Genomic DNA, 144,179 nt, shown 5'->3' with positions numbered 1-144,179 from the left:
CATGAAGTTTTGGAAACAAATACGCACAATTACATGAAATTACACAAAATACAAATTTGCCATTTAGTGCCATCTTTTTGTATTGAATACTTCATCCCATCATCAATTTAGATGCAAACTACAAGTAGTGCCCTAGCTGAAATGTGTACAGGAATGAGAACATCATTATACTGGGTGGATTCACTGAGCCCTCCAACACCAGGAAGCAATTTCCCTGTTATTACTCTTGATTACAGGACAGATGTCCCCACACCCCCTCACACTTCCATATACGTTGACATTTTTCAACCTACTCATGCCAACACCCCTCCTGTTGATTTGGTGCCAGGGCCAACAAATTCTCCCTCACCATCATAAAACTGCTAGAGTTGAGGTTGAGATGGTGATTGTCAGACTGGATGTCAACAAATAACTCATGGAGCGTGAAATAAGAGAGAGAGAATGATGCTCCTCTGTCGAGGACCTACACAGTTGTGTTTTTCGTTTTTTTTGCAAATATATATATCCTGCAGTGTAAATTCCTCATGTCTTTTAATTAAAATCCATTCCACCCTTACGATACTGATTGCTATTTGCTAATGTCCATTCATCAGGATGAAATTGCCAAAGTGGATGATGAGTGACATGTTGTGCAAGTCTTCGTTGAATACAAGTACGTCAAAATTGATAAGTTGTTATTAATGCATGACACTTTTGTAGACTCAGACATCCAATGAGTATAAAACGCACAGTGCAGTTTCTAGCAGTACAAAGTCAGACAACGAGGAGTCCAAACCTTGAGGTGCAAAAACTGTTTGTTGAAAATATTTGGTGAAGCAGGCAATAATAAGTATTGTGACTAGTGTATTGATGGGGAACATCCTTTAGAACGCAACTTTTACCACGCAGTGCCTTAACGACGCAACTTTTACAACGCAAACCATTACAATGCATTGCGCTGGGGGGGCGCTCTAGGATAGGGAATAGGTTTAATTTACTATCCAACACCTTCCCTACTATCCACGGGGACTGGAGTTGGAATAGTAAATTAAACTATTCACTATCCAGCGCCCCAAAGCACTATGTGTTGTAAAGGCATGCGTTGTAAAAACCACGTTGTAAAGGAATGCGTAGTGAAAGCATGCGTTGTAACGTCATACATCCGTATTGATAGCTCAGAATGTTTGAAAATGGTGTAACATGATGAGATGAGTGAAGTGAGAATATAAAGTGGAAGTTTGAGCTACAGTATGTTATAAGTTGGCTGTCAGCCACAGCACCTGCATGGCTAACTTTTACTCCTCTCTATCTCTCCCATGCAAGTCTTATGCATTGCCAGGGGGCAGGATATCTTTGTCAACTAAAGACAACAGAGGATGTGCAGATGCTGTTCACAGCAAATTCTCTGGATGTTGCACGGGGCAAACTGTACCCTGCAAGTGTGGTGTTGCCGCCTGATAGTGAAGGCACTCAGCAATAGATCCAGATGGTACATTATCCTCCACAACATGCCCACAATCACTTGCACTGTGTGACTCTAGTGCATGGACACTTTAGACTTTGTCACTCACTGACTTTGCTGCTGGAAAAAAAACCTTCTTTCCTGTATGTCACTCTGCCCCTTGCTGTGTCCCAAGTGCAAATTAAGGGGTGTTAATAGTGCATTAGCTATAAACAGCAAAGTTGAAGGTGCAAGTAGATAATTCATGATCTATGTCTGTCTAGGGAAATCATACTGAGTTGAGGTAAACCGAACAGCTGAGTGGTCCCTGTGAGGAGGATGTAGATTTAGTTAAAGTCAACATCTCGAAGGTGAGGATGAACTCATCAAGTTTGTCCCGGGTTGCAGGGCCCATGAACCAACAAGTGGTTCCTGATTTCTGTAGATTGTAGATATTGTATAATAATGCCAAAGGCTATAGAGGGCCTATGCTGTAAGACATCAATGTATAATTGTGTCAAGTGGACATTATCACTGTGCTCTAAGGCCCGGGGAAGCTTACAGAGGATCCTCCTTCACCTGCTGCTAATGTTTTTATCTTATGGAGTATAATGGTTAGAGTGTGCTCCAGAGGTTGCTAAGGTAAAGTTAGAAGTAAAGAGTGATACAGACATTCGAAATTAACATTCGAAAAACACAGGACTGGCATGATGACATAGAGTCAATTGCGAAGAGAGGATATGGGAAAAGGAGAATCAAGTGCAGAGGAGCAGGAGAAATAATATCATTGTTAATTTTCATTAACCTGGACATTTTACATAGTAAACAGAACATTTAGACTTGGCAGCAACATGATGCTTTCTGTTGGCTGGAGTGGGTGGTCAACAATTTGCATCACAGGTTCTGTTAAGGTGATTACCAAAGTGACAGCACTATCGGAAAATATTGATTTTTACATGAAGTATGATGAAAACAGTGTTGACTGGTTAATAAAGGACATATGGTGATAGGAGACATGCTTAGGTATCCTGTTCTCAGTGTTTATTGGGGATTTCAGTGTTTTTTATCATTATTTTCTATACCATCAATGTTTATTCAGCTTCCTAACTCCCCCACCCCACCAAAATGTGTTTTCAGTACCAATAGCAAATGTCACGCTTTTAGTCAGCTTTGCCTTTTAACAGCCATCCCATTATATTCTGGGAATTGAGATGTTGCTGCTAACATGGTGTTTATGGGCTCAAAAAACCCAGTAGTAATGCAGTTGGGTAAAAAGCCAGCATTAGCTGCAGGGTATCATACATAACAGTGGGATACCTTGCATCTATGAAATTTATTGGTATGTCAATAGTCTTAGGTCATGTTTTCACCACTGTGCCATGTGCTTGGTGAGAGGATTCCTCACAGGAATCTGTCACTACACCGTGGATTGAAGGTTTAAAGCCTGGGCTTTTTGGTAGTTGATCTGATATCCATACTGGCTTGCTAGAAAAGGGTCTGATGTATCAAAGAGTTTTACCCATTATGTATCTGTGGGTAAAAGTGGTGGTACATAATGTCCACGTTTTCCTATGAGCTTGCCATTTCACCAATCAATGAAATAATTATGCACGGCCAAAATATCAAAGATGCTTTTAATATTCCTAGATGCTCTACTCTATACCAAATAATTAGCCCAGACCCTTGTAAATGTAAATGTATTTGAGCTTATATAGCTCACAGCTACCCACAAAGGGTTTCCCGGCGCTTGCTTAGGGAACCCGTCCTGGTATTCCCCTGTGAGATAACCCCGGCAGGGTATCCACAAGGTGAAAGCCAGGCATCCCGCCGCGAGGGGCCGTTGTGGAGATTAAGCAAGCTATTGCCCAGAGTCGCAGAGTGTGAACCCGTGAGTCGAGAAGGCACCGGAGCGAGAATTATCGAGTCTGTGGAATTTTTAAGCCCAAGACCCGCCGAGGCGGGGAATTGAACCCTGGTCCAGGGCCGATCTCAGCTTCCGGGTCTGCCACCTCTAACCCCTGAGCCACACTACTCCCTTCTAAACCCTGTACCCTTCATTCATGCCCGAAAACAACTGAAGGAAACAAAAGGACGATAACAAAATGTTTTAGTTGCATCTCTAAACAAAACAACACTCTAGCAGAATGATCTTAGATCAGTCTTTCTTGATGCAACCTTATACAATAAATGTACATTGAATTGGAACCTTTTGGAAGAGATAAAAATTACTTTCTTACTTTTCATTCCTCAAGTGGTATTTTAATTTGTGTGTACGCAGGTATTTACTAGTGTTTGACATGTCATTTATCAGTGTTTACATGTTTAAACTGATGAGGGATGGTTCCCTTTCACTGGGGTTTTACTAGATATTATATGTTTTAAACACAAAGCAAGATAGCCTACACATGTTCAACAGTGCCGAGATGGGCTACATGAAGAAAGAGGAAATGTTTTTCGCAATTTACCTTGGGCAATCCATGCAGAATTCTCATAGTTCCCCAACTGGCAGTCGTGGTCAGCAGTGAGTCTGTTGCTCCACTTGAGTTACATGGACAAAATGGGAGTCAGTGGAATTGTGCAAAACAGTATGGACATGCCATGTGGCGTAAGCAGAAGAGTAAAACTATATTGGCACATTTAATTTACTTGTAACTCCCTAGTAAAGGGCTACTATGCGTACCCAGGGCCTGTACATTAAATGATAACTAGTGGGCCTACAGCTACCCTGTTAAGTAGTCCTGCAAAACATGTTTCAGGCTTGAGATTGCAGCCAGTGTGTGCAGTTTTAAACTGACATTTCAACCTTGCGAAATAACCCTTTTACAACATCTAACGCCCCTTTTTAATATATGTAAATAACTCTCAGGGTCCACCTGAAACAACACATTGGACAGGTTGAGGTGGGTTCACTGACAGATTATTGATTTAAGAAGTATTGATGGAAAAATATAGAATGCAAAAATATAGCGACTCCCTATACCTAAACAGGTAAGTACAAAAATATTGAAAACAAAAATATCGATGTTAAAAATATAGTTGTGCAAAATATAGATGTTACATATATGTTATAAGAAAAAAAGCTTTTCATTGCAATGTATTGTTATGCTTTTAATAATGATCATATTATTTATTGTTTTAGATATTAATTGGGGCAATGATACGAAAATATCGTTTTGTTTTTTCCCCAAAACATTTCTTCTGCAAGTTATTGTATTTATACAGACATTATCCACATTGCAAACATTACAATAGGGAAGTCGACTATGATTAAGTCTGTTTTCTATGCCAATAGCTATGACTCATGGTCACGTGATATTTGGTAAAAAGTGCTTTGATTGGTAGTTCACAATTTAAATGTTATGCACTTACAAACACTTTCTACTGGTGAGCAAGGCGACAGGATCGCCGAAACGCGTCAGATCGCGGCACCCTTGGCACACTGATAATGAAATAAATAAAAAAACTCTGCTGCATCCATTACCGGATTTGGTGTCCGTTCTTCTCCTGGGGAATGCTGGCTTGTGCGGTGCGCTGTGGGAGCGTCATCTATATTCCAGAGGAGCAGGACTTGGCTTCTCTCACAACGGACCCCTTTTCGGATTGAGGCTGCTTGTTTCAACAAGTCAACAGGAGGTAGGCTCGAGGATAGTCACTATGAATCAGCCCCCTGCTACACCAATGAAGGAGGAGCTCGCAGCAGGCGCTGAACAGACCGGTGAGTCGGCTGACTCGTGCCGGTTGGCGTGAAACGTCTGCACATAGTCGAGACTCGAGAGGCTTCGGTATTGGTAACAGGTGAAAAGGTGGCAATTGGCAGCAGTGGACTTGGAAAACCGCTACAGATTAGCGTGTTTCATACATAGACAAGTGAAACTCAGGTCGGGGGTGCCGCAAAATTGAGGAAGCGTTTGCTTTGCGGGAGAGAACAGCAGAAGATTTGTTTTCGAATTTACCGTCAGTTACTAACCCTTCCACACGCACTGAAACAACAACAGCAACATCTGGGGATGTTAAAAGCTTGGCAAAAATTCTGGAGAAACACCACAGAAGCGAGATGAAAAAGTGGTGGGAAATTACATCTTTAGAAATATATCGCGAAGCTGGGCGGGTATTGAGAGGCTTGTGCATAATGCTAGCGCCCAGTTTCGACAATCCCAATCCACAACTCCTAAAAGAATGGGCGGAAAGTAATCTGGACGCTTCTATGCGCCTTGTCTGCCTGTTAATCAAATATGCCAAAGTGGATCGTGAGGTTGACCTTAAAGAAATCGCCAGGTTAACGGAAGAGCTTGAAGCATTAAGTACCCCGGAGAATAAAAGTACAGTGGATAAACTGTTGAAAGATATCATGGAAAGAAAAAACAAAACAGAAGATACTGTCAAAACCAGGAAGGTCTGGAAGTTTGCCCGTGATAAGAATGATTATGAGTGAGGGCAGGTGTTCACATTTGCACGTAAATATGACTCTGTAAAAAAACATAGAGCTCTCATGCGACCTAATCCACTGGCTACACGCACAAATGAGACGGACCAATCTGCAACTATAAGCGGGCAAGAATTAGGGTCCAATACCAGTTTAACAGCAAGTGGCCATGATTCAGATACGGGAAGTGTTTCCGGGTTGTCTAGTTCTTCTTTGACATCACTGGGGCCCATGACATATGCGGATGAACTGGATTTAATAAGGGAACAAAGACTGCAGTCCCTTCGGTCAAGAGGCACGCAACCTCAACCAGGCAAGCCAGGAACAGACGGTGGAAATGCTCAAAACACAACCGGAAGAGGACCCCAGAAAAATAATTGGCGCAGGTGAATACAGGTAATACCAACAAAACCATTGTGAACCTCACTGATTTTGAACTTAACTCTGCTGAGCAACAATTGTTAACACTAGGCCTTAGTTTCTGCCAAGAAAATAATTTTGGTTTTGTCCGTACGCGGGTGGATGTTTACAAATTTATACGTAAACTGAAACTGCGAAAGTTTTTTATGATCAAAAATCAGGGCAGCAACACAAGTAAAGACACTACCTTGACATCCAGAGCACTGACAGGCTTGTCAGCAGGTACGATCCCCACGTTAGTAACATTGCACACGTTAATGGATGATCGCACTGAAATTCTGGGATCACAAATGGTCACACAAAATGAAGGGATAAATATTTCCCTACCAGGGAATAGCCCATTTAAGCCACCATCTACTTTTGTGCCTATCATGCCGAGGGATGCCCTAGATATCTTTCACGAAAGGATTACCAACGAACTTAAAACTCTATATAGAAACGTTTGCAGATCTAGACCTAAAAACAGTGGCAAGACGAAAGAATATTTCCAACTTATGAAAAAATTGAAGGATAATAAAAAGGTTGTTATCAGCAATGCAGATAAGGGGGGTAATATTGTCCTGTGGGACAAAGATCTCTACAGGGCAGAAGCTTTCAGACAATTAAAAGATGCAGAGTGTCATGAACGCAGTGATGGAATTTCAGTATGAAAAAATAATAATGACTATAAAAATTATTTATCCAAGTGGCTGAGGGAAGGTTTAATTACCAAGGAGGAATACAAATTTCTGTATAATGAGTATCCAGTTTTACCCTAGTTTTACCTTATCCCCAAGATACACAAAGGACTGAACCCACTGCAAGGCAGACCTAATCTGTTACAGCTTTACCTACATATCTACAAGATTCCAGAGACTTTCTGAACTAGTTAAACACTGTGCAATGGACTAATGATATGGTGTTTTTGAGGTTAGACATAACGGCATTATACACATGCATCAGGCATGAAGACGAATTGAGAGCAGTTTAATACTATCTCGATCAGAGAGAGATAGGAATGAACCAACACAACAAAATGCTTATAGAAATGATCCGCAAATGCTTGATGAGTAATGTATTTTTATTTGATGCCAAAATATACAGACAAAAGAATGGTGTGGCTATGGGGGCATGCTTCTCCCCCAGCTATGCATGTTTACATGTAGGCTGGTGGGAGGAGCATGTCCTCAGAAGACACCATAGGGCAATCTTTGATGCACATATTGCACACATGTGGAGGTATATAGACAATGTCTTTATCGTCTGGAAAGGCGATATAGATCAGGCGAATGATTTCATTGTATCAACAACAATGATCTCAATTTAGCCTTTACCAGTAACATAAACAACACACGTACCAACTTTTTAGATATTGAGGTTTCAATTCACAATGGGGCTATTGAAACTAGTCTATATCAAAAACCCACAGCTGGCACTACGCTATTGCACGCATCCAGCTTTCATCCACGCCACACCATAGAAAGTCTCCCATATGGAGAACTTCTGAGAATCAGAAGGGCATGCAGTACGGATAAAGCATGGAAAGAATCACAGGAAATTGCCAAAGCTAGACTGTTAGCTCGTGGATATGGGACACGTAAAGTAAAATTGGCTCTACAAAAGGTCAATCAACAGGATAGATGTGCCTTATTACAACCAGTTACCACCATCCAGAGTAGTGGAACAGAGCTAACCTCAGCTATACATACAGATTCGGTCAGCTGCAATGGCAATTCTCAATGTAGGTTCATTACCAAGTACAGCAAACAATCTCATGCCATAAGAAAAATCATTAAGGCTCAGTGGCCCATTGTTTTAACTGATGGGGTTCTTAAGGGAGTTTTGCCTGTAAAACCTAGTATCACTTACCGAAAAGCATATTCTATGAGATCGGATCTGGTAAAAAATAGTCCAGAACTTTTGAATAAAGAAATATGGTTCTCCACAAAGAAGGGCTTTTTCAAATGTAGTAGTTTCAGACTCTGTAAGTTCGGTGCGAATACTAAATCCTACAAAAACGCTTTTTCTGAGGAGTTGATTGAGATCAAAGGCAATTTTAAATGCAAAACAGACTATGCAGTGTATGTCTTGACATGTATATGTGGTCTCCGCTATGTAGGAAGCACAAAACTTCCAGTACAGGCACACATTTTACAACATTTTCTAGCAACAGTTAATTCGGACCAAACATACCCCGTTGTGAGACACGTAAAGTCTGAACACGGTAACAATCTGAATGTACTATCTTATTTTGTTATTGACAGTGTCCCTATAAATAAAAGAGGAGGTAATAGAGATAAAGCTCTAGGACAACTAGAAACTAAATACATTCTAGAACTAGATACGAAGAGCCCCCGAGGTCTTAATATGTGTGAGGACATGTATCACTATGTATGATTGAATATGCATTATTTAGTAAGTGGCCTTTTACAGAGATTTATGTCATGGGCCTGAGAAGTAGTCTGGAGCTAACAGTTGGGATTATGTTGTATATATAATAGCATTTTTATGTCTCCAGTCGGTCGCGGGTGATTGTGTGTATTATCATGAATTTTTTAGTTTATAGTTTTATACTATTTATTAGCGCTCATTTGCACAGATGTAATTTGCACTACCTAAGATATAAATACCCAGCTGCTATGCACGGATCACTTTATACTTGGAAAAAATCTGCTGGCAAATGTTTCTTAATATGAAGTAACAATCTAACAAGTAACACTGATTCTCTCCCCTGAAAGGGGTTCCCGGCTGGGATTCCCCAAAACTTTATTCATATTTATTCACTTTATTCACTTATTGCTCTTTTTTCAGCACAATGGCACTTTGGACAATATGGATACTATTTCATATGATTTTTATAAATGTGACTAAATAGCTTGATGGCAAAGCATTATGAAATTGTTACAGATATGGTTGGGATGTAAACAATAATGTATTAAGCACTTATAAGAAAAAAAGCTTTTCATTGCAATGTATTGTTATGCTTTTAATAATGATCATAATATTTATTGTTTTAGATATTAATTGGGGCAATGATACGAAAATATCATTTTGTTTTTTCCCCAAAACATTTCTTCTGCAATGTTATTGTATTCATACAGACATTATCCACATTGGGAACATTACCATAGGGAAGTCGACTATGATTAAGTCTGTTTTCTATGCCAATAGCTATGACTCATGGGCACGTGATATTTGGTAAAAAGTGCTTTGATTGGTAGTTCACAATTTAAATGTTATGCACTTACAAACACTTTCATCTGGAGAGCAAGGCAACAGGATCGCCGAAACGCGTCAGATCGCGGCACCCTTGACACACTGATAATGAAATAAATAAAAAAACTCTGCTGCATCCATTACCGGATTTGGTGTCCGTTCTTAAACTGGGGAGTGCTGGCTAGTGCGGTGCGCTGTGGGAGCGGCAGCGTATATTCCAGAGGAGCAGGACTTGGCTTCTCTCACAACGGACCCCTTTTCGGATTGAGGCTGCTTGTTTTAACAAGTCAACAGGAGGTAGGCTCGAGGAGAGTCACTATGAATCAGCCCCCTGCTACACCAATGAAGGAGGAGCTCGCAGCAGGCGCTGAACGGACCGGTGAGTCGGCTGACTCGTGCCGGTTGGCGTGAAACGTCTGCACATAGTCGAGACTCGAGAGGCTTCGGTATTGGTAACAGGTGAAAAGGTGGTAATTGGCAGCAGTGGACTTGGAAAACCGCTACAGATTAGCGTGTTTCATACATAGACAAGTGAAACTCAGGTCGGGGGTGCCGCGAAATTGAGGAAGCGTTTGCTTTGCAGGAGAGAACAGCGGAAGATTTGTTTTCAAATTTACCGTCAGTTACTAACCCTTCCACATGCACTGAAACAACAACAGCAACATCTGGGGATGTTAAAAGCTTGGCAAAAATTCTGGAGAAACACCACAGAAGTGAGATGAAAAAGTGGTGGGAAATTACATCTTAAGAAATATATTGCGAAGCTGGGCGGGTACCGAGAGGCTTGTGCATAATGCTAGCGCCCAGTTTCGACAATCCCAATCCACAACTCCTAAAAGAATGGGCGGAAAGTAATCTGGACGCTTCTATGCGCCTTGTCTGCCTGTTAATCAAATATGCCAAAGTGGATTGTGAGGTTGACCTTAAAGAAATCGCCAGGTTAACGGAAGAGCTTGAAGCATTAACTACCCCGGAGAATAAAAGTACAGTGGATAAACTGTTGAAAGATATCATGGAAAGAAAAAACAAAATAGAAGATACTGTCAAAACCAGGAAGGTCTGGAAGTTTGCCCGTGATAAGAATGATTATGAGTGAGGGCAGGTGTTCACATTTGCACGTAAATATGACTCTGTAAAAAAACATAGAGCTCTCATGCGACCTAATCCACTGGCTACACGCACAAATGAGACGGACCAATCTGCAACTATAAGCGGGCAAGAATTAGGGTCCAATACCAGTTGAACAGCAAGTGGCCGTGATTCAGATACGGGAAGTGTTTCCGGGTTGTCTAGTTCTTCTTTGACATCACTGGGGCCCATGACATATGCGGATGAACTAGATTTTATAAGGGAACAAAGACTGCAGTCCCTTCGGTCAAGAGGCAAGCAACCTCAACCAGGCAAGCCAGGAACAGACGGTGGAAATGCTCAAAACACAACCGGAAGAGGACCCCAGAAAAAGAATTGGCGCAGGTGAATACAGGTAATACCAACAAAACCATTGTGAACCTCACTGATATTGAACTTAACTCTGCTGAGCAACAATTGTTAACACTAGGCCTTAGTTTCTGCCTTAGAAAGTAATTTTGGTTTTGTCCGTACGCGGGTGGATGTTTACAAATTTATACGTAAACTGAAACTGCGAAAGTTTTTTATGATCAAAAATCAGGGCAGCAACACAAGTAAAGACGCTACCTCGACATCCAGAGCACTGACAGGCTTGTCAGCAGGTACGATCCCCACGTTAGTAACGTTGCACACATTAATGGATGATCGCACTGAAATTCTGGGATCACAAATGGTCACACAAAATGAAGGGATAAATATTTCCCTACCAGGGAATAGCCCATTCAAGGCACCATCTACTTTTGTGCCTATCATGCCGAGGGATGCCCGAGATATCTTTCACGAAAGGATTACCAACGAACTTAAAACTCTATATAGAAACGTTTGCAGATCTAGACCTAAAAACAGTGGCAAGACGAAATAATTTTTCCAACTTATGAAAAAAGTTGAAGGATAATAAAAAGGTTGTTATCAACAATGCAGATAAGGGGGGTAATATTGTCCTGTGGGACAAAGATCTCTACAGGACAGAAGCTTTCAGACAATTAAAAGATACAGAGTGTTATGAACGCAGTGATGGAATTTCAGTATGAAAAAATAATAATGACTATAAAAATTATTTATCCAAGTGGCTGAGGGAAGGTTTAATTACCAAGGAGGAATACAAATTTCTGTATAATGAGTATCCAGTTTTACCCTTGTTTTACCTTATCCCCAAGATACACAAAGGACTGAGCCCACTGCAAGGCAGACCTAATCTGTTACAGCTTTACCTACATATATACAAGATTCCAGAGACTTTCTGAACAAGTTAAACACTGTGCAATGGACTAATGATATGGTGTTTTTGACGTTGGACATAACGGCATTATACACATGCATCAGGCATGAAGATGAATTGAGAGCAGTTAAATACTATCTCGATCAGAGAGAGATAGGAATGTACCAACACAACAAAATGCTTATAGAAATGATCCGCAAATGCTTGATGAGTAATGTACTTTTGTTTGATGCCAAAATATACAGACAAAAGAATGGTGTGGCTATGGGGGCATGCTTCTCCCCCAGCTATGCATGTTTACATGTAGGCTGGTGGGAGGAGCATGTCCTCAGAAGACACCATAGGGCAATCTTTGATGCACATATTGCACACATGTGGAGGTATATAGAAGATGTCTTTATCGTGTGGAAAGGCGATATAGATCAGGCGAATGATTTCAAAGTATCAACAACAATGATCTCAATTTAGCCTTTACCAGTAACATAAACAGCACACTTACCAACTTATTAGATATTGAGGTTTCAATTCACAATGGGGCTATTGAAACTAGTCTATATCAAAAACCCACAGCTGGCAATACGCTATTGCACGCATCCAGCTTTCATCCACGCCACACCATAGAAAGTCTCCCATATGGAGAACTTCTGAGAATCAGAAGGGCATGCAGTACGGATAAAGCATGGAAAGAATCACAGGAAATTGCCAAAGCTAGACCGTTAGCTCGTGGATATGGGACAAGTAAAGTAAAATTGGCTCTACAAAAGGTCAATCAACAGGATAGATGTGCCTTATTACAACCAGTTACCACCATCCAGAGTAGTGGAACAGAGCTAACCTCAGCTATACATACAGATTCGGTCAGCTGCAATGGCAATTCTCAATGTAGGTTCATTACCAAGTACAGCAAACAATCTCATGCCATAAGAAAAATCATTAATGCTCAGTGGCCCATTGTTGTAACTGATGGGGTTCTTAAGGGAGTCTTGCCTGTAAAACCTAGTATCACTTACCGAAAAGCATATTCTATGAGATCGGATCTGGTAAAAAATAGTCCAGAACTTTTGAATAGAGAAATATGGTTCTCCACAAAGAAGGGCTTTTTCAAATGTAGTAGTTGCAGACTCTGTAAGTTCGGTGCAAATACTAAATACTACAAAAACGCTTTTTTCTGGGGAGTTGATTGAGATTAAAGGCAATTTTAACTGCAAAACAGACTATGCAGTGTATGTCTTGACATGTATATGTGGTCTCCGCTTTGAAGGAAGCACAAAACTTCCAGTACAGGCACGCATTTTACAACATTTGCTAGCAACAGTTAATTCGGACCAAACATACCCCGTTGTGAGACACGTAAAGTCTGAACACGGTAACAATCTGAATGTACTATCTTATTTTGTTATTGACAGTGTCCCTATAAATAAAAGAGGAGGTAATAGAGATAAAGCTCTGCGACAACTAGAAACTAAATACATTCTAGAACTAGATACGAAGAGCCCCCGAGGTCTTAATATGTGTGAGGACATGTATCACTATTTATGATTGAATATGCATTATTTAGTAAGTGGCCTTTTACAGAGATTTATGTCATGGCCCTGAGAAGTAGTCTAGAGCTAACAGTTGGGATTATGTTGTATATATAATAGCATTTTTATGTCTCCATTCGGTCGCCGGTGATTGTGTGTATTATCATGAATTTTTTAGTTTATGGTTTTATACTATTTATTAGCGCTCATTTGCACAGATGTAATTTGCACTACCTAAGATATAAATACCCAGCTGCTATGCACGGATCACTTTATACTTGGAAAAAATCTGCTGGCAAATGTTTCCTAATATGAAGTAACAATCTAACAATTAACGCTGATTCTCTCCCCTGAAAGGGGTTCCCGGCTGGGATTCCCCAAACTTTATTCATATTTATTCACTTTATTCACTTATTGCACTTTTTTCAGCACAATGGCACTTTTAACAGTATGGATACTATTTCATATGATTTTTATACATGTGACTAAATAGCTTGATGGCAAAGCATTATGAAATTGTTACAGATATGGTTGGGATGTAAACAATAATGTATTAAGCACTTATAAGAAAAAAGCTTTTCATTGCAATGTATTGTTATGCTTTTAATAATGATCATAATATTTATTGTTTTAGATATTAATTGGGGCAATGATACGAAAATATCATTTTGTTTTTTCCCCAAAACATTTCTTCTGCAATGTTATTGTATTTATACAGACATTATCCACATTGGGAACATTACCATAGGGAAGTCGACTATGATTAAGTGTGTTTTCAATGCCAATAGCTATGACTCATGGGCACGTGATATTTGGTAAAAAGTGCTTTGATTGGTAGTTCACAATTTAAATGTTATGCACTTACAAACACTTTCATCTGGAGAGCAAGGCGACAGGATCGCCGAAACGCGTCAGATCGCGGCACCCTTGACACACTGATAATGAAATAAATAAAAAAACTCTGCTGCATCCATTACCTGATTTGGTGTCCGTTCTTCAACTGGGGAGTGCTGGCTTGTGCGGTGTGCTGTGGGAGCGTCAGTGTTTTTATATATATATATATATATATATATATATATATATATATATATATATATATATATGTTTTTATATATATATATATATAAATATATGTTTATATATATATTACCTACTGGCGGTCGCCAGTAGGTATATATAGTTAGGATTTTTTCCCTATGGGATTTTTGAAAATTCTATGTCTAATAACTTTGGCGTTTGTGGACGGAATCGGCTGAAATTTTCAGGAAAATGGCATATTTTGTTTCTGAGCAGCTCCTCGAAATTTGGGGGGGGTTCGTCAAGGGGGGGCCGAGAAAAAAGGGGGTCCCAAAACGCGTTTTTCCCATGTTAATTTCCATAGGGCGGTTGGCCTCACTTTTAGCTCGAACGGCTGAATGGATTTGCACGAAACTTGGCAAAATTGTAGGGACTGTTAGCCCGATGTGCCTTTGCTAGGTCTCAATATATGTGCTTCAGTGGATTTTGAGAAATTAACGTTTAAAACAAGATATATATCTGTAACAGCGCTCCGGGTAGCGCTCCGGTTCGCGAACTTTTCGCGCATCGGAACTTTGCGAAGCGAAGCTGATTGGCTCTCCGGTGTCTGTCAACATTCTAAACAGTCCCGCGCGGCCGCCATCTTGTCTCTCGGTAGGATCGAGAGACAAGAGGAGGCCAAAACAAAGGGGGAAATTACCATAAGGGGGCATAGTAGATCCTCGTTGACCCCCAGGTTTTATGTGGAGGTTTTAAAAGGGCCCAGCAGGGTCAAAAAAAAAAAATTTTTTTTTTTTTTTGCGTGGTGAGCGCCAAGTTCGCGAACCGGGAAGCGTTCTGGGCAGCGTACTATAAGGAAAAAAGAATGATAGACTTTTCAAATACTGTCCGTTAATTGTTTGTTGTTTTTGTTGATTTTTTTTTGTTTTCTTTATTTTTAAAGCTTTTTTTTTTATTTTGTTTGTGTTTCATAATTTATTAAACTTTCTAACATTTCGGTGTCTGAAATGTCATTATTTTCTTGGAATATTGTTTGCAATCTGTGAGGTTGTAAAATGTCCTCATTTTCATGGAGGTCATCTACTGCTTGGACACATTGCAGTAGTTCTTTGTCCAAAGTTTCGTCCATAAATTCAATGTCAATTTGATCAATTGTATCAATCAATTCTTGGCTGCTCTCTTGCAGGTCCATTTCAAAAGAAACTTGATTTTCGCCTTCCATTTTGCCTGAAATTTGAATTAAAAAAATATATATTAGTAGAGATAGGGCACTGTTGGGAATAATTTTAGATAGGCATTTTTTATCAGTGAATTTATCTTTGGGCACTGTATAGTATCAGAGTGGAAGTAGGAATATAAAAAAGTGTATGTGATTTAATGTAAGTAAATTTATAATTATACAAGAGAAGTCTAAGTCCATCCATAACTATAATAGAGAAGTCTATCTAAATCTATCACTACTACAGAGGGATAGTATATAACTATCTGAAAAAGTTTACCATATTTACTTATAGTGCACAATATACTTCAGTTTTAAAAATAACAACTTACCTTTAGAAACAAGTTGAAGTGATTAGTGATATTCCAAATGATATATACAACAAGAAGTAGTAGTCAAAATGGCTGTGTTTCCTTCTCTTCCTTTATATATATTCAGGTATATAACCAATCAAATGTCAGGTAATAAAAGTAGAAAATGAAAGTAACATTTTCATTGGTTGTCAATTCCAACACTTCAGATGTGTTTTGTGAAGTAATTTACCTCACGGTATTTAGAGAGGTCTACAGGCTAAATGGCTAAACTGAATTTCAATCAAATTTGTGAAAATGAAAGGGATTGTTATGTAGTATGAGCTAATCTATATTTGGTGAGAGTGTCTCTAGTCGTTTTTCTGTAAATTACTTTCCCACCTTTTTTTTGGACCGCTTCCCGGGAAGCGGCTCGGTTTGCGAACTTTAAGCGTCACGGGAGTCCTCCATTTTGTGTTTTGGTCGCATTAAGATACAAGATGGAGGGCAAATAATGTTCAGAATGGGTAGAAGGGGGCATGGTAGATTTATCTTGACCCCCTAGGTTTTCTGAGGGTGGCTGAGGAGGCTTATATATGCGGAAAAAAACATTTTTTTTTTAAATTCCGCGAGGTTAGCTTTCGGTTCGCGAACCGGGTAGCGCCCCGGGGAGCGTAATTTGTGGAAAATTAGTGAAAAAAGTTAGAAAAAAATAATAATTGTGAGTGATCAGATGAAGGGTAGCTCTGAGAAGAGCTTTTGGGTTTATGGTACATTTAGGTACTTATAAGTAGGTACCAATGCACAGTCTTAAATTCAGAATGAAAATTCTGTTGCCCTCATCTGAGAAGTGAACTCCATCTCCTCTGTAGATATCTTGCATGTAGTAACGCAAGTTATTGTTGTACAAGGAGCCCATTCCATGGTCTCTCATGTAAGCTGAAACAGATTTGTTTACATGCTTCCTCGCTTTCTCAATTTGTGGACAAAATTGGTTGGACCACCTCCATTTCTGTCTTTGGCATATATTGGAATATACCAAGGCAGTTTGAGGAAAAAGTGCCATTAATTGCTCAAAGGTGTCCTTTAAAAGCATTTCCAGACCTACCCCAGTCAAAGTGCCCAAATCATTACCTCCACAGTGCACAATTAACAGGTCAGGTTTTGGCAAATGCATAAAGGTTTTCACCAATGGTATCAATTGGTGACATTTTAATCCTCTTTGGCCCAACCACTTAATTTCCACATCTTGTAAATTGAGGTTAGGTAAATTTCTGTTCTCAGCATACCTTTGAGCCCAGTGGATGTAACTATGTCCAACAATCCAGACATTAAACATGGTGGGAGAAGGTTGTGCTGCAGTCAGATGTAGTGTGGTAATGAAAGGGCAGTTGAAACAGTAGGAGTTTGTAAAGAAAAAAAAACTGTGGATTTCCAGTGCTAATGATTCATTAGCAGTGATTGGTGCATTTCCATTTCTGAAAACAGAAAGTTAGGGTGCATGGATGTGTTCTTTGAAAGATGTAATTTGAATGGTCAAGGAAGAAACATTTAATGAAAGATTGCACTGGATACGCAGGTGCACTGAGAGTTCAGAGTTCAATTGAAACAATGTTGTGTGAATTTGCAAACATGAGAGGTCTTTCAGGAGGTGGTTGCTAAGCAAAAAAGGCAGAGAGGGCAGAGGGGGGAAGGGTTTTGATTTGAAAAAAGTGAGGGAAGAGTTATGATTGGCTAATATGAGAGATATGTGTAATGAATATCTGTATTTGTGTGCTTTCAATAGCTGCAGCCTCTGGAGTGCTTCTTCTTTGTTCTGCTGAAGACAATTTGGAGTATTTCTGAGACTGTTTTGAAACTCAAAAAGTATTTGCTAAGGTGAGAAAAGATTTATTTAATTTAGATAGAGAATAGTATGATTTAAGGAGAAAATGATGAAGAAAGCTGTGTTTTTAATATGTGGCTTTGTCTCAAGTGATATACAAATAGATTTTGTTTTTTGGGAGAAATTGTAATTGCATATTCGGTGTAGCATTCTTGCATGCAGTAACACAAGTTATTGTTGAACATGGAGCCCATTCCATGGTCTCTCATGTAAGCTGAAACAGATATGTTGTTTTTAAAAACGATTTTTGAAAACAATTACATTTCTGGATATGTACTGCTAGAGCTTCATAGGTTGTTTGGGTCATATTTATAAGGCATTTGAGTGTCTATGATGTTATTTTTCCCTTTTTAAATGGAAAGCGTTCTTCATGGGGCAAGTTTGTTGTAAATACGCTCCCACCTGTGCTTGGCAAATTTAGATTTTGATTATGGGAGTTACATAGCCATGTTAATAATGTCCCAAAAATGGTGCAAGGGCATTCAATAAAACGCTTTCATGTGTCTCAAGGACATTTTCAGTCATTTCCTCTTGAATGCAGGTATACAATTGATTTATATGCTGTGTTTAAAAACAATTTTTTGAAATCTATTACATTTCTGGATATGTACTGCTAGAGCTTCATAGGTTGTTTTGGGTCATATTTATAAGGCATTTGAGTGTCTATGATGTTATTTTTCCCTTTTTAAATGGAAAGCGTTCCTCATGGGGCAAGTTTCTTGTAAATACGCTCCCACTTGCGGTTGGCAAATTTAGATTTTGATTATGGGAGTTACATAGCCATGTTAATAATGTCCCAAAAATGGTGTAAGGGCATTCTAAAAAACTCTTTCATGTGTCTCAAGGACATTTTCAGTCATTTCCTCTTGAATGCAGGTATACAATTGATTTATATGCTGTGTTTAAAAACGATTTTTTGAAATCAATTACATTTCTGGATATGTACTGCTAGAGCTTCATAGGTTGTTTTGGGTCATATTTATAAGGCATTTGAGTGTCTATGATGTTATTTTTCCCTTTTTAAATGGAAAGCGTTCCTCATGGGGCAAGTTTCTTGTAAATACGCTCCCACTTGCGGTTGGCAAATTTAGATTTTGATTATGGGAGTTACATAGCCATGTTAATAATGTCCCAAAAATGGTGCTAGGGCATTCCAAAAAACGCTTTCATGTGTATTAAGGATATTTTAAGTCAATGAGGAAACACAGGTGATGTAATTCTGAAATGAGGAAAAGAAACTCCACATTTTTCAATTACATCACTAGTGTTTCCTAAGTTTATGAATGACATTGTGCAGATGAAGTTTAGGTGTGACCACAGATTCAAAAGAGGTCTGCCCTTTGTTCAAGAGTAAAGTGGACATGACTTACTTCATTGGTAGGCCTTTACATGTATTATCTCCTTTGTTTTCTTCAACAAGTGAAAATCTTATCTGCAACCATGTGTTGGCTTCACCTCAAACAAACAAAACAGGTGATGGACCGAATGTGGATCAATGACACACATTCACCCCAGTCCAAAGATCTGGGCCCAAATAAACCTTTAGATAGGCCACACCTTATCGTCATCCTGAATCAATCATTTAAAATGTTAGGGAGAGATTTATGATTGTTGTATGCCTGTTTTGTACCACTGTGTGTCATTTTTGTGACGCAGTGCTGGTGCAAAAGATTTGCTATGTTAAATAATAAGTAGGGCGTTAAGTTTTTGATGACTGTTATTCATTAACTGTTTGGTAATAGTGGTTAATAACATTTTTTATTATATTTTTCCACAGATTCAACTGCAGATCATTTCAAAATTTGAAAAATGCCAACTAAGAATCGAATTAGAAAGGCTAGAAAACGTGAAAGACAGCAGGATGATCTTTTATTGCAGCAGTCCTCTCCCCAAAATACTTTTGAAATCACCAAGAAAGCTCCGGGTAAGAGCACGAAATCATTCTTAAGAAATATTTGTAGTAAAAAAAGTATTTATCCAAAAAATGTTTCAGTTCAGAAAAAGAAAAGCAATTTAAATGGAAAGGAAAGACCAATCAAAAATGTTACTGGTAGAGCAAGAGATAACTCTGTGCATGATAGTAGAAGGAAACAACAGTTTAGGGACATTCGAAAACGAATGTTCCGCAACAGGATAATAGTTAATTTATTAAAAAATATTAAGAAAGGCCAACAGAAAGTGGCATTTTATAAGAAGAAGAAAAATGTAGAGAAAATTATTGATCATGCTTTTGAAATTAAGCGAAAGTTGTTTATTTTGGTAATCAATAGAATTAGGAAACTAAGCAAGGTAATTTCTGATTTCAAAACAAAAAGTAGATGGAAGAGAGTAGTAAATCGTAGTAACTTATGTGAAGTTTTTTCCGGAGAATGGATGCATAGTTCAAGTTGTGAGGCATTTTTTAATGAGGAGAGTTATTTTCAGGATAATGATTTGGTGTTTGCAGTTGACACCAGTGGTCGAGCTTATGAAGTGAAGGATGGTTGTCCAGTTGAAAAAGAAAAACTTGTGACAACAGAGACAGATGAGGTGTTAGGTAATGAGGTTTTAGGAAGACGTCCTAAGGGTCCTGTGTACATTTGGAAGTGTAGTTCTATTTGCAGTGTGCGACAGGTTTCCATCAATTTGCTTTGTGATTTTATACGGACATTTAATAAGAAAAGTTTGAAGCAGAAAATGAAGTTGTTGCAAGATTTAGATCCTTGCAGAGTGAGACAAATGACAGGTTTGCGTGGTCATTCACTGGCTTGTCTTTCCAGGAGAGTATGCCAGAGTGTTTTTCATCATTTCAGGATGCTAGCAGTGCATCATAATAAAGTGAGAAAATTAGTGAGAATGTTGTATTATGCTAAGAGTCCAGCAATTATGCTTAAACAATTATGTGCTGCTCTTTTGCATGGTTCTGAAATAGATGTGAAGAATATTTGTGAAGAAATTGAGTTTTGTTACTTTGGTAGTAAAGATGAGAATGTTCAAATTGACCCAGAAGTAGAAGGTAATGTTGAAGATAATGTACAGGTTTCTAGTACAGATAAATTTCAAAAGGAAATTGCCACGTTTCAGATGAAATCAAGTGAGAGGCCTAATTTCACTTGTGTGTGTTGTCGACGCACTTATTATAAGAATCAGACTAAGTTAGTGGATTTATATGCAAAAAGTGAAAGGGAAAATAATAGTGAATGGAAGGATTTTGCCACATACTTGATGGTAGAAAATTCTTTTGATTTGGGATCGGATCAACGTGTGTGTACTTATTGTTTTAACAAATTAAACAAAAACCAGATGCCTGCTAGGGCGGTTCATAATAATCTTGAATTAGTTGAGATTCCTTCTGAATTGAAGGATTTAAATACTTATGAATCTATTTTGATTCAAAGTATCCATCCCTTTCAGGCTATTGTAAGAATGGAGCCAAAGACAGGGAAGTTGCCTCCAGCAGATTTACAGAGAGGATTAAAGGGAAGAGTTGTTTATTTGCCTCTAGATTTGAACAAAAACATTAACACAATTGGAGTAGAAAAAGTTGAAGAGGAACCTTTGGTTATCTTGGTTAATGGTGTTCCGACAAAGAATAAGAAAATATGGCAAGATTTAGTGGATGTTAGGAAAGTCAAAAAGGCAACATTGTATTTGAAGAAAAATAATAAGTACTATATAAATGTATATGTTGCAGAAGAGGAAGTAAGTGATGAAGAGGATAGCGATTTGTGTGCTGGCCAAATTGAGAAAGTAGAGGCCTCTAAAAGTGAAGAAATATATGAACATTATAGTGTTCATCCTTTGCATTCCAAGGAAGTCATGGGGAATGCAATTGAGTTGTTTCAAATGAAACAAGCCAAAGGGAGTCCCATTAGTGTTTGGGAGGAAAGTTTGGAAGCTCGGTGTTTCCCACAGCTATTTCCCACAGGTCGAGGAGGAAGATATGATGAGCGACCTCATCAAATTCCTGCGTCTGAATACCGGACTTTACGATTGTATGCAGAAGATCCTAGGTTTCGTCAATGCATTCCCTATTTGTTTCATCTCCTGTTTGAAAGCGATCTGTCTGGACTGTCATATGCAGTGAACCACATCTTAAAAAGTGGTATACAGATGCGAAACATCTCGGCAAGTGACTTTATGCATAAAGTCAATGTCCAAGACAGTATTTTGGATTCTCACCTAATTAATCTCATGGCGTGTCAGCGTGGTACTAATGAGTACTGGTACCGTCGTCATGGTGATTTAAAATGTATGCTGAGGAACTTAGGAACTCCAACATGGTTCCTTACTCTGAGCTGTGCCGAGTATGGCTGGGAAGACTTACTTGAATTTCTACGAGAGGCAAATGGAAATATTGAAAACATTGAATTCAAGACACCTGGAGAACTGTGTTCTTTGGATCCAGTGAATGTATGCAGGTACTTCAATCATAGATTTGAAGCTATGATGTCTTTCATCACAAATAAGAAGAATCCACCTCTTGGAGAGGTGTTGGATTTCTTCTGGAGAAAGGAGTACCAAGCAAGAGGTGCTCCTCATATACATATGTTGTTGTGGATCAAGGATGCACCTAAATTTGGAACAGATCCGGATGACTTAGTGATGAATTTCATAGAACAGTATTCTACGTGTGCTGTTCCAAACGCAACGGAGAAGAAAAGCCTAAGAGAACAAGTTCTACGTTTCCAAAGCCATCGTTGTGGAAAGTACTGTCGTCGTAAATTCAGAAACAAGGACAAGTTCTACACCAAATGTCGTTTCAACTTTCCACGACCGGTGATTTCTAAAGGAAGAGTGAACAGTTTGATGTCTTCGCTGCGACATAATGTGACGAGGAAATCACCCAAAAATACATACAATTTGAAAAGGAACGAAGAGTCCAAGTACATCAACGACTACAACCCAGTGATTTTGTCCATGTGGAATGCTAACATGGATATACAGTTTGTGGCTGACAACTGTATGGCTGTGGCTCGGTATGTGACATCTTACATCACCAAAAAAGAAAAGACAGAATTGAAGGATATGTGGGAGGACATTTCCCATGAAAAGAGCCTCAGCAAGAAGTTGTACAGTTTCAGTCTGAAGATGTTGTCGCATCGAGAAATCGGAGCTTACGAATGTTCTGACCGGTTGTCCTCAGCAAGTCTCTATGCCAAATCCAGGAGTATCGTTTGGGAGAGTCTTGGTCTTGCTGCAACGCGAAATCGAGTTCTAAAACCTGTCCGGGAAATTGAGTATTTGGCAGAAAAGGAACCAAACAGTACCGACATTTTGAAGACCAACATGTTGGATACATATTATCCAAATTGAAGCAGTCACCTTGAGAATGTTTGTCTATATGAGGTTCTACAAAATTATATATTCAAGAGGAACATCAAAGAAGATATTGAGAAAGGAGTGTATGCTGTAATTGGAAGTGAGGGATGTCTGGTCAAGCAAAGAAAATGCCAATTAGTAAACCATCGAAAATTGAGTGGCGAATCTCCAGAAAAAAAGGAGTTTTTCTATTTAGCACTTTTGCAACTTTTCAAGCCTTGGCGTGCAGAAGAGGAACTGCTTGGAGATTTCCTCTGTTACGAAGACTCTTTCACTGTTGCTAAGGAGACCATAGAATGTCCTGCTTTTCCCAAATATCAAGAAATGTTGACTTTGGAAATTGAGCAGGAAGCAACGATTGCAGCCGAGATTGCCAGAGACAGTTCTCAGGACAGTCAGAGTTCTGTTTCATTGAGTCAGGATCCACTAGGAGGACCTATTATCGAAAATGAAGCTGCCACTGCTATGAATGAAGTGGAAAGAGCCATGGCACATGCTCAGGAGGATGCAGTTAACTTAGAAGACTTGGAAAAACAACTCAACGTTGAGCAGAGGAAAATATATGATGAAGTTGCCAAGCAAATTGAGCATGGATTAAGTCATGAGAAGAAAGAGTGCTCATGTACATCGTTGAAGCCTGTCCGACTGTACGTGAGTGGAGAAGCGGGAACTGGAAAAAGTTTCCTCATTAAAGCAATTTCATGTTATTTGCAGGAAAGGACTGAGTCTTCGCTGTCTTGTGTTGTGACCGCTCCAACTGGACTGGCAGCTCATAACATTAAAGGGATTACTTTGCATCGTCTACTGATGCTGCCGGTGGAGCATGACAACAAATTACAATACCACAAGTTATCTGGGGATGCTTGTTGTGAAGTTTCAAGAGTCTTGAGGAAAATGAAACTTCTTATCATTGACGAAGTAAGCATGGTTTCCGATGTCATGCTTGCCTTTGTGCATTTGAGAATGCAAGAAGTTCTTAAAACTGAGTATGATGTGTTATTTGGTGGCAAACACATCATTGTTTTCGGAGATCTTCTGCAGCTGACACCAGTAAAAGGACAACCTGTGTTCAAAATACTCACGCATGAAGATACCAGGAAGTGCCTAGGGAGCATTGGCAACGTCAATATATGGTTAAATTTCAATTATGCTGAACTGCATGAAAATATGCGTCAGGCGAAGGATGAAGATTACAAGAATATTCTACAAGATATTAGAATTGGAAAAGTGACCGAGCATGGAAAAGAAGCTTTAAATGCACGATTACTGTCAAATTTATATCCCGAACAAGACATTGTGCCTGAGAATATTTTTCAGAAAATTACTGAGAAGAAATCCGGAATATGTTTGATGCCAACTCTTGCAGAATGTGCCATCTTCAACAACAAAATGTTGAATTTAGAAAAGCAAGAGATTGTGAAACTTGAAGCTATTGACAGAATAGAGCATATGGGATCAACAATTATTTTGTCTGAGAATTTGAAATCAAAATTGGATTCATTAGAGAAGACTATATCTAAAACAGCGGGTTTTGAAAAGACTTTGAATGTGTGTTTAAATTGCCGAATCATTTTAAGAAGGAATTTACATGTTGAAAGAGGTCTGGTAAATGGATCAATGGGTAATGTTGTTGATTTTGAGAAATACAGAAGTAGAGATGGAATTGAATTTTTAAAAATTAAATTTGATGGTATTGAGGAAGTACAGCTAATTGGTCGTTGTTCTGCTAGGTTTTTGCTTGTTAAAGACTTATATGTTCGCCGTAAACAGTTTCCTGTTTGCTTGGCATATGCGGTGACAATCCATAAATCGCAAGGTTTAAGTGTAGATAGTGCATTGGTGAATATTGGCAGTTCTGTGTTCAAGGAGGGTATGGCATATGTGGCATTGTCACGAGTTAGAACTTTATCGGGATTGTACTTGATTGACTGTGATGTCACAAACATTTGTGCGGATCTAGATTGTGTTAAGGAATACAACAGGTTAAGAAAAGAGTATGCGCCACATTTGCCTCAATATCCTTTGTTTGAGAAACGTGTGGTAGGCCGGAAACGAAGAAATATCAGTAATAGTAGGGAGGTTGTAGCTAAAAGCCCAAAAGTCGATGAACCGAAAATTGTAAGCAGAAAGAAAGTGGATTCTGTTGAAGATGTTGTCGGTTTTCAATTTGAAAACAGTTCTGGTGTCAACTGCTATGCAAATGTAGTGGTTAATGTTCTCTTTTCACTAGAGACTTTAAAAGAACAGATTGTGTTCAATTCGGAACAAAGTTTATGCTGCTTGTTGAATTCTGTGTTAGAGAAATGTAGCACTGATCGAACAAAAGTAGAAAGTGTGTCTGATGTTCGTTATCTGTTAGATGAATGTTCAGGTCAAACAGACTTCTCTGAAAATAATCAGCAGGATTGTCAGGAGTTTTTAATGTATATGCTTGATGTATTGCAAGATGAGGGTGTAGATGTAGATCACCTGTTTGGGCGTTCTTATCAATGGCAGCATGACTGCGAGAACTGTATGGTATCAAGTACTACTAGTGTAGACTCAGAAAGATTTATATATTTAACTTTGCCAGACAGTAAATCAGTCTCCTTTAATAAGCTAGTAAATGCAGCGGATCACAACATGGAGTGTAGCCAATGTAAATCTGAAATGATGTCAACATTATTTATACGAAGATATGGCCAGTATGTCATTTTAATGATCCAACGATGTAGGCCTGATGGATCAAAATTGTCAACTTTAATAAAAAATTTTGTTGCTTCTCAGCTGTCAATATCAGGAAGGACTTTTGTAACTGTAGCAATTATCTATCACGATGGTCCTTCAACAACATCAGGACATTACACAGCTTATTTAAAGTCTCGAAATGGCTGGTCATTCTGCAACGATTCTGTTGTAACTTTCAAAAAAAAATTGCCGTTTGACCTTAAAAATTCTTACCTGGTGTTTTTAAAACCAAAATTTTAAGGAAAGAATCTTGGGATTTCCTCTGAGGAATTGCAAAACGTTCATCAAGTAGAGGGAATGTAAGTCTGCAATGCTGTCTAGATTATTGGTCCAAAACTTTTAATTATAATGTCAATTTAAAAATCCAACTATATAAACCTGATGCAAGTAAGTCTGCTTCATACTAAGCAGTATCAGTGTCATAGGAAAAGGAGAACATGAGTGAGAAAGAAGGGTAAGATATTAGTAGTCCAGGATTGTGAAAATAATCTTAAATGTTTTCTTTTTGAAAGTTGCGAAAATAGAAAATGACGGGATTTGATTGGAAGAATTACAAGAGTTGTGAATCGCTGCAACATGATTTGGCCAAGTGGAAACATGTGGTAGAATGTGAGAAGTGTTTTATTGTATGTAACATATTTTTCAAAACGATGGAGGTTTTCTTTCAGAAAGTGACGGGCTGAATATATTTATAGCACAACAGAGTGGACGCTGTTCATAGGACATCCTTCGACGTTATGGAAAGTTAGTTAATTTTAAGGAGTTTTGAATTCAGATTTCTTAGGTTGTATGGGTTTTTTAAACACAATCATTTTGATTGTGTTTTTTTTTCCCCGCTGTTACATGATGAATACCTTCAAGTCACTGATTTAAGTGAAATTTGATACATTCTGAGAACAGCAAAAATAAACCATTTAACATGTATAATTAATGTTCTGCTTTTTGTACTTATGATATACATTTAGAAATGTGAGGTAGATATGGAGAAACTGAGTCTTCTGTAAGTGTCAAAGTTAATGCTTACAGTGCTGCACTTCTGGGTACTGTTTTTTTTTAAAAAAACTGAATAGGCCTCACCTCAAAGAAACCTCTTGAAAGGACACATCTTATTTGCATCCTGAAACAATCATTTACAATGTTAGACACAATTTTATGATGGCTTTACATCTCTTTTGCGCTGCTATTGCATCACTATTGTGAGACATCAGCAGTGCAAAAGAAGCACCATGTTCCAAAATAGGCCTCACTTCATCAGCATGAAGATACTGTTTGTTTAAAATATATATCTTTAGGATTGTGTAGGGGACGTAGAGAAGCAGAGGCTTCTGTAAATGTCAAAGTTGTTGAAAAACTGTTTGTTTTTGAACCTTTTCCCTTTTCTTTTCTAATTTTTAAATACATGTTTTAATATTTTTGGAAATGTTTGTTCTCTCTTTTACAGATTGAAAGTATGAAAAAATATTTAAAAAAATTAACAAGAATTATAAGGTAAATGTTTTCTACTCTTTTTACCCGCAATGCACTGCTGATGATGTCACTGACCATGTCATGAATGATGTAATAAGAGGACATGACTTACTTCATTGGTAGGCCTTCACATGTATTATCTCCTCTGTATTCTTCAACAAGCGTAAAATTGATCTGTAACCCTGAGTAGGTCTCACCTTAAACAAACCTCAGGAGAGACCACACCTTATCGTCACCCTGAATTAATTATTTAAAATGTTAGGGACAGATTTATGATATATGTATGCCTCTTTTGCGCCACTGTGTGTCAGTTTTGTGACGCAGTGGCGGTGCAAAAGATATGTTATGAGGCGTCAAAATTACAAATTGATGCATCTAGGCAAATGTGTCATGCTGTTTTAAAACCGTGCCACATGAAACCGATGCAGCAGTGATGAAAAAGATGCACCATGTTGCAAGACAGGCCTCACTTGGGGTCATATGTATCAAGCTAATTAGAATGCTTTGGCGACATATTTCTGCTGATAAAAAATGCAAAACTTTTATTGCCTATGTTGATGATATGGCTCTATGTTATTTACATTTCTTTGCTGTTTCAATTAATCTTTTTCTGTTATTTTTTCTTTTCTGTTTTCTATTTTTTCTCTCTGTTATTCCACATGTTTTAATCTTATTTTGAACATTCACTCACATTCTCCAAGAAACTCTTCTTTGTTATTGTTCTACTCTCTTTTTTTTCTTTCACTTCCTTATCCATTTTGTTTTTCGTAATTATACCCTCTTCCATCTTTTCTTTGGTAAATAGATCTATTAAACAGTATCTCTGGTTTACTCCCTATAGCTGTCTTTCTTTTAACTTTACTCTCTGTTTACTTCCCTTATACTTACTCTTCTTTTTTTTAAAAAAATTTTTTTTGGTTCGCTCCTAGTTCGCGAACCGGGCAGCTAACGGGAAAGCGAACCAAAAGAAATAGAGCTTGCCAGAGTGCTAAACATTCTAGCAATTTTATTTGAAAGGGGAGGTAGTTCTGAAAAGAACTTTTTTTTAATGTTTTTGTTGTTTTATTTATTTATTTTTTTTTCTAAACATTTTTTGTTTTTTTTGTATTTTTGGAACAGTTTTATGTTTTTTTTTGTTTTTAATGGAGGGGAAACAACAAAAAACAGGCATTGAAAAGGGCTCAACAGGAGCAAAAAAAAAATTACTGTCTGGGTTGGTTAGGGCAATTGTGATTTTCAAAAGCATTTTATTTATGCTCATGTTACCACATGAAAGCAATGCTCCGCAAAACAAACAAGTTACTTTCATGTGTAAAAAGTTCTTCTGAATGTTTGGCACGGTTTCCTGTGCCTCTCCTCCTGTCAATGATATTTGTGTTGTTGACCTGGCCACAGGAGTTGTTGGTGGATTATCCTGCAGGTCACGCAACTCTGCACGGCTGTAGTTTAGTGGATGCCACCTGCTCATATGGCGATGCATGGTATAGTTTCCCATGCTATACTTTTTTTCAGTGCCTCTTGATAACCTTTTTTTACAAATAAGGCAGGTGGCATACTTTGCATTCACTTTCTTCTCCCCTCGAGGGTTTGAAAAAAACTGCCAGATAAAACTGGTTTTCCGACGGGAAACACGGGGCAACTCCTGTAAGAACTCTGGTTCTTCTGTCTCCTCTTCCTCTAGTTCATCCTCTTCCTCCTCTGTGTTGGTGATGAACTGAGATGGTGGTCCTCTCTTCTCATGAGGAGGTGGAGGTGGTGGTGGGGGTGCACCAGCTGAAGCAAGTACAGAAGCCATTGCTCAACTATAGGAAAATGGTCTTTCTCTCACCAAGATGAAAGTCAGAGTGAGGAAAGAAGGAGGGGTTTTCATCATTTGGGAAAAGCAAAAGTTCTAAACCAATGAAAAGTGTTATTTTTAGGTCATATGACCTAGTCTTACATCATTTGGAAACTAAAAGTGAAATGAACCAATGAAAAGTTTTATAAACAAGTCACATGACTTGTTCCGCTTACGTTACGCGGTGCGCGCCGCGTCCCGGATCGCTTCCGGTTCGCTGTCCGGAGCACTTCCGGGAGCGCTAACGCGGCGCGTCATAAGACGCATTACGCGACAAAGTGATACGTCGCGCTTCCGCGACGCGTCACAGTTGCGCAAACGAAACGTTTACCGGTTCGCGGACTAGGTCGCGGCATCAAGATGAGCTAACGGAAAGCTTCCCGGTTCGCGAACTGGAAGCGAAGAAAAAAAATATTAAAAAAAAAATTATCAATAAACATCTAAAATATATTTTTGGATTTAAAGAAGAATACATTTTACAGCTACAGATGTTAGCTTTTAAAAAACCAATGAAATTCACTGAAAAAACCATAGGTTATAGACCATATATAGTTAGGAATAAGCATTTACAAAACCATATTTTACTCACACAAAACCATTGAAATTTCATATATAGTTAGTTGCACTAACTATATATCGCGCACCCGCAATCCACTGCTGATGATGTCACACATTACATCATTCATGACATGGTCAGTGACATCACTGATGACATCACTGATGACATCTCAAATGACATCACTGATGACATCTCAAATGACATCACTGATGACATCTCAAATGACATCACTGATGACATCACTGATGACATCTCATTTGACATTACTGATCACATCACTGATGATATCATTCATGTGATAATACGATGAACCTCTTCAGACTCTAATATAACCTTAGATACAATCAGTGTAAACAGACACTCACAGACTGCCACTCATCCATGGAGTTACTCACACACCTAGTCAGTCATGCAAAGAATCAATCACACCTCCATTTCCTCAACTATACAGTTATACAAATTTTACTTATTCAAACATATACTAACACATATTTACTCTCTTATATAATCCCTGATACAAGTTCACAATGATTCATACAGCCACTCACACATTCACTGGCTCTTATGCACAGGTATTTATATATGTCAACTCTCAAATGTACTGTGTTTTACATATGTACTTACTTTGACATGTAGCACTGAGATATCCATTCACTCACCAATACACTCATGCACACAGTCAACCGCCCATACAGCTGTTTCCACATGCACTTTTGAAACCATACATCTAGTGAATCAACTGCTCACACATCTATGCACAGAGTCATACACCTCCCAGCCACCCACACACACACTCAGTCTCCCATACAAATACTTGGGCAACCAATCAATAACCCATATATTTACTCATATAGCTACTTATCAACACATGCAACAGTTTACAGAACAACAGACATAATGATGCACAAATTAAGACAGTTTAGTCACTAACCCATGCACTCAGTGAGACACATTTAATCACTCACTCATACAGTCAGTCATGCACCTACTAAATCCTTCATCCAGACACTTATACATCCACTCATTCTTCAATATGTAAGACATATTTTAACTTTACAGAAACATACAGTCACTGGATGTTGTCATCAGTGATGTTATCAGTGATGTCATTTGAGATGTCATCAGTGATGTCATCAGTGATGTCACTGACCATGTCATGAATGATGTAATGTGTGACATCATCAGCAGTGGATTGCGGGTGCGCGATATATAGTTAGTGCAACTAACTATATATGAAATTTCAATGGTTTTGTGTGAGTAAAATATGGTCTATAACCTATGGTTTTTTCAGTGAATTTTCAAGGTTTTGTAAATGCTAATTCCTAACTATATATGGTCTATAACCTATGGTTTTTTCAGTGAATATATATATATATATAGGAAAATCCTGACCGCTATCAGCACGGACACAAACAGGCGCAGACCACCTCTCCCTTGAAGTCACTTCGGATGAAGATTAAGGAAACGCCATCACACCGTAAATCGTGTTGCAGTGAAGATTTATTAGCAGCATAAACAGAGCAAGTGCTCTCCTTGACGCGTTTCGCTCTGCAGGCGGAGCTTGATCACATGACACGTCAGGAGTAAGTGTTGCATTTAAAGTGAGTTAAAAGCCCTATCAACCCTAAAAAATGGATGAAAGGCAAAAGTAAATATAATGGCACTGTAGCTAGTCCTAAAAATGAGGTTGACAGATTGTATAATTCATTTAACAGGTAAATATAACACATGAATGATAGCATAGTGCTCATAATTAGATCATGTTTCACTAGATAAAATGAATTTGTAAGTAATGAACGCGAGTAATAAGGCAAAGTTACCCCTAAAAAACATGTTCATAGCGTAATAAATAACAATTCATTAGTAATAAAGTGCAAGTGCATTTTGTATAAAAAATGTATATATACAATAACTCGCCACAAAAACTGTATGCTAAAGTAAAGTGCAAGTGCAAAGTACATTAGAGCAAATACATAAATTAGGCTTGAAATTGTGGTAAAAAATGAAGTAAAGCGCAGATTTACTCGCTTTAACCTATAATTCACAGTTTCACTGTTTTAACAATGAATTGGTCATAACAGTAAGCTACGGGCCTAAATTAACAAAAGTGCTAGTGCCTAAGAGGTGAAAAATAATCTTTTAAAAAACAGAATTTGACTAAGGCGGTAGTGCCCCTTGATAGGCAACCGGTTAATTCTAAACATCTTATTAATCAAGATTTAAACTCATTACAGGAAAAATCATGATTATTTACCAACAGCAATTTAACAAAAGGAAGATACACCACAGAAACAAATAAAATGAATGTGGTTATAGAGGTGGTATCTTGTTTACAAAAAGTTATGTAATTCATCAATTACATTTAAACGATTGGGAGCTCGGGAATCTAACAGTAAAATGAAGTATGTCTCTTTTTGCCTGAGGAGCTTTTCGCGGTCACCTCCCCGTCCGGGGTTTGGGACCAAGCCTAACAATGTATATTGCAAATCTGCAAGTTTATTGTCATGAATAGCTTTAAAGTGGCGAGCCACTGGATAATTACTGTCTGAATTGACTATGGCTTGCACATGTTGCAGAATGCGTTGATAAGCTGGTAACTTCGTGCTGCCGATGTAGGATAGGTTACAGGTACAGGTTAATTTGTATATGACAAACTCACTGTGGCAAGTCAGATGTTCATTTATCGAAATGAGTTTGTCACTGAAGGCAGATGTACAATGTGTTCCATTTTTTGCAAAGGAACAGGCACGACATGAAGTGCACTTATAAAAACCTGTTTTGGCCAGCCAGTTGGATTTGGGAGTTAACTCAGGTTGAGACTTATCCAGTGCATCTTTCATGGATGGAGCTCTCCTGAAAGTGATGGCAGGAAGTTGAGGCAAAATTGGGCATAACATTACATCAGTTAAAACAATAGGCCATTCGGAATTAATAATCTGTCTAATCTTGCGTTCTTGTGAACAGTAATTAGTGATAAGGCAGACAGTACACATAGAATTGGAATCAGATGTGGTCATATTGTTGGGGGTTAGTAGTTAATCTCTCAAGCGTAGTGACCCTTTCGAGAGTGCACGGTTTAAAAGTTCTAATTTATATCCGCGCTTTAAAAACCTCTGTACTGACTCTGCTAAGCACTGGCTGGATATCTCATGGTAACTGCAGATTCTCCTGATGCGAATGAATTCCCCATAGGGAATACTGTTTATCGTGTGGGACGGATGGGCGCTACGGGTGTGGAGAATCGAATTCCCTGCCGTTGATTTCCTGTGTAGCTTGGTATGGAGTTGGCCCTGTTCAACATATATTTGTACATCTAAAAACTCAGACGAGTTTAAAGTGATTGTAGCCGTAAATTTTAAGTTGCTGGTATTCATATTGATTTCATTCACAAACAGATGGGCCTGATCCTGTGAGCCTCTCCAGATGACAAATATGTCATCTATGAAACGCCCGTAGTGGGCTAGATGTGGAAGCCACTGGCGGTGGGTTTTATGTAACACGTGCTCCTTCTACCAGCCAACATGTAAACATGAATAGCTGGGGGAGAAGCACGAGCCCATACCCACACCTCTCTCTTGGTGGTAAATGTCTTTCTCAAACTGGAAATGATTGTTGGTAAGACAGATTTTTGTCATTTCCAGCAACATGGCATTGTGTTCCCGCAGGACTGCATCTCGTGTTTCTAAATAATATTTAGTAGCCTCCAAACCTTGTGAATGATGAATACTAGTGTACAAATATTCAATATCCATCACCAAAAAACAGAAATCAGAGCACCAATTAACATGTTTAATTTTAACAAAAAAGTCTGTGGTGTCCTTGAGATAAGAAGGGAGTGAGGTCATATGTGGTTGGAGAAAAAAATCAACATACTTAGATAAGTTTTCATTCATACTACCCCGTGCAGAAATTATAGGATGGCCAGGAACAGGTGTGATGAATTTATTAATTTTTGGAAGAAGATAGAAAACTGGGGTGATTGGATGTGGAACGCTTAGGAATTTAACCTCTTCTTTGGTGAGGAGTCCTTGTCTTTGCCAATTGTGGATATTTTTGCGTGTTGATTCGTTAGTCTTTACCAAGACAAATTTAGTGGTTTTGGTGTAGCACGTGGGGTCCCCCAATTGTCTTGCGGCTTCTTGTAAGTAATCAGTTTTAGCCCACAGAACCGCGTTTCCACCCTTATCCGCGTTTTTAACAATCACAGATGGATTATCTTGTATTTTCTTCATTAGTGTCAAATATTGTTTGTCTTTGTAATCTTGTTGTTTTTTTCTTACCAAAGTAGTCCTGGTTACATTTTTTAATTCAGTGACAACTCTTTCGCTGAAAACATCCACCGCGTCTTTAGGCATTAGGGGTAGAAAAGTTGATTTACCACGAAAAGGACTGGACGCTGGTTTATTCACTGTAATGACTTGACTCACTGTCGGTGTTTCTTGTGAGCTGTCCTCATGTGCTAGTGAAAGAAGCGATTGTAGACCCCCAAGATTTTTGACTTGTAGTTGAGCAGTTCCTGGAATTACTTCAGGGTTGGCATTGACTGTGTTTTCATGCAGGGGATGGAGTTGAAAATATTTCATGAGTTTAATTTTTCTGATGAATTTAAACACATCAATGCTCGCCTGAGTGTAACAAAAGTTATTTGGTGGACAGTAAGACAGACCTAGTGATAAAAGATGCTCTTCTGCCTTTGATAAAACAAGGTCTGTTAAATTGATCACAGTATTTTCCTGTTCCTCCGTTATTTGTTCCAGTTCCTGCGAGTATTGCCTCTCATTGCGCCTCTCTTTGGAATTGCACCTCCTGTTGCGACGTTTTTGACTGCTGCTCTGCCTTGCGCAGAAAGTACCTCCGGTCCTCGCTGACAAAATTTAATTCGTCCACGACAGAGAAACTTGTGAATTCAATTGGGTCCACATGAGCTACTGACCGGCTATTGTCTGACCCACTGTAGGAAGCCAAGGATATATTATCAGAGTCAGGGGGATCAGTGTTGGTGTTTGTGGACGGCCCAGCCACTGACCCTGATTTTTGTCGACTGGACATGGCCTTGCATTTGTAAGAGTCATACTTCCTTGCGCAAGTGAAGATGCGACCTGTAGCATAGTCGCGTTGGTCACGCGTAAATTTATGTATCTTGCGTTCTTTAATAGACTCTTCAAGTTTTGCCAAACGTGTATCTATTTCTTTTCTGGTTTTATTGATTAGGTCAGTTTCACCGGTGGCTTCTAACAATCCATTAATTCGATCTATTTCAATCAGCAGAACGTCTCCATCAGATTGGGCATATTTTATTAAAATATGTAGCATGTTTTTGGAGGCTTGTAAGTTGTTATCTGCCCATTCTTATAGCATCTTGGGTCCGGGTTCTCATATGTGGGAACAATTAGAACACAAAGGCCTCTTGGAACCCGGTCAGCGTCACGGTACTTCTCTAATGACTTTTTCTCCCACAATTTAGATAACTCATTGCGAAGTAGTTTCTCCAATTTTTTTAGAAGATCCCTAGCGTTGCTGCTGGTTGTTGTTGTGTGGGTGATCGAAGACGGTACATCATTAACCGCCGGTAGCTTCTCATAAAGGGCATCAGCCGCCGTCTACTCCTGAGCGCGTCGCTGGAAATCATGTTAGAAAATGATCTTGAAATATACGGCTTTCTTAGTAAATAAATGCAGTTTCACTGCTTGATGGCAAGCAATGACTAATGTGAAATACTTGGGGAGATGTCCCAAAACCTGCTAGCAATATCACTGATTAACAAACAGTTCGAGAGTTCACACCGGGTGCCTTACCGGTCACGGAGTTCAGGGCTCTCGTAGATCAGCCGACCTCGCAGATTATATATACAGATATATCCATAAAAAACTGCACTCCTATATAAAAAAATACATATTAAATGCATTAAATAATAAAAATAATTGGATTTAATATAAATATTAACAAATATAACAAATAAACACAATCATTTTTAACACACATCAAGAAAAAAGCTCCTACTGGACTCCACAAGACCCGTGGAAGGGGCGCACATGCCGGTAGAGCACCCGGCAAATCAATCGTTACTACAATCCACAAAATAGGCGTGCTCTCAGGAAAGAAACAAACACAGAACCATCTGAGTTTCTGTTGTTTTAATCCACAACACGTTTCACCTCCTTCGAGGCTTGTTCACGTGACAAGAACAGCCAGTATTGCACAGCGTAAATAGTGTTCAAAGCCATAATAATGATAGCAATCAAAATAGGACTTACAATCCAAAATAGCGGACATGTTGGAACGTTGTACATTGGTACTAAGACAAAGTAAATATGGCATGTAATTCATTGTCACACAGAAAGAAATATAATATATTGCACGTTTATCTGTGAAAAAATCAGATGTCTTGCTCCAAGCTAGAGAACTCATTTAATACAACTCGTACTTGGCTGCTCAATAAAGTTATCACAATAATCTCAACGATTCCTTCATGCATAGTAAATATGTAAAGTTAATAAACAAAAAGATTAAAGCTCATATATCCCCTCAAGTAGAGTTCTTCAGGCGCACTGTCAAGTATGCGCCACTCTCTCTTACGTGATAGAGTACTCGGGACTCACGCAAAATGTGTGAGTCGCGTTCTAGGTTGTTTGTCAATAAAGTTAAGTTGACAAAAGAAAACTCTCCTCATATTGATATTACCGCTGCTAGATCAATCCTGATCATAAGGCCAGCATAAAATGAAGTAAAAGATGGAGAGTAAAAGTGTGCATATCCCATGATCGTGTAACCCCCCTGGGTGGTAAATGCATAGACCAAACAATCCTAAAGCACAATTACCAGGATTTAACACACATATTCATTACTCCACAATGGACTCAAAATCAAGAAATGAAACCTCTTCCTCAGGTATTGGCAAGTGCCAGAGAAAAAATCTGTTGTCCCATAAGTAAAATGGGCAACACAAATGGAAGAGGAGAGATGGAGGGAAACAAGGGGGGAGAGACTTGCAAAGCAAACCACTAGAAAACAGGTATCCAAAGTGCAATCACAGCACCCACTAAGGAACCAAATTGAAGTCCTGCTATGTAGTCCATTAAGAAGAAATTATTTTACTGTGTCAATACTACAAACTAGCCGTGCTCTCATATAAAATTTTGTCGCAGTGCTCTTGAAAAAACATGAAAGAGAAAAAGGGTAGGAAGCCCATGTGAGGTGAGTGCTGGTGACTTGGCCCCTTCCTTTCCTCCTGTAAAATAAAGAAAGAACAAAATAAAGATTAAAAACACAGGATCATACGACTGTATATAATGCCATATCAACATAATACATTTCTAACATCTTGGGCACAAAACATTGCATGGATTACTGAAAAGGAACTACAACAACAGGGCAGACACAACAGTAACAAAATGGAATATTACTCCTTAAGGTGTACAGATAATTCTTCTTCCTGATTCAGACCCTTGGGTGTCTTGGTCTGAAAGTCAATAATGAGCCTAAACTCCCTCTGGCGTAATTTCAGTACCCTATTTCCCCCTCTGGGATTTTTCTGTACTTGTTGTAAAATGATGTAGCTACGCTCCTCAGTGTTGGAGAAGTGGTTCAAAGTTGGAAATCGCACGACTGGGCTCCAAAATCCTCTTCTTGGCCATGCATGTAGTGGTACCTATATACCACAGTTTGCAAGGGCAAACTATGGCATACACAACAAATACAGAACTGCAGGTCAAACATTGGGTGATATTCTTGGTGACTCCGTTATGTTTCACTTGTTTAAGACATTTACTGTGTGCACAGGGCTTGCAGTAGCCGCAAGGGTAAAAACCCTTAAGGCCCTCCATGCTGGTAGGAGGATAGGAGGTAATGTCACTCCGTACCAGCATGTCCCTGATGTTTCTCCCCCTGCGGTATGTAATGCTGGGGCTCTCAGGAATTCTATCACCAATGACTGTGTCATTCCTGAGAATTTCCCAGTTCTTGGTGATAATCCTTTTAATGGCCTGTGCATCGGAGATAAATGTGAATATCATTCTGGTCTTGTCATCCTGTTCATTGCCTGTCAGAGGTTTGTCCAAAATAGTCTGTGCCCTATTTGTTTATCCTGCTCTTTTAAGGGCATTTCTAAGCACCCAATTAGGGTAACCCCTACCCCTGAATCTCTCAACAATGATCTTACTTTCGAGTTTATACGCCTCTTCTGTGTTACAGTTCCTCTTTGCCCTCAGAAGCTCACCATATGGAGATGCTCCACTTGGGCGTATCCGGATGGCTGCTGAGGGCATGAAGTACACTGTTTCCAGCGGTGGATTTACGATACAAGGTGTTGAGAACCCTGTTGCCCTTGACCTGAAGTTTGACGTCAAGATACTCTATCTCAGTCCTGCTCATGTTCCCACTAAGCACAATGTTCAATTGGTAATTATTAAGTTTTGCAATTAAAATTCATTGCATCACTCTCAGAACCCTTCCAGATAATGAACAAGTCGTCGATGTAGCGAAGCCACATCGGCACATGTTCAAAATCGAATTGAAGTCCAGGATCTTATCTGATGCTCTCCTTCCAGCTTCTCATGAAAAGGTTCGCAAAGCTGGGAGCAAATCACATGGCCGACCCGTTGACCTGGCGGAATAAAGCGCCATTAAACAGAAAGATGTTATTTGTGAGGCAGTATTCCATCATGTCGAGAAGCATCTGGCTATGTTGACAAAACCTCACATGCCTGGTATTGAGATAGTGTTTGCAAGCTGCTAAGCCATGTTGGGAAATAATAATGGTATACAGACTCTGCACATCCAAAGTGATGAACAGAAAGTCTGCATCACATGCCATGTTCTCGATTTTCATGAGAATATCCTTGATATCCTTGACATAGCTATCCAAACCCTGAACAAACCCTCTCAAAAAGTGGTCAATTTATTTAGAGACGTGCTCAGCCACACTCTCTTGTGATGACACAATGGGTCTACCTGGTAAACTAACTAAGCCCAAGTGCGAGCGCGCACAAGCAGGACCACGGACACAATTGATGCTGTTGCCAATGCTGAGTGCTTTATTTAAATCAACGAAGGTGCAGTCTCCATATATATATAATATATATATACCAAACACATAACATTTATTTTAAAAACTTTCTATTATAAATTAAAACATAAAACTATTTAAAAATCTTTAAACCTAAATGTATCTAACAATAGGAAAAGTGTTCCATAGCGGAGGGGTGAAAATGACTATTCCCACTCCAGTGAGTGAAACAGTAGGGAACGTGTTCGATAGCCGTGGGGTAAAACTTACTATTCCCACTCCACTAAGTGTGACAGTAGGGAAAGTGTTGGATACTAGAGGGGTAAAAATTACTATTCCCACTCCAGTCAGTGCAACAATAGGGAAAGTGTTGGATTGAGTATTGGGTAAAAATTACTATTCCCACTCCAATGAGTGAAACGGTAGGAAAAGTGTTTGATTGCGTAGGGGTAAAAATTTCTATTCCCTCTCCAGTGAGTACAAGAGTAGGAAAAATGTTCGACAGCAGAGGTTTAAAATGTACTATTCGCACTCCAGTGAGTGAAACATTATTAAAAGTTTTGGATAGCGGAGGGGTAAAACTTACCATTCCCACTCCAGTAAGTGCAACAGTAGGGAAAATGTTGGATAGTGGCAAAATTAAAAATGTACTTCAATCAGTGCAACAGTAGGGAAACTATTGGATTGCAAATGGGTAACAATTCATATTCTCACTCCAGTCAGTTTAAAAGTAAAAACAAGCAAAATATGTACAACAAAAATATTTTTGAAAAATAATAAATATTAACATATATACATATATTAAAAATGTAAACACAATTATATTTAATATTACACATTTAAAAAAAAAATTATAATGGGAAATGCTTATGACAAGTACCGGCAATTATTATATTCAATAAAATACAAAATAATTATTAACTAATTATTAATTAATTAAACATAAACTAATTCCTATCCTTTACCCCTCTAAACCCCACAACCGACACCTAAAATGAATTACAGAATTTCTATAATTAATTTTCAATCAATTAATCAATATACATTATTAACTAATTAATAATTAATCAAAATTATATTACATCCCACTCTTTACCCCTATAAACCCCACAAGGCAAAATTTATATAAAATAATTTGATAACTACAAAAAATGTAACACATAATTAAAAAAAAGTAAGCAATACTTATACAAAAAAACATACATCACATACATTTTAAATATAAACTAAAAACAATATTTCTTACCTTAAATTTGATATTCTTGTCCACGATATTCTTGCTGTCGATATTTCTGAATCACAATATTTCCAACTCAATATTTGTATAAGTCGTGGGGGCATCAGGGCTGGAGCCTTCGTCAGGACGTGCGCATCGCTCTAGCTAGCGGCCGCCATGTTTTCCCTCTGGACGTGTCATCAAATTCTACATGGTCACACATGGCATTTGTTACGGTGGTTTTACCTGCCTGAGCGAGTCCTGAGCCCCGGACGGGGTTAATTTTGGCACGCCTGCTGGTCGCTCGGCGTTCAGCTCTTTCCCGCGTGGCTTGCACAGCTCAGCAGTTCGGCGGCGCGGCTCGACGGATCTCCTGGTTGCCGAGGTCAGAGCAACCGATGTGCTGGGGGCAGGTCTCTCTCCCCGCTCCTTCTCGCTGGTGCGAGGCAGCCGTGGAGCTGCGGAGGAGTAGGAGGGCGGCAGTGTACAACATCTTCACAAAAGGAGTCACCTCAGCCTCAACAATACGGTGCGGTAAGCGGGATTTTCGGGTGGAGGATGCCGTAATAGAGAAGCAGTTGGGGGTTAGTAAACCAGCAGTTTGGGCTATTAATATTAACACTATTGGTGCTTCGGGCGCCAATGCTGACCACGACTGCCCTAGCCAGCATCCAGAAACTGATTTAACAGGCAGAAGTGTTCTGATTACGAAACTACAAAATGGAGCAGTAAGCCTGGAACAGCTCCCGAGAAAAGACTTTTTTCCAGATCCCACCCCTGACCTAATTACTGTCAAGAGTAAACTGCAAGCCCTCTCCAGCGCAGTCTTACTACAGAATAATAGTAAGGCACAGCCCAAAAAAAAGAGGGTAGCGACAACAAAGAAAGGGTTCACTATCGACAACCTGGGGAAGCGAAAGGGAAAGGCAGGCAGAAGGATACAGACCTGGGAAACGTAGACAAGACTTTTGGTTTGTAAAAGGGTGGCTAGACAACCAGTGACCAAAGACCCTTTTGTGTTGCCCGGCGGTGTCGCCTCTATTACCCACAGAATATTAATCAATGAAGAAGCAGGCGCTGGAGACTGAAAGGCAGGAAACAAGGGTTTATTCTCTCCGGAGGAGAACACATCAATTCGGACAGCAAGTATCGTCACGAGGTGCTCTAACCGCATCTCTGAGGCCTGGCCTCTTATACGCAGGTGTATTGCTTTATTACATGAAACATATACTTGTCAGTACTTTGATGTACGGAAAGGTATCCTAGGAATCCCCGCTTCAAGCCCGTTCCCACACGTTTACAGTTGAAATCCCCACCCCGGTCACAACAGGTGATGATTATCGCGCAGCTGGACATTCCGCCGATTCACGGAATGTGTGGAGTTGATCGGATCTCATGGGGTGAAGGGTGTTCGATCGACTCGAGGGTCCTTTGATAGGGGGAAGTTTCCTACTGTACGGGGGTGGGATAAACAGTATCCGCAGGGCCAGGTGGCGGCCTGGGAACAAGGGAGACAAACGGGCATACAGTAAAAAGGGGGGTTTGTATCAAAGGACTTGGGACCATGAAAGGGATGAAGGGAGGTGTCGCGCTGGGAACAGGATGGGATTCCGAGGCAGAGCTGCGCTGAAGAGGGGTTTATGACCCAAAGCATGTGAGAGCGGGAGGGGGTTGTCACCGTGCGGGGGGGATGCCTGCGAGGTTAGGAGAGAGAGAGACGCGCTGGCTATCAGCGAGGGCAGGGAGGCCATGGTGCTTAAAATGGCTGCCGCTTACGCGCAAGGCATGTGGGAGCGGGAGTGATCAGTGCGTGGGGGTGTTTGTGAGGGTGAAGAGCCGTGCTGGGGGTCAGGGGTGTGCAGAGGATGGTTCTGATCAAGGCAGCTGAAATGGCGGGGGGTGTACGATAAAAAAAGTGTGGCATCGGAGAAAAGGGCAAGATGGCGCAGATAATGTTCACCAAACCGTATTAATTTTCCACAGTCCTCCCTTTAACATTTCTAAGACATCTTGCTGGCCTATTTCCTATCTATGTCTACTGTGGTGGTCAAAAGTAAGGAAGTGATAACCCAGGTGAAGGAACTGTACATAAACATCACATTTTTAAAATCTTTTCATCTTAGTGGGCGGGCTCATCGTTAAGCTCGTTGCAGGAAAGTCATAGTAATGCAATATCAGACAAAACTTATGTAGTGAGAGCGTTGGGTACAGATCATAGATGCTTATAGTCATTCGGAATAGGAGCTGATAGGTTACCACGAAAGTAAGTTCTTTTTGTACTCGGTTGGAGCATAGTCAATTCAATGGCGGTTGGGAGAGAAATGAGACGTAGTAAAAACAATAATCGGGGTTTCCAGTGTCTTGTGGTCGTGGACCAGCATTAGTGAGTTCTCAGCATTCTTTGTCATCTTCTGTTGGCACTGTTGAGCACCTGCATTACAATTCGTTCTTTAGTAGGAATGTCCATGTGGGTTGGGCCGTTGGAGGTCTGCGGGCAAGAGTGTGTCTTTGTTTTGTTTCGCCAGACCTGGTGGGAGAAGTACATTACGGTTTTGGAGCAGGTGCATTTTCTTCCATAACCCAGAGCATGGTCATTAGGAGGAGACAGAAAAAGGATTGTGATGAAGAGTGCAATTGTCTTTGAGCTGTGGAGTCTGTCTGTCCTTGGGTCTCTGTAGTGGGTATTTCCTGTTGCTTCCATCATCTTCAAGGTGCTCGGTAGCGGGCAGAACCACATACTTCGTTTAGCTTCTCTTTGGGGTGACCCTTGGTGGTGTTTAGGTCACCGTTCTGAGATTTAACACAGTTCGTGGTCTACTTAGTCGGAGCTCCCTCCCTTTTGGCGCAGGAAATACCCTTCTCTGGATGGTACAGTAGGATTTAGAGGATTTTGAAAGTTCAGGTGGAGGGAGGGGGGTGTGTGAGTAGTCCTTATGGTAGGTCGGAGGAGGAGGGGATGGAGCAGGGCCAGATCGGGAACAGAACAGGGGGACGGAAAATTTAGACAGGCGGGTCCATAACCAGGTTCAGAGAGCGGGGACTTTTCGGCACATGTCGATCATAAAGCAGGGGCCTCAGGTCAGCCCTTTCCTTTCATTCTGTCAGAAACAGTGCCTCATCCTGCGACTCCTTACTGTTGCGGTCTCGCCTTGGCCAATGTCGCTGATGTTCCACGATCTGCAGTCAGGCCGCGTGCTCCCACATCCGGTCTCTTTCTCCTCCGACAGTGGTACCCTTAAATGAGTTTGAAAAGACAGTCTTTAGAGATTTTGCAGAGGAAGGTAATCACATAAATCTATTTCTCTCCCAACACTAAGCAACTGGGTAAGCATCCGTTACATTGAGGTATTGCAGCCAACGTATAAATAATCGGTGATAGGTTTGCTGGGTTCCCTACAGCTTTCCTTCGTGACTATGTCTTTGGCGTTCTGTTGGTACTACATTCATTGTCGTGGAACGAAGTCTGATACTTATTTATTGCATTTTATCACAGTCACGTCAATTCTTCTGGCAGAGACCCACTTTCCTAGTACGAGTCTTTTCATCTTATGCCGTCCTTCAGGGCTTTGTATTTTACGAAAAAGTGCAACGTGCTATTCACCATGGTCTGATAGGTATCTTTCTGAGGAATGAACATAGGCTAAACGATTTTTCATTATATCAATGCATCCTATCTTTCGACTAAACAGTTTACTTACAGCAGGGTTTTCTTGCAACAAGTTCTTTCATTTTTTTGACTTAATTCTAACTTCGCAAACATTATTCTAAATTCTACATAGTTTCTTACAACCTGGCTACTTTATTTAAAAAAACTCGGGGCTTGCGATGACTATTCAACTCATCCTTGGGGTGAGCGAGGTCTAACGGAAAACAACTAGGAATATAACGAACTGGGGCAAGGGACATTTTTCAAACTTTCGTCCAGGGCAGCTGATACAAAACTGGGGGCATTCTGGGAAAACGGGGATGTCTCGATCACTTTTTCTGTTTGGGTATTGAGATAACTTCGGGACGGGGAAGGTCGCGTTTACCAGAAACATTTTTATCATGGATGCCACTGACAAGCAGTTCCCTCAAAATGGGTCAGATTAGGGAACCTTAGTCGTCTTACCTGTCCCTTTCTTATCGGCCAATCTAGGTTTCATCAGTATTTAGCAGAAAAGGAGAGGTAGTAACATGGTATCGATGTAATGTATATTTTTTTTTTAAGACAAATTTGTGCAAATACTTGTGGTATTTGGAGCCAATCAGGTGGTGCGCCAGGGGTAGTGGTTCGCCAATTAGGTGCCAGTCGCTAGGAAGAGTGAAAGTGTGGAGGAGAGAGAAAGAGAGAGAGAGAGAGAGAGAGAGACAGATAGAGATAGAGAGAGATCAATAATAGGCTAAATAGTACACGTGTGACACGGAGAGTGGCCGTGTACTATTTAGGCTATTCAGTGCATTACCCAACATGAGACATTTCGGGTCTGTGTTAGAATGTAGAAAGCATGCAGTTTGGGACGGTAGAGCATTAGGCCGGGTACATAAGGACATGCATTGAGTTGGGTGTTCTTAGGTGCCATCTTGCAGCGTAGGTCCGCTTCGTGTATCGGACATGGCGTGGCTCCAGATCTTTACTATACCCTAGTCGTGATTCCAATGTAACCTGTAGAGGGAGAAAAAGGAAGAAAGGGAGGGGGAACAACATTCGAGCATATCAAAGGTACGGGTACGAAAGTTCTTTACTTACCACATACTCGTCTTATCTCCTCGGGATATAATCCCTAGGGCCATGGTTTCCGAAGTCAAGGGGGGCGGGCAGTGTGATAGGTTGTTCGTGGGGGAGGGGGTGTCCGAGGGTGGCATTATAGATCGTGTGTAGGGAAAACGCTAAAAAGAAATCAGAGGCGCCTAGCGCGAGGTATCTGGTTTGTAGATGTATCCAGCTATCGGGATCCTTAAATCACTCCCAATGCTGTGATGTTCTAAGGCATATCAGTTCTTCGGCCAACCCTGTCCCTTAGTACCTTCGAGCATCATACCTTTATAACATTCTAACATTCATACCGCTTCGCTTTTACCCATTCTCAGAAGTCGAGGTCCTTCTTCATGCGTTAGTTCCTGAGCTTAGTCGCATATTTGGAGGCAGCGTATCATACCTTAGATTCGATCATCAATCCGGGGCCGAACAGCCATTTTCTAATAACCTTAAAAAGAGAGCAAAACGGTTGCGCACAAAATAGCCCTCCCGCCAATTCCCACATTTACAAAAGTATGCGATACCTGTTCATAGCTTGGAAAACCTTTATTTGCATAATTGTTCAGTAAGTAAATATGTGAGTGCAATCGTATTTGGCCGGACACGGCGATGGCTGAAGCACATACAGTAGGGGGCTATTTTGTAGCATTTTAAAAACATTGAAAAAACGTCTACTTAGTTATTTGCAAGGAACTAAAAACGTCTATCAATAATTGAGGGATCAGAGGGTATTTATTTCATAAATTGAAACACAGTCAGACTAATTGTAATCACATTTCCTAGATGTATACCGTGGGCGTGCGTCATAAGCTACGTTATGTATCGGCTACAATAAATATCATATTAAATCGTACATTGAAATCAACATTTTAACGGGTTCCTTTCAAATGTTCGCCAAGTGAACCCTCCTCCCTTTTTCGTCAAGTGTACAAAGGTTCACATACATATCTTAGAACATCAAGTCTTGTTAGCCAAGGAACACCACGAGGTGTTCGTAAGTTCCTATTGATACCGGCGCCATTTTGGGCGATGTCGGGTTGGTTGTACCAGAATCCCTTTCGGCAGTTCAAAAAAACCTGTGCTAACAGAGGGGCTGGTAATGTGGACCGTCAATCAAAAGGGGAGGGAGGCAGAATCTTCCTTACCGGGTCACGTTGAGGTTCAGCCGGAACTTACTCGAATCCGTTAGCCCACAATATTTTTGGATGATTCAGACCGAAGTTGGTACTGACACGAGAGCACCACCATCTTGTGGCTATGTCGTGGTATCAAGGCAGTTGTTCCCCACCGGAAGCCTGTGGATGCCGAGGGCTTCTGGGACTCTGGTAGAATCTTCAAAGCCGTGGGGATGTTGTCGGAGGTGGGGGCTCGTGCCCAGGCAGGCAAGCGCCCGAGTTGCAATACCGAACAAAGTTACTCCAGCGGCCTAGACCCGCTTTCCAGGGGGCCCAGACGCCGTTTTGAGACCCTGCAGCAGCCGCCCTTCGTCGTGTCTTCAAGAGTGGAAGAGACTTTTCTGGGGCGAGAAAAAATGGAACACCGTGTCGTTGGAGCAGGACATTGGCTCGGGGCGCTAGGATGCAGCTGTGGCGCTTCTACCTGGGGAGGTGAGGGAGGCTTGTTCGCGCCGCCTCCCTCTCCCAGTGCATTCCACGCCGTTCCTTCGAATCAGGGGCGCACATGATGACCACCCTACACCCCTGACTCGGCGAGTACTCTGGAGGACCATTGCATGTCCGGTACTGCGCAAGTATGCCCGTCGGACATTGTATGTTCTGTGCTGCGCAAATAGGTCCGTCGGACATTATATGTTCTGTGCTGCGCAGGTATATCCTTTTGCCCGGCTGGAGGACTTTGGCGCCGGGCCGGGGCGGAGAAAACCAGGAATCTCAACCGCTAGACCATATGGGAGAAGAGGATGGGACGTGCCGGGCCTGTGGAGCCTCCTGTACATTCTCGCCGGCGACCTCTTTGGTCTATGGCTGTCGGCAGGCCCCGCCCCACACGTGCTGTGTGTTTCACTTTCCGGATGGGCGGGACCGCTGACCTGTTGCATTTTGGGAACTTCCGGAGTGAGCGTAATATGTTTTGTATCGCTCCTATTAGTACAGTTTTACTTAGTTTTTCTATTTATCGTTGGTCGTGTGTTATCTTTATTGTAATTAAATCTTAAATTATATAACAGAGACTTGGCTTCCTTGAATCTTTTTACTAACGGGGCGTTGTCTACGCAGGCCTGTAATTGCCTTTTGTTTTTCAGAGTGGGGGGGAGAGTAATCAGTCCCAGAACTCCAACATGTCGTTGAGATTGGTCTGACGAAATCTGTGCCATCGGGCATAATCAAACGTCGTAGTCCTATCTGTCCTGTCCGTGTTAGTCTGATTCGTTTTTGTCTCGCCCCTTTTCCCTTTCTGCCGGCTTGTTATTTCTGTCAGCCCTCCGCTCTTACCTATGTTCCGTAGAGTCGGGCATTGGGCTTTCCAGTGCCCGAGTCTTTTACAAAAAGCACATTGGTTTTGCCTTAAGTCTGTTCGCCCTGCGCGTAGTGTCGGGGGGTTACTTTCGGGTCGTTGTGTCTCGGGTTTGTCCTGTCGGTACGTCCCTTTACACTGTTCCCTTTTTGTGCCTAATCTTTGGAACTGTGTCGTCGCTGCCCCTTCCTTTTGCCTATCAGACGCTTGGAAGGTCGTCTGTCGCGTTTCTTTACCTACTCTGACTTCGTCTCTTTCCTTTCGTTGCATTGCTTCTTTGCGCCACATACCGAGACTGTCGAGCATAATAGGCGTTGTCTTGCTACTACGAAGGGCTAGTTCTAACGTCTCTATTTTGTCAAGATCGAAGGATCCTACCAGTGGCCACTGTTTCTCTTGATTTGCTTTGGTATACTTGTGCCATAGGTTACTATAGGCTATGGTAATTAATCCATACTTTGTGAACATTTCTTTATTAGGGGTGCCTTCCAGCGGAGCTAGATGGTCCACCTCTAATAAACGGTCCGGGCTGAACCAGCTATCGATCAGTGGGGAGAAGACAGGCATGACGGGTCACAATGGGGACAATAGTCAGCACTACCTATCTTATCACTGTGTGCAAAGACTAGACAGAATATTTCTATTCTACGTTGTTTGCAGGCAGTGAATACCTCAAGAGCCAATATCAGACAGTTAATGTTTGGTCAATAAAATGGTCAATAAAATGGTCAATGGGGAGAATAAGTAGGCCTGCAAAGGTCTGCGTTACCTACCCTTTCACTATCTGCAAAGAGGGAACCTATTCTTTCCTGTTTGCAGACACAGAATCTCCAGAAAACAATCTGTAACAGTTAATCAATGGGGAGGGGCAATTGATCAGTGGGGGAGAAAGATAGGTACGACGGATGCGTTACCTATCCTTCACTGTTTGCAAAGGGAGAGCCGGTTATTTCTCCGTTTGCCGACAGCGAAACTCCAAATAAATTAACAAAGAGTAATACTAGTATTTTTTTACAATCAATCAAACAATTTCTTAATTCGTCGTGTCTACACGACCTTACCCGGACCGCATGGACAGTTTCTTGTCTTCCGAATCCAGCGCCCGATCGGCCTCTTTTCTTCGTAATCCTCGCGGCACTCCTGATGGTTCCCTGTCAGGACCGTAGATCACTCGAGAGAGGTCTGTTCGGAACCAGTGAAGTTCGGATGATCGGCTGTCAGACGAGGGTCTATCGGACAGGGTACCTCCCGATCGTTGCAGTCGTTCACTCTGTCGTCAGGACCTCTCCCACTGGATCTACGAGTCGCTGATGGGCCCCACGCTTGGGACGCCAATTGTAAAAGGGTGGCTAGACAACCAGTGACCAAAGACCCTTTTGTGTTGCCCGGCGGTGTCGCCTCTATTACCCACAGAATAATAATCAATGAAGAAACAGGCGCTGGAGACTGAAAGGCAGGAAACAAGGGTTTATTCTCTCCGGAGGAGAACACATCAATTCGGACAGCAAGTATCGTCACGAGGTGCTCTAACCGCATCTCTGAGGCCTGGCCTCTTATACGCAGGTTTATTGCTTTATTACATGAAACATATACTTGTCAGTACTTTGATGTACGGAAAGGTATCCTAGGAATCCCCGCTTCAAGCCCGTTCCCACACGTTTACAGTTGAAATCCCCACCCCGGTCACAACAGGTGATGATTATCGCGCAGCTGGACATTCCGCCGATTCACGGAATGTGTGGAGTTGATCGGATCTCATGGGGTGAAGGGTGTTCGATCGACTCGAGGGTCCTTTGATAGGGGGAAGTTTCCTACTGTACGGGGGTGGGATAAACAGTATCCGCAGGGCCAGGTGGCGGCCTGGGAACAAGGGAGACAAACAGGCATACAGAAAAAGGGGGGTTTGTATCAAAGGACTTGGGACCATGAAAGGGATGAAGGGAGGTGTCGCGCTGGGAACAGGATGGGATTCCGAGGCAGAGCTGCGCTGAAGAGGGGTTTATGACCCAAAGCATGTGAGAGCGGGAGGGGGTTGTCACCGTGCGGGGGGATGCCTGCGAGGTTAGGAGAGAGAGAGACGCGCTGGCTATCAGCGAGGGCAGGGAGGCCATGGTGCTTAAAATGGCTGCCGCTTACGCGCAAGGCATGTGGGAGCGGGAGTGATCAGTGCGTGGGGGTGTTTGTGAGGGTGAAGAGCCGTGCTGGGGGTCAGGGGTGTGCAGAGGATGGTTCTGATCAAGGCAGCTGAAATGGCGGGGGTGTACGATAAAAAAGTGTGGCATCGGAGAAAAGGGCAAGATGGCGCAGATAATGTTCACCAAACCGTATTAATTTTCCACAGGTTCAGACTCAGAGAAAGTGCTTGAAGGGAGCCTTGAAAAAGAAACAGGATTAGAAATAGAGTCAGAAACAGTGCCAGAATCAGACTCCCTTCAATTACTAGCTACTAAAGTTCCAAGTGGCAAAAAGAGGTACCCGGTAATATACACCAATAAAACAGCTGCGGTGAGATCAAACAACAGCCAGAAGGAGTCAACTCAGGGAAAAGGTAACCCTAAAAAATCTCAGGCTACAAGAATTACACCCTCTCTGAAGTCCTATTTTAAGATCCTACCCCAGGTATTAAACATAAATCAAGATCAGCAGGATCTGACTACCTCACAGGTTATGTCCACCACAACGAAAGTCCCTGCCTCACCGGTTATACCTAGCACTGAGCTCCCAGGAGAGAGCATGGAACAGCTTGAAAATTCAGGCCTGGAAAACGGTGCGAGAAACTGAGCAGCGCCACAATGCTATCAACAGAGCACTTGGCCATTAATTTAGTAGGAACAGAAACTGTGATCGTAGAAAGCGCACCGGACCAAAGCCCAGGTGGTAACAAAGAAAACAGCGAAGACACTATCCAGCGTATACTCCTTAATATGAGTAAGGAGATCAAATCTGGATTTGAAGAGTCAAAAATGTGCTTTGCGGAATCAAGGCAAAACCAGTCAGAGATCCGGGCCATGTGCGAGAATCTGGAAACCAAAGTGGACGGGCTTTTTGAAAGAACAGGCAGTCTAGAGAACACCGTGGGCGAGCTTAAAGCAAAGTTAGACCACGCGGAAACGAAGATCCTGACTTTGAGAAGAGAGGGGGAAGCAGTAAAAGAAAGAGTTGAGTCTCTAGAGAACTATTCAAGGAGGAACAATCTTAGGACTTTAAAAATCCCGGAATCAAAAGAGGGAAGCAAAATTAAGAAACATGTTGCGACTCTGCTTAAGGATACTCTTAACCTAGAGGAGTCGGTATCAGATTTGAAGTCTGACATACAAAGGATACATTGTGATCCCTTCCGTCTCAATCCAGGCAGGACCAAACCCCCGAAGATCCTTATAAACTTCTTAACCTACACAACAAAGGAAAAAATTCTTAACTTAGCACTCAAAGCTAAGACATTGAAGACCTCGGACTTCTCCTTCGAAGTAAGGTCAGACTTATCTAAAACCACTTTAGATAGGCAATGGGAGCTGGGTCAACGGATGGAAAGGTTTAGAGCCTTAGGAGCAACGGTGCAGATGCGATTCCCCGCCTTCTTGAGGATTATGTTCAACAAAAAAAGTATAACATCAAGACTCCGAGGCAGATGAATTATTAGTCTCCATCAGTGAATTTTCCCGTACTCCCTGATTTAAGGAGGGGTACAGGAGTACAGGAGGGAAAAAACAAATACATTAAATGAATAACAACTGTGTTCCCCAGCTTGGAAAAAAAAAATATATATATATATATAAGGATGTGCATTACTAAAAAAAAAAAAATAATAATGAAAATGAAAGAGACAGTTACAACTGATTCTCTAAAAAAATATATAAGGGGGGGTTTATAACACGGGCATTTAAAAGAAGGAAAAAAAAGGTGAAGGCTTAAAAAAAAATAAGGTTGAAGAATAATAAAGTTAAAAAATAAGAAAAAATCATTTCTTCCCCTTCTCCCCTCATTCTTTTCCTCTATTTAAGATTGATCTTGTCCTACCCTTTGTTCATTTCTTAAGAAGTTAATAACGCCTATCTCCAATGGGAAAAAAAAAACAACCACCACATAATACTGATTAGACTGACCGAGCAATGAGATAAATGGGGCCTCAGGCGAGAGTACGTCCGGGGCGACAACCTGGTCAGCCATCCGGCCAGAGTAAGTAGGGGGGGTTTCCAGGAGAGGTAGGAGGGTGGGTGGGGGGGAAAAGCACAAAAAAGTCCCCGTAAGCAAAACCTTAAAATTTGAAAACTCACTGACTCCAGGGTGCACTGTACAAACCGAGTGGTCGCTATCCAAAACAATAAACTGATAAATATTGGATGGATGATTAAAGGAAAAGTTTTAAAAAAGAGAGTAAATGGGGAGTGCAGGGCAATGGAATACTAGAGAAAAATGAGAGACATTAGATTTCTCTCCTGGAATGTAAACGGCCTGCGCGTAAGAGGGAGAAGACATAAAATCATGCAGTACTTTAGAGACTCACCCGCGCAGATCATAACGATCCAGGAGACACACTTAAATAAGCAAGAGATTACAGACACCTTTAAAAAATTGAAATGGGTCGATAAATTCATTAGCACAGATCACAACACTAGTATTTGTGGATTAGTCATCATATTCAAAAAAGGCGCTAGGGCTTAGATTAAGGATTGGAAAACAGATCCGAATGGCAGATGGTTGATAGCTAACGTTCAGCTAGACCTAAGGCGATATACCCTAGTGGTTTATTATGGCCCTAACCAAGATGAACCCTCCTATGTAAATACAATACAAAATCACTTGATTACCATCACCAATCCTATAATCTGGATGGGAGATTTTAATCTAGTGTTAGATCACAAACTGGATAAATCCACTAGTTCTAGGGCAATAATCCACAATAAAAAAAGAGACGCCCTTTTGTGCTGGATGTCCAATTTGGGACTGGAAGATTTTTGGAGACAGAGAGCTGGGAAAACATTGGGGGTCTCCTTCCATAATTACAAATATAAGCATAAATCCCAAATTGATTATGCTCTATTTAGTTTCTCTTTAAAAGACTCTATAAAGAACATAATATACCTAACACAGCACTTATCAGACCACTCTGCCATCCTCTTCTCGTTAACACTAGATCAGGAACCTACTTTTGCCTCATGGTCTTTTGACCGTACCCTATTATTAGAGGAAACGGAAAGAGAGCACCTAATATCCGAAACCACCTCCTTTCTAGAGTGGAACTGAGACTCTGCTCCCCTGGTCAGCGTGTGGTAGACATTGAAAGCCTACATAAGGGGATGTATTACCAACCGGGCTTCCTACAGAAAAAAGAAATATAGAGAGGAGATACTATCAATAGAGCAAGATCTGGCCAGATTGGAATCAGCAGATCAAGCGCCCTCGGTTAACCTAGAAAAGAAAAGAGAGCTAAAAGATAAACTAGAAACACTACTGCAGGAGAGATTAAATAAACGATGGCAGGCCAGTGAACTTTCCGACTTTAAATATGGTGAATCAGCAGGGAAGCTGCTAGCATGGAAAATAAAAGCAGACCAGGCTAGAAATCCTATAAAAGAAGTGAGAGTAGCTGGAGAACTAGATAGAAGGAAGACTGATCTCGAAATTGGCAAAGCTTTCAGCGCTTTCTTTCACAATATTTACACAGATGAGATAAATGTTAATATTGAGGAAAGGAATGAATGGCTGGAAAAGATGAACCTTCCTAGGTTAAACGAGCACCAGAGTGAGAATCTGGATAAAGAGATAACTGAAGGGGAAGTCGAAAGTGTTATTAAACAGTTAAAACTGGGGAAAGCTGCAGGACCGGATGGGATTCCGGGTGAATTATATTGAATGCCTAATTCCACACTCACCCCGGTACTAACGAAGCTATTTAATAACATACTAATAAGAGGGGAAACACTGCCTAGTTCCTGGGGTGAAGCAAACATCGCCTTAATCTTAAAAGCATGCAAGGACCCAGTAGATTGCGGCTCGTATCGTCCAATCTCGCTTCTCAACAATGACTATAAGATCTTTTCGTCAATTTTGGCTGCTCGTTTGTGAAGCGAGATTGGAGCAATCATACATCAAGATTAAAAGGGATCTATAAAAGGCCGACAACTTGCCAATTTAACATACGACTTAGTTGGAGCTATAGATATTGCCTCAACCTTTGCTCTACCTCTTGCAATCATGACTCTCGATGCAACAAAAGCATTTGACAGTGTAAACTGGTCCTACCTAAATGCTGCCATGGAAAAGTTTAAATTAGGCCCTAAATTTTGTAGAGCGGTAGGCTTACTATATAAAAACCCGAGGGCAAGTCTGTTAATTAACAGCACACGCACAGATCCCTTCGAAATCAATAGAGGAACAAGACAGGGATGTCCTCTCTCCCCCCTACTATTTAATATTTATCTGGAACCATTTGCTCACACTATAAGAAAGGATACTAATATTCCGTCTTTCTCTTTCTCTGGATGGGAAAAGAAAGTCGGGCTGTATGCTGACGACATTCTTATTTACACAACAGATCCGACACAGGCATTTCCTATTGTCATTAAAAGCGCGGAGGAATTTGGGAAACACTCAGGTTATGAAATAAACGCGGAGAAGACAGAGATAATGGCTTGGAACATTACAAATCTTCAGCTCCCTTTAAGAACCTCAATGCGTTGCCTGGGGATAAAAATTACAAAAGACCCAAACCTTCTGGCCCAAACTAATCTAGACCGTATCTCTCGCGAATCTAAATCAGTAATGAAATCCTGGTCTTTTCTCCCTCTCACCATCTATGGGAGAACCAGCCTAGTAAAAATGTCCATTCTCCCCAAATATACATTCATCTTCAACACCATTCCTCTATTATTTGACACCAAACAATCACTAAAATGTCAACAAAATATCAATTCATTTGTTTGGTGCTATAAGTCAACCAGGCTGGCATGGAAGAAGTTAAGAAGGAGAAGGGAAAAAGGAGGGCTCGCCCTGCCAGACCTGGAATATTATGCCTGGGCCTTCCACCTGACCCACTCCAAGATGTTACTAAAGTCCCCACTAGACAACTCGAATGGACATATGTTCAAAGCTATGCTACTGGGCTCTGATCTTCCTCTGGATGGATTCCTATTCAAGTTTGGGCATCAAAGATTCATCAAAAAAGTCAGGCTAAAGTCATTACATTGTGTCATAAAGGAATGGTCCCAAATCAAATCCAAGGCGGGGATTGCATACTTTTCAAACTACACACCGATCTGGGACTTCCCAGGGCTCTCACCGCATTACACTCAGACGGTTTAAACTGTTCTACAAGAAGCGGGAATAATTCGATGGGGAGAGCTAGTGGTAGAAGGCTCCTTTATGGAATGGGAAATATTCTCAGACAGAGTAACCTCACCCCTAGCCTGGTTTGTTTTTAGACAGCTTTCCAGTTGGTTGTGCTCTCAAAATAAGAAAAAGATCAAATTTGGAGGATACAGCTCCCTAGAAAAGAATCTATTTGAAAAACCCTATAGAGGTAAGGAGGTTGCCTCTCATTATTGGAGCATTATGGAAGAAAGGGAGGGTGAGCTTAATCTTCCGATAAAATTATGGGGAGGAGAGGGAGAACCCCAGGCAGAAGTGAAATGGATAGAATCCTTTACCCTTCTTTATAAGATCATAAAACCCGCTTGGTTAAGGCGCAGCCAACTATTTACATTACATCGGGCATATTATTCCCCTAAAAAACTTTCGAAGTTCCAACCAGGGAAGTGTTGTAGTAAATGTCTTTTTCCAGCAACCTCAGACCTGCATATGTTCTGGGAATGCCCGAACATTACTACTTTTTGCAAGAAATAAAGATATCACTTGAATCAATTCTTAAAATCTCTATCCCTCTTTCATGGTCTTTAGTAATTTTTGGGCTAAGTGATAACATCAAGGGATTAGAAAGAGAATTCCTATACTATGCTATTCTACTAGCTAGAAGACAAATTTGCAAAAATTGGGTTAATACGAATCCACCGACCCATGCAGAGTGGCTGTCTTTACTGTATGTAACATCGAAAGTAGATTTAGCTAGAACGTGAAGCCCCCGTACCGTGAGATTTTGGAATTTCTTAATTGAGTGGAGACGGAACAGTTGAGGTGCCCAGGGTTTTTTTTTTCCCCCGGATCCGATGATTAAGCCTGAGTCTCCATGTCCTACGGGAGGCACCCCAAGCCGTAGTAGCATTGGACTATCAGCCTATAATGGGCTTGTTTTGGAGCCAGTTCGTGTGGGGTCCTCTTTCTCTGCTGTGACATCAGGCCAGCCTTCCTGGAAATTAGGAGACCACTTCTCGGTATCTTGATGGTACAGAGGCGACTGTGTCCTGCGGTTGGAATGCCCCTGGATCGACTAAGTGGCTAATGAGGACAAAAAAATATATATATATTTGTATAAGTCGACATTTGCAACTTGATATTATGCCTGAAGACCGCATTGAGCACCACTCATAGAAGTAACAAAACGCCATTGATAGATTGTTCATGTGCAGGAAGGGAGACCTTTCTGCACATAAACAATCACTCCCATCAACGCATGTACCCTTACACTATGGTGCAAGCATGCCTGCGTTGGCGCTAGGCGGTACAATTTTACGCCAGTGCAGGGGGAAACGCAGAGCTGCACCATATTCTGGTAAATATGGTGCACCCCTGAGTTTCTAAAGTGACCGAGCATGTCACTCGCCTTCTAGATGTAACGGCACGCTTCGCCTCTTTCTTTGTAAATCTTCCCCATAGTGTGTTGCATTAAAAAATATATTTGCATTGGTAAGAGCTGACTACATAAATATGATTAAGAGGGCAGGTCTAGGTAGAGAGAAAAGAACGCTTGCAACATTGACCATTGCATCTGCTTAATATTGTTCACTTGCTCGCTTGTTCTCCCACAAATGAAAATGCAAGTCTGAATATTCTCCTCATTAATGGTATCCTTCAAAAGCTCTCTTTCAGTGCTCTTTTTAATGATAATATTCAGCTCAAAAAAGGTTAATTTACTTTACCTGTTGTTGGTCACGGTTCAAAACCAATCTGCTCTTAGTAGACGAGTCATTTAATGGTTAAACACGTCTTGATATTAAAAAATGTATATCTGAACCGCAGTACACAGCACTCCTCCATTTCAACCATATTAACTTTATATACTTTCATGCATGAAGTAATCGCTGGTATGGAAAGTTTATGTGAACGAGAGTATTATGATTTTCAGTAGATGCCCTTTAGTTAAATGAGGCTAAATTTAAATCACTGTCTGAGCTCATTTAATAATCCATTGAAAACGTTCATTGTGTATTAACATTTCTCTTTCAAACAGCTTGCCAGAAATATATTTTATTACTTAGAACCTTGCGTAATGAAAGAAAAGTATGCAAAAATAATTATGGACTTTTTTGAGAAGGCCAATTAGGGAAATAGTCAGTGTAAACCATAAGGTCAAGTTAGTGACTCCTTAAAAATGTATTGTTTTTTCAACAAATCAATCAATAAATCTCTTTGTGAGAGTGTGAAATCCCGAATAATGAAAAACATATTATCAAAAAGTGAGTTAAAGAGTTCAGTTGCTGCCATCTAAATAAGGTCGCGGGAATAGCATGGTTTATATAGTTGATGAAACAGACACATTAAAAATAACTTGAGGTCACGGTCTAGTTGATGAATATTTTAGAATAGCTCTATAAGGCAAACGAGGAGCTGATTTCATCAGTTATCCAGAGACTTGTGAGCCAAATATTGTGTAGGTACGTGTACAAAGTCTCATGTTCTTACAAATCCTGCGGAGATCTATTTATTGAAGTAGAAAAACTTGCTTATTTTTAATGTGCAATTATTGGACATCGTTCATTTACAAAGTTCTTTGGAAAGTGAGTCATACTCAGTTCCCTACTAATATTTTAAGGAAATCATGGAGTGGGATGCTCAAAAGACTGTAGTGACATTTTTTAACAGCCCTCATAGGAACGTGCGAATTTTAGCCAGCAACAGTTCAGTTTTAAAAAAGTCACTGACATTTTGGGTGTTCCCTCACATATAACATACAGGCCTGAACTGGGGGACCAACAACAGCCCCGGCAAAATCGCTCAAACCAGCACCACTCCCTTCGTCTCCTCACGCGGGCTCTCTTTTTCCATCTTGCAACCCTCTCTTGCTCCTTTTCTCACTACTCCCTTTCAGATTGTTGCTCTCGTAGGGACTCATTATATTGGCGGACGGACTTAGTACTCCCTATCAGATCGTTGCTCTCTGTGGGGCTGACTTGGTCCGCCACCATAGCGGGGTTTGGAACCGCCTGCCAGACATGCGGCGGTCCGAAAACTGCTATTAGGATGCGCCTGTCATACCTGCGGGCGCATCCTGGGCCTTTATATTTGTGGGCGGTGCTGCTGGCTGCAGCACTATCTGCAATGATAAAGGTGCATGCACCACATTTCCCTGCACCATTTGGATAACACCACGTGGTGCCTGCCACTTGGTGCATGGAACTGCAGGGGTTGGGGGTACCATGGGTACCCCCCAGTGAACCCCCCCTACACAAAGAGGGGGCCTGCAACGGGCCCCCAAAGCTAGTTTCCTCTTGTCTTCCTGCAGCAGGATAACCGTCGCAAAAAGACAGGCGGAAAGGGATACCATGCAGGCATCGCCTCAATGTTACCCTGGTTCCTGGTTCCGAAAGGTGGCCGGAAAAGGACCACCTTGTGGAACAATGGTGGACGGACTTTCCGTCCTCCGCGGAACCATTGTGATTCCCACTGCCATCCTAATTTGGCAGTGGGAATTTTCCGTATGATGGCTGAAGGACCGCCACCGCCAGCCCGGAGGTGGTGGTCCATTTGCCATCATAAAGAGCCCCTTACTTTCCCGTCCCACTCCCTACCCCTCATTCAGTTCCGGCAGCTCAGGCACCAGGCGCAGTCCCCGCAACCTGGAATCCTGCGTTTAAGTTTTCCAGCCCACTGGAAAATGCCTCATGAAATAAATGGCCTGTCAGGTCTTGATAACATAAAAGTGCGCACTTTAATAAACACACAACCCTGTTCAAGAAAAATATCAATGCAGCAAAGATATACATCTGTGATTGAACATTGAACTCCTGGCTTGGGAAACTGATCACCAAATCATCCAACATACAGAAGCTTTATAGATATTTCATTTAATGTTTTTATTTGGAGTTTTATAGACAGCTACCTCCATCAGAGGTGTCCCGGTGCTACATGCAGAGTACAGAAAGAGGAAGCAGACTGCCAGATGTTTCAGCGCTGGGGGAGGCTAAAAAAACAGGTTTGTAGAACTTTGCGGAACACAAATTCCAAATTAGCCTTCCTTATGAACTCAGGTAGGGAGTTCCATAGGTGGGCCGTTCTTACTGTAAAAGTTTTTTTGAAGCGAGGGGTGACCAGAAGTACTTGGAGATTAGATCTCAGAGTCCTTGTCTGATGGTATTTTCTGAGTCTTTTTCTCAGGTAATGGGGGCCTGTCTCTTTGATTGCCCTGTAGGCGAGAGTGAGCACTTTGAATTCCACCCTCCTTTTTACTGGCAGCCAATGTAGTCTCCTTAAATGGAGGAATGTGTGATGTCGAATTGGAATGTTTCTGATGAGCCTAGCCGCAGCATTTTGTATAGTCTGTAATTTCCTGATCATATAATCAGGCAACCCAAGTACAGACTGTTGGCATAGTCCACTTGGGACGGGATGAGTGCATGGATTACTGTCTTTTTGCAGTCCATGGGAAGGAGGTAGAGAAATCTCTGTAGGGACTTCATTTTCCAGAAGCATGAAGAGGAGACCTGGCTGATCTGAGCCTTACAAGAGAGAGTAGAATCAAACTTGAACCCCAGATTCCTGGCTGAGGCAACAGGATGAGGTGGGGGATTGGGCTTGTGAGGCCACCAAAGGTCCGAGTGGGGGGGGGGGCTGCTGATTAAAAAATAAAACCTCAGTTTTATCTGTGTTCAACCTCAGACAGTTCTTAGTCATCCATGTAAAAATATCAACCAGACAATGTCTGAGGTTGGAGAAGGCTACTTCGGGTATATCTCTGAACGAGAACACAAGCTGTGTATCATCAGCATACAAGATGACACTTACCCCATGTTGTTCAATAAGGTGGGCTAGTGGTGAGAGGTAGACATTAAAAAGAGTCGGGCTCAAGGCTGAGCCCTGGGGGATTCCACAGACTATAGGGTGTGAGGATAAAAGGTAGGGGTGCAACAGTATTTTCTGGGACCGGTCTTCCTAAAAAGAGCCAAACCAGGATAGAGTGGTTCCTGTCACTCCCAGTTGTCTCAATCTGTCAAGCAGGATCTCATGTGACACAGTATCGAACGCTGCTGACAGATCTAACAGCACAATCATAGCACAGTGGCCATTGTCCAAGGTCTCTCGGACATTCTCAGAACTTCCAACAGTGCTGTGTCGGTACTGTAGCCTGAGCTAAAGCCAGACTGGGAGTCCTGGAGGAGTTTGTTGGCTTTTAAGTATGCGGACAGCTGTTTTTGTACTTCTGTTCCAGGATTTTGGCCAGTGCTGGCAAGAGGGAGATAGGCCTGAAGTTTTTCAACTCAGCCGGATCAGCATCTTATTTTTTGAGAATAGGTTGAACCAGTGCAGTTTTCCAGACTGAAGGGTAGATACTGGTATTCCTAGAAGAATTCCAATGAAGGTTGAGGTGGGGATTTAATAGTGGGGCCAGAAGATTAAAAAACCTAGCTGGACAAGGATCTAGTGGAGATCCAGATTTCGTTTTTACCAGCTGGCTAAAAGAAGACTCCAAGCTGAAAGGACTGAATCCGGACCAGGTGTGAGGAGGGGAAAGAGATGCAGTGACTTCCCTTGTGGGGAATGAGGAGTAGATGGTTTGTATTTTGTCTTGAAAGAAGACCGAGAGACCTCCGCAAAGTGTTTTACTGTGCATAGAGTCAGGTTTCATAAAATCTTGAACAATCTTAAAAATGTATTTTGCAAAGTTGTTGGCAGATTTAATTTGAGCTGCGGTGTGATCCCTAATCGACCTGCGCTTTGGTCTGGGGAAGTGCTTTAAAGCTATTCTATAGGCATTTTTGGATTCAATGTTATAGGTTTTCCGTCAGATCCGGTCGAGTTTCTTACAGAGACTCTTCTCAGTACAGAGTTCTGGTGTAAACCAGGGGGCCATGGGTTTAGTTCTGGTTTGTTTCATTGGTTTTATTGGAGCTATAATGTCTAAGGAGGAAGTGACCCAGTGATTAAATAAGGTGGCATCATTGTTGAGATTCCCGCTAAATTCTAAAGGTTTTTTTTGAAGGACTGGACCTATAGTATCAGGGGGTAGCTTTCCTCCAGTTCCTTTTATTTACATAGGCAGGTTTTTACAGGTTCTTACACTTAGTCACGGACAAGTTAAATGGTATCATACAGTGGTCTGACCACATAAGGGGAATGGGGTCCTTGGTGGTGAGGGTTGGAATGTTGGTAAAAATAATGTCTAAGGTGTGGCCGGCTACATGCGTAGGCATGCTGACCATTTGAGTGAGATTTTGTCCTTAGAGATTCTCTGCTAATTCAGAGGCTAGATTACATTGTTCGCTGTCCATATGAACATTGAAATCACCTAAGACTATGAAATTTGCATATTTCGGCAATACGTTTGCGATCTCAGGAGCTTTTGAGTCAGGAGGTGCACCAGTACTCCTACAATAGTCAGGGTAGGGAAGATGTTTATGCTAAAGGACATAGCTTCTATCCGACCTGTTAATTCACTTTTCTTGTGTGAGGTCTCCCAGTGGTCTCGTGTAATTACCGCCAATCCACCCCCTGATCTATTGCCAGTTCGATTAACCGTGGGGGTGGCCAGTTTAATATCGGGGTTGGAACTTTCTTTCAACCAAGTTTCTGTGAGAAATATGAGATCCCACTCACCAGATTTAAGTGGCAGCCAGACGTCATCGGCATGTTTGGGGAGGGACCTACAGTTAATTAGGCAGGCATCAATAGAGGATTTAGAACAGGTAGAAAGCGTTTTAGGGGGGAAGGCTGTAGCTGTTACCTCACACTGTTTTTCTGGTCGTTTTATGTCAAAAAGGCATGGCCAGGTTGGAGTTGTGTAATAGTGTTTAGATCCCAACAGGTTGGGTTCCGGCAGCTATTTGATCTTAAATGGAGTACCTGTTCCCTGGACCACACTACTCTGGCATCTAACCAGGAAAGTGCAGCATGGTAGATATACTATAGAGTGGTGTCACACACTCTTTATAGGTCTGTCCTTGTCCTCCCCAGTGCATCATGGTAAATGCACTCTAAGACAGTGGATAACATACAATTTTTCTTATGGTTACTTGAGTAGTACAGGCAGTGCTGTTAGCCCTTTGACACCAGTGTTATATTATTTGGAATTCTTCATCTTCAAATAATTTTTAGGGAAACATTACCAGCTGCTTAGTGTGTATAGCGTCTTCCCATAATTGGCATCAACACCATGTGGTTTCAACAAAAAGGGAATTGGGACAAAGCACACTGAGGGATCTCACTATGTGCCAAGTCTAGCGAATCTACCGCTCATATGGGGGAGCGGAAGGTCCAGTCCTGGTGTTCGCTAAAGATACCAACAACAAGAGGGGTACCAGGCTGTTCCTAAAGGAGTGCTAGCTAGTCGGAGACAGGTTAGTGATTTTGTAGGGCAATGAGAGGTGCCTACAAACGGGCATCCATTTTGTTGGATATAATGGCCTCACACACCCTTGCGAGTGTAATGCTTCATCATCGGCAAAGCTCCTCGTTGGGTCGGCGGTGCAATACCCAACGGCCAACACCTCAAAGAGGGGCTCTTTGGCGGAGATCTTTTTCAAACTGCTGTATGGGTGAAGTGCGGGTGTGGGGCCAGGAGGGTGTAGACGTGAAAGTGGGGTAAAATGGGCGCAAGGGTAACAGGATCAATTTTATTCTGAAGGTCCCTAGGCTCCAATTAAAATTTGAACAAGGACTAGACTTGTAGGGAAATAATGTATCCTAATACAAGGCTAACCTGGTGTGTGACTCAGTCGACATGTTTCTCACCACTTAGTCAAATTGACTGGCGATTCATCAGGACCAGTGTCTAACTGAGTTATTTAAGAGATAACTGTCTACAGTATGGCTGTTCCAATATTTTGCATTGTCAAAATAAGGGGAAGTAGTGTACCTGTGTTGCGCTCTGTATTCCTATCAGGTGATGGTGAGCTACAACAACAGTACCCGGCAGGTAGAACAGCGGGTGAACCCTTATAGTGGACAGGTTTCGTAATCCCGCGTCTCCTTTGGTAGACCTACCCCTCACCGCCGGTCCATTTTCACGTCTACACCCTCCTGGCCCCACACCCGCACTTCACCCATACGGCAGTTGGAAAAAGATCTCCGCCAAAGAGCCCCTCTTTGAGGTGTTGCCCGTTGGGTATTGCACCGCCGACCCAAAGAGGAGCATTGCCGATGATGAAGCATGACACTCGTAAGGGTGTGTGAGGCCATTATATCCAACAAAATGGATGCCCGTTTGTAGGCACCTCTCGTTGCCCTACAAAATCCCTAACCTGTCTCTGACTAACTAGCACTCCTTTAGGAGCAGCCGGGTACCCCTCTTGTTGTTGGCATCAACACCATGTGCCACAGCCACTGCAGAACCCTGGCAAGAATTTCTTCTGGTATCCGCATGGAAGGTCGTTCTTTTCTCCTGTTCCTACACCAAGAGGTCAGATAGACCTCCTCATTGTAGAAGGGTCCTATACTCCTTCTCTTAATGCTTGTCCTGAACCTAAACTTTGTATTAAGTGTACATAGGGAAAAACATGAGGTACTACTTAAATAGGGGCTACACAAACTGTACAGAATGTTTCCTCTCAACACAAACCCTTATTATTCCACATCTTGCTTTGACAGACAATGGCTATTTCTTTCGTACTACTTTGAAGTCTCCCAATATCTCATTAATGTTAGTTTAACAAATGCATTTTTCTATTTACTTTAAACCTATACAGCTTTATTGAATTAAAAGTTATCACACAAATTTGTGTTAAACAAAATCTGATTGTTTGTTGAAAACAAATCTGCATTTTTGTTTCCTTTGTCTACTGTATCGGCCTATAATCCCAGAAGTACCATACATTTACATTCATGTTGTGCATATAAAACTACAAATAAATAAATATGTTGCCCGGATGTGAATTTACCTTAAAGAAACGAAAAGACAAGAGGCATTTGGCATTTGGAAAAAAGGGAACAGGTTGGTTTAATTAAATGCAGCAGCCAGGAGAGACTTGACAGAATGTGTCTGAGGAAAGTCTTTGGATGACATTATATATATCTCATAAGGTACAATAAAGTAATTTCTATATTCCTGTAAAGCATCTCAGTAATAAATTAACAAGGCCAGGTATCAGATAAGGACACAGATGACTCTTGGCCTTGGGAAGAACTAGTGTGGCCACTGTGTATGTGTCCCGATGTTCGCCATGAGGAGCGTGTGATCAATACATGTGGAGTGGATGTCTTGTCCTGATTAGCTGCATGTGTTATCTAGCTTTGTGATATTTTTTCAGGAATTTAGGGAATGCGAGCCTTTAGCAAAATATATTTTATTGGGGCCAATTTCCTTGGACCTGCATGTAGTACAACTATCTGTCTATGGGATCACTAAGGGGTGCTAATTTGTCTTTGGGTTAAGAGGGCCCCCACCTGTGATCTGCTACTCAATAGGCATGGGACCACATAAATCTGACTGGAGGTTGATGGGAAGGTTACTTTGGGTGAATCCAACCGCAATGAGACAGGTTTTTAGGAACTCCAGAAAATAGAATGGCAGTCCCTGACATAATTTTTGGGCACATTCTCAACATTGGGCATACAGTTGTAATGGCGTACATTGGCATTGTCTTTTCTGATATTGGCACAGCCATGTTTGCCTAAGGCATAATATACACAAACATTGTGTCTTCTGGTACCAACATTGTCATTCATGCATGGGTTATGGCATACATTGACATTGTTACTGCTGGTATTGTCAGTGTTGGGTAGGCATAGATAAGGGTATACATTGACATTGCATTTACGGGTATTGACATAGTTGTGCAGGCACAGGTAATGGCATAAATTGACATTGCATTTATTGGCATTGCTGTTGTCGTGCCTGCACATATTATGGATTTCATTGAGATCATATTTACCCATTCCAACAAATGTGTGTTGAGTCTTTTTTTCAATTTTTAACATCAGTACAGGACAGTATATGGTGGCGACAACTAAGGGTTTTTGAGCAGGGTGAAGGTTGAATTGTTTTAGTGCTTATAAATTAGAAAAAAGTATTATGTACAGAACATATGCACAGCACTGTTTTAAAATGCAGCAAGGGTTGTTGTTAAACCCTTTTCACATTTTCCAAAAATATATTTTCACATGATGGTATTTTATTTGCATTTGTACTGCTAATTGGCATTGGTATGGAATATTGACTGGTCTATAATTAGGTGACTGTTTTGCAAATCAGGAAAGGCATCAATTGATTGTCTCTGCTGCTTTTTAGTGTTGGATGGGGGCAGGTTGCTGAAAAGCTAGACAAACGTTTAAATTTGAACTGATTTGAGTACATTGGTGTGAAGGAAAGTTGCATTTATCAAGGGAATTAGGTGGGCCGTGTCTCTCCAGGTCTCATACTGAGAAGTAAGTAAAAACAGATGTTGAAACAGGTCCATATCAGGACCTGTATTCATGTTCTTAACTTTTGTACCAAAGACAATATTCGATTTGAGAACAAATAATGTAAAAAATATTAAGGTGTTACATGTCAGCATTTTAGTTCCTGTTTAATCATGCAATTCCTAAGAGTGTGCGCTATTTCCAGAATGTTGTCTTTTTCTATTTTTTTCAGGTATCATATTACTCTTGTACAGTGCCAACTTTGAACTGAGTCGCCACCAGGAGTTTATAACGGGCCATGATGGAGGGCTCTGGACTTGAGGTCGAAGACACTATGAGTTTCTCACAGTGCTTGTCAGTTGGGCAAAGCGTTGTTAAGAGTACATGGTTATCCAATCCCTCTCCGCCTTGCAGAGCACACAAAGCAATTGTCACATAATCCAATTGCAATTGTGATTCTCTGCCAATGTGAGAAGGAAGTACACAGTTGACAAAATATTGACAAGGTGAAAGTAAATGAAAATGCAGTGCTTACAGGTGGGTGGGTGTGTTGTGTGTCTGGTGGTGGTGAAGACAGGGAGATGCAAGGAAGTGTGTTCAGGAGAAAGTGAAAAGAGGGTGCTGAAGAGGAAAGACAAGAGGTGTACAAAAAGCAAATGGATGAGATGTGGAGAGAAAAAGGGAGCACATGTCTAATGGATTGAGGATAGGAGGGGTGATTGACACACTGTGAAGACCATTATACCTTTTACAGATCTCAGAAATGATTCACAGTTTCACAATTTCAGAATGGAAACCTTTCCAATATGATTTATTTACAAAATCATTGCTGTCACTCATTTATGTTAAACAGCTAACAACGACTAACTTATCTTATAGTGCTGTCTGGTTTTAGGTATGTGCCGATTACTGTTTTATATGTCTTGGTGGAATAACAGAAAGCTCAGAGAGGAACCAAAATACAGGCCAGGTGGTACACTATCGGAATCACAGACATTTGGGGGCATATTTATAAATTCATCATGCAGCTCAGCAAGTAACCTTGCTGCGCTGCATGACAGGAAAAGGGCATGAACGAGCTACACTTAACAATATATGGGGTATTCCTGTTGTTTTTCTAGTGCTGGTGCACAATGTGCTGCTTACCGCCAACGCAGGCGGTGACTGCATTGTAAGCACAATTGGCTTTGTTCATGAACATCTTCCTGCATGAAAACAATCCTGAAAGGCATTTTCCTCTTTCTATGTGTGCTGCAGGACAGCTCGGTTGAGAGGTTTAAAGTATGCATGTATAGTTGTCCATTGCAATATGGTCAGCCAAAGAGACACACGCTCTTTAAACAGTGCAAAGGCAGCCCTCTGCCCACCACTACCCTCTACTGTCACTCAGCAGGCCCCTCCCCGTCCTGAAGATCAGTTCAGAATGGGACAATGAAAAATAAAATGGTCATGAATTACCACTTTATTTTTCAACTCGGGGTGGGTGGTTAATTGGGGGGCATTAAAGTGGGGCGATGCTCCTCCGCTCCAATGAAGTAGACGCCCCAGCATTTAGAGCGGTGTTTCATTTCCCTAGTTGCTCCGAGGCTCTCAGAGGCAGAAAATCTCCAATGGGACGAATAACACCATATCGCGACTGATTCCGTGCACGTGAGTGTCACAAAAAACTTCTAAGCTGTTGACCTGATGGAACAAGACTGGTAAAACGCATTTCCATGTTATCATAGTTGTTTCACCCCACCATGCAAGCCCCGAGCACCCTGTCTCATGACGTGGTATGGCAGTGACGTCATTTTTCTTCATCTACATCTACATGTTCTCATCGTGTTCCTGTAAATGTAGTAGAGTAAGATGCTGAACCTCACTGGAAACTATGCAGAAAAGTAACATTTGTGCATATTTCTGTCTTGATCATTCGCATTGGTAACGAGGTTCAGAAAGATCAAGATAATTGGCAAAACACAGTGCCTTTTTGCACTAAAGTAAACGTAAAAACAAATAGTGACACGGATAGACATAAGTATTAAAACTGGCGCAAGGTGACCACACATTTCAGTAAATTAGTGCGTTTGTACTTCCATTTCATACACACTCTCTTCAGACAGTCAAGTCAAGTCAGTCAAGTCAAGTCAAGAGATTTATATAGCGCGCTACATACCCATAGGGTCTCAAGGCGCTAGAGGAAGGGTGGGGAAATTACTTCTCAAATATCCAAGTTTTAAGTTGTTTTCTGAATGCTAGGTGGTTCTGAGTAAGGCGAAGGTGAGTGGGAAGTGAGTTCCAGGTTTTAGCTGCCAAGTAGGAGAAGGATCTACCTCCCATGGTGGTTTTGTTGATGCGAGGTACAGTGGCAAGGGCTAGGTTGGAGGATCGCAGCTGACGGGAGGGGGTGTAGAAGGACAATCGTGTGTTGAGGCATTCGGGTCCAAGTTCGTAAAGTGCTTTGTGTGCGTGGGTTAGGAGGCGGAAAGTAATCCTCTTATTTACGGGGAGCCAGTGGAGATTTTTCAGGTGACCAGAGATGTGTTCTTTACGTGGGATGTCTAGTATGAGCCTGGCTGAAGCATTCTGGATGCGTTGTAGTTTTTTCTGGAGTTTTGCGGTGGTACCGGCGTAGAGTGTGTTTCCGTAGTCCAGGCGGCTCGTGACCAGTGCGTGGGTGACCGTTTTTCTAGTTTCGGTGGGGATCCAGCGAAATGTTTTTTTGAGCATGCGAAGAATGTTGAAGCAAGATGATGAAACGGCGTTGACTTGTCTGGTCATCGAGAGTGAGGAGTCCAGGATGACGCCCAGGTTCCGTGCGTGGTCCGTCGGGATGGGTGCTTTTCCAAGGGCTTCTGGCCATCAAGAGTCATCCCAGGCGGAGGGGGAGGTGCCTAAGATGAGGACTTCTGTTTTGTCTGAGTTCAGTTTCAGACGGCTGTGTTTCATCCACTCGGCTACTTCTTTCATTCCTTCGTGTAAGTTGGTTTTGGCGGTGGTAGGGTCTTTGGTGAGTGATAGGATCAGTTGAGTGTCATCCGCGTAGGAGATGATGCTGAGATTGTGTTGGCGAGCGATGGCCGCAAGGGGGCTCATGTATACGTTGAAGAGGGTGGGGCTGAGTGACGATCCTTGTGGCACGCCGCAGATGACTGCAGAGGCCTCTGACTTGAATGGTGGGAGGCGGACTCTCTGTGTTCTTCCGGTGAGGAACGAGGTGATCCATTCCAGTGCTTTTCCTTGGATTCCTACGTCTCTGAGGCGCTGTAGAAGGGTGCTATGACAGACTGTGTCGAATGCAGCGGAGAGGTCGAGGAGGATGAGGGCGACTGTGTCTCCATTGTCCAGTAGAGTTCGAATGTCGTCTGTTGCTGCGATGAGGGCGGTTTCAGTGCTGTGTTTGGCTCGGAAGCCGGACTGTGAGGAGTCGAGGGATTTGTTGGCTTCGAGGAAGGCGGCGAGCTGGTTGTTGACAGCTTTCTCAATGACCTTGGCCGGGAATGGAAGAAGCGAGATGGGGCGGTAGTTTTTGAGTTCGGTGGGGTCAGCTGTGGGTTTTTTCAGAAGGGCGCTGAGTTCTGCGTGTTTCCAGCTTTCCGGGAAGGTGGCGGAGTTGAGGGAGCAGTTGATGACATCTCGGAGGTGTGGTGCTATGATGGAGTCTGCTTTGTTGAAGATGTGGTGAGGGCAGGGGTCAGTTGGGGATCCTGAGTGGATGGAGTTCATCAGGCGGATGGTGCCCTCAGTGGAGATTGGGTTCCAGTCGTTAAGGATGTTCAAGGGGGGTGAAGGTCCTGCGGAAGGTTGGGTGGGTTGGTCTTCGGGTCGGTTGTTGAAGCTGTTGTGGATGTCTGCGATTTTGTTGTGGAAGAAGGAAGCTAGGGAGTCGCAGAGGGCTTGGGAGGGGGTGATGTCGTTGGAGTTGGCTGATGGGTTGGTAAATTCTTTGACGATGTTGAATAATTCCTTGCTGTTGTGGGCGTTGTTATCTAGACGGTCTTTGAGTGCGGCTTTCTTGGCAGACCGGATCAGTTTGTGGTGTATGCGGGTGGCGTTTTTGAAGGCGTCCCTGGTGCTGGTGTTTGGGTCTTTTTTCCAGGCCTTCTCGAGGGAGCGACAGAGTTTCTTCGATTTCTTAAGGTCATCGTTGAACCAGGTGGCGTTTTTGCTGCCTAGTTTGCTTTGGCGTTTTTTCAGCGGTGCTAGGATGTCGGCGCTGTTGGATAGCCATTGGGTGAGGTTGATGGCTGCTTGGTCGGGGTTTGAGGAGTGGGCGGGGGAGTTTTGAAGAAGCGATGAGGAGATCTGGTCGATGGTGATTTTGTTCCAGTTTCTTCGCAGAGTAGGTTGAGGATGGTTGTGAGTTGTGGTCTTATTGTAGATAAAGTGTACGCAGCTGTGGTCCGTCCAATGGAGAGTTGCGGCTGCCGACCCCAGTTTAGGGTTATCGTGTAAACTCAGCACAAGCTTTAGAAACATAAGAGACATTATGCGATTTTACCTCAAAATTTTCCGCAATAGGATCAGAGAAAGAACAGTATTTGTGGACAAAGTTAGTTTAATGGTACATTTTTATTCAGTAAAATAGTTGATGACATTGAAAACTTTTTAATCATCCATTTACTGCACTGGCATACCTTTCTTTCTTTCTTTCTTTCTTTCTTTCTTTCTTTCTTTCTTTCTTTCTTTCTTTCTTATTTTGTAACGCATTAGCACCGAAAGTCTTTTAAGCGCTTTACAATTATCAGAGCAGTGCACAAAACAAGTTAAGACTATAACAGAGAGAGCATAACAGTTGACGACCATGTCGAGCGCGAGTGTCTGTTGTTTTTTCCATACAAATAAAGCATTTCTTCAATGCGCTCACTGTGTGTATAAGGTTAAATATTCACGCACTCATGAACGGGGCATGCCCTAAAATAATCACAGGCTCAGAGAAGGTAAATGGACAGTAGTATTATCCTAATTTCCAACAAATGAGGCACTAAAATGTGCATTTAGCTGCTGTAGTGTATTTTGAAATGTCTGAACTTTTAAATGGGTTCAAGTGTAACTTACTGTTAACAATCGCAAGGTCGCCTTTGTATAGGGGTGCTTTGCATAAAGATAATTGATTCGGCTGGCCCCAGTCTTTGCGCATCTCAGTAAATCTATTTCTCAGCTGCTCCGGGTTAATCACCAAGTCTGCCCCATGCTGATGTCCTCCATTACATCATAATTAGAGCCCTGCAAGCGGGGCGCGGGAAAACTGATGAATTTATTCGCCTTGCCTCCCCGAGAGCCAGATGTTGTTGGATAGATTTCATTTAATTCCGTGACAGCTGCAGTAATGGTCTCCATGTGCAGGGAGCTGATAGAGGCCTCGATAAGGGTCTTGGGAAAGTAAAGCGCGCCCTGCTTCTTGGCTAGTTAGTCAGGATAATTCATTATAGTGGATTGCCTCGTTTTGTGCAACAATTAAAATATACTGCAGTGCGATTTTGCTCCATCTAATTTTAAGCCCGCTTTAATAAATGGGAGCGTTTACAACAGCACGTCCTAATTCTAATTTCACGTGGGAAAATGTTTTTTGCCACCGTAACTGGAGCCTTGGTGTGTGTGTAGTGCAGGAGCTTGCTAGAGGGCAACCTTGGAATATATTTTACAGGATGTCCTTTCATACATCAAAGGTCAAAGCTCTATTTGTGCAGTTTGTGGCCAATAACACGCATTGGGCATGCTGCATTGAAGTCAAATACACACACTGGTAATGGAAAAATATCCAGATCGGGATGTTTGAGCTCGTACTGCTGCACATAGCTCAGCAGTCATGTCCCACCTAATATGCTGCTTAGCTAGGCAGAATTCTCTTCATAAATAGCAGCCGCGGTGTGTGCAGGTAGCAGCGGGGCTGGGCGGGGCGGGGGGGGGGGGGGGGGGGGGTATTTCGAGGGACGATGCCGAGGGAAAATTATAAATAATTATTTTTCCCTCTGCATCGTCCCTCGAAATCCCCCCTTATTCGGCCCCAACGCCCCACTGATGTTACCTGCACGGATCGCGGCTGATAAATAGAATTGCATTGAAAACCTACTGGTGTAGAATTACCATGGGTAAAACAAATACTGTGTGGTTGCATTTAAAACATCAGCATTTTCATATTTTATATGTGTGCGTTAGTCATTGGGTTTGGTTTGTATCTCATTCTCTGTCTGTGGTCCCATTCAATTAAGGCTATTGCAATAAAGAAAATCCAACTCATCTGAAACATCAGAATTTCACCTTGTGCTAGGCTCTCCACCCTTCATTACTTTCTCTTGTTCCATTGCCTTCCTACTTAAATGCTTATTTCACTCAACTGTTAAGCTCTTTAGAGCAGCGTAGTCATCTCGATCTGAGAGCAGTCCCCCCCCCCCAGAATACCTGTAATATTTTCTGGCACTTTTTCAAGGGACGTCTTTCCACAATGAATAGTTGCAGCAATTTAGATTTTTCTGCTTGTTCACTTAAGACCGTTTGTCCTTTTTTAGATATTGTTTATATTGATATTGCGACTCTTTGTTCTGTGACTCTGATATTAATCATCCTAGAGTGTGAGTGGCATGGCCCTAATGTGGTATTGTCAAAACTGTTTTCGGTAAATTTCCTGTAAGGCGATGTTAGATGGCCTAAAAAATGCACCAAATGATATAGAATGTAAAAGTCATATGTAGGCTGCAGTGTTTATGTATACCACCCACATACATTAAAACAATTCAAAGATATGGTTGTCAGGAGCACCGCTTTGCTCTGTTCCAGCTGCAGGTTAAAGGCACTGCAATTTCACATGGCAAGGAAAAGTGCTTTTGCCATGAGGGAATTCTATTTTTAGATATTATCAGGTCACCCCAAAGTGTGCCTTGTAAGCCTCCAAGTCTGGGTGCTGATTATACAACAATGTGCCCACTATGTATCTAAAAGTGTGCCCTCACATTGATCAGAGGCCTGAAAGCTACATTCAGCTCTTGTTTCAATAAAACAGGCTTAGATGTGCATATTTGGTAAAATGTTACAACATTCTTTCAAATTTATTTGTCTTGATTTTCAAATGTGATTTAAGGGTATAATCAGATTTTTGATACATTTAGTGTAAAAGGAGCTTTACAAAAATTACTTTTGGCTGCTTGATTTCATATATGTGGTGCCAACACTCTTATATTTCATTCTGATAACACAAGTAGACTACTGTTCCTCAGGCTGATAATTACTTTGTTGTTATATTCTTTTTATTTAATTTATAAACCAACATATTTCTAAATAATCTTTTGTCAATTTTCTTTATAATTTGTATCATTATTTCCCATTTGTTCACTGTTCATCTCTATAGTTATAGCCCCTACGAATAAAAATATCACAGAAAGATCCAGTGTTGGAAAATCTATCAAAAGAGGCTGGATATTATTTGAGAACTTTTTTCCAACATTACTGAAGAATACAACTGAAATTATTCAAAAACCCTTTGCGATCAGAATCAAGGAAGAGTATATTTTTAGAAAATAGTATGTAATGAATCAGTATGGTTGTATTTCTCATGTAAATGGACTTCAAATAAGTAGAAATGATGCTGAATGAGCCTCAAGAAATTGAAGCCGTAAGAAATGTGCTCATTTAATAATGAAGGTTATACTATGCAGCAATGATTTCAACTTTAATGGAAAAGTCTATCTACAAAATATTGGTGCAATGATGGGCTTTAATTCTGCCCGTGAAAATAAAACATCAATATGAACTTACTACAGATATGAAGATTGATTTTCAAGCCTTTTACTATAGGTCGTGGTTTGCAACAGGGATGCCCTCTGTCACTAATCTTAGCTACACTTACCATGGAGCCCCTAGCACAGCGACTTGGTATGGGGGGGGCGACAATGGGGCATCTCTCGGGATGGAGAAATGCATGAGGTGTCCCTGTACAGAGACGATGTACTGCTATATCTTCTGACCTGGCCTCAATTTCAGTGATTTCCATGATTTGAACGGGGGGAGGGACTACGGGTGGATGGAGGAAATCATGTGTTTTCCCCCTTAGCCGTTACGTTCCAACGCGGGTAATGCAGCTAGGTGGAGAGCCATTGACATGGGAGACTGGCACAGTCCAGTATCTTGGGGTTCACCTTCATCACTCCCAACAAAACATATTTTTTAGTAACTTACAGCGGGTGTTTACGGCCCTTAAATCTCAAATGTGGTTTTGGCAATGATTGCCATTGGCCCTGGCGGGTAGAGTTGCTCTTTCAAAAATGATATTCCTTCCCCATCTACTATATTACTTTGTTAACATCCCAGTATTTCCTAAGCGACAATTCTTTCTTGTCGTTAGATCTGGAGTTGAGAGATTTACTTGGGGACAATGGGCAACGTAGGGTGGCCCTAAATAGGCTTCAGTTACCAGTGGGGTGGAGGGAAGGGAACACCATCCTTCAAAGCTTACTATCTTGCAGCACAGCTGCAATGGGTGGCCAGATGGCCATCTGGTAATAATCTTTTTGAAACTAGTACGGGGAAGGCCCACTGCCACCATGTGATAGAACAAATTCTTCATCATACTTTTAAGCTCAATTGTTCATGGATCCTACATGTGTGAATAGCTCGGAAGTGCTTGCCACAAGTCGTTCAGCTTACAAAAGCTCACAATCCCTTACTCTCCAGTCACATCACTAAAAGGCCTACCAGGACCCCAGGGGCAATTTATTGCTCATCAATTAGCAACCTGGTATGAGCATACCATTGATGTAGTGGGGATTTGTTTCAGAAAGACCACATGCCTGCATTTGATCTGATATGTCAGGAAAATAGCATTCCTCCAACTCAATGTCTACTACACAAGCATTTATTAAGAGCCCTCAGAATGCTGTGTGTAGTGACAGACACAGAACCACCAACACATGCAGTGATGCACACACTACACACCTTGCAAACAGGTCAACACCTGATCACATGGTTTTTCAAAGCCATTGGTGATCACACTGGGAAATCTCTGAGGCAACTCCGACAGGAATTGACAGAGGATTTAGCACAGCCCTACATGACACTGAATGGACGCTAGTACTTGAATCTTCTCATGCTATCTCTAGAAATGCATGATTTAGGAACGTTCAGCTTATGATTATTCATAGGGTTTACCTCACACCTTCTTTAATAAACTGTATGTTCTCATTTGCTGAACGTGCCTGACCTAGATGCCAAGCGCTGCCGGCTGACCTGAGGCACATGCTTTGGGTGTGCTCTGATATTACCACTTTCTGGCATTTGGTACATGCCCTATTAGCTCCAGTTGCAGAGCTAACAACACTAAACTAAAGGAAAGCTACAAAACTGGGTATTTTTCCAAGGACAACAAGTTTTAAGGTGCAGATATGCTTTGCTAATTTAGCCCTTCTTTTAGAAAAGTGCATTCTAACTATGCGTTGGGGTGCACAACAGACCCCGTACTTTCTTCAGTGGTGTTGAGCTTTGCTCCGTTGGGGTGAATTAGAAAGTTCTGGCTTGCATTGGGAGGAAGCCCTAAGAATAAGAAAACGTCTCATAGCAGCAGCTGGGACACCATGCTAATGCAATTCAAAGAGCATATAGCAAAGTATCCCTCTATCATCTCTCATCACATCAGTCTACTCCTCCTGTGTCCACTTCTGATAGGGAATAAAAAGACATATGGTGGATCTGGCACAACACTAGGATCTGACCTCACAATAGTTATTCATGGTCCACTAACTTGCATCCCCTCTATTCCCTCATTTGCCTAATCATGCGTTCTGCTCGTATATTCCTCTTTGATCTACCCTTTCCAAGTTGGACTTCCCTCTTCATTTTTCTTTGTTTCTTATCTCTATATATTTCCACTTGCTCCATGATGGAGGATGGACATCATAGTCTCATGAATCCAGATTAGAATAACTATATGTGCCATTGGTGATGATTTATTTGTGAAAGTTTTGCAATATGGGGAGAACCAAGTGAAACACTGCATCAATTTGCAGAATATTCAAAGAACTTTAGTTTCTCCAAGGCCAACTTTCTAGTTATAATTTTGACATGAAGATGGATTGATTAATACTGATCTGTATGTAAAAAACACATACTGTTGTTATCCAAAAGCGAGAATTCCGGATTTTCACACTATCACTAACTGTACACTAACTGGTGGATAATTAATGAAGTACAAACAGAGAGAGGATGAAACATGTCAAGTATTTAGAGAAAGATATTCTCCTAAGTTAGATTTGCAAAAAGCTATGGAAAGGATCTCCTTAGTAACAACAAAGGGGCTTAAACATCAAAATCAAAAATTGGAAACACATGATTGAAGTGCGTGGTATTGTACACTGACACAGTGGCAGACAAATAGGAAGAAGCAGAGAGATCAATTGGAAAATACTTGCTAGTAACACCAAATACTTCGCAACCTTAGTGCTGCAAGACATGCAAGAATGGGTGGACAATCAGTCACCAGTTCCATGGAAACAAACAGGAATCTGCACTGGCCAGGGAACACCACCTAATCTCACCTCCTTGTCACTTTGCATGGAAAACACCTCTCTGGGGTAATAAAGGCACTCAGGGGCTCATGTGATGAACTGCCTTAAGCATTCACAAATGACAGGAATTAACCTCTATTCTGTGGACCCCATTTACAGCAGCAGCCTTGGATCGCAGCTAATTCGATGGTCTTGTGACAGGATTTCCACTGTTGTGGCAACTTGTCCATGGTGGCGCAAGCTGTGTGCTTGTGTGATGACATGAATTGTTGTCAAACAGAGAACCTTTCCAGTGTGCATTTCTCTCAGGAAGAGGAAGCCCATATGAGTATAAATGACATTTGTGTATTGCAATGCCATAGAATTAGGAAACTCAAATGTTAAAAAATATGTTGATGCCGACTCTGGCATTCTCTGATGTTTTGAGTGGGTCTATATTGAGTCTGATGTTATGTTATTTGCTACCTTGTTGAGGGCTAACAAAGCCCACTTGACATCATTGTTTCCCTAACCTCGACAGTCGCCTCTAGTTTATCTGCCAGCGTGTTTCCTGCATTTGTGTGGCTGGACAGAGTGCACATTAGCCTCGCGGTAGGCAGATCTACCCACTGCGGTACACCAGTGCCCTTAGCTGTAAAAATTCTGCTCATAGAAATCGCCATGTTCAGTCTGTATTAAAACTAACCCTGGCAATGCACTATGCTACGCTCGCGTAGTTTGCGAAGTTTGCTCTACTTGCACTACACAAGTTGCATGTAGCACAGTGCAAACACGCGTAGCGTAGTGTAGTGCAGCGGTCATTTTTTGCTTACTCGTGGTCCTCAACATCAAGTTGGCGACCGCGATCAAGCAAAATGACATCCCAGCAAGACTATTTGCTTGTTCACGATCAGCAACATCAAGTTGCTGATCACGAGCGTGAAAAATATACCTCCAGGTGAGCTTCTCAACGCGGGGAGGTCAGGTTTCTCATTGCGAGGGGTCGCGAATGCTCGCGACCGCTGGCGATGAGAAACTATCAGTCCGCTGCAGCTCGAGTAAAAATCTACTTGAGCGGCAGAAAAAGACATCTTGCACTGAGTAAGATGCCATTTTCAATGATTGCACAGTGCGGACAAGGATCTGGCACTGTGCAATCATCACGAACAGCGTACTACGCAGTTACGTAGTGCTACGCTTAGCTCGTGTAGTGGGAAGTGCACTTTGCATAGCTTCGCGTAGCGCTACATTGCGAACTACGCCAAAAGTAAACAAAACAAAAACCTCTGCCTATATGAGTTAAAGGGAGGAGTATCTTGCCTATTTCTGGAATGCTAACACATCAAAGTATCAATGGACTTAGGTTTTCCGTCCTATGTATGCAGCAATGCACAATTTGGTTAAGACCCCTATAATGGTCGCACCTTCCTCAGGGCCAAACATAGCATACAACCACAGTACAGTGTGGCTGGGGAAATTGAAATCAAGCAGTTCTCAGAGCGGGATACTATAAAGAAAATAGACAATTCTATCTATGAGATTTCACTGCATCACTTCTAGGACGCAAATGCGTCAATATCGTACGCCTGCCTCACAGCAGGTGTAAGACTGACTCAGGCATATTTAAAATGGGACTTGCCCATTTGAAATGACCCATTGATGGAGTTGCGTCACTTTCGTGACACACTCCAGCAATGAGTCATTTTTCCACCTGCAAATAAGTCGGAAATACTGACGTATCTGTAACTCCTTGCGACATGATGCTTCAAAATGTAAATATGACGCATCCAGCATGTCGCAAGGAGGGTAAAATGAAAAGTGATGCAACGCTGTTTTCAAGTAGTGATGCGTCACTTTTCATAAATGTGGTCCTCAGTCTCCAGGGCCCCTCTTGTTGTTTGACTATCTGTATTACAAGACATGACTACCTTTTACTAAAGCAACACCCCCACCCCTGACATCGACAGGGAACACAGCATCACTTGTCAAAGCACGCAGGTCATGTATTTTTTTCTGATTTGTTACTCATTAGTGTTCATTTTGACAGTAGAGAGTACCTGTAAAAATTAGTTTTAGAAGAGGGGACATCTATTATGGCTGAGAGAAACATGGAGAAGCATGAAGAGAGACCACTTACTTTAGCGATAAACAGTGAAGCAGAATAGATAGATTGCCTGCAGTGGGTAATTGGTGGGCAGATTCCCACTGGCACCAGAGGAGTATTATCTCACTGCTACCCACTTCTGGATAGGTGGTTGCTCAGATTCAGCCAGCTTGCAGTTGCCAAAGATGGACAATCACTTTTCTGGAGAACCCTTGAACCAAGTCATGAGGATGGAGCATCCCCTGCTACCCTTTAGGTCTGTTTTTGGTGATTGATTCTGTCAGCGGAGCAGAGCCGAGGATTTTATTAGTAGTTCTACGTTTCAAGTCTAACTTTGAATGACCAAATTTCTCCAATTCTGAAGTAGAATTAAAAATTCCATCCGCCCCTAGTATTAACTGGAAATGAATTATAAAAAAAAAGGTGGCGAAATTCAGTAAAAAATACATATACTGGAGACATGGCTTTTAGACGGGCTGCAATTATCCATCAAATCAAAATACAAATACCTTGGGATGACATCTGATCCAAGAGGCACTTTTACCGCACACAAGGACAACATGAAAGCCAAAGCTGCAACTAACTTTAGGTTTTCATACACTTTCAAGATCTCTGCAAGACCCAATCTTAGGACATGTTCAGAAGGCCATGGTGGCAAAGATGCTTCTGTCCATCTCATATGGCTACGAAATACTGGCAGAGAAAAAGGTGTCAAGGTTGCTGAAACTGCTACTTGAAACAGCCTACAGAACTGTCTAGCAGCTTCCAAATTATACATCACAGGCACAATTGCACGTAGATCTAACCTAATAAAACAGTCATTTTACATTAAATGCTCTTTCTTAAAAATGTGCCAAGGATTTAGACTGGCTGAGGATAACACATTACGGCAGGTGTCTGGTTGGAAATGAATAAGCCAAACTCAAAATCATTCTTCAGAAGCCTACTCTGTGATGCTCTTCGGTAGCTGCAGGCCACTGACCTATGGTCTACCAGGGACTCAACAGGTGAGTTAAAACAAAATCCTAAACAAAAGCAACCAGTCTGCTTTGCATGCTAGAAGATAAAACAACTTCAGTAAAGCAAGCACATGCTTAGCAAATCATCAACACCTACTTGCAAGAGAGCCTACATTAAGTATCTTTAGTTCACAAAAATGCTTTTTGTATATATACAAATGACAAATTTGAAGAATCAGAGCAGATATTCAAAAATACAAATGAAAAGATCTAACTATGACATAACCATGTTTGAATTGGATAAATTGTAATAAAATAATAAATTGACCAAACTTTCACCATGCAATTGCAGGCAATATTTTAAAAGTTAATATATGTGCATCATTTAATAATGATGGTATAATCCATGTGATCAAATGCCCGTGTTCAAAAATATATGTGGGACAAGCAACACAGATATGTAAGTAAGGAATGACCAGTATAAATCACAATCAATAATGGAGATGTTGTTGCAAGGAATTTGCTAAGGTACTGAACTATGCTTGGGACCATAGAACATCAGTAGCTAGAGACTGAGTCACCATACCACCTCAGTACCATGAGCTAGTTATAGTGTCTCACTTGCCTTCCTACTCATAACCAGAGGAACAAGTGAATTGACACCCCAGAACACAACACTCCCAACCACTGTTTCCTGTAAGGTGCGCGCGCAAGAGGCACATGTAACTAATTTACTCCGAGCGCCCAGAGTTTTCTATGGAGCATGCACACACACAGCATATCCCCTGAGAGACAAGAGTTCATATTAATCGCAGTGCCCTGTAAAGCATGACTGGCGCTGCAATCAACATGAATACTTTAAAAAAAGCAGACAATCTGCCCCCAGCCACGCTCTATTAAGAAAGGGCATGCAGCAAGACTAAAAGAAAGGCGTGTGCTTTTACAATCACTAACAAGTATTAGTGATTGTGAAAGCACAAACCTTGCTTTAAGGCTTGCTGTATGCCTTTTGTTAATAGAGCTTGGTTGCAGACAGATTGTGTGCCTTTTTCAAAGATTAAAAAAGACACGCAATCTGCGGACCTCCATTAACAAAAGGCATGCCGCAAACCTAAAAGAATGACGTGTGCTTTCACAATCACCAATACATGTTAGTGATTGTGAAAGCACACATCATGCTTCTGGACTTGCTGCATGCCTTTTCTTATTAGAGCATTGCTGCAGGCAGATTTTGTGAATTTTTTAAAGAATTCATGTTAATTGCAGCGCCTGTCATGCCTATACTCGGTGCTGGAATTAACATGTATACTTTAAAAAAATGCAAACAATCTGCCCACAGCCACGCTCTATACACAAAAGGCATGGAGCTAGCCCATGGCTTTAAGTGGGACGGGTCCTGGCTGTGCTCAGCACCTGCAGTTCTTAAAAGCAGGTGCTGATATGGGTCCCTATCGAGTGCTTCATTTTTGCCCTCAGCTGGGTAAATCTCAACTCTGCAGCAGTGCAACTGCTCAAAGCCTTTGGTGTAACTCCAAAGAGACTTGCTATAGTTCTTTCATAGTCTCATCATTTCAGAACTGAAGCATTTTCAATATTAGATTCAACAAAGCAGTAGTTGTTGCTTATTTATCTTATGCAACTGACACACATTGACCAAGCCAATAGTCCTAGCTTGTTGTAGGTATAATGTTACTTGTTGTATTATATATCGCAAAAACAATTGCAGTATCACAAAACAAAGTGTATCTGAGCTCCAACAGCCTTGTATAGATCCTTCAGGAGGACAGTTTTGCTAGAGCAAGGTAAGTCTGCAGTTTTTGTTATGCTCCCAGATTCTTCTGATGACTGTATCTGTATTGGATTTTAATATTTACATGTCCACCTGAGATTCCTGTTCGGTATGCTTGAGGACCTCATGCCAACTGTTGACAAAAGCACTGGAAGTCTCATCCGGAGTAGCATGCATAGTTTATAGTGGATGCACCAAGCTTTCCTTGGACTGTTATGGGCCTATTTCCTGAAATAGTTCTCTAGAAGAGTAAAGATATTGGAAGCAGTTGAAACTGACAACAATCCCACAAAAAAGGGACTTGAAATATCAGTATAAGACTTTGCTTTTGTTCAGTTGAAGTAAAGGTGATTTTTTGTTTTTTGTTTGGTAAGCCACTACCATCTCCAAGTCATGCTTTACATCGACTAAGGAATGGTGCATTAAAAAGAGTTGTTGGTACAGAAATCAGTAACGCATTTGAGAAAGAAAGGGTTGCGATTTGAAGTTAAAAAACAACGAAGAATGGCGAATAAACAAAATGTACTCCAGTGAAGCATTAGGACATTGATCTCCATTTTGGGTGGTGTGATGCATCTCTTCCCCAGAAACACATTAACAGAAATCTACCAGGAGGGAGTGCCTCCCTATGATAAGATATCTGCACCATTGCACTCCTTGCCTCAGGTCCCCTTTGTATATTTATATCCCTTAGAACATACCTGTTCTTTATGCATTCTGTTATAAGGGATAGAAGTCAATGGGAGGTAGTGACTAAGCTGATAGGGGGTGAATTGTCTGTAAAAGCTTACTGTCTCTGTGCCCAGTGTAGCTGTCATTAGGGCAACTGGTGGAATGGCACCAGCATAGAGGGGTACCAGTGGCTCTTTGCACGCAAGTTATGCATTCCAATCAGTTTAGCAGCGCTTGCAGTTGAGCACATGTCTAAATGTAGGATTAATATGCACAACCCCCCATAACTGGGGAATTTAACATAAGTATTTTCAAATAAATGCAGAATTTCATGATGGAGACACAAGTCCAAAAATTGACATGTTCTTGCATTGGCATTTTAAGATTCCAAAGGAAACTCTTGCAGATGCTACCTTTCCCTTCTAGAAGGATAGTTTTGCAGAGTTTTATTAAAACAGATATATATAGACTTCTAAATCCTTCTCTCTTCTATAGCTCCACTATCCTTTTCAATAAAAAAAAAAATACTAACATGTCCACTTCTCAAATTTATTTCATATTTCACTATACTAATTCACTACTATTCCTTTATGGGTTCCAAAGTAGCGTGCTACTCGCCGAATATGCAATTCAACACCTCATCATGGGTAGCAAGCGCTATATAAATGCAAACCTTTTTCCATCATTTATCCTTCCGCTATCCTTCTCAATCCAAATACCAAACTAACATATCCACCACTCAAATTTCTTTCATATTTCACTACACTAATTCACCACTAATCCTTTATGGGTTCCGGATTAGCGTACTACTCGCCAAAGAATCGCTTCAACACCCCATCATAGATAGCAAGCGTTATAGAAATGCAAACCTTTTTTCCCTCTTCTATCCCTCGACTATCGTTTTCAATCTGAATAACTGACTAACATAACTGTGCCCTGTTTGTGATCTAGCCAAAGAGGACACGAGTGAGCTGAAATTGAATCATAAATTCAAAGGTGATCCGCAAAGGGCCCCCAAAAAAGTTTGGCCTAGGGCCCTTAAAATCCATAAGATGTCCCTGAGCTGCTGCTGTGTAGTTAGTTGGGAAAGCAGAGGTTGACTGGTGCTGCGGAATGAGGCAGGTTGCCCCGAATTCCTAATATATATTAGTGAAGCTTTGTGATGGTTTCAGATGCTCTTCACTGCACCTGTTGATTTCCATTATGACACAACCAGTGTACACCAGTCACCAACACAAGGACTTCACCAGGGCCTGACTGGCCGTACCAGGAAATGGGCATTTGCCTGGGATACTGTAAGGGTGGGGGCCAGTTTTGAAGCAGTGGGGCCGGTTTTGTTACTGGGGGGGCAGTTTTGCAGCGATGCTACAATATCGGCCCGCATAACAAAAGCAGCAGTGCTGGGGCTGGTTTGGTTAAGAAGTATTGCTTGACACTTGCCCACCCAGGGGTGGGGGTCGGTCTCTCTAAATTGAAAGGGCTGCTTTAGGTTCCCAGTCTGGCCCTACCTGCCCCATCAAGCAGGCCTCCTGCATTCAAGTACTTAGGTCAGTTATCTGCACAATCAAGCAGGAACGCCTGTGTCAATACTCCTGTTGCTGCAAACAAATGCGCGGTCAGGTTCACAGCCTTGGCTGCAGCATAGGGAGACCTTACAGTGCCACACACAGAGGAAAAATTAATTAATATTTATTGATAATAAGATATGAAAGGGACATGAAGGAAGTTTGGAATGGTTATTTAAACTATTGTGCTCTGAAATGCAGTATACGTACCACAATTACAAAACAACTGCCTGGCAAATATACCATCAGCATTGTCAATAAAACATATTTTATGAAAAGCCTGTCATATTATAAGAAGCAAAACTGACTATGCAGCAAATATATATTGGTTTAGCAGGGGACCTCGTACCTTAGCATACACAGATGTACATTCTACATCTCAGATACAGCTGTGATCTTCTCTCAGCAAATATCTGTCTTTCTCAGTGTGTTACTTTGCTGTGCATACCTATATGGCAAGGTTCAAATGTTCATAAACTACAGCTGCATGTCTGTGTTATGTCTAGGTGTGAGTGCCTGGACAGAACAAAATAACAAGGGACATTGTTGTCTGACCTTGTCTGTTGTACAGACATATCCTAGGAAAGAACAGAACGAGAAAACAACTGCAGGTTTTGTGTGAAAATATAATGTGGCACTGAAGCAAACATGATTATATAGTAATGTATGCAAAGGCAATGCAACCAGTGTCATGCACAGTTAGGCTAACATAGGAAAAACTACAATATGCCCTGTATAGAACACATGACAACGTCAAATTCAGTTTAGTGAGTCATTGGATTGAAAGTAAGGATTGAATTGCCCAAATAAGGTATGAAAATTGTGAAAAAGTACAAAGACTGGAAGAGAGGCAATTGTGTGAAACCTTTACTTCAATCAGGATTGCTTTGAACAGAACAGTTGCTTTCTCAAGAACACAATGAATTAAATGAAGAGCAACATTGTTCATTCCTTCTTTGAATAGTAGAAAGACTAAAATGTACTCAAACATTTTGAAAAGTATGTAAAAATGTGGCTATTTGTTTTTTAGTTTTGAATTTATAGACTACAATGCATTGTTCTTTGAGTGTATGAACAAGAGCATTAGCGAATGAACCTTAAAAGGCATAATGTCTAAAACCTCTAATAGCATAGGTTTTTTTCTTAATGTACACACAGTATATAGGTGGAGAATAAAACTAAAAGAAGTGAAACAGCGTCCACCATTAATAAATATTATGATGCTACAACAAACTTCAGAAATCGACACCTTAGAGAATTTGAATTTCAGCAAATAATTTTGAAGTGCATTAATTTTCAAAAACTAAACTGACAATCATCATCCATACAGAATCATATATATTGGGAAAGAAGCGTGAATTTATATGTATAATCTGTATGCACTGGGATTAAAATAAAGAGAAGACTTCCAATCCCAGTAAGCAAACATGAAGAATGTCACTTCTGTTTTTATAGAGATGAGCCACAAAAAGAGCACATTCAAAAAACGTTAACTATACTAGTTGCTACCAAAATGTAGCTGAGACAAATCATATGTACAACGTGAAACTCATATGAGCAAAATAACTTGAATTCTGTATTTACACCAAAGTACAACTTAAAGAATAAACAAAGTACAGGTCCCAGGGGAAAATGAAACATTCCTTCTGCTTCCCAATGGATAGGAACGTGTATCCTTCAACTACATATAGAAGTACCTAAAAACAAGAAAAAAAGACACTACGGAGAAGCTGCATTACCCTGTAGTGTCATAACAGGAATTGAATGTATGACATTTTGTGATGTAATACAGAGTCTTGTTTTGCTTGCAAGGAGGATTACAATGATCATAAAATATGTTTGCTTATTTCAGAAAGACACTAATATTATCTTATATCACTTCAAATAATAGAGTATGCTTCCATGTTAAACTCTAACAGCAATGCAATGGTTAATGAAGGTATACACAAGGATTTGATGAAGCCTGTTTTGAAAGGAAAGATGATATGGAATTTAAACATGGAGAATTTGTGTTTACATAGTATTTAGGAGGTTCCTTCAAGAAAATGTCTGAGACACAAGGGAGTTCAGGTAAATGTTGTATAAAATGGGAGTAACGAAGGCCAGTTGATGTCCGTCACAAAAAATTAGTTATTTAATGACTACTTTTTAAATAAAATGCTTTTCTATTTAATGTGTTAATATGTGAGAAATATGTCAAAATATTTGGGTGGGACAAAGGGAGTAAATTAGACATTGTTTTAAAGGAATGATACACAAATGCCTAAAAAAGTAAATGAGCTGTATGTATACATAGTTTTCACAAAATAAAAGGATATGTTTTCCACGTGTGTACATTACAGAATCTGATGCCTAATTGCATTCCACTGATGAAGAACAACGTTTGAAAAGTGTAGTGGACTATGTGAAGAGAATACAGTGAAATAAATGAAAATGTCCAAAAGAAAACAGATGAAAGAATGATAAAATGTAAAATAGAAATAAAATCATTATAAATAGATCAACACATAAAAAAAACACCATGGAAAACATTACCCTGGAATTTAAAATATAGTTGAGCTGCCTGAGCCAGAATTGGCTAAAAGCAGTCCTGCTATTCATCACCCCTCAAGAGCTGGTATACACATCCTTGACTGATAAAGTTAACAACCTTATCTCAAAATACAATGGCCTGCCTCAGAGCCCGAAGACATGCCAGAATTAATCTCTGGTCACTTAGCAGGGATTAGCTATCCGAGGGCCATCTGAACGAACAAAGGCAGCCTTAACACTTGTTACTATTTTATCTGAATTTCTCTAAGACCAGGTTCCAATTAAGATGACAAGTGTGCCATACTAATTACACTTCCTAAGTGTTCAGTGTACACTCAGTTTTGGCCCTGACCCCCGATCTTGTAGTCCCAGTTACATCTCTCTGTCACCTACATCAAGGTATCTTCTCCTGCTTGATGTCCCGACACTCAAAGCATATACAAGTGCATTTTAGTTTACAGAGGGACATTGGATTATGAGCAGCAACATTGTTGTAGACCAACAATCTATTTGAATCTCTTGCTATATATTATAAGCATTCCCAGCCATATTGGGATTTGACTTTCTCTAAATAAAGCAAACACAAGGAGATGATGGACGGAGCACTGACACTTTTCAGACACTTACCCCCAGTCACATATCTGCTTTAAATCCATCATCATTCTTTAGCTCACTCAACCACCCCTGTTCAGAACCGGCCATTTGCAAATCAGTCTTGACCTATTCCTCATGGGAACAGTCCAGTCGAACTGCCAAGGCAGGTCTTCCCTGGGTCTGAAAGAAGCATCCTGGGACCGGTTTCGGGGTAACAACCCCCATCATCCAGGCTTGCTTAAATCCAGTGGCAAAGAAAGCAAGGGACCCACGCCTGGGCATACCCTACTAAGCAATCACTAGGAGATGCTGGATGGAGTACTGAAAACTTTTGGACACTCACCCCCAGACAGAGATCTGGGTTGATTCCCTGTAAGGCCCTTTCACAAGGCATCATGCAGAAATTCAATGGTGCTGAACCACACTCTCTCCTGAGGCACCTCTCAGTAAGCAAACAGTATGCGTTGCAAGGACTCTGAAAGATCCATGGCCATTGCATGAGGATCTTGTTGAACCGCTCAACAAACCCATTGGTCTGGAGATGATTGTGTTTGGAGAACTTACAGGTTACTCCACACTTCTCCCACATAGATTTCATGTATTTTGACATGTAATTGGTACACTGTTCAGATAAAACATCTTTTGGGTAACCCACTCTGGTAAAGATAAGTGGCCTCGCCATGACAGGCAAAGTTACTGTCCTCACAGGGATGGAATTTGTGTACCGGTTGGCATCTTCCACCAAGACCAGGATACACTTCTTGCCCAGGGATGTTTTGGGGTCATGAGGCCCAACAATGTCAATGCTCCCCCCTTTAAAAGGGGGTACCAACCACAGGAAGGAGTACCAAGGGAGCCTTCTGCGTTTTCCTAGTCTTTCCAAAGGCCGGGCAGGTGGGACAGGACCTGCAGAATGCATCTGAGGCCATTGTCATCCAGGGCCTAAAGATGTAGGTAACCAGTATTTCAAAGGTCTTGGTCTGCTCCAGAAGACCTGCCAGAGGAACATCATATACCAGTCTCAATAGGAAGGTCCTTCAGCACTGGGGGACCACCAATACACAGGTTGCCCAGGCTTAGGAACCTTAGCCTTGCTATACAAGTGATCATGTTCCTAGTAGAAATGGAGATCACCAGAAATGTCTCCATTTTTCTGGCTGAAACTTTGTGCAGTAACACTCAGTGATTTTTATAAAACCAATAGTCCCTGAAAATAATCTGACATAAAATTCTCCTTAGCATCTGATTTGGTAATTTTCTCAGTTTTTCAATTTCTTTTTAAATTGCTGTTATTAAATTTTAAATATGAACAAATAACCATTTGACAATTGCAAAGTATCAGCCGTTTACAACACTAAGTTTAACAGAAGGATTGTCAACATGTGGTATTTTAGCCAGCTCATATAGTATCAAGATAGCCAGGTCGTTAGATGTAGATGTACCACACAGGTCTATGAATGGAGGGTAGTTGATGACCATCAGGTAGAGTGCCAAGGGTTGATCATTAGCATCTTGTGTTAAAGTATGGAGAGATGTGCAGAAGGGAATCCAGATATCCCTAGGGTGGGATGTGGGGGGGTGCAAGTGGGAATATTCTCCCCCCATGCTTCCGCAACGACTCACACTATCCAGCCAGTCTGATAGAGTGGGCAGTATGGCACTACCCCAGTGTAATGCTTTTTCCCTCCTGCCCAGTAACAATGCCATAGAAACCAAGCAGCATTCCGTATAAGGCAGATTTTGTGTATAGCCTAGCAGGGCAACAAGGGGGTCTGGGTTCATGGTGTGAGCAGACATGGCTAATGTGTGTGTGTATATTGCAATCCAACGGGGGCTACTGCCGGGCACGTCCAGGTTAAATGTGCGAAGTCTGCTCCAGGGCTGTGACATTTCAGACATCTATCGGATCTCGAGTGATCGAATCTGGCGATGTTGGCTGGGGAGAGGTAATATCAGTGTAAGTATTTAACGTGTCTTAACTTGTGCTTCTGATTAAAGGAAATATTTGTGGTTTGTGCGCAACATTAGGTCCATAATAATTCTGTTAGTAGCGTCCACAGTTCTCTCTCCCACTTTCCTCTCACCCGTGTGGTGTTATCTTGTCTCTGGGTCATGCATGAGTAGTAGAGTCTGGATGTCATATGACTTCCATATGTGGCTGTAACTAGTATTGTCAAGGGTGGAAAATCGTCAGGTGGGAGTGGGTAAGAGGGTATGAGGGATCATAGAGTGTTGTGTAGTCTCCTAAAAATAAAGAGGTCCATGTAGGGGTATATCGTGCTGGTGTAGTGTGGGTTAAGTGCAAGACATGGCCATGAGGAAATAGATCGCCCATCGTAGACAAAGAGTTTTGGTCGAGTGTGCATTTACCAGTGCTTCTCTGGTAAGGGGAAGCCAAGGGTTGTCAGGGGGGAGGGTGCTGGAATATAGAAGACCCCCACCCAGTAATCGTCGCATTTTGCGCCATGCCCAGCATGTCGTAGAGAATGTCTGGATATCCCGGATCTCCAGTGGTATGCCTTTGGGTAGGATCTGTGAGTGAGGTAGCTGTTCTAGTTGTGCATGTTCGGGGCAGATGTACAAAAGACAAGTTTCACGGTGATACCACCGGTAAGTGTAATGACAATGGGCGGCAAGGTAGTAAAAGCAGAAATCTGGAACTCCAAAGCCCCCTCATTCATAAGGGAGAATAATAGTGTTCCAGTGAATTTGTGAGTGATCTCCCACCCATACCAGATGCAGTTGAGTTTTGCAGAGAGTGCTGAAGAAGGTCTGTGGCAATGGAAGGGGAATATTTGTGAATAAGTAGAGGAACTTGGGAAGTACCACCATTTTAATTATAGCTACTTGTCTTTCCATGGAGAAGGGCAGTCTAATCCATCTATCCGTTTGTGAAATGAGGCTACACCATGTAGAATCTTATCTCAATCAATCAAGGCATTTGTAGAGCGCGCTACTCACCCGTGAGGGTCTCAAGGTGCTGAGGGGGGTGCTGCTACTGCTCGAATAGCCAGGTCTTGAGTAGTCTTCTGAAGGTCAGGAGGTCTTCGGTCTGCCTTAGCAGGATGGGGAGGGTGTTCCAGGACTTGGCGGTGAGGTAGGAGAAAGATCTTCCGCCGGTGGTCGCTCTTCGGATAAAAAGGACTTTGGTGAGGTCAGCAGAGCAGAGCTGGCAGTTTGGGGTGTAGGTGAGTTGTCTGTTGAGGTATGTTGGTCCGGCGTTGTGGAGTGCTTTGTGTGCGTGGGTGAGGAGCTTGAAGGTGATCCTCTTGTTGATGGGAAGCCAGTGCAGGTCTCTCAGGTGAGGTGTGATGTGGCGAGGGATGTTGAGGATGAGGCGTGCAGAGTTATTCTGTATGCGTTGCAGTCGTTTCAGCAGTTTGGTCGGGGCTCCTGCATAGAGGGAATTTCCGTAGTCCAACCTGCTGCTGAAGAGGGCTTGGGTGACTGTTCTTCTTGTGTCAGTGGGGATCCACCTGTAGATCTTTCGTAGCATGCGGAGGGTGTTGAACCAGGAAGATGAGATGGCGTTGACTTGCTTGGTCATGGAGAGAGCTAGGTGTTGCGTGCGTTGTTTGCTGGGTGTTGGGGCTGTACCTAGGGCAGTAGGCCACCAGGAGTCGTCCCAGGCTGAGGGGGTGGAGCTGAGGATGAGTACCTCCGTCTTAGTTTCAGCCGGCTGTTCTTCATCCACTCGGCGACGGCTTCATTCCTTTGTGGAGGGTGGTTTTGATGATGCAAGGGTCTTTGGTGAGGGAGAGGATCAGCTGTGTGTCGGCGGCGTAGGAGATGATGTTGAGGTAATGCAGTCTGGCGACGCGGGTAAGAGGGGACATGTAAATGTTGAACAGGGTCGGACTGAGGGATGATCCTTGGGGTACGCCGCAGATGATCTTGGGGGCTTCGGATCAGAAGCGGGGAGTCGGACGCTCTGTGTTCTCTCGGAGAGAAAGGAGGAGGTCCAGCCTAGTGCTTTGCTGCAGATTCCTGCATCATGGAGGTGGGTGCGTATGGTGCGGTGGCAGACCGTGTCGAAAGTGACTGAGAGGTCCAGGAGGATGAGGGCTGCAGTCTCGCTGTTGTCCAGCAGGGCCGTGTTGTCATCGGTGGTAGTGATGAGGGCCTTTTCGGTGCTGTAGTTGCTGCAGAAACCGGACTGGGATGGGTCCAGGATGTTGTTCTCCTCAAGGTAGTGGGTCAGCTGTTTGTTGACGGTCTTCTCTATATCCTTAGCCGGGAACGGGAGCAGGGATTATGGGCCGGAAGTTCTTGAGGTCCTTCGGGTCTGCCTTGGGTTTCTTGAGCAGGGCGTGGATTTCTGTGTGCTTCCAGCTTTCCAGGAAGGTCGCTGTCTCAAAGGAGATGTTGATGGCCTTGCGAAGGTGGGGTGCAATGGTGGCGCTGGCTTTGTTGAAGATGTGGTGAGGGCATGGGTCTGACGGTGATCCAGAGTGGATGGTGCTCATAATTTTGGTGGTGTCTTCGTCATTGATGTTAGTCGATGCGAGCAGGGGGTTGCTGTGGGTGGTGGCCTTGGGGTTCGAGGAGGCATTGGTAGCTGTGGTGGTCCGGTTGTCGAAGTTGTCGTGGATGTCTGCGATCTTGCGGTGGAAGAAGGAGGCGAGGGAGTTGCACAGGTGTTGAGATGGTGGGATGTCATTGGTGTTTGAGCTGTGGTTGGAGAGTTCCTTCACGATGTTGAAGAGCTCTTTGCTGTTGTCTGCGTTGTTGTCGAGGCAGTCCTTGAATGGGGTCTTTTTGGCATCTCTGATGAGGTGGTGATGTTGGTGCATAGTGTTCTTGTGGGCTGCTTGATTCTCCGGTGTCTGTTTGTGGGGCAATTTCTTCTCCAGTTTTCGGCAGTTGTGTTTGGAGGTCTGGAGGTCAGCGGTGAGCCAGCTGGTGTTTTTGTTTGTCCATCTGTTGGAGGGATTCCTGATTGGGGTAAGGGTGTTGGCGCAGTCGTCGATCCATCGCCCGAGGTTGCTTGCGTCGTCGTCATGGTTGGTGGTGTCGGCGGGTGGGTGGTGGTTAGCTGGACTTCGGTGACTTTGCTCCAGCATGGGCGGGGGATCTGTTGGGTGCGGTGGTGCATGGTGGCTTTCTGGAAGGTGAAATGGATGCAGCGATGGTCGGTCCAGTGGAGTTCGGAGGTGTGGTTGAAGGAGACGTGGGAGCTTGTGGAGAAGATGGGGTCCAGTGTGCGCCCGGCAGAGTTTGTGGGTGTTGTCACGAGCTGTCTGAGTCCGAGGTTGGCGAGGTTGGCGATCAGGGTAGTGGAGTTGGTGTTGTTGTTGTTCTCGTGGTGGAAATTCAGGTCTCCTAGGAGGATGTAGTCCATGGAGGCGAGGGCGTGCGTGCTGATGATGTCGGCGATGGCATTGCTGAACCGTGGTCATGGTCCATGGGGGTCTGTAGATCAGGGTTCCTCTGAGGGTGGTGATGGGGTCGGTGTGGATCTGTAAGTGCAGGTGTTTGGCTGTGTTGAGGGTGTCGTCGGAGTAGGTAGAGACCTTGAGCGTTGACTTGTGGACAATGGCGATTCCTCCTCCAACTCCATTGGTGTGGTCACTGCGGGTGGTCTTGTAGCTGTCAGGTATGGCTTTGGTGATGTCGGGTGCTGAGGAGTCGTTCGACCAGGTCTCTGTCAGGAAGGCAATGTCTGGGGCGGATGTGTCGAGCAGGTCCCATAGATTGACGGCATGTTTGCCTTCTGAGCGGGTGTTCAGGAGTATGCAGCGGAGGTGGTTGAGTCCTGACCTGGTTGGCAGTTTGGCGGCTCTGGTGCTGGTGAAGCTGCAGTTTCGACAGGAGAAAGGTCCTTGGGTGCGCTTCGGGCGGCCTGGAAGCAGGTGCGTTCTCTTTTGGTGTTGAGTGTATGGAGGGTGCATCGTAACTGAGTCGGTCGACATGGCGCATGCGAGGGCCATGGCTTCTGGCGCTGGGCATGGTCCAGGCACAGACGGGTGAAGATGGGCTTGCCTTAGGCGTGCCTTTGGCGCGCAGCGGCCACCATATAATGGGGGAGGTGGGAGGAAAGAGCAGCTGGGAGGCGGGAGCGGGGTAGCGAATGGGCGCCAAAGGGAGCAGGGCCATGGGGGACGCAGCAGCGGAAAAGCGGGGGTGAAAAAACAGCTAGAGGGAAGCAGAAGGTATGAGGGCGCAATCAGGGGGAGAAAGCCTGGAAAACTATCAGCAACAACACAGGCATAGTACAATTTCTAGGAGACAAGCACAGTTCAATAGCAGTGAAGCAACGAGCAGAGCCTACGGCGGGCCACAAACCCTATTCAGGGTGGCAGCGGTTGGCAGAGGACACGGACGCAGTCAGGTGGAGCTACGTGGGGCAGAGACCTGCCTGGAAGCAGGGTCAAGGGTCTCTGTCTCTGTGTATGTGCACTGCAAGGTATTTAGTGACATCTTCTGCCCGTCGGAGGGAGGAAGTCAGAAGGTGGTGCTTGGCTGGCATCGGTCAGTGGTAGAAGTTCTGATTTAGCTCAATTGGTATGGAGTCCCGACAGATCTCCAAATCTTTCAATTTCTTGCATAAGTGGGGGTAGGTTGTCCTGTAGGTGTCTGATAAAAAGCAAGATGTCATCCACATAAAGAGGGAGCAATAGAGGGCCATGCATTAGCTGCAGCCCACGGTGTCTGTGGCGGTCCTGTAAGATGCAGACCAGTGATCCATTGCGGCTATGAAGAGGAGAGTAGATAGTGGGTACCCTTGTCTAGTGCTTTGAAAGATGGTAAAGGTGTCTGTGAGTGTGCTATTTACTCTTAAGCGGGCAATAGGTTTGGTATATAAGAGCTTGATCAAGGCCAGAAAATGGGGGGGTCTCGGTTTACATAGGACTGCATGTGGAATGGGACACGCTAATGAGTTGAATGTCTTCTCTGTGTCTAATAGAGCCACAACTGTTGGTGTATTAGGGAAGACTTTTTTGAGTATTGCAAATATGGTGCCGAATTTTAGTGAAGTCGACCAAAGCGGTATGAAGCCAGATTGAGCAGGTGAGATAATCTGTTCCATCAATAAGGCAAGTCTAGTAGCAAGTATTTTGGCTAGAATTGTATTATCTAAGTCTAGCAGCGGGAGAGAGCGATATGAAGTGCAGCTATTCTGGTCCTTGCCAAGTTTAAGCAGTACTGCCAGGACAGCCTTGTAAAGTGTGAGTGGTAGTTCGCCTGTGCTTAATGCCTCATTGGGTACTGCCAGGAGCTGCGGGCCAGCTGTTGTTTAAAAGCTTTGTTTAAAGGCTCCAGTCAGCCCTTCTAAGCCTGGCTCCTTGGTTCCGTCCAGTGCCTCAATAGCTTTTGTCACCGCTTCCCGGGAGATGAGCTTGCTTAAAAACTCCTGTTGTCCTTTCGACAACTACACCATTGCAATCTCCTCAACGTACAAGGCAATCTCAGATGGGTTGTCTGTGACGCAAGCTGTGAACAAGTTCTGATAGTATCATGTAGGATGTTTTCCTCACCCCTAATGGCTTTTCCTGTATTACAGCAGAGCTCTGCTATATAGTCTTGTTGCGTATCTCAGCATCGTAAGTGCACCAGGGTTCGTCCTGGTCTCTATCCCTCTCAGTATCGGCAGGTATTAGTATGTTTGCCCATGTACACAACCTCTCTGTTGGCTAATTCCTCAAAGTCCGCCAGCAAATCAACTCGCTGCTGCAGCGGGATCGTATTTGTATCCGCTGCTGTGTATTCCAGATCCTCAAGAGACCAGCTCTGGCCAGCCGCAGCTTTTGGCACAGATTAAGAAAGGCTCCGGCTCCCACTGCTCATTGATCAAGAAGGCCACGTTCTAGCCTGATCTGAGCGGTAGATGAAGACTTCAGCAGCAGCAGAACAAATTTGTGAATCTTTGTGATGAGCTTGTTCAGTAAAATGCTGTCCTTGCCCAAAAGGATTTCGGTACCATAAGTTAATGTGGGAGAGATCTTACATCACATGGATTCCAGCAGGGGGGAAAGGCTGAAGGGCTACAGCCTTTACTTAGGTTTCTTTGCAATGCCAGGTGAAAGAACCAGAACCAGAACAAGTTCTGGTAGTATCTTTCGAACTCACGTAGGATATTTTCCTCAACACTAATGGCTTCTCCTGTATCGCAGCGGAGCTCTATATATAGTCTTGTTGCCTATCTCTGCATTGTAAATGGACCATTGTTCGTCCTGGTCTCTCCCCCTCTCCTTATCAGCGGGCTTTAATATGTTTCCCCATGTACACAACCTCTTTGTTGGCTAGTTCCCCAAACTCCGCCAGCAGATGTGGTATTTTGAGGTCACTCCCTCTCATTAAATGATCCACTTCAAAACTGTTCACCTGGGTAAGTAATTTTCTGAAAAAGTCGGGGTCATCAACGTTAGGGACATAAATATTTACCAATAGGACCTTTTGGTCTTCTAGGGTACCTTGCAGTATTATGTAGTGGCCGTTTGGGACCGCCTGGCATGTATGTCAGAAGAACTGAACAATTTATGGGCCAGGATGCAGGTGCCCCAGAAGTAAGAACTGTAACATGATAAGTATTGATGGGAGCTCCATTCTTTAGCAAAAGCAGGGTCATTTTGAAGTGGTTAATGCATTTCCTGTAGGAAAGAGGTTTTAATAGTGTGTCTCTGCAGGTAGGAGAGCACCTGTTAGCCCTTTTGCGGGTTGTTGATAACGTGATGTTCCAAGTTATAGCGATGAGTTGAAGTCTTTTAATCAGCATGGGTCCTATAGGCGTCTTGGTGTAGTAGCTGGCCTAGTGTGAGGTGTTGTAAAACAGCTTGTAGACAAGATTGTGTAGTATAGCATGATACAATAAACAATTACATTTCTAGCACATACTAACAAAACCCCATATACCTTACCCCCACCTACACTAGATTAAATGTCATCCAGTGAATCCTAATAAAACTAACAAAACAAATAAACTAGAAAATTCCAAAAACAAAACAGGTGGTGAACTTCTTGGGGGCGTAACAGGGTTTTAGCATTGGTGGCTCTTCTGAAAATAAAGTTTACTATGCTGTAGATATGCAACCGGTTGGAGGGAGTGTTTATTTGTATCAGATGCAGAGTTTTGGGAGGAGTGCACATAAAGTCGGGGCAGTTGGATCTCCCGAGTCAGCATTTTTCAAATCGTGGTATCCTGTGTTGTAGGGGAGGAATGTCTTGAATGTTCTGTCCCTGAGTGTGGGGGTCATAAACGTTGGGATCAGGGGGAATTGTTCCCGGATCTCCCAATAGAAAGCAGCCACATCTGTAGGGGTGTCTTTAATTTTAATCCTGCCTTTATGCTCTACTCGTAGGCGTGTGGAGTAGAGCATGGCATAGCAAATGGCCCGCTTGTGTAGGGACTTCTTGACATCAGTAAAATTATGTCTGTCATCATGTTCCATGGGAGCAAAGTCCAGGAACAGCAATATGTTTGTGCCTTAGTGCCTGAGTGGGTCTTTTTCACATGCTATACTAAGGGCCGTGTCTCTGTCAGGGTAATTAAGCAGGCACACTATGATGCAGCATGGTGGGGGCCCTCTGATGGCCGGGGGCCCAGTAAGCAGTGTACCCTCTCCACTGCAAATACTGTGCAAAAAAACTGGAGCATTCGAAGAGCTCAGTTAGTAGTTGCACCACAAATAATGCTCGGCATCCCATGTTGGTGGTCTCTGCAATGCGTTTCAGCATTGTGGGGGTGGTATCCTCCAGGTCCAATATCCTCTTCTCCACGCCCTCTAAACATACTCAGTGGCTGTCCAGTCATTCACCCAGCCTATTGATGTGGCCCGTCAGTGTGTCAACGAGGGAGTCTATTGCGCTAAAGCCAGCCTTTAGTTCAGCCATTATTGTGGCATGTTACTAGGGGTGGTGGCTTCTGTGCCACCATCTGGGGGTTCATCCATGTCACAGTATGCACCATGACTTACTGGGGGCTTCGTGCGGTCGATCATGAGCCTTCTCCGCTTAAGGTCTGCTTGTCCATAGCACAGTTGTGGCTTGCTGTATTCAACCCGCAAGTAGGTGTGGAGTTTTGGGTCGGTGTCAGGAAGTTAGCTGTGTCCCAATTGCAGCTTTCTCTGCTTGGGTTTAGCAGGGGTGGCAGCCTGAGTCCCTCACAGACAGCAGGGGTTGGATGGCTGGTTCCACCTGCAGTTTGTGTGTTCCTTCTTGAGGTGACACCAGACCGATATCTGCTAGTGTCAGTGTGTTTTATCAGACAGCATGGGAGTAGGTATTGTCGGCGGCCACTGCATTCCTGGCTAGTTATGAGGGTGGTGCCCTATTATGTTGTACCCTCTCCTGTTCATTATGGCATCTGGGTGGCCAGTGCTTTAACCCCTTGCGTGCTGATGACGGCTCCCGTCCGTCATGCATCACGGCGGGCGTGTGCTGATGGCGGCCGGGAGCCGTCATGACCACACCCGCGATCGGAATGTGACGCAGAATTTCAGCCGCGGGCAAGGGGTTAAGCTTGATAATAGAATTCCTGCATGTGTGACTCCTCATTTCTGGGGTTAACTGACAGGGTGCTTGGGGGGCTGATGCGTGAATTTTTTCACTTACTGCACTGCATCACCTTGTGTGCTAATCATCTCTGCAGGGGGCTGACGATGCCTTGCATTGGTGTCCTCCAGGCAGTTTCTCGAGTGAGTCCTGTGGTCCTACCCCAGTGAAGTCCTGCAACATTCCTTCTCATGGGGTCAACGCGCCAGGGCTCAGCAGCTGTCCTTCACCATGCCTCGTGGGACTGTGCAGCCGATTGTAGGCTTTGTTGAGGGGACCTCATATCCTGCGTCACACTGGGTGGTGCCAGAACTAGAGAAAAGGGGGGTCGGAGGGAGGTTCATTGTCTTTTCCTATGATCCCTGCCATAGGCTTGCCCTCTGACCTTGTTACCACGGGCCTCCGAGGTCTCATCGGATGCACCAAATCAGGCCTCGGTTCCCTCTATTGTTTTGTGCCAAGGCCACCACAGACTCTTCCCTGCCACATTTCAGCCCTGGCTCATGAAGTAAGTCTCAGAGATCTGGACATTGAGGTGTAGCAACTCTCAGGGTACAGCAACAATTGTGGCAGCAAAACTGAAGTGTCCAACTGGGATAAAAGAGTCCACATTCCTAAAGACCTGGTGCCTAGCTATGTGATGGGGGATGACATTGCCAAATGGTGTTCAGTTTATGAGGTAGCCCTTAGGATGCATAGTGTCCCAAAGAGGGTTGGGGGGAGAGTCCCCATAAACCTATGTCTATGATGGGGAGGGATACCCTGCTGAAACTAGAGGTAGATGCCCAGATGAGTTATGCCTAGGGCTCCCGGTTTTATGGTATATTTTTCTTTGCCATTTCCATCTGTATTTATCCATATTTATTTTTTGCTAATTTTATATGTCTTTATCCATATTTATTTTGGGCGTTGTGGAAAAATTAAGCTGAAATTAGTATATTTCCACATTTATTTAACCAGTAAATATGCACTCATGCTTGAATGTCTTCCAGGTTTCAGTGCTGTGAACAACTACAGAAGATAAATCAGTGCACTTACATGAAACTATGCAAATTTAAGTATCAACCTTGTTCATATCTACTGCTGTTAAAGCTGCTTTACTAAAATTCCTTTCTTTTTTAACCCCCTAATCCAGAGCTTTCCAAACTCTGTGTCGGAACACAGTCCTGTGTCGCCTGCCATGTGTGGGTGTGTCGCCTAATGATGCATAGCTGCCAAGGTTTCAGATTGCCATGTGTGACGTTTTCATAATTTCAGGGTTATGATGAGTGACATTTCAACGAGTATGAAAGACACTTTCTCCAGAGGAAAGCAGCAGAAAAACTGTTTTTCTTCATTTCCTCAAGGTGTGCACTGAGATCGAAGGCTAACAGAAAGAAGTGCAGCCGCAGTTTAAGCACCAGCTCACGCATCAGCTAAGCATGTGGCTCATCCTTCCTCTTGGTGGCGCAAATGCACCAGAAATGCTTTAAACAAAGCTCTAACCCCAGGGTTTTTTATTAGCTCCCCCATGTCTCTGATGCGGTGCAGGTGGGCTCCTTCTGCGCTGTTTTCCATTAGGTCCACTTGCTAGTTGTTGTCTCCTTCGGCATATGTTCGTCTTGCAGCTGCTACGAAGGTCCGTGTGGATACCGCTAATGAGATAAGTGATTGCGGGCACTCGTTTGTTCTCTTTGCTGTGCTTTTACATTTCATTTGCATCAGGATGCGAGCCGAACAAAGTGCAGGGCAATTTAAAGCTAGTTCTCACCAGTTGTGTGTAGAAGTATCCTATGGGTGGACTTTGTGTAAATAAAGAAAAACAGAGAGGGGGAAACTAGCTTTGAGTTGCCCTGCACTTAGTTTGGCTCGGGGGTAACCCTCGTGCTCACCCCCGCACCCCCAACAACAAACGCAGACGAAAGGAAAGACGGTCACACCTGATAACCACTCTCCCAACAGACACGGAAACACGAATCATCTCAACCAAAACTTGCAGTAATGTTCCAAATAAGTAGTTTAGCACAGTAATTTGAGATCGTTGTGTAACCCAAGATCCCACTAACTGACAAGTACATGCTGACACATTCAATAACAATCTTCCATGAATAGATTGTTAATAAAAAAAACGTACAAAGGTTAGGGCCAGTGGAAATATACAAGTATGTGGCTGCAGTGTTGAGCAATGAGGTACTGTCCTACTTTCACCTTGTCCTTGTGTCCTAATCTGCCTATACAAAGCCAACTCTTCACACCCATTCCAGTTACTACTAGAAAAACTTAAAAGAAGATTCATTTGACAGATATATTGATGGGGGGGTTTAAATCACAAAAGTACCATAAACATGCATTTCCAGCCTAAAACTCAAGCCATGGTTAGCCTTTTAAATTTGGCAATGTCCAAAGCTTGTACATTTATGGGCATTCTCAAACTCCAATCAAAAGGTCTTTCACCCTGGAAATTAAATAAATAAAGCAAGAAATAAATCAGGAGACAAAAGATACCAAAGCAATAGGCAAAAGAAAATAAGTGAAAAACTGATTAACACCCAGTTTTGCCAGTCACTGTGTTTGTTAGAACAGATTCACAATTGCTTTATTAACCTTCCTGCTTTCTAAAATTTGCTTGAAAATGCACCATTTGCCCACTTTTTTCCAAAATTTCATTAGGTGGTTCAAGCTTACTCGCTACGCTCGCTCAGTACACTGCTTTACCGCGTCGCGAAATGATGCATGTCTAGAAAGTGTGTCACCAACATCAAAAGTTTGGAAAGCTGTGCCATAATCTATCAATCGACATATATTGGCCTGGCAGTCATGGCAGACAGTATTTAGAATTACTCAAAAAACAACCCAATTTCCATTTAAAAATGAATACAGACAATAAAATTAATGTTTTGGTCTGTATTTATCTGTAAAAATCAGTGGAAAAGGAAAACAGGGAGCCTTAGTTATGCCCCATGAGACCCATTCTTGTCTTGTGCAGTCATCGAATTTGGGCTCATCCTGGAGACTTATCACATAGGATCTAAAGAAAGTCGCAAGCTGTCATGCCTATCTGGGGTGGATTTCTTTCATTATCCCATGTAGGCACTGAAAAAATGTGTCAAGGGCAGCAAAGTGAGTGACTATGAGGGGCTGTATGATCTGATTTTGAGATTTTGATTTTGATTTTACACATCTTCACAAACATCTGTGTGACAGCAAGCTTACTTCGCCCAGAAAACCAGCAAAGGAGCCAGAACACAGTGTCAGTACCATGGTGTCCAGGAGGGCACATGGGGGGGGGGGGCTATCACTACAAGGATGGACAGGGGCTCTGTCAAAGCTGGAACCTTTGGGTGGTAGTCCCACAAACCATTTGGTTTCACCCCTCCTATTTTTCTGAATTAATTTTTGTTTGCTTTAGGACTCTGTGTACTTTATCACTTCTAACCAGTACTAACGTGCATGTGCTCTAGCCGTTTAACAGGGTAAAATTGGTTTCCACCCACTTGGCACATTTAATATCCATACAAGTTCATAGTTAAGTTGTACTAGATGTACCCCGGGACTGTAAATGAAATGCCACTAGTGGGCCTGCAGCACTTATTGTGCTATCCACGTAAGTAGCATCTTTAAACTTGTGTCTGGTTTTCACTACCCTTGCCAGGCTTAAACCTTTATTTTAAATACAAAAAAGTTACCCCTAGGGTAGGCCCTGAATAGCCCATAAGGCGGGGTGCATTGTATTTCAAAAGTTGGACATGTACTTGTTAGTTTTACATATCCTGGTAGTGAAAAAACCCTAAATTCATTTTTCTCTACTGCAAGGCCTACCTCTCTCACATGATATTATTGGTAATCAGTTAGGAAAGTCATGTTTAGTGTCTATGGAACTGTAATTTAACATTCTCAGTTGGACATTTACAGTGTTGCAAATGTCCATGATGTATCCAAAAGATGTACATTATGTAGGCCTGGATAATTTTGAGGCACCTAGGGAGACACAACAGAACAACAGTCACTGGTGTTAGTGTGCCATCACAGACATAACACTACACAAAACATCCACATAAGTCTACAGGCAGACAACACAATGTGCAGCAAGTGTCAACAGAGCTCTGTATACGTTCACATGTTAAATGTCACTGCCACATTTCCACACACAGGTGACTCAACATGTGCCTGTCTGTACTATCCGCGCATAGCCTTTCACAACAACAGCAATCACACCAGACAATGTACAAGTTGTACCTCGTCACCCACCTTCAAGTGAAGTAGAGGGTGATGAGCTGTTGATGCATGTCAACTCCTTCCTCCTCTCTACTGTCCTCATCACTGGACTCAGGTCCTTGGGCAGGCAGGGCCTTGGGTCCTCCCCAGCATCCAGGAGCAGGGGAATCCCCTTGTGAATGGCCATGTTGTGCACCATACAGCATGCCCCAATGATCTTGCAGACCTTGCCATGCGAGTATGACAGTGCACCCCCAGTCCTGCCAAGAAAACGGAATCTTGACTTGAGCAGGCCAAAAGTCCGCTCAATGTCACGTCGGGTCCTGCCATGGGCCTCATTGTACCTGACGTCAGCCGGGGTCCTGGGATTCCGTAGTGGGCTCAGCAGCCATGGCCGGCTGGGATATGCAGAGTCACCTGTGAATGACAAACACACATTGCAATGTTGCACAGGCAGAGGGCAGCAGGTCACACACACAGCACGCCACATCACTAGGCATGCTCACCCACAATCCAAGCACGCTCGGGAAGCAGTTTTGCCATCATACGGGGCACCATGCTGTTCCTCAGGATGTACCAATCATGGGCTGAGCCGGGGAATCTTGCACACATATGTGATATGGTCATGTCCGTAAGGCACACCACCTGTACATTCATCGAAAGATAATGTTTACGATTTCTAAAAATGTGCTCAGTCACCTGTGGTGGCACCAGACCTACATGGGTGCAATTGATGGCACCAATAACATGGGGTATGTGCCCAAGGGGATAGAAGTCACCCTTCACAGCAGCCAATTCTGCTCCCCTGGGGAAATGTATGTATCGATCCTTACATATCATCATGGCTGCAAGAACATCCCTGAGCACCAGGCTTAACATGGGTTGCAACATCCCTGCAGCGCTGGCCATGGTCTCCTGGAATGAACCAGTTGCAAAAAAGTGGAGGGCAGCCATCACTTTGCATATGGGTGTGAATGCTGTTGGGTAGTGGCGACGAGGCTGCAGGTGGGGCTCCAACAGATCACAAAGGGTCTTCAGTGTCGGTCTGTCGAGGCGGAATTTGCGAATGATCGCTATATCCTTTATGTCCTCCAGCACTGTCAGGTGATATATGAGATTAGGCCTCCTAGTTCAGATGTAAATGGACAAATGTCAATGAGAACCATCACGAGATGGCCACAGCACATACTGTTAAGGATGTCACAGAAAACCATGGACTGCCATGAGAGATGTGTGGCACACCAGGTTACATGGGTGGACATTTGAGACACACAGAGGGCAGACCACTCCATTTACAATACAAAAGTGCCGCTAACAACAAATAGGTAAATGGGAATGCACACATACAGAACCCCACATTCCACATGTGCATGCCTCGTACCGTACCATCCACAAAAGTGTGTAAAATGACCATGACTGTCTCATACCCATATGCTGTACCTGTCACATGTCAATGCATCCTGTGAACTTGGCACACATCAACAGCCCAATGATCACAGTAGCTGTAAAACTGTCACTTGTGTGCATGAGCTGATATGGTAGCCCAAGTAAGTAACAACACCATACAGTGAGACAAGCCTGGCCAAGGTCAGCACTGACCCACAACACATTGATTTGTCACACATTATTGACATCAGCTTAACACTGTGAAGAATCATCAAACATCAAATGCATACGTGACATGGCAGGGACTACAGACCACTGTGCGTCACACATAACGTGCGACAACCTGTGAATTATATTGTATAATGGCATTGTGAGCACAATGATGTGCCCTTAACCATGTTGGTGCTGTGTACTGATGCAGTGTTCACGATGGACATTGTCATTGCATGTGCACAAAATCGGGGTAGCTACCGCCTGGCCATGATGGTGTGACACCAGCACCACCCCTTCACAAGTGCGGTAGCCATTGGTATGGAGACATGGGTACATGGCGGTGGTCAAGCTCCACCACCCAAATCACGGTAGCTAACTCCTGGCCACGGTGGTGTGACACCAGCACCACCCCTTCACAAGTGCGGTAGCCATTGGCATGGAGACATGGGTAGATGGTGCTTGTCATGCTCCGCCACCCAAATCGCGGTAGCTACCACCTGGCCACAGTGGTGTGACACCATCACCACCGCCTTCACAAGTGCGGTAGCCATTGGCATGGAGACATGGGTAGATAGTGGTGGTCATGCTCCGCCACCCAAATCGTGGTAGCTTCTGCATGGCCACGGCGGTACGACACTGCCATCGAGCATTGCCTACAGCCAATGGGAGCGATGATTGCGTTGGCATGATGCAGTTTTGAAAATCACGGAAGGCGTGCTCCGCCACCACAGAGCCGGTCACTGGATGCTTGTGAATGATGCACCATGGCGGTAGCGCACCACGGGCCCATATGGTGCATCACTGCCATGGAGCATTGCCTGCAGCCAATGGGAGCGATGATTGCGGTGGCATGATGCAGTTTTGAAAATCGCGAAAGGCGTGCTCCGCCACCGCAGATGCAGTCATAGGATGCTTATGAATGAGGCAGACCTGGACAACCAATTGTTGCAGCTTTGCACCTTACAAGCGACCCCAGGGGGCTATAAATCTGTGGGAGTTAGCCTCACATTTCCACTGCTCACAGAGCCTGCTGCCTGGGACCCTCTCCTGCTGCTGCCTCAAGTGCCTGCTGCATGGGACCCTCTCCTGCTGCTGCCTCAAGTGCCTGCTGCCTGGGACCCTCTCCTGCTGCTGCCTCAAGTGTCTGCTGCCTGGGACCCCTCACCACTCACTTCCACCACAGGTGTTCCATGTCCACAGGGATGGCAAGGACAGAGAAGATCCATGCCAGTCCATTCACAAGTGAGGAGCTGGAGGTCCTAGTGGACGAGGTGCTGGCACAGTACCCAAGGCTGTATGGTGGCCCCAATGTAGTGGTAAGTCATCATGAAGGGAGCTGTAGGGCAGGGGGGTGTCAGACATGTAGTTGTGCTGCTGCAGTATATGCCTGAGGGTGTGGGGTTGTGTCATACACTGACAAACAAGCTGTCTCCAGGGCGAGGGAGTGTGTATGTCCCAATGTCACTGTTTTTCCTGCTTGCAGTTGTATGTGTGAGTAGAGTGTGTTACAATGTCAGCCATACAGAGCCACAGGATGTTGGACATGTTGGTGCCAAGACAGTAATTGCTCAGGTGAATGTTTATGTGTGCCCCTGTTGTCCAACTCTGTATGAATGCAGAGACTAGGCCCAGTGCCTGCCCACCCAAACGAGAACACATCACCAAAGTTACATGGTCTCTGCTCCTGTTCATTCACACTGAAAAGTAGATATGCACCATCTCAGCCCTGTATAATTGCACACTAACACACTTCTGTAGATGGCTATTTTGTTGGTGAGTCCATGTGCCCCGAGGCCATACACATTACAAACACATATGTTCACTGGACATGCTCATTGAATGCTGCCCAGTCATGTACACAGTGCTTCTAGACACAGACAGATGATGTATGTAGTGAGCAGACATGAATGGGACTGGGATGTCTGCAAGCCACTGAGGGGGTTCAGAGCATCCTGCATGTGTGTGAGATTGTCAGGGACCCTCTACACCCTCATGTATGCATCCAATCACACCTGTTTAGCCCATGCAGAGTGCCCTTGTGAGATGTCCCCCAGTTTGGGATGGAGGGAGGTTACAATAAGTCATGAGTCTACTGTACTAATAAATGTTGGTACATGAAACTTTGTAACTGGTCATTTACCCTTCTTTTCTCCCATACCTGCAGCTCAGGGTACACCAGCGTAAGGCCGTGCGGAGGGCCATTGCAGAAAAGGTCCGAGCCCTGGGGGTATCCAACCGATGACCCACCCACTGCCACAAGAGGTAGGACGGCATCAGCTGTCTGGCAAAGAACGTGGCAGAGATGACATTGGGGCTGCAACCGCACACTGTGCATTTGGCACAATGCAACTTAACACCACTGATTATCCGCATATTGGCAGTGACTAATCCGGAGCTGGATGCACGTCTGAAGGAGCATTGCCAGCAAGGGAGGGGTGAGTATTTGGGGAGGGGGTACTTTGGCTGGGAGTGGATGCATGTGTACAGGGCCTGTGGCAACGGTGGCCCATGTGATGTTTGTGTGGTGGTGCTGTGCTGTGTCATGTGAGTGGCTGTTGGGATGTGTGCTAGTGTCAGGCATTGGGCCAAACTGTCCTTACAAAGCTGATCCTCCCTGCTGTGCTTTCTCACATCTAGATGTGTAAGGATACACATTGTTATTCAGCATTGGGATAGTGTGGGGAATATATTAGGGGCCTGAACAGCAGGGTCCACTATCTGAGTGTGACTTCATGTATGCCTACTTTGCATGCACCATGATCGGTGACACCCACACATCTGACAACAAGGTGCCCCAGAGTACCACATGGTGCTTCGTATGGCCTACTTGGCATTGTGGACTGTCATGTCCTAATAGGTGTGTGTGTTGTCTCCTCCTGTTCCCTGAAGGTCTGTCAGTGGCAATGAGTGTTGGGACATGAGCGGCGTGGGCAGGGCAAGTTGTGTGTCTGGTACACTTCATCCACGGGTAGGGTGTTGTGCTGTGTGTGTTGCCTCAACATGGAAGATATTCAGTGTTACAGGCACTGTTGTGGTCTATGTAGTGTGTTGCTGCAATGTGATTCCAGGATGTGGTTGTCACCATGTTGATTTGGGCATCAACTGTACTGTATTGATTGGATTGCTTTGTCCTGATGATGACAGTAATACAATCCTGCATCTCTCTCTCATGCAGAAGCACCAGTGGACACAGAGGAACGGGAGCCGGAAACCAGTGGTGGCGAGAGTAGCACCACAGATGCACCGGAGGCCAGTAACACAGAGCTCACCGCGCATCTGAGGGGGACTGTAGTATGCAGGAGGAATCCGTGGCTAAGACACAGAGTACTACATCATCTGATGCCAGCGGTGATGCTTCCATGTTGGCAGGCACATGGGATGGGGCGTCTGCAACATCATCTACCACGCAGCGGCCAGTGCCCAGCCTCCCATTCACTTCCTCTGGCGCTGCCCGTGTCTGTGTCAGTAAGAGAGGACGAGTTACATTCACACCTGGCACTGCTGAACCTGCACCTGTCCCCCCTGCTGCCCTCAGTGCAGAGTCTGTAGAGCTCCTGCACCAGCTTTGTGTGGGTCGACCGCCCTGCTCAACATCTTCAGTGACCATGACAACAAATTAGGCCAGGTGGTTGCCTACATGGAGGGCATACACTCTGACGTGGGTGGGCTACACCGTGCAGTCCAGGCTTTGTGATCCGCAGTGACGTCTGCCCTTCAACAGGCACATGCTCTCTTTCCTGCTCAGGTGCCTTTGTCCACCCCCCAGGAAGTGGCCATATCAGATGACAGTGACCACGGTTCACGTGCGTCACAGACACGATACAGCACAAGGAGCACACAGCAGACACAACTCAAGCGGTCCCGCCCACAGACACCATCCCCACAGATTAGCAGATCCACCCCAGAACGCAAGGACAAGAGCCCGCCAGGGATGAGCAAGGCAGAATAAGCAATGAGGCTGACATCAGGCTCACATGCCTCAGAGGCACCACCTACAAAGGACTCTCCTGTCCCTAAAACTTCATGCAGAGCTAGGCGTGCAGTGTCTGTGCCCACTTGGGAGGTGTTGTATAGCAAGGGTACACCTAGAAAGGGCACAGGGCTACATCCCCCCACCACATCACCTCGAATTCCAAGCCCAGTGAAGCAGGTGGAGGAGGGCACTGTAGGGGCCACCCCTGGCAAAGAGGCAAAGGAGGGCTATGTAGGTGAGACACCTGGCAAAGAGGCAAAGGAGGGCACTGTAGGTGGGACACCTGGCAAACAGGGGAAGGTGGTCCACAGGCGTAGCCAGACAAAGCGTTCCGCAGGATCCAGCACGTCACCAGAGCTAGTGCCAGTGTATGCACCTGATGTGGGACAGTTGGTGTGTGTGCCTGTTGTGTCATCACCAGTTCCCATTAACCCCAAGACAGGAAAGCCATTTCGTATTCCCCAAAAGTGGAAGGGCACCCCTCCAACCTTTCCCAACCACACTGTGTCACAGGTCTGCATGACTCCACCTCCACGTGCCACTATACCACCTGGTCCAGACAGCCCTCCAGCTTGCCAAACGACTGATAGCCCTACATCACCTGTGCTCTGTCTCCCCACCCAAGTGTTCCTGCTGTCCCCGATTCACTGCCAGCTCCAAGTCCGCCTGACAGCCAAATGTGAGTGGCAGTCCCCCTCATACACCTGTCTCTCATACAGGTGTGCTAGTCCTGCCCATTGTTTGCCACCTGGGTGTGTTGCTGGTCATGGAAGGGTACAGTCAAACACACTCCCAGTGCAGCTTCCCATGTCCCGACTCCGCATTTCTCCCTGGCCCATGAAATTGTCATTCACAGCTGTGTTGCACTCTCCCCTGTGCAGCCTCTCATGTACATGCTGTGCCACCTGCCCTGGACACTGGCCCTGTTGCTCTGATGTGTTGGACTCTCCCCTGTGCAGCCTCTCATGTACTTGCGGTGCCACCTGCCCTGGACACTGGCCCTGTTGCTCTGCTGTGTTGGATTCTCTCCTGTGCCATGGGCACTGGCCCTGTTGCTCTGCTGTTTTGGACTCTCCCCTGTGCCATGGACACTGGCCCTGTTGCTCTGCTGTGTTGGACTCTTCCCTGTGCCATGGACACCGGCCCTGTTGCTCTGCTGTGTTGGACTATCCCCTGTGCCATGGACACTGGCCCTGTTGCTCTGCTGTGTTGGACTCTCCCCTGTGCCACGGACACTGGCCCTGTTGCTCTGCTGTGTTGATCTCTCCCCTGTGCAGCCTCTCATGTACTTGCTGTGCCACCTGCCCTGGACGCTGGCCCTGTTGCTCTGCTGTGTTGGACTATCCCCTGTGCCATGGACACTGGCCCTGTTGCTCTGCTGTGTTGGACTCTCCCCTGTGCAGCCTCTCATATACTTGCTGTGCCACCTGCCATGGAAACTGGCCCTGTTGCTCTGCTGTGATGGTCTCACTCCTGTGCAGCCTCTCATGTATATGCTGTGCCACTTGCCCTTGACATTGGCCCTGTTGCTCTGCTGTGTTGGACTCTCCCCTGTGCCATGGGCACTGGCCCTGTTGCTCTGCTGTGTAGGACTCTCTCCTGTGCCATGCACACTGGCCGTCCTGTTTGTAGTTTTGTTGTCTTGCATATGATCAGCATTTTGTGCCTTGCTCTTGTCTACTGTTGTTCCACTGTCACATTTGTGCAATATGTGAATAAAGACAGGTACTCCTGTTGTGTGTTTTGTCAGTGTCCTTGCTGATTAAAGTTATTTTGGTGAGTGCATTTGGTTACCTGTGCCCCATGCTCTATGTGTCACTTCAACATTGCCAAGCTCTTTGCCCACATCACATTTTTAAACAGGAGTGACAGGGTCTTCTGTCAATTCAGACACTGATACTTGTGTTATCAGTATTGGTTCTTTTGCCTGTCATGCAGTTCTCTTTAGTGGTTTGCTATTGTTGGCTATGTTGTTGCCATGTCAGGTTGGGGTACACTGGCAGCACAGGGTGTGATTCTGTGTACAGGTTTGCATGCAGGCTGGGCAATGTCATGATGTATATGTGTTATTCCTGTATATGTGCCCAGCTGTGTATGTGAATGGTCACTTTGTATTGGCCCTTAGTCCTGGTCCCCTGGCCTACATGAGATGTGTGCTCTTGGGTGGTGAGGAGGTGTGCAGTGTGAAGGGTCTGACTTTGTAGTGGGTGTGGATTTGTGTGTGCCCCTGGATTGCGATAGCCACACATGTGTCACCCAGGAGTTGTGTGCCAGTTGTTTGGATTGTCCTGCCCTGTGTAAATGATTGTATGCACTTGTGTGAGTTGTCTGTTGTGCACTGTGCAGTGCATTGGTGCATGCATGCAGTTCTGTGTGACTCCTCCTTGTTGTTTTGGTCACTTATGAGTGTGCAAAATGTGTGACTTGCACATCAGTGTTGTGTTCGTTTGATCATCAATGTGTCCTGAGTGTGTTTGTGTAAACTGTGTGGCCCTGCTGCTCCTCACTGGCATTGTGTTTGTGTTTCTCATGCATTGCAGGTACATGGTGCCTTTTCACCTCCTGTATGGCATGTTGTGTGTGGTGTAATGCCATCACCTATGTGTGACACTTGTGCCTAGCCATTGTGGGTCTGCTCTTCCTCTATTTGTGTAGACTGTGCCTTGTGGTGCAGTTCTTGGGCCAAGAGTGATGTTCCACTCTGGACATTGCCCCAATGGTTTATGTGTAATGTTCTTGAGCTATTTATCAGTGAGGATTGCACATGTGCACTTGAGCTGTGTGTGCTGCTCAGTCCTCTGGTGTAGATGGTTCTGCTCTTGTATCCCAGAGTGGTGCATTCTGTTGTTGTTGTGTTGAATGTATGTGTGTTGGCTGTGGTATTGCTTCACTTCCTGGGTGTGCTGTTGTAATTGTGCTGTGCTGATTTGTGGTGTGCGTTGAGGTTGTGTCAGTCATGTCTGTGTGTATCTGTTATGCTTGTTATGCACACACTGCTTGTTGTGCATACAGTGATGTCTGTATGTGGGCTTGGCATTGGCTGATCTGCATCCCCTGATGTTTTGTGGTGTTTGTGGATTTGTGCTTTCATGTGCATCTATGGTTGGTTTGATGTGGCAGTGTAGTTCTGTGCAGGTGCACTTCTTGTGTGATTTGTGGTATGTTGTGTTTGTGTTTTGTTCTTGAGTGATGATGTTGTGCAGTCATGTAGTGTCTGTGCTCCCATTGCCTTTCCACAGTTTGTCTGACAGGGTATGTCTGTTTACTGTTGGGGTTTTGTGTGTGTTCCTGAATGAATGAATGAATGAATGAATGAATGAATGAATGAATGAATGAAATAAAACTTATAACGTGCAAACTTTGCCCGAAGGCGTCAAGGCGCCTAAAAAGAAATCATAAAAGGCAAAACCAAAGAGCTAGGGGTAAGCTTTGACAAAGAGCCATGTTTTCAGGGCCTTTCTGAAAGTTTGTATTGAGGGCAGAGTCCTAATTTTTTGGGGAACCATATTCCACCATCTAGGAGCAAGGCTGGAAAAGGCTCTACCTCCCCACCTAGTCCTTCTAACTCGGGGGACTGATAGAAAACATTTGTTTGACGAGCGAAGATTTCTGGAAGGGGCATAGAGAATCAACAGATCTTTTACTCCTCCAGTCTCGTTTCTGTTCAGGGCTCCATAGATCAAACAAAGGACTTTAAACCAGATCCTAGCATCAATTGGAAGCCAGTGCAAGGATTTCCTGGAAAGAGTTGCTGATGACCTCTTGGGTAGGTCAAGTACAAACTTCGCTGCGGCGTTTTGCACGGTTTGAAGTCTTTGCAACAAGCATTTATTAACTCCAGCGTATAGGGCATTGCAATAATCAAGCCGAGAGCCTATCAGTGCTACCACAGTTTGTTGCCTGGCTTGAACGGACAGATAGTGCTTAATTTTGCACAAGATCTTAATAATGACCCAGCAAGTGGAGATGGTCCTGTTGACTTGATGACTCATCTCAAGGGCCGGATCGATCATGACCCCCAGGTTTCGTGCTACGCGGGTTGGAACCGGGCAAGTCCCCAGAGATACAGGCCACCATTCCTGCGACCAGATATCTTCCTTCTCGCCGAACACAAGGATCTCCGTCTTTTCGCCATTTAGCTTCAATGAATTGTCCATCATCCATTGCGCGACTGCCTCCATACAGTGTCTAAATATGGAGGCAGACGAGCTAACAGGCTGGGCGAGAGACAGCAAGATCTGAGTGTCATCGGCGTAGGAGACTACCTCCATCCCAAAAGATCTAATAAGCCTGGCTAGGGGGGTCACATAGATGTTAAACAGGGTCGGGCTTAACGCCGACCCCTGTGGGACCCCACACTTGACTGGCCGGGATGGAGATAGGAACTCCCCCAGCTTTACTCTCTGTTCCCTCTGGTCCAAGAAGGAGGCCAGCAAGCTTAAAGAAGGCCCCTCCACCCCTATCTCCCTCAGTCGAGATGTTAAGACGAGGGGAGACAGGGTATCAAATGCAGCTGAGAGATCCAACAGGATCAGCAGGGTACTCCCACCCTTATCGACTGTGGTGCGGATGTCATCGAGCACCACAGTCAGGGCCGATTCCGTGCTGTGACCCTTTCGAAATCCGTGCTGCGAATGATCCAGGAGACCAGAGGTTTCCAGAAACAATGAAAGATGCTGGTTAAGATGGGCTTCCAACATTTTTGCTGGGGCTGGAAGCAGCGAAATGGGGCGGAAGTTTTTAAGCACCTCCGGGTCCAAGGTAGGCTTTTTTAAGAGGGGTTTCACAATGGCTTTCTTCCATTGGAAAGGAAAAATGCCATCCCTCGTGACCCTGTTCATAATCTGGAGTAAGGGGGGCAAAAGAATATCCTTGCATTGCTTGACGAGATTAAGAGGACAGGGATCAAGGGGTGAGCCTGACCTAGTCCTAGCCAAAAGGACTTCCAGTTCCTGCAGGGAAAGAGGAGGAAAGCTGGACAGAGAGATCAAATTGGGAGAGCTGACAGACACTGGGAGGGGAGGGACCTGAGAGGCAGAAACAGACGTTGAAACCCTTTGTAACTCTAGGGCCGAAACAATGACAGCAATCTTGACATGGAAATAATGGGCAATATTGTCACACAACTGTTGCGTGCAGATGACCGGGTCAGGGATCTTCAAGGTGGTCAATGAATCCGCGATGTAAAATAGCTCTTTCGGCGAGTAAAGAGAGATAGTGAGATTCGAGAAGTATTCCTGCTTAGCTCTTATGACCTCGGCCCTATATTCCCTCAAAAGAGCTTTATGGGTCTCCCTATCCCGTGTTTCCCAGCTGGTCCTCCAGAGTCGTTCCTGCTTTCTGCAGGCCTGTCTTAATAGTCTTAACAACTCTGAATACCAGGAGGCCGACGGCCTTTTTCTGGCTGTATAGTGTAAGGAAACAGGTGCTAACTCATCCATGGCAGCAGAGGTGGCGTTTTCCAAGCTCTGAACCGCTGAAACAACTTCCTCCTCCATGGAGATCACCATGGTAGGAATTAGGGGAGCTAGTAGCTCGTTAGTGGTGTTTGTGTGTAGTTTTTGGGCAGGCATCTGCTCTGGCTTCATTGTGTGTGTGTTCTGTGTGTGGATACACCCAGGGTGTGAGTTTGTTTGTGTGTGTATGCGCTGAGAAGTTTTGGCAGCCTTTAGTGTGTGAGGCACTGGTGTTGTGTGTTTCTTGTCAGCCACTCCTGCAATGGCTGTCTCCCTGGTTGTTTGTTGTGTGGTGCAGGGAGTGTATTGTGCTTGCTTATTGCTGTGCTTGATGGTGTGCATGGGGGTGCACACAGGCCTGTGACTTGATGGGGTGTGTTGATGTGTGGTTGGGGGTGGTGTGTCCCTGTGGTCTCTGTGCACCACCCATGTCCTGGAGTGGCCCTGCCTTCTGCATTGTGCGCATGTGTTGACCGCGGCAGTGACGTGACCGGGAACGGGACGTTGCTGCTAGTTCGCGGTCGATGTGTGTTCCGAATCCCCTACCAGCCTACCCTGGCTATAGTAGCAAGTCATACCTGATCACAGGTCTTGTGGGTTGCAATAGGTTCTTTAAGATCCTATTACCACAGATCACCCAAGGGTAGCCTCTGTTTCCTATGGGCATGCAGTCTGTTGATACCGATGATTCATCTTGCAGGATAAACAATCATTCTTTGAATGTTGCTTACTGGGATGCCCATTTGTATTTACACATATCAGGCAATGACATGCAATCATATAGATATCATGATACATGTTTGTCAGTAATGCACCACAGCCCATTGCAGCACATCAGTAAATATGTGGAAAGCAGTCAAATCCTGTGCACCCGCATTTGTGTGATTTGTAAAATCTGTTCCAAGGTAGAAAGCCAAAAAATTCTAGTCCCAATACAAATTTTCTTTTGTTTCCTTTTTTTATTCAGCAAACATCACAGAGTCCAGTCAACACGTGTTTCGTCTTTAGGGTGTAAACCCTAGACTTCTTCAAGGCTGTATGGCTATCCAAGTTGCGCGGTTCTACGCCTAGTATCCGGTTATAATTCCTAAAGACATGTTCTTAGTTCTTTCTAGGTCTTTCCAAAGCATAAGTCTCTTGTTCTAAAAGAATGTAACTCACCAATCTTATAAAATTATAATATTCTATAATGCAAATTACGCCGTGTGTCTTGTATATCTGAAACGAGTATGTTTCAAAGGTCAAGACAACAGGCGGGATAAGACCCGGGATAGCGAGTACGCTGATCCATGCTGTGCTCCGGCAAGTCATTCTGAAGACTAGTTCAGAACGGGTGGGATGCAATATAAAGAACTAAGAACATGTCTGTATGGGGAAAGTGCAGGGCCTCAAGTTTGTGGGGCGCATTCTACCCAAGGAGAAAGTGCCTCTCCTTTTCCATCTCAGGCTATTCGGATGGACTGTTACATTTTTCAGCCGGATTCCTGACACTGAGTGTAACTAACAGGCCCTGGTCAGTGTGCATATTTGTCACTGCATCCTTTTCAGCGAGCACTGTCTGCTCCTGCTGCTCAGCTAAGCATTGCTGGCTTAAACACCAGGATCTGCTGTGGTGTTCATCTGACGTGCAGAGGGCAGACGTATTCCTGCTAGCAGTGTTTGGCTTCATATGTACAGTAACCTGCTTTAAACTCGCTGCTAGAATACCTTTGACATGCGATTTGGGAATTTAAAGTGCATTAACTTAAAGGCAGATAGGATTAAGCAATGAAAATCTTTTAGCAGACTTCTCCGCCCACTCACGGAACTCCACAGAATTTTGCGGAGTTTTTCAGCCTCTCGGCAGTATTCCACGTAGTGAACCTCCACGAGCGCCGCCCACCCCTAATCCTGAGTCCAACACAACCAATGTCTATGTATATTCCTTATGACTCATGATGATAAGTGGAAAGTCTCTGAGCCACGCCACAGTGGAATCAGCTCTTCCAAGTGGTAACGGGTCTCTCAATGATGAGACTGCGGGAGAAGAGCTAGGCTGTCAGCGTCCCTGTGGAAAATAGAGCCCGCACCCAACACAAGTGACTCCGAAGCCCAAACAACTTATTGTGGAGCTATGATATATGACCAATGGAAGAACAATGATGCATAACTATGGAGATCGTGGCAACAGATGTTGCCTATCTCTCTCTATACATATATATATATCACTCTCTCTTTTTTTCTTGTCCTTTCTTTACATTGTAGGGGGACACATGCTTATTTTTGTTAACATAGGGGGAGATGTCGGAATGACTCGATGGAGCAGGACACTAGAACCCTGCTCACACCACAACGCAGGGAACTGGAAGCCGGACAGCGCTTCAGGTCAGGAAAGGTGCAAGACTGGAACTACATAGAAGAAGGTTGGTACTCTATGCATGCAGAGGGCAATGGCAAGAGCTCTGAATTAGGTAGCCCCCCCACTCACCTCCTAACCTGACATTGTCCTCGTTTGTGTACTTGGGCCATGGGACATGACAAACACAGACTCACGCCAAACCTTTGTTTCTCAAACGAACACAATACAAATACATCTACATGTCGGGAAGCTTTGCATTGAGCACTGGCAGAACTTTAGTACATAGTTTGCATGGGAATGCCCATGCACCACCCATGGTACGCCCCTTGGCACTAAAGAATGCAAAGCAGCACTGTTCGCTGCTTTGCGTTATTTTCAAGTTATTTCTCAGAGTAAAACAGGTTTTGCGCTGGAAAGTACTGAGGTGTAGAAATATTTAGCGTATTTATACAACACTTTTGTGATGCAAACATAGCATTAACCCCTTCCTTGCTGCCGTCGGCCATTGGCCGACGGCAGCACTACCTCCTCAGTGCTGCCGTCGGCCAATGGCCGACACAGCCCCGTCTGTTTTTTTAAAACGGCCGCACTGCGGGAAAATCGGGGCCGCGGTAAAGGGGTTAAATCTTAGTAAATTGATGCGTGCCATTTCTCTGCATACTTTTCGGGATATTTACAAGGAAATCTTGCTGCGTGGCTCTGCACCCAATTTAGCAGTGGAGCTTCAGGTCAGGAAAGGTGCAAGACTGGAACTACACAGAAGAAGGTTGGTACTCTATGCATGCTGAGGGCAATGGCAAGAGCTCTGAATTAGGTAGCCCCCACACTCACCTCCTAACCTGACATTGTCCTCGTTTGTGTACTTGGGCCATGGGACATGACAAACACAGACTCACGCCAAACCTTTGTTTCTCAAACGAACACAATACAAATACATCTACATGTCAGGAAGCTTTGCATTGAGCACTGGCAGAACTTTAGTACATAGTTTGCATGGGAATGCCCATGCACCACCCATGGTACGCCCCTTGGCACTAAAGAATGCAAAGCAGCACTGTTCGCTGCTTTGCGTTATTTTCAAGTTATTTCTCAGAGTAAAACAGGTTTTGCGCTGGAAAGTACTGAGGTGTAGAAATATTTAGCGTATTTATACAACACTTTTGTGATGCAAACATAGCATTAACCCCTTCCTTGCTGCCGTCGGCCATTGGCCGACGGCAGCACCAACTCCTCAGTGCTGCCGTCGGCCAATGGCCGACGCAGCCCGCCCGTTTTTTTAAAACGGCCGCTCTGCGGGAAAATCGGGGCCGCGGTAAAAGGGTTAAACTCTTAGTAAATTGATGCGTGCCATTTCTCTGCATACTTTTCGGGATATTTACAAGGAAATCTTGCTGCGTGGCTCTGCACCCAATTTAGCAGTGGAGCTTTATAAAAAAAATGCAGGGATGTCCATATTTACAATATTACTGCATACCCTGTGTCTTCCTGTGCGCTAAAAAAAGCTGGCTAGCGTCAACACATACACCCTTGTGTCATAGTTCAAGGGTGCCTGATTTGCAGGAATGATTCCCTGCAATGCAGGCACCCTTGCACCATGGTGCAAGGGTGTCTGTGTTGCAGGGATGATTTTCTATGTGCAGGAAGGGACAACTTCCTGTACAATAACAATCTTTAAAGGAGATTGCATAATGCAGCATACATACATAGAAAGAGCAAAAACATGGAGAAATAAAAGTATTTCTCCTTGTTGGCAAATCTAACATATGCTATTCAATGGCATTCGTCTTTGGAGCTGCCTCAGATTTACAGATCATTGTAAATCTGGGGCAGCATAAAAAACAATGGGTTTTACAGTGGAACATCCATGGCAACATCCTTTGCATGTCCCTTGCATGCAGATACCTGAGTGAAAGAGGATGATATTAGAAAGCAGCATTAAGCCACGCACATTGGCTTAACTATGGTTTGTAAAAATGGAGCACAGCATTGCACACCGGACCGTCAGCAAAAGTGACATTCCAATGGCGAAATCCCCTTGTAAATATGCCCCTTATTTGTAAAGAAAACAAAAAAAAGGGAAACAATCTAAGGCAGGTGACAGAACTGCAATATTATGACTACATGCTTAAAGGATAAGGTAGTCTGAAGTTCCTGTAATTTAGTATGAGTTAATTGCTTTATAAATAGCTTGTCAGAAACAGCTGCAGCACAGTTGTAGGAGGAAAAAAGAAGCTGAATCAAGACCCTTTGTCTCTCTCGGACCTAGCATGACATTAAATTGTAAACATTATACACTTGGATTCAGTGCTCCCACATCAGTTGTCTTAAAGGGGCTGTCTGATTGGCACACGAGCCACATGATTAACGACAGTAATATTGGCAGAAAAGACGGTCTTATAGATGTGGGTGTTTGTCATTATGTCTGAATTGTGCACAGTAATCAGCAGAATAAAACTGCAGTGCAGCATCACATTCAGCTAAAGTGATCTCCAATCAATGCAACATTCAGAGAAATAAATGAAGGCGAGGAAATTTGATTAGAACAAGTATTGTTCTTATGTTTAATCCAGTGAGGATCATTCTTACGTTCCACATTAATTTTGTAACTTAGAAGAACCTGGAAACACATTCTTCCTTTTGTATTTGAGACATTCCGTACAACAATGTGCAGTGCACGATTGAGTCCCTTATGCTCTGTATTTCATAAACCTAAAAATTGAAGTACTATTTGGAGGAGGAACACGTGTCAGTAAATGCTAAAAGGGCCTGAATTATACAATGAGCACCCTTTTGGTTTGTGCCTTGGTGCACCTGAGGAGTAGTGATACCTGGAAACCGGTCCCAGGATGCTTGTTTCTAGGAAGGCCCTGGCCTGGCTGTTCGAGCTGGATTGTTCGCATGGGGAACAGGGTCGAGACGGATTTGCATATGGTTGGGTCTAAAGTGGGGTGGTGTTTTGAGCTAATGAATGATATCTTAAAAGTAGGATATGTCCACATGTGGATCCTGTGCTCACTGTCCCACAGGATTCAAGCTAGTCTGGCCTATGCTGGGTGTTACCCAGAAACTGTTCCCAGGATGCTTGTTTGTGGTACAGGGAGGATATGGCCTGGCGATTCGAGGCTGATTTGCATATGGGTCGGCCCAACTGGGGTGGCATGGAGAGCAAAATAATAATGTATTAAACCAAGATCTGTGACTAGGGGGAATGTTTGGTTTGTTCAGCATTTCATCCATAATTTTATTTGTTTGCCTTTGTCACCCTAAGAGGGAAGGGCACTCCCAGTTGGGGATCCTGTGCTCTCTATGCCAGTGGATTCAAGCTAGCCTGGTTCATGAGAGGTGATATCTGAAAACCATTCCAAGGATGTTTGTTTCTGGTCCAAGGATGAACTGGCCTGGAGGTTCCGGTTGCACTGTTCTCATGGGAAGCAGGGTTGAGACTAATTTGCATATGGCTGGGTCCAAACTGGGGTGGCGAGCAAAAAAATTATGGATTAAAATAGATTAAACCCAGATCTGTGACTGTGGTAAATATCCGATTTGATCAGCATTCCATCCATCATTTATTTCTTTTGCTGTGGGAAGGGTATGCCCACACATGGGTCCTGTGCTCACTCTGCCACTGGATTCAAGCTAGCCTGGCTGAGAGTGGTGATATTCGGAAACCGGTCCCAGTATGCTTGTTTCAGGTCCAGGAGGGACCTGGCCTGGTGGCTCAGGCTGGACTGTTCACTTGGGGAGAAGGTTCGAGACTGATTTGCATATGGCTGGGTCTAAACTGGGCTGATGAAGTGAGTGTAAGAAGGATGGATTAAGCCCAAATCTGTTACTGGGGGTGAATATTTGATTTGTTCGGCATTCCATCCGTCATTTGCTCGTTTTGCTTTTGTCACCCTAAGTGGGACGGGTGTGCCCAGATGTGGGTCCTGTGCTCACTGTGCCACTGGATTCATGCTAGTCTGGGCCATGTGGGGTGATACCCGGAAACCGTTTGTAGGATGATTTTTCTTGGTCCAGGGAAAACATGGCCTTGCTGTTTGGGCTGGACTGTTCCCATAAAGGGAGCAGGGGCGAGGCTGATTTGAAAACGGTTGGGCCCAGACTGAGGTAGCATGGTGAGCAAAAAAAGGCTGTATTAAACCCAAATCTATGACTGGGGGTGAAAACTTGATTTGTTCAGCATTCCATCCATCATTTGTTCTTTTTGCTTTTAATTCTTTAAGTGGGAAAGGTATGTCCAGATGTGGGCCCCATGTTGTCTGTGCCACTGGATTCAAGCTAGCCTGGCTTATGAGGGGTGGTACCCTGATGACTGTCCCAGGATGCTTGTTTCCAGTCCAGGGGGAATCTGGCCTGGCGTTTCAGGAAGGACTGTTCATATGGAAGTCAGGGTCAAGACAAATTTGTATATGGCTGGGTCCAAACTGGGGTAGCGTGGTGACCAAATAAATTATGGATTAAACTCAGATCTGTGACTGGGGGTGAGTGTTTGATTTGTTCAGCATTCCATATATTATTTGTTATTTATGCTTTTGTGATCCTAAGTGGGAAAGGTATGCCCAGATGTGGATCCCGTGCTCTCTGTGCCACTGGATACTGCAAAACCGGTCCCTGGATGATTATTTCCACTCGAGGGAGGATCTGGCCTAGTGGTTCGGGCTGAACTGTTCCTAAAGGGCGCAGGGTCAAGCCTGTTTTGCATATGGTGGGTCCAAACTGGGGTGTGATGGTGAGCACAAAAAAATTGATTAACCCCAGATCTGTGACTGGGGTTGAATGCTTGATTTGTTCAGCGTTTTTCCAATCATTTGTTCTTTTTGCTTTAGTCACCCTAAGTTAGAAGGTTTTGTCCAAACGTGGGTACAGTGTTCACTGTGCCACTGCATTCAAGCTAGGATGGCTGATGATGGGGTGATATCCCAAAACCATTCTAGGATGCGTATGTTTGGTCCAAGGAGGACCTGGCCTGGCCGTTCCAGCTGGTCTGTTCCAATGGGGAGAAGGATCGGGCCAAACTGAAATAGTGTAGTGAGCAAAAGAAAGATGGATTTATCCCAGTTCTGTGACTGGGGGTAAATGTTTTATTTCTTCACCATCCCATCCACCATTTGCTGTTTTTACTTTTAGAAGGTGGGCATTTACTGGGCTTAACTATTTGGTACATGCCGCGGTTTCCCTGGTCACATGACTAGGTATAGTTGGCCTTTGTGTATTCCTCCCAGACAGCCACACACTAGAGAGACTAGATGTTGGCAGGAAGGGCTAACCAAGGCAGGAACCCAGCCCTAATTGCACTTAAAATACTCTGCCTCAGCTCACACACAATCACCTTCAAACTAACTCTTGCATAAAGACTGGGACCAGGGCCTCGGTGCAAGGAATTCCAATTCTGTGGTAGGAAAACTCCAGAAGTTTCTTCCACTTCAAAGCTGACGTCAGGCATACAAATAGGACCACTCTTCAGTTCACATTCAGACCTCCTGAAGGACTCTTAGAAACTGCCCTGCTGCATGTGGCTTGCTATGTACTTCTTTCAGAAGACGTCCCTGCTACACCAAGAGGAATGCACTGCTGCCTGAAGCCTACCTTGTACCATCAGAGGATTGCCCTGCTGCCTGAGACCTGCATTCATGCGTGAACCCAAAACTTACAGAGTGACTGAAAGTTGTTTGGCCTCCTGATCAGATCCTCAGTGGCAGAAAAATCTCCAACTGTCAGGATGTGTCAGACTTTGAATGCCACTGACCTTCAGGAGCCAACCAGTGGGGACAATGGTCTGATGAGTAGACCCCCTACTCCCTTCAGCATAAGCGCCCAAAGAGCAAAAAACTACACTGCTCTATGAGAAAACACAAAAGGGAAAAGGGAAATGGATAAAACAAATAAAGATGCTGCAAGGACCAGTGTCTTCTTTGAACCTATCTCTGGTCAAGCGAATACACTATGCAAGAAAGGAGAGAGAAACGTGATGTAAATCACCTTCATAGAATCAAACAATGGACAATAGAGATGTGTAGTAAATCACATGCATACTCACAATCAAACAAGTAGCAATAAGGAGTTGTCCTGCAAAGGCTGTACTATGACATCCACGGGAGAGACATCCTTAGGTGATGTGGATCATTACTCATCCATATGCTACAACCAAATAACTGTTTGAAAGTGTAACGAAAATAAGTAACTAAGCAACAAAACAAAAGGCAGTACTGCAACTTCCATTTAAAGACCAACTTGAGTTTCTATGCGCAAAGAATTAAACTAAGTGCGAGTTTGGACTATTTGTCAGAATAAATCACTTTTATTTTTCATGAAATTTTTCAGAATATTTGTTGGTTAAGGTTCACCAAAAGTTCACAACAAGTATAAAGAACAAACAATACAGAATACAATCTTCATAAAAATGAAATTTTCATAAAAGTACACATTGATGGGAAAAACATTCATACGTGGTTGGTCAACATTAACATTCAAATTTCACACTCTCACACATACCATACATACACAATCGATATTTACAATTTTTAATGTCACAAAATGGATTTTTAAAGTACACCAAAGAAACTTATTTGGTTGAATTAATGATTTTTAGCCATATCAAAATTAACTATCTAATAAATTGCATTCTTATGGTGTAGATAGGTGGTCTACGCGTTTCGAACCCCTAGCTGGTGGGGGGGGGTTCTCATCAGGACCTCATAACTGTATGGAAGAGAAATGAGATTGATATCACTAAATGTGGGGAAATTAGGGGAAGGAACTAGCTGCCATTTTTGAAAAAAGCCTCTTACCTTTGGTATGGGTGTGCACTAATAAGAAAGGAAACCGGCGTTGACAAACTGGAAAACAGATTGACAAGAGCGACCAATCAATCAACCTATTTAAACTACAGATAATTCATTATTACACTCAACAGGCAACCAAAAACACTTACATAACTTCTTGGAATGTATAAGTTGATTATCTGTGAGGAAGAGACAAGGGACTTGGTAAGCAGTTGATGTGTGAGGGGAAACCGTCTAATGGAGAAACCGATGGGGCAAAGCTTACTTGGTGAAATTGTGTTTGCAGCGGAGCTGGGAAGGAGCCAAGGATTAATCAAGGACCTGTTGAAGAAGAAGACTTATGTTGAAACCGTCGGACTCTGGGTATCGGAATGCTAAAGCTCTTAAAACGGTCTGGGCACATGTCTTGCGACAGCGCTTACCTTCGGCCGGGTGGCGTCTTGCCTCAGTGCGGTTTCCGAACTGTGTCGTCAGGTGACACGAATGTCGGGCTGGCGTGCAGAAAACACCAATAAACCCTATTGTGCTTCCGGGTTGGCAGGCTTCTGGTTAATGTAGTTCCGAGGTGGCTCGGCGTCGTTGGATGTGTTTGGGAAAATAGTGTGCGTAACAGTGGAAACTATGGTACACTGGCGATTTTTGCTTTCTTGTAATGTAATACAAAACGATTGCTGGGCATGGTGGATAATTCTAGTGACTTTGACAAGCAGCACGAGAAATACGATCAAACTATTACTTTTACGTAATGCGCCTTCATTGAATTGAATGGGGCATGAAAATAAATTGCTCAAAATGAAGAAGCTTGAATTTAGACAGAAGGCTTCAAGTGGATTGTGGTCCAGGCTCTTGTTTTTGAATGATTAAAACTTTATGTGTATGAATAGGGGCATTTTCGCAACGCCTAACAGCGCCATGGTAACAAGCACGTGTATTTAATGGTGAAAGTGCCAATTAGGTTCATCTTGGTTATTGATTTGTGAGACTTAAATCATAGTATTGAACAACTTGTCCAACAACTTCTTAATATTGATGGTTATTACCGGCTGGTAATGAATATGTCCCAAAGGAATCTCGCCGGAACCACAGTGCGTTTGAAGTGCCATGGGGGGCGTTATATCGGCTCAGTGCATTCAAGAATCAATTGAGTTTATAAAGTTCTGACATTTCGTTAAGGCATTCAACCGCAGTGTTGAATTTCAGGATAAGCATTGCTTCTCTCTTCAATAGTTTTTTGTCCAAATCGCCACCTCTTTGGTCTTTGTCGACCTTTAAAATTGCTGTCCATTTAAGTTCAGATTCTTTATGGGCCATAGTTTGCCAATGGTTGACTAATGGCACTGTGAGAACCTTCATCCTTGTACGCGACAAATGCTGTGTTATACGCGTTCGGACTTCCTGGTTGGTTTTACCAATATATGGAAGGTCACATGGACACTTAATTCCATATATAACATTTTGTGATCTACAATTGGTAAATGAATTGTGTTTCCAGAAGATGTTTTTGTGTTGGAAGACCAATCCTTCTTCCGTGGTGGAGCCACATAGGCAGGTTCCACACTTCTTGTGTCGAACAACAGGAGGGAGGCCAACCAAAGTTCTGACTGACATCACTTCTTTTTGTGGCATTGCTGCTCTAAGCAAATGGTTAGCAATGCTTCGTTTTTTTCTGAAAGAAAATAATGGCTTGACATTGAGTGATGTATGTAGATTTTTTATTAGGTGCCAGTTGCTGGCTACCACCTTTTTGAGCAGGTTGGAATTTGGGCAATATGTTGAAACGAAAACAATCCGGTCCGTTTCTTTTCTTGTTTTTCTTTCCAGTAGACTTTTTCGTGGTGTACACCATGCGCGTTTCATCGATCTCTTCAGGAGTTTTTTGGGGTAACCACGTTCCAAGAGGTTATTCGTCAGTTTTGTAGCGTTATCCATGAATTCGTCTTTGAAATGGCAATTACGGCGAATTCGTAGATATTGCCCATAGGGTAAATTATCCTTCATGCTCCTTGGGTGATTACTTTTAAAATGGCGTGACTTGTTGCGATCCGTCTCTTTCTTATACAAGGTAGTCACAAGTCCTCCATCAGCAGGGTACACTTCCACATCCAAGAAAGGTATTTTATATTTCGAATAATTCAAACTGAATTGAATCTCCTTTGTCCGATTGTTAAGCCATTGATGAAATTCTTTAAGTTATTCTTCATGTCCTGTCTAGACAAAAAAATACATCGTCAATATATCTGCTCCAATATTCGATATATTGGATGTATGGATTATTTTTGTAAATGAAGGTTTCTTCATATGAAGCCATGAACAATACTGCTAGCTCTGGAGCAAACGGGCAGCCCATCGCGACTCCACTTATTTGATAGTAAAAGTCGCCATCAAAGTTAAAAAAAAAATTCTTAAGAGCAAAACTAGCCAGTTTGAGAATGAACTCAGTTAGGACTCGGTGGGGACGTGCTCTTGTGTCTAAGAAATGTTCAAGCACATGCTGTCCTTCCTCTTGAGGTATTTGAGTGTATAATGACACTACATCCATTGATACTAAAAAAGTAGCTATGTTCCTCAAATTTTATCTCACTGATTTTGTTTATGAAGGGCTTCAGAAAATGATCCACAACTTTTGATGCTGGTTCCATGAGAGATTCGCATCCAGAGACAATTGGTCTCCCAGGAGGTTGTGTCTCATTTTTGTGTACTTTAGGCAGTACATAGAAAAGTGGGATGCGTGGATTTTTTATTTTCAGATATTCCGTCTCTTTTTTACCCAGGAAACCTTTTTCATATCCTTCATTGACAATTGAATGAAGTAAGTTCTTGAGTTCGGAGGTGGGATCATGATTTATTTTTCTGTAGCACCTTTTGTTATATAACTGGCGTTTGACTTCAGTTACATAAAGCGACCTGTCCCAAAGGACGATCGCTCCTCCTTTGTCGGCTTGTTTAATAATGACCCACGTGTCATTTCTTAAATCCGTAAGAGCAAGAGACTCATTTTTCGTTGTGTTAAATTTAGTCCATTTTTTTCTTTGTTCCATATCTGATATTGCTGAAAGGAGTGTCCTTTCAAAGGTTATAACTTCCTTTGGAATTTTGTTATTTGGGGGGACAAATGATGATTTGTTTTTTAAGCCTGTATTTTCCAATGATAATTCAAAAGGATTTTCAGCAAAAAATGTCTTAAGCCAGACTTTTCTGCAAAATTCTAAGGTTTCCATTTTGAGTTTGACAAAGTCTGTGAATTGAGATGGGACAAAAGAGAGACCCTTTACCAGGATACCTGTTTTCTCTTTAGTTAAAATCTTGTTGGAAAGGTTAAAGGTAGAAGACTTTTTTAATTCTTGTAGTTCTGTCTCCTGGTGGACATTTCCCATGGTTTGTGGTTGAAGCGCACTTTGCCCCTGGGTTTTGTCTGGCCTCTTCCTAAAAAAGGCGTTTGATGATTTTGGTGTGAGTCTCTCTTGTTGTTAAATCTCTGAGGTTCCGGGGTTTCGTTCTCACTACTACTACCTGAGGAAGATGTTTCAGAGAACGTGATTTAGTTATTAGATGATCTGCCTTGATACTCTAAGCAGAAATAAGCAGAGATACAATCTGAGAATGAAAAGGTACGTGCTAACAGTTTACACAGTAAACATCGTAACACACAGGAAGTGAGTTTTCAAGCCCCAGCCTCTCGAAGGGGAGGGTCTTTTATGCATGACTGAAGCATTCTGTCATGTTAGGTAATCCTGTCCACATTGTGTCCCAAAGGCTTCTGGGACTTACAGTTTCGTATTCGACCACAGAGGATAAAGATTTCTGGCACCAGTTTCTTCACAGTCACACCATGATAAAGAAATGGTAGAAAAGCCCTATGTGTTTGTGCTGATGGACCATCCACCCCTAGCCTACGCTGGACGATCATGACAGTACCCCCTCTCAAGGGCCGACACCTCAACATTTGCCCAGGCTCCCTGGGATTCTGAGTATGGAAGAGTTCTATCAGAAGGGGGTAGTGTACATTGCAAACAGGTTCCCATTTCCTATCTTCTGGACCAAACCCCTTCTAATCCACCAGAGAGTACACCTTCTCATTATATTGGAGTCTAAGATACTCTGCACCTCATATTCCGATTCACCATCTACCTCAACGGGAAGATGTCTAGCCTGCAGTCTAGTGTTTAGAGGACAGGGGCAGAGTAATGGTACACGGAACACAGTATGTATGTGCCAGGATAGGGGTAATAATAGTAGTAGATTGCGCACTACGTTTTAGAATATATTTTCAGATTTTTTTGTGATCAATCTGATTTGCATGCCACGTATGACAGATGTCTGCCTGACATGTGGTATGAAATGTGTAAGTGGACAAGTCCCAAATGGCAACTTAGGCTCAAACGTGCACAGCGTTGTGGGTTAATACAACATGTAATCTGTTCTCAACCCAATTGGTTATATTCAAGACTATATTTATTTTCATACATGCTTCTTTTTACTTTCCTCAAGTGCAATAAAATTCCACATCAAACTTGAATTACAATATTAAACATTTCCAGACTTAATACAATGTTCAAATCAATGTGTTCAAAGGGTTAAAACATAAGCAAAATGAAAAAAATGGTAGCGCCCAATGCATTTCAGCAATGCCTGTCCCTTCGTCAGGGGTAAACCTGACTAATGTCATATGTATGTAGATTATGAGCAACTGAACAAGAAACCACTGTGTTTTTATGAAAGGTGCTGTGCTTCCTGTAAATCTCCTCAACGTGTTCTCACAAAATTACACTCATGCGGGTGATAAAGAACCAACAAACAACACCTCGAGTAATACCACAACAAGTGCCAAAAGCATTGCACTTACTCAAGTAACAAGACCATAACAAGTGTCTTAACGATGAATTTACCACGGATACCGACTGCTGAAAAAAATGAAGCTTATATTATTGAATCCAGCCATTCAATAGTTAAATTGCTAATTCTAAATGCTGCTTTGACATACCTGTACGGATAAACCCCAAAGTATTTTCTAAATGAGGCAGCAACTTGACCTGCTGTCCTGCAGCAATCAATTGAAACAGAAAGAAACAACTGAATGTCTAAGACTATGTATTCCCAGTGAAAGTGCTATCAAGGGTTCACACGCAAAGCTAGGAGTCTGAACCAAGGTTTACTCACATCCTTCTACTCCACTTCAGTCTCTCTTACCTCTCCTCTCGACACAGAATCTCCTCCACAGAAGCACCAAATCACTATCATTTTGTTCCCTGGCATTCTCCATATGAATTACTGGTAAATCTTGCAAGACGCCTGGTACCTGTCCTACATGTTCGCCATCTTAGAGTGGGTTTCCTCTGAAGATTATTTCGATGAACATCAATTTACTAATGCCCTCATGCATGAGTCTAATAGCCCATGTGATTGAAATTCAATGTTCAAGAGCAAACTTAGGGGCTCATTATGATCGCGTACGGACTTGAGTCCGTCCGCGACCATCGAGGAGGAGGGAACCTCCGCATGGCCTGCGGAGTTCCCTCCTGTCCAATTAGGATGTGACCGCCACCCTGGCGGTCACATCCTCAATCTTTAACATTGCGGCGGGTGCAGCTTCAAGCTGCACCCGCAGCAATGTTAAAAATGCATGCACGCCATTTGCGTGCACAAAGCGGCAGGCACCGCGCGGTGCCTGATGGTTTGTGCACGCAAATGCAGGGGGGTACCTTAGGTACCCCCCATGTGCACCCCCCGCCAACCCTTCACCCAGGGGGCCCGCAACGGGCCCCCGAAGTGAAGGTCCGTATGCTTTTCCATGGCGGAAAAGCCGCCGCAGAAAAGCATATACATTCAGACATCCTAATATGCCTGACGGTGTCTGATAGACACCGTCAGACATGTTAGTGCTTTTCCGCCGCGTTCGGAAGGCGACTGCGGCGGAAAAGCTGCGGACAGATTCTCGGACCCACCTGCCATCCTAATTTGGCGGTGGGTCTGTGGAGGCTCCGCAGCGGATTTTCCTCATCCTCCGGGCCGGCGGTGGCTTCCGCCGGCCCGGAGGATGCGGAAAATCCGCAATCATAATAAGCCCCTAAGTTCCGGCTATCAACTGATGTGTCTTTCCAGAAAGACACATTTACTTCTGTGATTCAACAACTTTGATTCCCGCTTTGTGAGGGCCAGGTTAGTGAAGGCTCAACAGCCAAGTTAACATGCTGCTATGGGTGCCGTCCAGAATATTAATAGACAATGGCAGTTCTATTGCTCAGTTCACTGGTATTTACACTATTTACTAAATAACACTTCCTTGAAAGCGACAATCAACAAAGTGTGCCGCATTGTTGTCTGGACAGTCCATCTTACTCGGTCACCTCGGTACTTTCCAAAACTAAGTATATGTCTTGTGTGATAATGAATATGTATCCCTCGTTAGTTGTCTATGTGAAGCATAGTTGTGCAATGGGAGGCAATTTACACTGGTGGGTTCTATTACTGTGTGAGTGTGTACTTGACACACTTGACAGTTTAATAAATATTACACCTTGTAAACATCAAATAATAACATTATCAAATACATGTTCATGACAAGAAAACACTTTGGTATTATACATCATTTCCAATTAATGTCAATATTAGACTCATTGTACCCATAGTATATCCTATTTGTGTATACTATGGGGCCGATTCCGATTTGGAGAAAACGCTCCGAATAGCCGTTCGGAGCGTTTTTCCAGTACGAATCGTACCCCGTACGTACGACGAAGTTCGCCCCGAAACAGGTATGGAACGGCCCCAGGTTATGGCGCGTACACCCTATGATCGCAGGGGTACGCACCATACCACTGCGATCATGGGGTGTACGAGCTGTACCCCATGTACGATTGGTGTACGAGCCGTACCCCATGTACGATTGGTGTACGAGCCATGCCCCATGTACGATGGGTGTAAGAGCCGTACCCCATGTACGTTGGGTGTACCCATCGTATATGGGGTATGGCTCGTACACCCATCGTACATGGGGCATGGCTCGTACACCAATAGTACATGGGGTACGGCTCGTACACCAATCGTACATGGGGTACGGCTCATACACCCCATGATTGCAGGTGTACGGTGCGTACCCCTGCGATCATGGGGTGTACGGACCGTACAATGTGTATGTGTTTGTGTGTTTTTTTCGGTACAACTTGCCCTTACCTGACGTGGACCGTACGAATCGCGTCCTCATACCCCGGTCCGGATCGTGCTCATCGGGTCGTATGGCATGTGTACGAGTCGTACGGCATGTGTACGAGTCGTACGGTTCACGGTTTCAGCCTTGCAACACGTACGGATCGCGGCGATTCGGACGGATTCACGGAATATGGATCGTACTACGCGACTCGAACGGACGGGTACGATTCGTACGGAGAGGGCTCCGGATACAAATCGTACAGACGTTTTTTTTCCTGAATCGGAATCGACCCCAATGTGTTATGGATGTGTTAATAAATGTTTTCAAGGAGCACAACATTTCAGGTTTGGTTTGCTATTAAGACCTACCTGATAACAATAGTGTTGGTACATGGTGTGGTAATGAATATTTATAAAAAACATGACATTTCAAATTTATCATTAAGACCTGATGGCAAGAAGGGGTTTAATCGCTTTATCCAAAAAGCTTCTCTCTGAAGTAATAGTAATAATTTAGAATTGTCAATTCGTTCACATATGGGAGTATGCTCAATTATTTGAAATTTCAGTTGTGCGATGGTATGGTGGTTTTCCTCCCAATGAATTCCTAAGCTCGAGTTAGTGTTCTTGTTTCTGATTCTGCTTTTGAGTTCTGTTTGATGGGTCTTCATTTTTCTTTCATTCTTCCTCATATGTAGTAATCCCTAGGGGCATGTAATGGTGTAAACCACTTGAGCTGAATTGCAATACAAGCGTGTGTTAATTTAATGTGTTCCCCAGTTCTGGGATATAGTAATGCATCCCCTAATATGGCAATACTGCAGTGGATGCAATTCCCATATTTTCTCAATCCTGGTTTGGTATTTTGAGCTCTGCTCTCCTTGTGTGACAGAATTTCTCTGGTGAATGCAAACAGTGGATTCTCTTTAAATAATCCATTAAAGTTGGGTTCTTCCTCTAGCAGTTCCCATTGTTTTGGGATAATTTTCCTTATTTCAATGGATGCTGTGGAATATTTCGAAACAAAGACAGACCTATTTGACATTTTTTTAGGTTGCTTTTGTAGCAGATCTTCTCTGGTGCATGCCATGGCTCGTGCTTGATGTATCTCTAACAACTTCTCAGGGTATTCTCTATCAATGTAATTCACCTCTTGGATCGTCATAGTTGCAAGGCAGGTACTTGTTTATGAAGAGATGCACCGTGTTCTCAAAAACGGCAAGTATTGTAAGTTCCAAACCAGGGATGGCAGATGAAAACTCTGAAAATGAAGCGCTATATTCCTGTAAGTGGTGTTCTTGTATATCCGTGTGGTGACCTGATTGGATTTTATTTCAATCCATACATCTAGAAAAGAGATCCCGCTTTTCTTGATTGAGTGTGTGAATTGTAACCTCGGATCGCTGGAATTCAAAGCTCTGATGTTTTCTAGTAGGGCCTCTTCGTGTTCTTCCAGATAAGAACGATGTCGTCAATAAATGGCCGAATAAAGATGAGTCTGTCCATCCAGGCTGCATTATTTAAAATGTGGTCATGTTAAAATGTATCCATAAACTGGGGCTCCTGGAAAGCCCATTGATGTCCTATTGAGCTGTAAAACGAATTCCTTATCCCATTCAAAATAACTGGTGCAGGCAGAATTCCAGAAGTTCAATCACAAAACAATTCTGGGTGTCTTTGTTTGAATGTCTGAGTAGAGCCCATTCAACAGCTTTAATAACGTGCGCATGTGGAATCGATGAATACAATGCAACCACGTCGATGGTGCAGAGATACCATTTGTCACTCACTCGCTCTGGTAATGATGCAATTCTACGAATAAAGTCAGTTGTGTCCTCAATGTATGTAACCCAATTTTTGACTATTGGTTGGAGAATGGAGATGAGCATCTATGTAGCGTCCCGATGATTCAAAAAGTGATCCGCATCCTGATACTATAGGTCTGCAAGGAGGACCTATCATACACTTATGTATTTTTGGTACGATGTATAATTCTGGTCATCTGGGAAACCAAGTAGTCAGAAATTGTTTGTAGTTTCTTCAATCCAATTGAGATTTACTGCATTGGTTAAGATTTTGTCCAGGAGGTTGGCTATTTCAGTTGTGGGATCCATCTCTAGTTTTGCATAGATATTACTGTCATTGACATGTGCATTTGCTTTGGTCTCATAGAAGCGTCGGTCCATCATTAAAAGTCCCCAACTTTTGTCAGCTTTTTTTGAAAACGATCAAATTATTGTTTGCCAGATAACACAATTTGCTGAGTTCTGCCTGACTAAAGTTTTTCTGGGTTTTACTCGCCTTCGCGTAGCTGATTTTATCTATCACTAGTATTTCGAAGGTATCAATTGTCTTGTGGGAGATCAGAGCCATGAATGTGCTCTTAGGTTTAAATGGTGTATCTGCAGATTCTTTGGTAGATGGTGCTTAGTGAAGAAATTCCATAATCTGAGGACACGCATACATTTAAAGAATGCCACCTCATTCTCAAGAGCTGTACTATAAAAAGTCGGTACAAACGACGTGTCTTTGTTTAGAGCCTTTTCCTGTGTCTCTGTGAGACTTACTGATGAAATATTGATTAGGAGGCCGTGTTTTGACTCCTCAGGCCTTTCTTCAACTTTTCTTTTTACTCTCTGAGTTTTTTTAGAGCGGACATTTGTTTTTGTGATTGTGGATCCGGTGGTTGTCCTGAATGCCCTGCCTGGACTAAAAAAGAAACAGATGACGAACTTCCTTGTGCACTTTCTGTGCTTTCTCAACTGGTTGCTCCGCTTTGTATTGAGAGAGGTTTTAGAGGTGCTCTTGCAGGATCTATATCCTTGTCTGTTGCAACACTTTTTTCTGATGATGCCATATGGGCCTTCTTAGTTAAGCACTTTTGGGCATACACCTCAGCCCACGTATATGCTTCATTCAATTTATAGTCTATAGTGTTGTGCTTAAACTTTGTTAATTTTGTCTCTTGCAGTTCTTTACCATATTTATCCAATTTCACATTGAGGTCTTCTAGGAACTGTTTCCATGGTCCTTCATCCATTCTTTGTGACAAATTGCTTTTGACATTATGGATATCTTCTTCAAGATGCTTGATGGTTTTCAATAATTCCTCAATTAAAAGAAGAAAAAGGTCTAGAGAGCATTTATTTAAAATTGCAAACCACTTTTCCATAAATAGGTGGTTGTGTTGCAGTCTGAACAACCTTGGTTTGATTGCTAATCCTAGACCACGGGGTATCCGCTTGACCTTGTGGTTCTGAATCACGGTTGGTGCATGTAGCCGCTGATTGAGTTCTCTCCTTGTTAGAAGTTCAAACTGTCTTAACTGTTGTGTTATGGTGCCACTTTGTGCATCAAAAGCTTTTGTTTTTGGATAGGGCTAATGACAGTTTCATGGTTACAGGGTTCACCACATTTTCTATAATGTAAGGGCTGATATACCTAGGTTTTAAGTTGTTGGCCCCTGTAAGATGTAGGTTCGTTGTGGTTAGCCATGCCTTGTCCCCCACCTGGTATGCAGGTTCTTGAGCTCTTTTTCTGTCTACATAGTGTTTTCCTGATTCTTGTGCTATAGTTAGGTGCTCTTTGGTGTCTAAAAGCACAGCATGGAGATGAGCATGGTGTTCGTGTCTAGAGGGGTGACTAGAAATGATTGGCGATTCATTCTACATTGTAGAAATTTCTCTGGTACAAATAACGTATGATAATGATATAACAAGTCATCTCTCTCAGATCTGTGATCAGGGTCTTCTTCTTTCCAGGCAGGTCCATCGATACCAGCTAGAGACATCATCAGATCATCTAAGAAGTCATTTGAAGTGATCACTGCAATATCTCTGCACTCAAACAATGTCATCAGGAGTATACTGGGGGGTCGCTGACAGGTTCATTGGTGGTACCCTCTGTTGTTTCTGTTTGGAAATGAGCATCTGCCTTTCCGTTTTGAGGGCCGGGTCTATACTTAATGACAAAGTCATAATCCGAGAAGAAGAAAGACCATCTCAATAGTTGTGGCGTGAGTGGACTGGCTATTTTCAGAAATAACAAATTTCGATGATCAGTATAAATCTCAATGGTGTGATTAGCTCCCAAGAGATAATGTCTCCATTCTTCACATGCTCTCTTGAAGGCCAACAGTTCTTTGTCCGTAATCTTGTAGTTTATTTCACATGGAGTGAGTTTCTTTGAGATGTAGGCCACAAGATGTAGTTGGCCGGTTTTAGGATGCCTCTGAGACAACACTCCCCCTAATGAGTACTTAGATGTGTTAGTTTCAACCAAAAAAGGTAACCGTGCATCAGGGTGTTGTAATAGAGGAGCATGAGCGAAATGATTACAATTCCCACTCCAGTGAGTGCAACAGTAGGGAAAGTATTAGATAGCGGAGGGGGAAAAATTACTATTCCCAATCCAGTGATTGCAACAGCAAGGAAAGTGCTGGATAGTGAAGGGGTAAAATTTACCATTCCCACTCCAGTGAGTGCATCAGTGAGGAAAGTATTGGATAGAGGAGGGGTAAAAGTCCTATTCCCCCTACAGTTTGTGCAACAGTAGGGAAAGTGCTGGATAGCAGAAGGGTAAAAATTACAATTCCCACTCCAGTGAGTGCAACAGAAGGGAAAGTATTGGATAGTGTAGGGGTAAAAATTACTATTCCCACTCCTATGAGTGCAACAGTAGGGAAAATTTTGGATAGCGGGGATTGGGTACAAATTACTATTCCCACTCCAGTGAGTGCAACAGTAGGGACAGTATTGGATAGCGGAGGGGTAAACATTACTATTCCCACTCCAGTGAGTGCAACAGTACAGAAAGTATTGTATAGCAGATAAACACTAAGGGCCAGATGTAGGTAATCCCAGATTACCGATTCTTAAATACCGAATCATACCAATTCGGTATTTAAGAACTGGCAATCGGGATTTAGGTAAATGTACCGATTTCATTACCGAATCGGTATGATTCGGTAATTACCGAATCGGTATTTACCGATTCTGTAATTGCCATTCATTCCTATGTGCCTGGAAGCCTATAGGTATGAATGTCAATTACCGAATCGGTAAATACCGATTCGGTAATTGGGGGAAACATTGAAGGGTGGCAGGGTGTCACTTTGACACCCTGTTGCACCCCTCAATTGTGCATGGGTGCACATGTTGCAGACATACATGCCCTTAGGGCATGTATGTCTGCAACATGGCACTGTTTAAAAAGCAAAAAAAATGCTTTCTAAAGGGTTTTCATTATTTACCACCAACTTCTAGTTGGTGGTAAATAACGAATTCTTAAACCCCTGTAGAATTGATTGCAGTGCTACCTACATGTCAAAATACAGAATCGGTAATTTTACCGATTCGGTATTTTACAGAATCAGTAAAATTACCGATTCGGTAAAATTACTGATTCTGTATTTTAACATGCCCCTACATCTCCATCTTCAAATATCGGTCGGTAACGGCCGAAATCGGCCGTTACCGACCGGTATTTGCCTTCCTACATCTGGCCCTAATTACTAACATTTAAACAATTAAAAAAATGTAGTAATCCTAAAAATAAAGAGACAATATTTTAAAAATATAGGATTAAATATATTACACATATAAAAAGAACACATAATATAATGTTACTTACATATAACAAAAATGTACAAATATTATATAAAATAAATTAATAAATACATTTATAGACATTTAATTAAAAAGGAACAAATATTAGCAAACAAATTATCGAAAACATTCATGTATTTATTTTATCTCCTACCCTATAACATCACACAAATAAAAAAATCAACATTTTCATTTAAATGTATATCCACAATTAACACAATTAATAATGAATTTTAAATACATTAAAAAAATTCATTAACCCCTTCCATGCTCATGACGAGCTCAGCTCATCATGAGGCACAGTGGAGCTGTGCTTCTGACGAGCTGAGCTCGTCATGAACAATGGTATTCAAAGAATGTTAGCACAGGAGGGGAAAAGTCACAGCAGCCAAGGTGTTAAGTATACATTCTTTAACACTGTAATATCCTCAACACACACCTAAAATTAATTAAACAATTACCATATTTAATTACAAATTAATAAATGTACATTAAGTAACAACTAATTAATAATTCATCATAAAATAAAATTACTTCCCACCCTTCACACCATTTATACCTATAAATACCACAACACACACCTGACTTAATTACATAATTACCCTAATGAATTACTAATTAATTAATTTAAATGAATAACTAGTTAATAATTCATCAATAAAAAATACATTACTTCCCACCCTTCCTACCATTTATACCTATAAACACCACAACACACACCTAAAATGAATTACCATAATTAAATACTAATTAATTAATGTATATTAATTAACAACTAATTAATATGTAATCAATAAAAAATAAATTACTTCCCATCCTTCCACCATTTACTCCTATAAACACCACAACACACACCTGAAACTTAACTACATAATTACCATAATGAATTACTAATTAATTTAAATTAATTAACAACTAATTATTAATTCATTATTAATACATGGATTTACACATTTAACAACTATAACATCTCAATTAAACAAATATTAATAAATAAAAATAATTCAATACATTGTATATAATTAAATTACTTCCCACCTTATTCCCATATACACCCACAACCCGATATGGAACTGTTCGCGGAGTTTGCAAAGTTTCGGCAACTTCGCACTTCGCGGAGCGCGCGAAGCTGTCGCCTACTTCGCAGACGACAGCGTAGCGTAGTAGTTTTTCTTCCTCGCGCGCTCAATAGCATTCTCGCGTGCGCAGTAATGACTTACCGTGGTTCTGCGTTCGCTTTCTCGCTTTTCTCTCCCGGTCGCGTTCGCTACGATGTTTGGAATCTGGCCGCACAATCCAACCCGACTGTGAGAACGCGATAACGTCATTCGGACGCGCGAACAAGTAGTTGTGCTCCCGAACAAGACGTGCACCGCGCGAATGCGTTATTCGCGACCCGGAAGAGGAAGTAGGGGACGCGGGCGGGAGGGACAATTGAAAAAACAAGATGGTCGCGCCCATAGCCCACCACATGGGTAAGGTCACACGCTACTATCCCCCGAATACGCAGACAGCTCCCCGAACACGCACTACGCATTCCCGAGCAAGAAAAACGGCTCGCAAATGGGACCAGCAAGCTACTACGCAATCTCGCGAAGCTCGCGTAGTGCGAGAACGGCTTCGCGTAGCTTCGCGGAATGCGGCTACGCGAACTACGCCCACCCTTACTGAAAACACAAATTTCAAATAGAAACAAATTATTAAATACTATAAACAATCAATACATTTTATATAATTAAATTACTTCCCACCCTATTCTCCTATAAACCACAACCCGCTACGGAACTAAAAATGCAAAATTCAATAAAAAAAGAAATTATTAACCAATATAAATTATCAATACATTTGACATGTTTAAATTACTTCCAACCCTAATCCCCTATGAACCCACAGTCTACTACAGCACTAAAAACACAATTTTTTTTTTTTTTTTTTTTTTAAATTTTTGAAAACCTTTATTCGAAATCAGAACACACAGCTATTTAGCCTAACATCCCGGAGGCAAGGCAGCAAAAGCAAAGGAGGGCATTAGTGTTCAACAGTAGGAACATAATCAGCAAAGGTTAATTTTTATTATAGAGAAACAACAACTGGCGCCCGTGGGCGCGAAAGTGGCAGTACGTAAAACATGACGCTGTGTGTCGGGGATGGGTAGGGAATAGGGCAGGAATACGATCAAGAAAGGAAAAATTCAGGACGGGACGGAGGGAGGTGGGGGAGGGCATCAGGAGAAAAAAGCACTTCGAAGTTCAGTTGGCGTCACAGGTCAGGGAAACGCAGCATCCTGTTGGTCAATTGGTTCAGGTGGTTGGCAAATATCCCCCCTATATTCATTCCATGCTCCCCAGATTTTCGTCCAGTTCCGCGGCCTCCCCCTGGCTACATAGACCGTCTTTTCCCGAACCATACACCAGTCCATGTTGGCCTTCCACTGCACCAGTAGAGGGGCCGCAGTCGCACCCCACCGCTGGGCTATGTCCCTCTTCGCCACCATGTTCCCAAGGGTGACCCACCTAGTCTGTGCAACATTATGGTCGGACGGTTCCCAAACATTTAGGAGGCATCGACGGGCCTCCGCATGGGAAGCCACACCAGTAACTTCCGCCATCACGCGGTGGATCCTCCTCCAATAGGAGGCGATCACCGGGCAATCCCAGAGGATATGTAGGAAGGTGGCAGGAGCCCCACACCCCCTGCGGCAAAGACCATCAGAGGAGAAACCCATGCGCATCAATCGGGGCCCAGTCACGTACACCCGGTGGAGGATCTTAAACTGCACAAGGCGGAGACGGGAAGAGATGGCAACCTCCTTAGGAGAGGAAACCGCACTCTGCCAATCCTCGTCGTCCAGCTCAAGGCCATCCGCTACCCACTGCTCTCTCAGGCCAAGGAGGAGGTCTGTGCGTGCATTTATCAGTTTCTTGTACGAGAGGGAAATCGCACTGTCTGGCACATGCCCATCCAGGATCCTATCCTCCAGCGGGGAACTTTCAGGAATGGCGCCATCCGGCGGGGAGGCCGAAATCAGCGCATGTCTCAACTGTGCATAGCGGAAGAACTCCGTCGCGCCCAGCTGGTACTCAGCCTGTAACTGGGGGAAGGTCTTAATCAAGCCCCTAGAAATCATATCCTCAACCCTGCTGATGCCAATGAGGTCCCACTTGTCAAAGCCTTTGGTGTGCCACAGTCTACCCAGGATGTCGGAGTCAAAGAGGGGAGTGAACCTCGTGAGTCTGCCCTGCCATCCCTGCGCCTTGGTAACTGCTTTCCAGATACGAACCGCCGTGCGAGTGGGGCCCGTCAGTTTGCGGTCAAGGGACTTGGAATATAGGGCACGGTAGTAATTACCGCCTCCCATCAGCCATCTGTCCATGGCGTATCCAGGGTTATCCACTGGGCCGTAAAATCCATGGTTCAGGGCAGCGAGCTGTGACGACCAATAGTACCGGCGCACGTCGGGGAGAGCTATGCCCCCATCATACCAGGGGAGCGTGAGTTTGTGGAGGGCCACACGAGGGCGACCCTCCCAGAGGAGATTACGGATAAGGCCGTCAATGTCGCGAAAATAGCGGGCAGGGACAGGGTCTTGCGAATTCTGTAGTGCATAGAGGAACCTGGGAAGAGCCATCATCTTAAAAAGGGCCGCGCGGCCTAGGAGGGAGAGCGGCAGGTGGCGCCAGCTATCGACGTCACGCCGCAGCCGCTGAAGTGGGGGGAGCAGATTGTTATCATACCGGAGCTTGGCATTACCGGATATGTATATACCCAGATATTTGAAGCCGCGCGAAGCGATCTGGATACCGCAGCCCCCCGGGAGGCGCGGGGTATCCCCTTTAAGGACATAGAGGGACGACTTGGCCCAGTTAATAACCAGGCCGGAGTATCGCCCAAATAGTCTGATGACATCACAGGCCACAATAAGGGAACTACCCGGCGAAGACATGTACAGCAGTATGTCATCAGCGTAGAGGGAGACCCTGTCCTCAAATCCGGGGGCCCACTCGATACCTCTCAAATCGGGATGGGACCGCAACTGCGCCGCAAGGGGTTCGAGAGCCAGGGCAAACAGCAGGGGGGACAAGGGGCAACCCTGTCTGGTGCCACGGCGCAAGGGGAAGGGTGCCGACAGGCGACCATTGACCGTCACATTGGCCATCGGGTCCGCATAGAGGAGTTTCACCCAGCCAATGAAGATCGGACCGAACCCGAGTTTAGCCAGAACCGCCCATAAGTAAGGCCATTCTAGCGAATCAAAGGCCATGGTAGCATCCAGGGACGCCAACACCGCTGGGTCCTTAAGAGTGTGGGCCCGGGCCATAACCCCATGGAGGCGGCGCAGGTTCAGGGCAGTGTTGCGGTGTGGGATGAATCCCGATTGATCGGGGTGGACAAGGTCACTAATCACTCCAACCAACCGATTAGCCAGGAGTTTGGCAAGGATCTTAGGTTCCACGTTAAGGAGGGAGATGGGACGGTAAGAGCGACAGACGTCCCGTGGTTTGCCCTCCTTGTGGATGACCACGATGGTAGCCAGTCGCTGGTCCAGGGGAAGGGAGCCTCTCTCAAAGGATTCAAGGAACATCTTGCGGAGATGCGGGGAAACCGCATCCGATCGGATTTTGTACAGTTCCACTGGTATACCATTGGGCCCAGAGGCCTTGCCTGAATTAAGGGAGCGAATCGCAAGGTCGATCTCGTCCGCTGTAATGTCCCTATCCAGGTCCTCCCTCTCTTCCTCGGAGAGACTGGGCAGGTCTATGTCAGCGAGGAAGGTCGTAGTATCCGCCTCCGAGAAATCCGAGGCAGACTCATAGATACCACGGAAGTAGTCCGCGAAAGAGTCAACAATGGCGCTGGGGTCCGTGAGGAGCGTACCGTCGTTTCCGAGGAGCTCCGGTACCACTCGGCTGGCCATCTCCCTCCTGTCGAGCCAAGCCAACAGTTTCCCGGCCTTATCGCCCACATCATAGATGCGGCCTTGCTGTTCTCTGGCGAGAACAAGAGCGGCATTAGTGGCCAAGTCATGGTACTCCGCTTGTTTCAGCGAAAGATTATGGAGGGCCAGGGGGTCCGGATCGGAGCGCAGCTGGGCCTCGAGGTGTAGCACCTCCTGCTCAATGGCCAGCATAGCCGAGTCCCTATCCCGGCGGGTGGCCGCGATGAGTGCCTGGGCCTCACCACGGAGCACCGTCTTAAAAGCTTCCCACAGTGTAACGGCCGACTCCACCGAGCCCACATTTTCGGTAAAATATAGGTCAATAGATTTGGCCAAAAGGGTGCGGGTCTTAAAATCTCGAAAGTACCAGGGATTGATCGCTGCCGGGCGGTCCGACAGAGTCACGCCAAAGTCGAAAGAGACCCATAACGGGGAATGATCGGAGATGCCTCGGGCAAGGAAGCGGGCCTCCGACACAGCTAGGGCATCCGAGGCCAGCGTAAGGACATAGTCAAGTCGCGAGAGACTTCCGTGCGCACCCGACAGAAAGGAAAATTGACGAAACGTGGGGTGCAAAAGCCGCCACGTGTCCACCAGCCCAGTAGAGTCGAGGAAGGACGGCAACCACATCTGTGGTCCACTCAGGTCGCGAGGCGGTTGGCGGTCGAGGAGGCCAGAGCAAACCGCATTAAAGTCACCCCCCACAATCAAACGACCAGCCGGCATAGACAAAATGGCAACACCAAGGTCCTGGAAGGTACTAGATTGAAGCCCTGGGGGGACGTACACAGACAACAGCGTGAGGGAACGCCCTTCCCATCTCCCGGATACGGCTGCGTACCTCCCCCTATCGTCTATCAAGGTGGTCCCTATCTCTAAGGGAAGGGATGCGCGCACAAGAATCCCCGCCCCCCTGGAGCCGGAAGAGAACCCCGAATGAGCCACCATTTTATAACCTTTGCGATTCAGGGCTTTACAGGCATTGCCCACCAAGTGCGTTTCTTGAAGAAGTACAACATCCGGCATATGCCGCTTAACCAGTTGAATAACCACCCCTCTCTTGATACGATCACCCAACCCGTTAACATTCCAACTGAGAATTTTCAACACCCTACCCCTCATCCCTCCACCACCCACCCCACCCATCACCCAAAGACACTTGCATCAGGAAAAGTCCAGGATCACCATTGTCCGTGTGCCACAAAAAAGAGAAAGAGAGAAACACAACACAAACCAAAACTGTACCCAACCAACCCCCCACCCTGCACCCCTGCGTTAGACTAGAAAGCCCCCCCAACTTGCAGTGTGCCTGTCGCCCCATTAACTACTCTACCGAAGACCCAGAGGAGGAAGGAATCCCCGTGGAATCGTCCCGCCACCCACCGTTAGAAGAAAGGAGAGAATAATCACACCAAAACAGTAGTCCGACGGTCCTTCGAGGCAGGGGTAGCCCCGGCTCCCAGTTCATTCCTGCCGCTCCGCTCCGCCTGAGGCTCCTCCAACATCTTCCGCACGCTCCTCCCGTTCTGGTGTGACAGTGTCCAGCCACTCGCTCACGTTGTCCGGGTAATCAAAGAAGTAGGCACGGCCCTTGAATTCCACGCGGAGCTTCGCAGGGAATTGCATAGAGTATTTGAGACCCATGTCCCTGAGGCGTCTCTTGACTCCCGCGTAGCTCAGTCTTTGGCGTTGCACCAGCCTGGTGAAATCCGGGTAAAAATGAACCTCCGCGTTCTGATATTGTAGTGGCCCGTGCGATCTGGACGCCTGGAGGATCGCATCTCGATCTCTGAAGTTAAGAAGGCGCGCCACAATGGGTCGCGGCGTCGCCCCTGTTTTAGGTGGACCACCGGGCACACGGTGGGCACGTTCCACCGAAAAGAAGTTGCTCAGCCCTGAGGGCGCCAGATGTGTCTTAACCAGTTCTTCCACAAAAAGATCCGCTGCGCCATCCTCAGACCCTTCCGGGACCCCCACTATGCGGACGTTCTGCCGCCTGGCTCGCCCCTCAAAATCCTCCAGCCTTTTAGAGAACTGATCGGCGGTCGCTCTCAGGTTCCGGACCTCCGTTTGTAGTTCAGAGACATCCGAGGTCAGACTAGTGGTCTTAATGTCCAGCGCTCTCACACGGTCATTCGTCTTGCCCAAGTCGGTCCTGATTAGGGCAATATCAATGGCCATAGAATCCACCTTGTGGGACAGAACCTCGTGCTGGTGTTGTGCGTCGGCACGGAGGCTGGTGATGGCGCCCATAATGTCCACCAGGGTAGGATCCGAGCCGTCCGGCGGGGCAGTCACTGGGGTTCCCTTGGAGACAGCACCCGACGCAGGTGGCGATTTGAGATTGACATACCGCTCCATACGGTTGTTCTGCGTCTGCGGTTTGCCCCGACTACCTTTATTTGATGCCCTCTCCGGATCGCCCCTGCCCGCCATGTTGGGTCCTCAAGAACAAAGGACCGGTGGTCGCAGGTCAGGGTCCACAGCCAGGAGTCAATCAGATCAGAAAGACAATCAGGTCGACCAGGGCAGGGCTAGAGCACCGCGTCTTCACCAGGGAGGTGGCAAGCAAGGCCCCTGCAGCACGATCGAGCGAAGTGGCGAAGTGACGAAGTCCGGATGGACAATGGCACTGTTACGGAGCGGAGTTCAGCTCGACGTAACTTCGCTCAGGAGCCACCGATTCGGGATCCGATTGCAGCCCCCGCCTCAGCAGGCCGCCAGCCTTACAGTGCCACCAACTTGGACCAGGATTCTAGGCAGGATAATTGCGGTGGATCGGACGGTCCACGGAGCTCCGAGCTTACGCGGCCATCTTGGTCGCCCGCGAAGCTCCTCTCACAAAATTAAATGAAATAAAAATTAAATACTACTAAAATTGCAACACAAACAATAAAAATACAAACAATTCTTATACAAAAAATCAAACATCAAACATATAAAATATATACTAAAATACATAACATTAATAAAAAATCCACATTTTTAAAAAGTATATTTTTACAAATCATATTAAACACTTTGATATTTTTTAAATCGATATTACTTACCTATATGATGATAAGCACTATATGCTTTGGATATTATTATATCCTGTTTTAAAAAGACGTGCATAGAATTTGTGCTACATGTAAAGAGGCTCATATAAGAGATTACTAGATTAAGAACGCATGGATAGGCTGTAAAAATGGTTTAAATAGTTAGTTGATAAGGCAGAGAAGGCTGACCACTCCCTGTCACTCCTTATATACTAGGTATCATCATACTTTGTCCAGTATCCAGTTACATCAGTTACCATCATTGATTGGTTTCTTGCTATATGAATAATTTGGAAACAACCCCAGCTTATGAGAGAGTCTGGAAATACAGTAATGAGGTAAGCTTGTTAGACGGCATTATACATACGTTTCCTTAGTTTTTAGATCTAATTAGGACAGTGTCTAACTTCTAAGCAAGATAAAAAAGCAAATATATTTTTATATATTTTTCATTATTTCAGCCACATGATGTGAGATCGTCATTTTAAAAAGCCTTTAATTTCAAGCAATCAAGATCTTTAACAGAATGAATCCTCACGTCCCATGGGTCAAAGCATTAGGGTAAGCATCTACAAAGGATAGTTGGTAGAGATAATATCTGGGAACCAGTGTGCAAAAATATGAGATACTAATCTAATTTCTTTTTGGCAACCGTTATAGATGCTAACTCACACTTGCATTGACGTAAAGTCCTTCAATTGCAGTATTCTGGGATGATAGAGGCTGTTAGAACAACAAGGATAAAGATATTACAACCAGATATAACTGAGATCTCTCAGGTAAGAAGATATTAGCACCTTAGTGATCCATAATAGTAAGACAATAAACCAGAAATGTATCCTAGCATTAAACTAGAGGCGGAATGAATGATAAGTCTGCTGGAAATCATATTCTTATTATAATATCTGATCTTCTTGATAAACTGGATCAGCTATTTATTTAAGACAGAGATAATAACATTAGCATCTGTTGTGTCCTCTCAGAAGAGCATGGAGCTCCAGTTAGATATACTTAATAGCTATTAGACAAAAAAAGGTCCTGATACAACTTGGATGGAGTATGCATGTTACATTAGTCTGTATGGGGTTTGTATGTATGAAGGGTAAGTTTTGCGTCTTACAACTGGGCTGTTAACCTTACAAGTATAGATTCTTCAATTACACGGGGGTGGGGTTTGCAATCTAATCTACAATGTTTATTCAGTTAGTGCATTTGCAGTCGAATCATGGTATGGTTTTTAAATGAATTCTTTTTCTATTATAGTATACCACTGGTCACAACACCTTGAGGAAGGCTCAAACCCGAAACGCGTTGGTGATAATAACGTTTAGTAATCAGTGTTCTTTTTCCATAATATGTATTCAGCCTACAAGTGTGACACCTGTCAACTATCAAATTGTACATCTATATATCAGTATATGACAAATGAAATTGCAAAATCAGTTGCAAATATTTTTGTTTTGCATTTAATTGGTCTTCACTTGATTTTGTCTTTGTGGTTACAATTGTATAGAAAAGGATCTGATATGAAATGTCTTTTTAAATATAAAAAATATTTTTTTTGAATTGTATATGTATATGTTTCTTGATAATATTTGATATCAATAATCAGAAACAAAAAAGAGCAAAAAAGGATATAGAAAGGATATATTTGTGTATAAAATAAGTGTGAAGTTGGTATTTGTTCACATATCCTTGATATGACTGCTGCGCAATCAAATAGCTAGCACATTGACCGGTGCAACATTTTTTCCAATAAATTAATGTCCTTGTTAGGGTAATATCCTTTTTACAGGGGGCCCCTTGTTTTTCTCAGAGAGATTTTACATTAGTCCTTGATTTGAGAGTCTATAACACAAAGTTGATTTCCCAGGCCTGAAAAAGAAACCAAAATGAGGCACAAGTATAAAAAAAATAATGCAGGAAAACAGCTTGTAGTCTTTGAAATGATGTTACTTTTATAATTTCGACCTGAATATTTGGGGAAAGCATATTAATTGAATGTCCAAATGGAGCTGTTTTGTGTAACATTAAGAAAATAGAGAAACGAATTCAGCAAAATATCTCTAGCCACTCCTGGGACATCTAACCACCATAGCCTGCATGGCGGTGGCGGTGGCGATCCACCCAACTTCCTAATGGGCCCCTTAGAGTTAGGAGATTTAACTTTTCTCTTTAATCATTACTCAAAATGATGGTTCTGGCTAGTACAGATAGGATTAAAAAGTGGTATAACATTGATTCATGTCTGTGCACACTCTACAACCAGTTATAAGATTCCTTCAGATACCCTAAAAAGAATGCTAGACAATTTCAGGAAAATAAATGAACCCATCTCAGCAATCTCCACCCTTAAGACCACAGCAGGGACAATATACAAATGGTGGAAATATCTGTTGCCCACCCAGGGACCCTACCTCTCTCAAGTCTCTATCAATGAAAAATATCCATGGGTAACACAGGCCCTTAACAAATCCCAGGTCATAAGACAACAGTAGGAAAAAATGTCAGACACAAGCAAAAATCGCTGTGGCCATCATACAACAACTATCACTTTCAGAACTTCAGCAAGCGGCCTGGTAAAATGGCTGCAAGAAGGACCCCATCGTCTCCAGGACCACAGCAGATAGAGTTGGCATAAAGCTGAATAATTGTAGTTAGCTCTACACAGATCACTGAGCCCCAACACAGATCACTGAGCCTAGCATCATGTGCACAAATGATTACGATTACTTTCATCAATATTCACCATTTGCACTAGTGCCTAGACTCTTAGCGCCTCTGGCACAACTTCATAGGGCTAAAAAAAGCTCACTCTCTGCTCTACTCCAGGACTCACAGCAATACTTGAGCAGAGGTTTATAGCAGATGATATCTCTTGCTGATGCCAAACCCAGTGTACCAACCCCTAAGAAACTCCATTTCTCCTGCATGTGTGCCCACCTAGCATGAACTTGCACAAAATATGCTTCATGAGCCGGACAAATGTGCATGAGAGTGAGCCTGAAATGAGCAGCCAATTCACAACCAGGAAGGATCGCTACACTATTGACATGACTGGGAGGTGGAATCTCAGGAATAGTACCACCCAGAGTCTCACCTTCTTGCAGCTCTGTCTCTAGCAATGAACTTTTACACAGATAGATAGGGTGGCCAGATGCGGGGTGGGGAATAGGCAGTGTACTGCAGGGAAGGAAATTTGAAAAATATACAGCAAAGAAAAG

The sequence above is a fragment of the Lissotriton vulgaris genome, chromosome 8 (genome assembly GCF_964263255.1).
Source record: "Lissotriton vulgaris chromosome 8, aLisVul1.2, whole genome shotgun sequence".
Taxonomy (NCBI): Eukaryota; Metazoa; Chordata; class Amphibia; order Caudata; family Salamandridae; genus Lissotriton; species Lissotriton vulgaris.
Note: the sequence above shows the minus strand (reverse complement) of the source record.